This window comes from Cheilinus undulatus, linkage group 2, assembly GCF_018320785.1.
Source record: "Cheilinus undulatus linkage group 2, ASM1832078v1, whole genome shotgun sequence".
NCBI classification, from domain to species: Eukaryota; Metazoa; Chordata; class Actinopteri; order Labriformes; family Labridae; genus Cheilinus; species Cheilinus undulatus.
In genome coordinates, this window is record NC_054866.1 from 15,333,715 (window position 1) to 15,477,893 (window position 144,179).

The 144,179-nt window shown below is 38.8% G+C and overlaps 2 protein-coding genes across 4 annotated transcripts; one reads left to right on the forward strand and one right to left on the reverse strand.

The window, feature by feature from the left end:
- The first annotated feature begins 1,071 nt into the window (after window positions 1-1,071).
- ankrd13b (ankyrin repeat domain 13B) lies at window positions 1,072-61,907 on the forward strand. 3 transcript variants are annotated; one of them, XM_041814340.1, is made up of 15 exons: window positions 1,072-1,501; window positions 30,135-30,270; window positions 32,466-32,590; window positions 33,480-33,525; window positions 34,267-34,410; window positions 36,093-36,333; window positions 41,355-41,421; window positions 43,100-43,181; window positions 43,343-43,407; window positions 44,807-44,943; window positions 45,544-45,701; window positions 45,956-46,144; window positions 48,291-48,454; window positions 53,721-53,797; window positions 56,779-61,907. In XM_041814340.1, exons 1-15 carry the CDS (start codon window positions 1,394-1,396, stop codon window positions 56,816-56,818), a joined length of 1,779 nt encoding a protein of 592 aa, XP_041670274.1. In that variant the 5' UTR covers window positions 1,072-1,393; the 3' UTR covers window positions 56,819-61,907. The 3 variants fall into 3 exon arrangements, with proteins under 3 accessions (XP_041670274.1, XP_041670282.1, XP_041670266.1); XM_041814348.1 differs by lacking the exon at window positions 48,291-48,454; XM_041814332.1 differs by lacking the exon at window positions 56,779-61,907 and having other exon boundaries at window positions 53,721-54,253.
- A 6,671-nt stretch (window positions 61,908-68,578) lies between these two features.
- ssh2a (slingshot protein phosphatase 2a) lies at window positions 68,579-98,517 on the reverse strand. The gene is made up of 14 exons (XM_041804265.1): window positions 97,985-98,517; window positions 84,001-84,113; window positions 83,827-83,891; window positions 83,625-83,746; window positions 80,586-80,651; window positions 80,392-80,457; window positions 77,850-78,044; window positions 77,134-77,227; window positions 76,593-76,721; window positions 76,353-76,399; window positions 74,858-75,004; window positions 73,400-73,600; window positions 72,436-73,306; window positions 68,579-70,762 (listed from the first exon to the last, which is right to left on the reverse strand). The coding sequence occupies exons 1-14, from the start codon at window positions 98,110-98,112 to the stop codon at window positions 69,362-69,364; spliced, it is 3,645 nt and encodes a 1,214-aa protein (XP_041660199.1). The 5' UTR covers window positions 98,113-98,517; the 3' UTR covers window positions 68,579-69,361.
- Window positions 98,518-144,179: the final 45,662 nt, after the last annotated feature.

The following is a 144,179-nucleotide window of genomic DNA, read 5'->3' on the forward strand; positions in this document are numbered from 1 at the left end:
TTGCCAGTTTATTTATTTTGGTATTTAATGTTTAATTCCCGTACCACATTTGCTCTTATTTTTGTAATCTATTTTAAATTACCATACACACCTCATGTAAATCTGGCTACATCCTTACATGTTTTATGATCATATCTAGTCAGCATTCTTACAGCATTTCCACATCTTGTAACCATACTATAAATGCACACAGACTTATACATATTTAAATCTTTAAATAAAATAAAAGTTAAACTCTTTTGTACCTATACTTTTTATACACCAAAAAAAAAAAAAAAAAAAACTTTTTTTGAATAAAATGGTTTGCATTTAGGTTATAGATAAAACATCTTTGGACCATGTTTTCACTCCCACTCTTATCACTTGGGCTAAATTCAGAGTTTTAGCAGCTTTGAGATGTTTATGTCCTTTGCATAAAAAAAAAAAAAAACAAAAAAAACAACGAAAGCTTGTCTCATTTTCTTCTGCTCATAAGTTACAAGGTCAGCTTACTGTAAGCTGCGTGTCCCACCCACCACATGACGTCATATAAATGACGTAATGGAAAGTTCATTATGGCATCTTAGCTTGGGCTCACAAAAGTTTATTTTCATTTAGTGGATGAGAAATATAATCCTTTGTTGTTTAACTCTTCCGTTAAATCTTTGTTAGCCTGAATTTAACCTACAAATAACAACTACAAAAAGAGAATCATATTGAGTCTGGAAAAAAAAAATCCAAAAAACGCACTACAAAGTTTAGTGGGCTGTGTCAAAATAGGAACGTTTAAACAAGATCGAATAAGGCATTAAATCCTTAAAGCTATGAATGAAACTTTCCATTAATCATTCTACTTCTATTATGATAGGCTTTTCTTTGCAGGTAGGCTATCACTCGCCTTGAAGACTTCTATGAGGGAGGAGGGGCGGATAGACTATTTTTGTGTTTTAACATTTGTGTGCAGTCCTCTTTGGTTCTTCTGAACGAGGCATATTTTATCACAGCATCCTGGACTGCGGATTGGCTGAAGAGTCCGCATATTTATTGCCGCTCAATGCATTTCTCACCACCGGGAGGTTAGGAGGAGGAAGAAGTACCAGGGTAGGTAGGAGAGAGAGAGAGAGAAAGAGAGAGAGAGAGAAGGGAGGGTAGAGGAGCCGATGGTTAAAGCAGGTGTAGCCTAGCCTTCTGAGACAGTCAAACGAGAGGTTCATATTGATTTATGTTTTCCACGAACGTATGCTTTTTAATTTTAAACGACGCGAACATCATTGTTTCTGCAGCAGGCTGCATCGATACGCCTTGGGGCTTCACACCGACAAATGATAGGCTGGATTGTATAGGGTAAATTCATAACTAAGTATAGCTGGAATTCACTGTGTAGAAAGGGGAGGAGGCTAATTATGATCCGAGGATGATTTCTGCCAAGAAAACTCCAGAGAAGTGTCGTTATCCTATCCACTATTTGGTGTGGCACAACAAACACCGACAGCTGGAGAAAGAGCTGGCAACGAATGAGCAGGTGAGACAGTGGGGATCGTTAAAATAGGCTACATCTCTGCTGTGCTTACAGACATGAGGCTTGTGTAAGCGTTAAGACACGACTATATCATTACACTGTGGTGGTAGGCTTCCGTTTTCAGCCGAGGAGCACCCCACTCATGAATCTAGCCAATATAGGGCAGTTTACTGCTATTTGTGGGCTCGTGGTAGTGGTATTGGTGGGTTGGATGAGGAAGGGGGTAGGAAGACTCTTGAAGACTATATCATAATTTTGAATTTACACTATTATCTTTGTGCACTTTATTTTAAATCACTCAGTGACATCTCAAATTATGTGTACTGTGTTTGTGCATTTATATAGGCTACATCTTATTATAACATGCATGTGAAGCTGTAACTTCAGTTTATTTTTCCATAATTGAAGATGCATATTGTGTTACAACCTATAGTGTGTGTGTGTGTTTGTGTGTGAGGTGTGTGATTGATTGCTAGGCTGTATAGGCTGCAAGCAGCAGTATTGAGTGATCTACTCCAAACTGCTTTCTACCTTTAAACCAGCAAATCAGTTTGTGAGTGGGTGAGACAATGCAGATACTGCATGTGGGCGGACAGTTGCCAACCATCACGGTAAATACAGTGATGGAATGATAAATGCACTAATATTAAGCTTCCATGATGAGAAGCATTAATTACTTTTCACCTGCTGCTTTAATTGAAGTAGGTGGAGGGGCTGAAGAATGTGATGAGAGTAACACTATTGTGTGTTTTTGAGACAATCAGAGACAGAGTGACAGTGCAAGAGCTTTCTTTTGTGCAAATCGTCACTCTCAGGCACAACTACTACTTATCTGCATTGACAAATTCAGAATTATGCCTCGCTACATAGTCAGTTACAGGTATGAGACTTTAAAATATAAATATTTCAGTTGGAAATATTTCAGTTGGAAGGTTCTGGACCTGCAAACATGGGCAAAGTGGTCTCAGCTTTGTCAAAGCACCTCCAATCCAGGGTATAAGTGGCCTAGCGCTTAGGTCAGGCCCCGTATAAGCTAGTCTTCTAAACAGGCAGCTCAAGTTTGGGTTTGACCTGTTGCCCCTTCACCACATGTCGTCCCCAACTCTCTCCTCCTTAGTTCTTATGCCGGTGGTTCTCTACCACTCTCTGTTCAGGCAAGAGGATCCACCACCAACTCTGCAAGAGGAATCTTGACATGCATTTTTCAAAATGTTAAACCACTCAAAAATGTTGCAGTTTGGACCCTACGTGGCACAACTTAAAACTTTGAGAGAAAGACCAAAATTTACTCATCATCATCACAGGAAAACCTAAAAAATAGAATGGTAAAGCTGGGCAATTAATACAAATTTATATTAAATTGCAATATTGCCTACTGCAACTTTCAAATTGGATATGGTGCAATATTTTAATTGAAAATGTGTGAAATACTAGTTTAATACAGTTTTTTTTTGCAGCAGAGATATGTTCTACACAATGAAAGTATTCAAGTGTCAATTTCTTTTAGAGTAGTTTACAAAAAAATCCTTTTCTTATTTTTGTATATGGTTTTCCTGAAAGAGAAATGGTCAATCTCCTTAATGCAAAAATTTATACTTAAATTTGCATTATGAGTCAAAAATAATTGCAATTATACTGCAATTCTAAGTAGTTTTTTCTAAAATAGTGTAAGCCTGATTTAATCTATTTGCATATTGTGTTGGTTATGATATAGGTTGATTTATTGCCTATGTTTGTTGAAAAATACACAAGATGAGGAACTTAAAAATAAACACATATTTCACAATCACAAAATTGGAAAAGAATAATTTTTTTTCCAATCATTGAGCCCTAATTTGTAGATTTACTGTGTGGCAGTGACAACAATTTTAACAATCTCCACAATTGCAACCTACAGAAAACAGGTTCCTGACCCACCAGTCGAGAACCACTGCCATATGCTATCTACTGTCCCGTCTTTTCCAAAATAAAGAGACATGGCCCCAAAATAAATCTAAACAGGGTATACAAAAGTTTGAACTCCTACTTTAAATTTAAGGCTGTCAAAAAATTACATTTTATTTGCAACTTCTCTCATAAGCTCTGCTGTTGATCGTGATTATTTTAACCTTTTTGCCACTATTTTGCATTTAAAGCTGCTTTTGTTTAATTTTAGATATCCTACTTTCTTAAACTAAGGGTAACTACGACTTCCTGTTTAAACACAGACCTGCTTTAATGTTAAAGGAAAATAAGGAACTTGCATGGATCAAATATGAACTGAACCATATAAAAGGTGAACTTGTTACATGGAAACAGAAATATGGGAACAGTAAAAAGGTAAAGTTTATATAACATAGTGCAGACAGGTTTTGACTTGTCCACTGGGCTGTCTGTGAGATTTTTTAAGGTGAAATAAGACATTAAGGCGCAGTGGTGGACTTCCTTCACATCACTGTGACACTGTAGTGGCTCAACTAAAGCGTGCTGAAAGGGACAATAAATCATGCAATTAATTCAGTCAGTACCGATTTGTGAAGAAACACATGATTTGCAGTTATGTTTTTCTTTCAGTTATTAATTTGCTTCTATCGACATTATTTTATATTTGGCAGTGTAGATGTTCTGGGATCCCCTGCCCATCCAAGAGCACACATTCCTGCCTTTCCTGTGACTAAAAGGAAAGCCTGAGGCAGGGAGAGGAGCAGCAAAAGTCCTAGAGCAGAGCAGGCATCAGTCACTACGGACTCACACTGATTATGTCAGAAACAGAATAAAGGAGAAGCTGGGGTGGAGGAGGGTTACAAAACAGAAGCCTGCAGAGGGAGCAGCAAAGCACGACCGGCTAGAGCAGTTAAAATATTGCAGCAAGAGTGCGATTAGCCAAGCATGGTGTCAGCTGATGAGGGCTTGAGTTAGATAAGCTGACCTTGCTTATATGGCAGTGCTTGACACTGTGGCCTGCCTGGACTACCACTATATGCTCGATTTGTGATCAGAGAAATAATGCACTGATTATGGACCTTAATTGATTGTGAAAAATGCATTAACCTTGACAGCACTTTTTATATTGGTTAACATTTGTAAAACAACTGACAGTCGTAGGAGGGCCAGTAGCACTGATTTTATAGGGGAAAAAAATAAACTCAAAAGTGGAGATAATCAAAACATAACTCAGCCGTGTAAAGCTCAGTTCAGACCAAAATATTTGCAACCCAACAAGTCTGCTTTAGAACATGACTGGTGATGGTTGCAGTTGTCTAACCGAGCTGTCGCGTCTCAGATCAGGCAGTCTGATGATTTTGTTCACCAAATTGAATTTTGCAAGTTGATGAATAGGTAATTGAAATCTAATTTTGATAGGACCAACAAATATTGTTCAAAGTATAATATTTCTTAGATAAAATCATACAGTGAGTTTTAGAAATCTATTTGTAATCTATTTTTTAACAGAGTAAAGTAGGCCTAGCAGTCATAGTTATTTCTACATCTGTTTTAGATGAAGAACTGCATTAACTTCCTTCCCTCATGACACTCTACCATGCTTCTGTAGATATTGCTATAATGTTTCATAGGCCCCCATTGCCCACAACTAAATTTCATTATGATTTATGCGTGGTGTGTTAAATCCACACCAAAACATCTGTTTTTTTACCAGTCAAATTTAATCTCAAATAAAGAAACTTTTGGTGTGCTTTATTTACGCAGATAGACCCAGTAAAACTGTACATAGTCATTCATTTTTCAGTTCAGGAACCCTTGTATTCATAAATATTTTAAACCCCAAAAGCTTGCCTGTAAGTGCTCCACTGCTGTGCATTTGAACCCAGGGTCCTTATATCCTTTCTTTGATGTTTTAGAAACAATGCAAGTGTTTTTTTTTTCTTGTACAAGAAAATAAATCTACCACGGTAGCTTTTTAAAAAAATATGGCTGTGACTTAAATCCATAAAGTGTATTTTTTAGCTTGCTGTCTCCTACAGCACATATTTTAGATAGCTTAAGAAGCTAGCAGAGAGTCAATAATCTAATGCTATCTAAATTTTTATGATTATAACAAAACAATAAATTAGCCAAAAGTGCTACCAGACAATGTGCAGAGACAAAGCATTGGGTGAATAGACACAAACATTTTTATTAAATTTTTAAAACTATATATTTTTTTGACTCTTCTAAATGCCTTTATTGATAGAGGAGGACAGTGGATAGATGACAGCGTTGAGGAGAGGCATGTGGGAAAGAAGACACAGGCCGGTCTTGAACCACCTGCATACATGAAGCACGACCTTTCCCCTAGGCCATCTGTGCCCCAGCCTTTTTATACTAATGTTAAATTTGAAATATTAAATGTTATTTTATTGTCATCCTCATTATCAACAACATCCTGGACTGGATGCCTGTCAATCACTGGACTGATATATAGAGACAAACAACCAGTCAAGCTCACACTCACACCTACAGACAATCTAGAGTTAATTAGACAAATTAACTTGTCTTTGGACTGTGAGAGGAAGCCAGAGTTCCCAGAGAGAACCCACACATGCATGCATGGATCCAGACTGATTAATGCAACTACTAAATATCCCTAAATATAAGTTTTCAGGCAAAAAGAAGTGATCAGGATTTTTTTAAATATTGAGAGTCAATGAGATTTATTAACTCATTACTTCTTCCCACTCCAGACATGATAAACAAGTTAAGCTTGCTGTTGGCATGTTTATCTGCATTACATTCTCATCAAATCAAAGGTGGAAAGGGACTCTAGAATGTAAAGAAAATTGCTAACTATTTTCACTGCAGAGGGACTATAGAGAAGTAGAGTATCCAGAGACTTTGGAGCCTGTTGTGATGGGAGAACCAAATGTTAATTGACAGAATGTAGTGGGCAGGAGGAAGTGTAGGTGTAGAAAAAGAGAAAATATCAAGTGAGCGGTAGTTCTCTGGGCCAAAATGCCTTGTTGATGGCAGAGGTCGACTGGAATGATCAGACTGGTTTGAGCTGACAGAGAAGCAATGATAAAAGGGAAAGGGAATAAAATCAACTTTTTACGACGAGGTATGCAGAAGAGCATCTCTGAGTCTTAACGCACATTTCAAACCTTGAAGCAGATGGGCTGCAGCAGAAGACCACATGTGCCGCTCCTGTAAGCAAAGAACAGGAAACTGAGACTAGAATTCATACAGGCTCTTCTTAATTGGACAATAGAGGATGGAAAGATTTCTCATCTGACAAGTCTCGATGTTTTTTGTGTCATCTTGTCATGGTTGGGTCAGAATTTCATCTAAACAACATGAAAACCTGCTTGCCAACAACCATGGCACATTCAAAGTCACTTTAATCACCTTACTTTTCCATTTTGATGCTCAGTGTAAAGTGCAGCAGATCATCTTGACCACGTTTACATGTTTAAAGTATAAGCGAACCCCCAGCTCAGAGCTAACTCCGCCCACTACAGACATGTGAAAAATGCACAAAAAACTAGCAGTTTGGTACTGAGAGGAGGGAGGGGAAAACAACAGGGTTTTCCAGATGAAAGTGACAGTAATGTCCCCTTGCCAGAAAGTGACACAGAGTCCTGCAGCACTGCTGCTTCAGAGCGATCTTTTGAGGTGGAGGATTTTTTTCCCCTCCAGATTCCCCTGAAGTAGGCGGGAGCGTGGTGGTGGACCATAGTGGGCCTGAGCACTACATGTTTGGGCTGTTGGCTTCAGCACCAGCATTACTAAAGCCAGAGCTTTCAGAAGCAGGCAGTGCAGGTTAGGGCTGGACAATTAATTGAATTTTGATTTCAATTTTGGCTTCTCATGATCATAAAAACATTATAATCAAAGAAAAACAATTAATGTGTGCTTCAAAGAGTATTTTTGGGTTGTGTTTTTGGCTGTGTTTTTAGTGTTTTTTTGCATGTTGCAAATTTTGCAAGTTTTAAAGGAGTGCATGTAGATTGGATATTTATTTTTATTTATTGTTATTTATTGCTATTATTTAATATATTGTTATCATTTTACTTGTTACTAATTTATTTTTGATTGTTCTTTTAAGTTATGGTTCAATAAATACTCAAATTTTGAAATCAATGAATAACCGTGTTTATTAATCGTGATTTCACTAGCAATCAAAATAATTGTGATTATTATTTTTGCCATAATCGTCCAGCCCTGGTGCAGGTAACGTTCTACCTTTTACATAAAATTTGTGATGTTTCTATGTCCCATAAGTAGTGCCTTTTCAGAAAAGATTTTTTTTAAAGCAGATGTCTGTTTCGGCCTAGTAAAAGCCATTAAATGCAGATTCTTATCAGCTTGGTGCAAATGTCAGAAATAACACCAGCATTGATGTATTTTATCATAGTTCAGTCAGATAATTTAGTGTAAAGCTAAAAAAATGTTTAAAGTGTTCACTACTTCTTTTAATGCATTGGTTGCTGCCATGATTGGCTTATTAACAAGCAGTTGAACGTGTTAAGGTGGTTGGTGAGTGTATATGAAGCTTCTCGGCTTTGGAATCAGTTTTAAACTCCTTTTTAACTACTGACACTTTAACACCTCCCTGTAAGTTGAAGTAAAAAGTATTGCTAACACAATTGATTGATATAATGATATGAAAATAAAGTCGAACATTACAGTATATAAATTAATGTTTATTTCACTCAAAGTGTGTTCAGCAGTATAAGCTTTCTCTTCTTCATGGCTTGCCAAACCTTTGTCTCTCTTATAATCTTTTCCTCAACAAAACATGGCATCTCTTATGATCATTATTGAGGACTTGCTTTTTTCAAAGGCTGATAGGTAGCAGATATTTCTTGTTGCAGAATAAGTTTAGGAAGGTATAATTTGATGGCTGTGCTTCACTGCAGCTGGTTGGCTAAATAAACCTCTTGACTCTGTGTTGTGTGTAGAAAGATGAGCAGGAGGCTTGTTTTCTGTTTATGCTGCCATTTATTATTTATTATTTAAACAGGAACAGATTATGTACAGACAGTCAAACAGTTGGCTCGATACAGTGTCTCACAGGCAGCAGTGACAGTGAATTTTAACACAGAAGCTATAATAATTTAGACATTCTAAAAATTAAGAATTAAAGTAACCCACTCTGCGTATCTAATCAACATTTCCATAAATGGAAATGAGTCCATCAGGTGTGGATCAGCATGAATAGACACAGTTCTGTGTTTTGCATCTTGCCTCGGGCACATGTCCTATTTATAGACAAGGCTGCAACGCTGCTATTCAACATCAATTACACCTGTGAGACAACACTCTCAGCCAGTAAAACCTCATATCTATATGAATCTTACAAAATGTTGGATGGTGTACGAGGCATCCTCGTTCCAAAGCCAAAATTTCAATGTTCTGGTTTTAATTAATGGATTTGTTTGCAGCACTTCATCGGCCCTATTTTGATCCCGTCTAAAGCATGTGGGGTAAAGTGACAGGCACTCAGATGTACGGTGCAAGGGATGGATTGTGTACCCTGATTATAAATGCATGTTGTGGGTAGTATTGTTTTTATTTTATACATTTTTATCTGTAAAGTGACCTTGAGTATTCAGAAAGGCGCTTATGAATAAAATGTATTATAATTATTATAAAACCCCTAAAGCTAATCAAAGCAGCAGCTGTCATTCCTTTAAGAGCCAGGTGCACCTTGTAGACTTGTGCGTTGGTATTTACACCGTGGACTTAAGTTTTTTTTCTTTAATGAACCAAAGGTCTTCTCCTTATTCATTGTGTTACTGAACATATAAAACACACTCAGGACATTGAATGAAGTTTGCTGTTGGAGGATATATTTCATTGAAGATTTCCCACATCAGTAACAATCAAAAAAGAGGTGTTGAACATTTCCACATAACACAAAAAAGTACATCGTCTCTGCTGGAGGCCTTTCGCTTCATTCTCTAATTGGTGTGCAAAGGACATGAGACAGCCCATAGAGATGTCTGTGGACCATACAGTCAGTGGCACTCATGTATAAGACATATAAGTCCCTGTTACAGGAGAGCTTGTGAGTGTGTGTGCTTCTGCATGTGTTTCTGTACGTCTTAGACACTGGAGCGAGAATCCATAGAGGAGATCTTGGAAACAGAAGTAGAGAGGCTCTCTGTCTCTGAGCCCTCTGCAACCTGTGTGTTAGGAACAGGATCAGTCAATGTATGCACATCTTTATAACACTTCCTCTAAATACCAGAAACATCCTGCACCACAGACTTTAGACGTAAGACCAGTTTGTAGGTGGTTGCAAGCCTGTTTCAGACAGGTACGTATTGATGCATCTTGGCTTGATTTTTATTGTAGCATGTTAACAAGTAAGGGCATTAAGACTGCCTGCATGCGCATTGCATCACCTGTATGGAGAATCTAGAGAGTAGAAGGCTTGTCTGTTTTGTTTGTGAGTCATGAGCATCTCTTGTCCAAAATAGACAGGAAAATGATAATTGGAGAGCCATATTTACATTGTTTTAGAAGATATAAATGTCCACATTGGTAAAATATGTTTGTAATGTGTTTCTTGCTTGAGGTTACAAGCAGAAATGCATGGGACTAATAATAAAGTAAACTTCAACTTTTGATGAAGCTCTCTGTTTGAATATTAGTAGAATATGCTACATGTAAGACAGGTAGGATTACAGTGATCATTGCTTCATCTTATAATCATTACTAGAACAGTTCCATTAAATCCAAGCGTAATACCACTTCACTGTTGTATCTATTGATAAATTAAAGCTGGTCTTCATCATAATGTGGTATAGTCTTGATTATGATATTAATAATCAAAGCTGGTCTGTTAAAGTAAGCCCAAACATTGAGTATGGTCTAGACCGGCCCTCTTTGTAAAGTGTCTTGAGATAACTTCAGTTGTGAATTGGTGCTGTACAAAAGAAAAATGAAAGAAAAGAACAAACATAGTACAAGTACACATTCAGTTAGTACTTTACCAAGTAAATGCCGTGTTCAGCCTTTCTCAGCAACTGAGTTGAGCAACTCACCTTGTTTGTACAGAGTGCTTTTATTCAGGATTTGTCCTGGCTGAGTTAGGTAATGCAATGAATCAAATCACGTGTAGGAAGATTAACTGAGATAAAACTTATGAAGAAAGACAGAGCTGTGACAGCAGGGAGACATAGCCTACATGCAAAACACACATGCCTGGTATTAAAACTGGTGTGGCTGGAGCTGACAAGCAGCAAACATGCTCCCATTCTGAAACAGGCGGTCATTTTCTGCCTAGATCTGCACTGGCTATGTGCTTGCCCCCTCCTCATTTTAAGACAAACACAACCCTGAGCATTTTCAGGACCACAAGGTTATTTGCTATTCAAACAACATGAGCGTCTGAGGATGGGAAAACAATGTCTATGCTGCACGCCACGATAATTTTGTGCGAGACATATATGGCCCTATATGTTAATCTCTCCATGGCACCTGGAGTGTCAGTCATATCATCAAAATCAACTTTGTTTTAGTACTGAAACCAAGCCCCCACATGTTTCAGGATATTTATGTCTGAAATGTATTTTCTAAGCTCCAGCAACCAAAACATGGGTTGGGTGGTGATTTTTGATGATACCTTAAATCAGTCCAACATAAAATGGATGAAGATGACCCATCAGCAGAATGCCTGATGATCCCACATTGATTGCCTTTTTACAAATCCAACCCGTCTGCCTTGCTTGCCCAAATATCACCAAACGTGTAAATATTACCAACAAGAAGTATTGCACAAATGGATTGATGTGTGTGTAATTATAAATGTTTAAACATGGTAAGTCTCTGAAGAGGTAATTTAAACTGCTACTCCATTAAAGCGGCTGTGTCCTACTTTTACTGACTTCAGTGTGGCATTCTTATGAATGAGTAGTCATACGAATGTGATTCATATGGTCCTTCTATGTTGGATTACAGTTGAGGTCTTTTATTCAAGACATTAGCTTGCTCTGTTATGGTTATGATCGTATTGCTGCTTAGTATGCCTTTGACTCTTTTGGATTCAAATACTTGGTGGGTTATTTTCTACAGGTTTTAGCGAAGAACAGTAGCACTGTTGGTAATCATAGAAACAAGGGCTGTCAGCATTACTGCATTAATTGCAGCTATTTAAGTTCCATAATCAGTATGCAATAATGGCATGCTTTGGTGTCCCTTTAAGTACATGCTGGTTGAGCCACTGCAAAATCTCCCTGAGGCCACAGTCATGGAAATTAAGTACACCAGTCAGGCTCAATGTTTAGTTTTACTTAGAAAAACTCACAGACAGCTCAGTGGATAAGCCAAAAGTTATTTGCATCTTATGTTATCAAAAATTTACCTTTTCCTTTATTTCCTTTTTCAATCCATAACAAGATCCTTTTTTCTGTGTTCTGTGGTTAAGCTCACGTCATAATCTTAGATCTTCTGAAAAGTGTATTTCCTTTTAAAATAAAACAGGCCTGTATCTAAACAGAACAAAACACGTCACTGGAAAACAGTGGAATTTCAAAATGCAACACAAAGAGGGAGATTAATCACGATTAACTACAGAAATCCTGAGATTATATGCAGCTTATAGCCCCAATAAAAACAAAGCTTTCCATGGACAGTGATGATATTCCTTCTTTTATGAAATTTTATTAGAACATTTTTCTGCCAATGAAAGTTTTAATGTCCCATTGAAAATAACTCTTATTTTATTCTTAATCCAAGCCAAGCCAAATATTTAAGCATTTTAATGTTAAATAAAAACACAGTATCATTAGGGGCAGCCTAATGGTAATGCTAGGTACTTATTTCAGCATCTGCTGTTTGCACTAAGGAGCTGTAAATGATATTTGATATTAAAAAGCACAATTCAGTGAGTTTTTAAGAGTTTTTTGCCCTTATTTGCTGTCTTTTTATTAGCTGACACCAATGTTAATACACAATGGAAGATCTGAAACAAAAATCGTATTTTTGGCACTTACACTGCAAAATACTTTAATGTGAATAAAATGTGTTGACTTAAGCAAGAAGAGTATTCATCAGAAACTTTTCAGTGAGAATAGTAAATCTAAAGCTTCCACTGCTGATGATGATGTGGGGCAGAGGATGTTATAGTTTGACAAGTGACCATGTTGACTGGTGATTTTCAGCTTGAAGTGTCAGTGTTTAGTGTAGTTACAACATATGTTAAAAGACTAAACATTTCCATTATGTCTAGATTACATGGAGTAGATTTGTTGTCACTGAAAACCTAAACAAAGGTTTTAAGTTTTTGATATCTGTTATTAAGACAACCATAGATGCATCTGACAAAAAGTCACCAGTTAAGATGGTGACACATTAAACTGGGACACCAGTTTCTGACATGAAAAGGCCGATAAATCCTGTTCATTTTATATCAATTTCAGTCCACAGTTTTTAGCTGTTGGTCTGCTCATGTTACCTCTGGGTTGTTAAGCATATACAATGGGCAGAGGTGGAAAAAGTGCACAACTATTGTACTCAAGTAAAAGTACAGTTACTACAGTTAAAATGTACTTTAGCTAAAGTAAAAGTACTGATCTTTAAATCTTCTAAAGTAGAAGTAAGCATTTGATTTACAGTTTACTTTAAATACTGAGTGGCTACAGAGGACTTGTACAGTAAAATATGACCTTTCCTTACTGGCAAGAAAGTTTTTCAGGTCAAGTAAAACCTCTTTAATAAAGTTAAATACACAGCAAAATAAACAGTGTTAATGAAACTCAGTCGTTAAATATAATAGACTTTAAAGGTGTCTGTATTGTTAACACTACATAGTAAAACTACACTTTTGAAGTGTTACATATTTTACAGTATCACAGGATGCAGTAACTCTTGAAAACATGTGGTAAGGTGGGTCTCCTCTGACAACCTCATAACAAGACAATACATACTGATGAAGACTAGGCTTAGGAAAACCTAAAGACAAAGTCTAACTCAGTGTATAACTTCACTTATGGTGCAGATGTGTCACATATCAAAAACAACAACAGTCCACCAGAAACATGAGCAGAAGAGCTCCAGTAGGGATCACTGAACAACAGGCAACATCCAAACACAACTAAACTTATCTAAAACACATCTAAACACTCTGCTCAAGGGCATGATGGGGAACTCTGCCAACACATCCCCCAGATTTGAAATTGTTGTTGGCGGAGCATGGATCCTGGAGTCCTTTAGAGTTGAATTAACACTGGTGGAACAACACTGTGAAATTACTCTAACACTCAGAATGGAGTTTAACACTTTGGGAGTTAAAATCAAATACGAATGTTAAACCCGGACATATCAGCACTCTAGTTGTTGCTTTGTACAACTTCTGTTTTGGAATGTGATGTGGAACCATTCTCTCACTATGGAACATTGTGTAGTCAACAGAGGTGGGAAATGTACAAGAGTATTTTACTTAAATAAAAAAGTACAGTTAACTGTTAAAATGACTTAAGGAGAAGTAAAAGTACTGATGTCCATCCACAGTGAGACCTCACACTTCAAGAGAAACAGGATAGGCTAAGGGGTAGGGGTGAAAACTTTCCCTTTAGAAATGAGATGCCAATTGATTGCCGTTCATCATCGCACATTGCTGATAAACAGTGCGTCATCAGAGGTGACAAAGCTTCAACCAGTTCTTTCACGGTGGATCTATGTGTTGATCTTCCCCATATATTTATACAGTTGATAGCCCTGGTTTACACATGTACATACCTAAAATACAATAAACTTTCATCCATAGTAGCTAAAGATTGAATATGTGAGAAAACAACTATTGTTTTTCCTATAATCAATGCTGAAAATATTTACATTTATGCACCTCTTTCGTAGTTCATTGTGCCATTTTGCAAGTGAACGAAGTCCATGATGAGAAATTCATCATACCCCTTGGTATCAAGTGTGGTCCCTAAAAATCTTCGTTTCAAAGGCTATGTAGCCATGACCCTTAGCTCTAGCTCTCAAATCGAAAGAGAACTGGGATACCCCTTCACCTGACATGAATGCACAAAACCAAGGGGAAAGGCTGCGATAAGGGCTAAGGGGTAGAAATGGGATTGACCCTTTGTAATTCATGTCTCCATAGGCTTTGTAGGCAGACGCTGCCATGTAAACATTACAGACACTGAAAGCTATCACTAATGATAACAGCATTGCTGACAAAAGACACAGCTCCTGCTGCATGTGTGTTCCAGGGAAGTTTGAGACCATGCTCAGAGAAAATACCAGCAGTGGGTTTGCTGTGCCCAGACAGTCTGCTGTTGAAAATGTACTCTGATGAAATAAAGTATGTTTAAAGCTATCAAATTTGGACATTTTGAATCATTCAGAATCTTAGCCATTAATATTTGCCATTCTGATGCAAATCATTTTTCCAGCACATCTAGAATACATATAGACCTGCACACAAACATGCATACTGGTTGGTATTTTTGCTGTTAATTTGACTCTTTTCCTACAGCACAAATGTAGTGGTACAGAGTGCTAGGTAAGAGTTATTCAAAAATACTTGTGCATTGTTGCAGTGCACCATCTTATATGCATTTTAGTCAGACTGCAGTCCTTTACTTCACAAACACCATATGACTGTACATCATATCAGAAACATGTCATAAGGCACAGAGTTCATTGTGTCTTACAGTATATCTTGCATAGTATTTATTGAAGAACTTCAAGTGTAGAGGATGTTAAGGATTATGTTGTTCCTTTTCTCCTGTGATACAAAGGGCCAGAGGTACAGTATTATGTTTTTGGTTTGTCTAAATGAGCCACTATTGTGAATGCAATATCCTAAAAACACAACTGTAAGGGATTTTCTTTAAACTTCGCTCAAATGTCCTCTCTGACTCAATGATGTACTGAACACAGTTTAGGGAAAAAAGGTCAAAAGTACCCCAGCCCTTCTTTCTTGACTCACTACTTTCACTGTCCAGTAATCATATACCTCACAGAGGCACGTAACTGCCATGTGGTTGTTCTAGTTTTGCATTTCCTCTTTCTTATCAAATGTTTATTTCACTACACGCTGTTCTAAGGTAATCCTAAACAAATTAAATGGAACAAACTGTAACTCACACTCCTGTCAGCTCAAAATAAATGAGAGAACCCTAGAAGTACTCCAGGATTTACTGTTGTCTCCTTCCTGTTGAACTTAACTGACAGAGTTACGAACCAAACTGTGAACTCTGTGAGCTGCTGCACCCCCACATGACCATTTAACATTTTTCCAAGCCTCTGCTACGTTTAGACTGACGGAGACGAGAGGAGTGGCAGGATGGAGGATTAGTTATTTTTATACCCCTCACTGTCACTGGCATCATCCCTTCCTGTGTGGCCTATGCACAAACATTTAAGAAAAGCTAGTATACGTCTATAAGCACACTTTTTGTGTGTCTTATGTTTGTATGAAAGATTGATGTTGTCCTTAAGTACCTGCCAAACTACATCAGGCCAGGCACATTTTAAGCAAGTGTGAAGGGATAGTAAGAGAGAGGGAGGATGACAGAGAAATGAGGCAGACACCAAAGATGCCTATCAATAATGCAACCTCCATTGAGCTCTCAATAGAGGGAGAGGCAGCACCAGACGGAACAAATGACACTGAGGGAAAGGAATGTGAAACAGGAAGGAGCGCAATGGATTACAAAAAATATAGAACATTTCATAGTCAAGGATTGGTGTCGATCTTTGGATAAGCTAAAAAAGAACAAACACCCCCTTAGCCATAGCTGTACATTTTAACCAGTGATGTTAACTAGTGAGGTGCATAATATACCATCTGATTAGACACAATCAATACATTCTGTAAGTGAACTTCACACTGCAATCGTAAAACGTCACACTGCAAGGTAAGGAAATTGGTCTGCAGATTGGGCTAACGCTAGCAGTGCTGGCCTTCAGTCCTCTTTGCAGGTTTACATCCACATTACTGAGCTGAAAATCATCATTCAATAGTTTGATCTTATGTGAGTATAACCTTACACAGCCTACAGACAACCTTCTCGCCATGTTCTAGATCAAAAAAACACGAAACCACGCCTAGATGCCGAGGTGCTATCAGGCAGTTAGCAGTAGCTGACAATGGATTAAAGAGCAATGTGGCTGCAAGGCAGTGGTCATTAAGAACAACCACAGGGCAGGCTGCTGCTTTATGGTTTAGACCCTTGGTTCCCAACCTGGGATCCAGGATCCCCCAGGGGAGGTGCCAAAGACAAGCAGAATTTTTGCATGGAGTGGAGCAATAGCCAATCAGAAAGCAAACTGATAGAGGGAGGCAGTAAAACGAAAAGCCATGGCATTAATTGTAAATGGAAAGCATATGGACATCAGAAATTGAGAAGGAACTTGATGATTGTTGCAAGTGTTGAACAACGTGCAAAGATACCACAGACAAACAAGGGAGGGAGCTGGACCGATTGCAACTACAGTGCATGTGGCAGGTAGCCAACAGCTACGGCAGTTGCTTATTACTTTAAAATCAAGTTTCAGTGTGCGGGATTTGGCGTTTTGAGAGGCGTGATCAGGCTAGGACTGTGATAGTTGGAGAACAGAATCTGTTATTGTGTGATGTGCCGTGATGATCCACTTGTTCTACATCACAAACAGTAAAATCAGATATATTTGTCACCATGCCATTATGTTGATTCTGTTTAATACAAACTCTCCACAGTGGGAATGTAGATAAACTAACAGAAGTGAACAACATACAACAGGGCTATCAATGCTAATACGTTCAAGAGTCCATGTGCTGCAAAAAGGGACCCCCAGGTTCCCATTTGTGTTGACACTTCAAAATGATCCACAGTTTAGTCCTCTGTGTGGATAACTGAAACCAGTTCATGCAACCAGTTTCTGGAGCACAGTGGTGCTGGTGTCCTCAGTTTTCCAGCTGGTTTCTCTAATAGAGCTACTTTAAAGTGTACAGGGATCACCAAGGATTCCTCTGAGGCTCCAAAAAGAGGCGAGTCTCTGTCTTATAAACACCAGAGAAAGGAGATGCAGTTCTTTGCTGGTCTGATCAGCTGGTAACTGATATTGGCCTTTTTCTTTCTTCAAAGCAACATGCAGTACTGCACAGCAAAAAACACAGTATAGAAATTAATTTTATGGTAATAAAAAAACACTGATTATTTATTGCTTATTATAATGATCAATAATTTTGATGTGCTACATTAAGTTCATATTTTAAAGATATTTAAACAGCTATTTTTTTACATAATAAAATCAAATCATACAAAAAGAGAAGTTTACTGCTTCTCTCTCTTCAGCTGAAGTCTAACCCCTGAAAAAGTAATCTGTTACAGACTCTTGCCTACTTTAGTTTTGCTCTACCTTGGTGAATAGTGATTACATTTTCTGTTTTTTTTCTTTTTTTACCATGTTTTTTAATCCTCAAATTAACGGCATACAGCAAATCTGTAATATGTGCTGCAACATGACACTTAACAAATATTTTCATAATGTTTTGATTATGAGCTCATATGCGTAGGTTTTATCATTTAGGTGTCCCTCTATGAAAAATACATTTCAATCAAATAATATTTTAACATCTTCATCCCACTAAGGAGAGAGTGAGAGTGAGAAAGAGAGAAAGACAGAGTGGCAGCACGTATTTACATACAGACGGTGCTGATGTGTGTGCCTGACATTGCAGGAGGACAAAGTGTGGCTCTTATTTGTCCTCCAGTATGTTGAAACCTTTTCTCATTTTTAAAAGAAGATGCCTGATGTTTACACATCCGGAAAGTGTGTGTGGCATTTGTGCCACTGTGTATACGGCAGGGTCTGCATAGTGTTGTAAATATTTTTGACACAATTTGCCAAATGAGAAAAATTAACAGTATTTGCATTTTATACATGGAAATATCCATGTCACACCACTGGTCAAATGTGGGTAAAAAAATGGAAACACATTTAAAATCTATGAAAATTTCAAATACCACATATGTTTTAGGACCAGTCACATTCGGTGCAACACAATTAAGAACAGAAATTCTAGATTTTGAAGTTTAGGAAAAAATGAAATTTTCAGGCTAAAATGTCACCCACCCAGTGCTTTGCATGAGTTTGAGGCATGTTTGGTGCAAAAACTGAGGCTGAAGTAAGGCCTACCTAAGGGCACCATTGGATGAAAGGGAGGATTGACACAACCCAGGTCGTACTCTGGATGTCCTTGCATATTACCAAGAGCATGGGTGGGTTGTAGGTTTGCCATGAGCCCCTTGGTTTTTCTGTGGATGTTCCAAGGGACTGAAAATCACTGGCAGTCTATGGGCGTAGTACCATGGGTGGAAAGGCCCGAACAAAAGAGATGCCGTCGAGCTTGACCTTGGCTGCAGAGTTACACACATGCGTGTTGACATGTGTCAGGCTTGACTCTGGCTGTCCCGGGTTGTGGCACGTCATGCCCCATGATGAATCCTTCGATCCTACATGCCTGGATGTTATGCACATGACTGTATATATACTGTATACACTATCATTGTGTGTCTGAACATAACTAATCAGCATAATTAACCACATTTATACACATTCACACACTGATGTTTATGCCATCAGAAGCAGTTAAGGGTTTAGGGTTTAGACAAAAAAACTGCTTGAAATTTTCCACAAACTTTCAGGAGTTCATTTGACAAAGAAGCAAAAAAAGAATACACACTAAGAAGCTCCTGTTTTCACCATTTATTTATTTATTTATTTATTTGTTTATTTATTTAAACAAGGAAGCATCTTGTTTACTTCTCTGTTCATGCTTTTGGATCCAGATTCCGTTCAGTGATTTGCTTGTCTTACTTTGATTTATGAACTAGACCCTCATTTGGAATAAGTGTGTCCCTAGATCAGCGTGTTTGGTTATGAGAACATTAACACTGGCTAAGGTTTGGTAGTGCTTCTGTGTTCAAATGTGTAGAAATGTTTTTGTTGACTAGCCCAGTGTGTGACTGTGTCACTGCTGCTCACCGTTATCTCTCCTGCTTCTCCTATCAATCCACTTTGTTGTTTTGAACGTCACTGAATAAATTATTGCTCTTCTTGTGATGTGTTGAATCAGCCTTGTATCTATTCCTGTCTTGACTATTTTTAACTCAAATTGGACTAAATTAACCACAGCAGATCTGAGGCCATGCTTTGAGACTTAGTGACGGTTCTTAAAAATGATACCACAGTAGATTTCACACCTACTATGTAGATTTAAAGGGTTTTATTAGGTTTGATTCCATGTTTACCTCCTCACTGCTAACAAAGGAGAGCTAGATATAGAGAATTCGCTCAACCAAGAACATCGTTTATATTTAAATAACCCTCGTTTTCGGAATTTTTACAAAGGCGATTTAGAGAAAAAAAAAATGCAAAATGGATCCAAAGAAAGAATCCACAAAGGCAGAGCAAAAACTGGCCGTTTCTTTAGTCTAGTCCAGTGCTCAAGCAATCCAAAAAAACGTAACAAGATCCAACTGAAACATCTACCACAATCTGTGCAATCATCAGACCACAGGAAAACAAAAAACAGTTTGTAGAGCTGTTATACACTATATGGACAAAAGTATTTTGGCACCTTGCAGTATTAACAGGGACTGTAATGTTATTCCATTACGTTTACTGACAGCCTCCACTCTTCTTGGAAGGCTCTCAAAATATTTTGTAGTATTTCTGTGGGAATTTGTGCCTATTCATTCTGTAGAGCATTTATGAGTTGGGGCATCGATGTTGGGAAAGAAGGCCTGACTCGCAATCTCTGTTCCAGGTTATCCCAAAGGTGCTCGATGGGGTTGAGGTCAGAGCTCTGTGTGGGCCAGATAAGTTCTTCCACACAAACTCATTAAACCATATCTTTAAAGGACTTGTTTTGTGCACTGGGGCACAATCATGTTGGAATACCAAGGGCCTTCCCCAGACTGTTGCCGGAAAGTTGGAAGCATAGCATCGTCCAAAATGTCCTGATATGCTGAAGCATTGAGATCGGCCTTTACTGGAGATAAGAGGCCTAGTCCAAACCCTGGAAACAGCCCCATACCATTATCCCTCCTCCACCAAATAAAGCTTAGCATTAGTTCATGCAGGACATACACCCAACTGATTGCCAGCTGATCCCAATTATCGCCTCCTATCTCTCACAGCCAATCACAGCTCCATTTAAATATGCTGTTCTTCTCACTAATTCCTGATTCATCAGTGCTGATGCACCATGCTGCTGTTACTTAACCTCCACCCCAGCCTCCTCTTTTATAGCACAAAGCTTGTTTTACCCTCATTCAGATTCATGCTACAATGGATTTATTGCTTCTGAACTAATTTCATTGTATTCAATACATATTGTGATAAATGCATCTAACTATATGGGGGTTTCTAGCTATATATGCTCCCTGGAAAGTTGAAGTATGCTGTTTGACTAACACAGGGAGCGTTTTTTGCGCAGAGCCTTTACCACTAAGTAAAACTGTATTTCCATTTTGCAATAAAATTGTTAAATGTATGACAAGTAGGACTGGGTTACAAAAAAATGATTTTCCGATCCAGATTGATTTAAAAAAAAAGATAATAACCTCTTAAAGCCTGAAAACACAAATGATAGCCAGAAAATTCTCATTTTTTGGAACTGAAATGTTTATTTAACTTTCTACTGAAATTCAAAAAATCCAAATTTCCATAAAATTTAACAAATATATTTTTAGTATCTCATTTCATTCATTAGGTGTTTTTGGTAACTGATAATCCACTTGAGGGCATTTTTTTTTATCATTTATCAGATTGTATTCATAAGTTTTTTGAGTAATTTATTGAGGATATTGATTAGATAGAGGTATCAGAAAAGTATGTATCAGATATGATACAACAGGCGTTAAGGGGTTAATTCATATAATCCAGAGATCAATCTTTTAATATATGCTTTTCCTTCTCCTGGTGGCTCCTTGTGCTACCGGTGTCAGACATAATTCGGTCATGCAACATGAAACTTGACCTGCATTTGCCTCTTAAAGCCTTTAGACTCTGATTCTAGGTCTGAGTCTTAAGACCAATTATTTTATTTAGGATATCTAGGTGCGTTATCTGGACCTGGATATCTCTTTCCTAAATGTGAAGTTTTTCACAATAAAAACAACCAAAGCAAGTTGACTGGCTGTTCAGTATGCTCTCTGAAGTACAGCAGGCTTTAGCCAAACCCTTTTCAAATTGACGCCTACATGGAATATTAAGTTTAAAAAAGCAACACTGCTAATGAATGAATAAGAGATTAAATGAATTTGTCCAGCTCTGGCTGAGAAGGGTGTTGCTTGGTCTAGAAGATGGGGACGGTGCTACAGATACTAGACTCCTGTTCCCCTGTCATACAGTATATTAAGCACTATTCTGGCAGCAAACTTCCCTCTATCTGACCTGTCTCTTTCAATATCCTCTCTCCTCACTGTAATCACCCTATTACTGTCCTGTCTTGGCTCTTTCTGCCTCTCTTGTTGTCGCTGTCCAACTTACCACATCTCTGTTTATTCTCACCCTTATCAGTATCTATTTTCCATCCTCTGCTCCCTCCTCTCCTGTCCCATTTTCGTCTAATGCTGCATTTCAGCTTTTCTCCCTCAGCTCTTCAAGTGTTTATATTATTTTTTCAATCAAGGAAGGTTGAAAAAATAAGCCCAAACAGATGGTCACTTGCAGTACAGACAGAGTTACTTAAACAAGATTGTGTATTCATCTATCATTATTGTTTGCTCTGAGTTTCTAGACTATGCTGTTCTGCTGAAGACTTATTCATGTGAGTTGTTTCATCACTGTTTATTTTGTCCAAATAAAAGCATAAGGTGAAAGGAACTGGTGCGAGAACCCGCTCTAATCATTTTACAAATATACACCAAACCAAATTAAGTGTTAGTCTTCCCTCCTCATATCCAGCACATCCTGAAAGTACTGTCTTCTCCTGCTTTGCTGCTACACCCTCCCTCTCTATTCCCCTGCTTCCACAAATCCTGAGGGACCACATGTTTTTGTCTCCTTTTGCTCGTCTGCCTCTGCCTCCTCCCTTCAAACTGGCGCTCTTCATCTGTTCTTTAAAATCCCTCCCAGTGTCTTTGTTTGCCACAGCAGTCTCTCGCAACAGCAATCTGTCCTGGGTTTCTTTTTCATTTGTTCCTTTTTGCCTCTATTATATTGACAGGCAGAAATGTGTCATTATTCTCGATTGGGTTAAACACAAGCCTAATCAATGTTTTAACTTCTCAAAGGCCTTACTTCCTATTCAAAACCTTAATGGTCTTACCTCAAAACCATTGTCTGTTTTGTTGAAGTGCTGCAGCTTCATCTGGGTGTGTTTACGTGGACTTGAGTGTCCCTGTTATGAGCCTTTTCTGTTCCCTGGTGTCAGCCTGTCACTGCTAACCTGACATGCTGACAGACTGTGTCATATACTCATTGCATGGGATGCATTTTAAATCCACCTGGGCGATCACTCGTGGTCTGTTTGGGAGGGGCAGAACCTTTGAAAAAACCCAAGAGGGTGATTGAATAACCATTCTGTATGTCACATTAACTATGGGCCAAACAGAGGAACTGAAACATATGATGTCCTCAGCATTTGCAGCCCCGCAGTGTTAGCTAAGTAACGTGAGCTTGATTGACATAAGCTCTATTTGTTAACTATAAATGGAGCCAGTAGGTAGAGATGTAATCAAAGTGCAATTGTTTAATAAATGATTTCACTTTTTCCCAGGTCTTTATTAGTTGTTGTGTTTTTTTAATTAGTTTTTTGTTTTTTGATACTGCAATACATACCGTACTGTGGAGTTGTTACTGAGGTATTATGAGATTTTTATAACATTACAACTCTACCATGAGGTGTGTAAAACTCTTACCCAAGCTGGTTGAGAGAAGAGCAGAAACCTCTTTTCTGCCAAGACCAGCTGTCATTGTGGTTCTTTGCTCTTCTTGTAACAAAGAAATGTGGTCCAGTGTGATTAAGAACTGTTGCTATGGCTACATCTGCGCTAATCATCAGTTGCCATACTTTACCACCTTGCAGTACAGCTAACCCCTGCCCTTATTCTCCTCAAATGACGCTGATTGGTTAGGTAATTTGCAGACCAGGCTCAAACATTTCAGACTGAAGCCTTGATGATGGACATGGAATCTGGCCAGTCCATATGCTTTTTGAGGTTATGTCACTGGCAGCATGTAGAACTTAACTTGCTGAGTGAGGAGGCCAAAGCATTGGGAATGCATGTCTTCTAGGCCTAAACAAAGATTCAGGCATTTGGGGATGCTTTGGTTGCTGCTGCCCAAACTATGTACCTGAACGGTGGGTGTGGATTTTGTAGAGCAGTTCACCTACCTTGGCGGCATAATCTATCGATCCCCTGACTGTGAGGCCAAGACAAAGAGTCCTTCAGTCCTTGGTCTTCCTGGTTTTAGCATACTCTAATGAGGCCTAGACATTAACAGGTGGCCAGAGGTGCTGACTGGCCTCCTTTGTGACAACTTCTATTTGTGCATCTTTGGCAAGACTATGTGTCTAATGGTGACATGTACAGCTACAGGTTGGTAGCTGGCATGCTTTCTTAGGCCTGATCCAGCTCACTGCATACTGCGTGCCCAGCCCTGAGTGGGCTTGGGTTGACCGTGTGCATCGTGGAGGGCTGGGAGGATACCTGGAGAGATTGGGCATGGGCCTGATGGCCATCAGGAGGTCAGAGCGGTACAGGACCAAGGTTGACCTGGCAAAGCATCGAACTGGCTTGCGCTCCCAAACTTGACCTTTCCTGACCACGTAGAACTGAGCTGTATAGATCTGCCACAAGGATTAGCCCATTGTCACTGATACCCAGTCTAGCTATTTGAGTAAGAATTGCATTGATATCAGATCAGTATTGGATTGGTGCATCCCTACACCCCTACACAGCCAGGGCTGGGAGATTAAACTCTTTGCTCTCTTGCTGAGAGATGACTGACTATATCGACATGCCACAGCCTCACAGAGATCTCTAGCCAGCCCAAAATCTTTGAATGATTCATGATAGATGCAGGTTTGATCTGCCTACCACTCCTTACCAATAAAAGATAATAAACCAATCCTACGTAACTTTTCAGCACTGCAGCCAGACTGACAGTCATAGCTCCATTCAGCCATGTATTCCTTTTGCCCTCAGCAGTAATGATTCATGAGCTCTGGCATCCAGCGCCACCTTTACAAACGTGGGAGTTCTTTTTAATCAGGATATGTCCTTCAACTCCCACATAAAACAAGTTTGAAGAACAGCTTTTTTTCAGCTTCACAAAACATTGCAAAAACCATGCATCTCCTGTTTCAAAATGGTGTAGGCTAGCCTAATAAGTCTCTAGAGTCTCGTCAGACGATGGAAAATGCTGCAGCAATATATTGTGCTGACTATAGACGCCCTATAAAATCTAACATAGAATTTAAAAACCTCCCACTCATCTGCAAAGCTCTTTATGGTCAGCATCATCATGTCTTATGGAGCTCACCATGACATATAACACCTCTGGAGCATGATGCTTGCAGAATACCGGCCTGCTCCAGGTATTAGACTGATCACTCAGCATACTTTGCCATTACTGCTCATACCACGCATACTTTTACCATTATTTTTAGTACTGACATTGTTGCTATAAATCCTTTTTGCCCACTGTATCTCCCTGAAACCCCAAATTAGACAGCTGTCCAATATGAGTCTGGCTCTGTTTGGGGTTTCTACTTGATAAAATGTATTTATATTTTGCCACTGTAGTTAGTTTACTAAATGATGTTACAGTGATTTGCTAGTGATGGATGAATGTTAGGTCTCTGTAAATAGTACAGGTGGAATGAGTATAAGAAAAAAGCAAAAGTACAGTTGCTTTGATTTTAATGTACTTATGTTGAGTTAAAATCACTGGTATATCAGACTACTCAAATAAAAGTAAAAACTTATTAATTAAATTCTTACTCAAAGTACTGAGTATTGAGGGGTTTTTACCTAAAGGGGGTTGAAAATTAAAAATGATTTTTCCTTAATGTGAAAAAAAGAGAACATAAATCTTCAACTGTTAACTTAAAAGCACATATTTCTAATAAATTGCAGTGTAACTTCATTTTTAAAAAATCCTTTATTTCTTCCATTATTGTATATTTTTGATCTAATTTCGTTCATTTATTTAGAATTTTGTTGAACAATTTATTTTACGGAGTTTGCCGGTGAATTTTAGTGGGGTTTTTTGCATTGTTATAAGCTGGCAATGTTAGGTTTGTGAATAACTGGTGGCCCCATGATACAGTATTATTGTGATTTAAACATTTTGCAATACACAGAGTATTTCAATACCATATAAAGTGATATATTGCTTTCTATACCATTTTTTCAATTGTTGCATGCATAAGCCTTGCTTCATTTTATTGTATTACCGCGGTATTTTATTTTCATCCGGCACTCCTTACAAAACCCCTCTGCAGACTTCATGGGACAAAAGGTGCAACAGCATCAGCAACTGGACAGAAAACCAACTGATGCTATATATCCAGTATCACAGACTTCAGTTCATATTAGCTATTAATTCGAAAAATTGATATTTGGCAGAAGATACGATATGATAACTCGCCATGCAAAATGTTGCAAGACATGGTAAAAATAATGAAATATGTGGAAAACAAAAAGAAGGCTAACTGTGGCTTGTCTAATTATCAGCCATTGGAAGAATCAAGTCACAGTCATAAACTTACTTGAATCAATTCCCATTCAGCTCTTCTGGTTGGGGGTGGTTTTTCCAAATTATCTCCTGAAAGTTGAAGAAAGGCCATAAAACAAAGGTGTTCAGTAAAGCAGGGAACTCTGGATGGGGAGTGATGCAGGCTGCAGGCATCTGTGAGCTGCTTTTCTCGGTCAGAAATGTCCTGAAATAGTGTTGAAAAGTCCCACTCGTGACAACAGTAGCTCAGTGGGCACTGATTTACACACCTACACTACCAGGTAACTCAGGATCTCTTGTACAAACCGATCTCCACTAAAGTTTCTCTCCTTAGTCTCCGTCTGAAGATGTTCCTTTGTGTACTCCAGCTCATAAAAGTATCCCCTCGTATCCAGAGTAAATGGCACATAATCGCCACACAAGCTGAAATCAGTCATATTAGTTTTGTTTTAGCTTAGTCTGTAGTTGTTCCCTCTCATGAAGCCCCCATGCTCAGACAGCTGAAAGGAGATAATACATTGAGCTCAGAGAACACAGAAGGCCAAAATTTGCATCCCAAAATAGTGCCAATCACAGTGGCTTTTTTGGAAAAAAATGAAACACTTCAAAATTTTTGCAACATGGCATACATTTGAGCCAACATAATTTCTTGGCCCATTTTTCCCTAAGACTCACTAAATTATGCAGAACCACTGTACCCATCTGTTGTGCTGTATAGCCTAGCATCCCTGCGGCATTCCATACCTGTCTCTTTAAAGGGGCAATGCACACTGAAATTTCTGGAAGCTAATGCTGCTACTGTTGCCAAGTACCAAAGCTCTTTGGTGTCCATGATCTCGCCAGCTTGATTTCACCATGCGCTCCTTTTTTTTCAAATAGCAGCATGAAAACAAAGCCTCATTTTGCATTGCAATCACTTCTTGTGGAAAGCATGGTCTTTAAGCTGTCTTTCAGTTTTTGTTTGATGTTAATAGGCCGAGTAAAACAGGAAATATGATCATTTTAATTTGATATTAAAATTAATGTTGCACATAGGGGACAGTTGAACGTGCTGTACAGGACTGGAACAGGTATTTTTTTCATAATTTCAGCATATCATAATTTCTTTTTAAAAAGACGAAATACTCTTCTAAATAGCAATTTTTGAAAATACATTTTATAGGGTGTTGTGTTTTTTGGAGGCCCTATATCTAATACAGAAAAATAAACTTAAAAAAATATAGTTTTCATTTTACAAAGTTGAGACATGGTATACATTTCATTAGTGATTTATTTTGTCAAAAGAAAATCAACAAAATGGCAAAATAGCCAGTGGACCTCTAAGGGTAGTACAGCCCAACCTAAAAAAAATCCATTTAAAGTAAAATTATTGCTTTTAAAAAACTATTCAAAAAATAAAATTAACACCCAAAAATGACTAATTTCCAATAATGAGTGTTAACGTTTTAATTCCCAACCCTTGTCCCTGTGCTTTTCATGGTGGAGGCAAAACATCATAGGGTAAATACAGTATATCATGAATTCAAATATCACTATAAACCTGCCAAGAAATACAGCTCTTAAGAAAACATATGCTAAAGCAGATGATTCACAATAACCACATTAAAACAAACAATATGCTCAAAGTTTTACTCAATGTCAGCGACAAGGAGTACCTCTAAAAAATACACTTAATTCTGGGATAAAAGTGTGCGTGTATGTATGAGCTTGACTTTCTAGGCTGTTTTCTGGCTGAGTGGTCAGGATATTTGCATATTTCACACAAGGATTCTCTCTGAGTCACCTCAATATCCTCAAGCTTGATCCTTAGTTATGATTCAAGCCCACAGTGGACTATCGACACCCAGATCAATCCTGATTCTGGCTGATGTAGTTATTGATGATGCTCAGATTGAAGGCCTGAGTGTGCTGGTTTTGAAGGAGCACACTGAATATAAGCCGAGATTTATGGTCCAAATGTGACTCAAGGACGTCTTACAGAGACAGCACAGAAAAATGTTTGACTGGCTTGGGAGGATGAAAGAGAGGGAGTTGGATAGCTTTGATAAAGAGCAAACAGCCAGTGGATGATCAAATCAAAGAAACTAATTAGAGACCTGATGTCTAACCAAACTTATGACTAACACAACTTATGTAGTAACAGATTGCAGGTAACATGACCAATGTCTTTTTGTCAATTATGACCTGTTTCCATATGTTTGTGTGTAAAATGTTAGTTAAAGGAAGCCACTGCCAACCACACACACTAAATCAGCCATCTTTTCAATATGCCTCATACCAGATGGACTTGGTATTTTTCAGAAACACAATTTTTCAGACATATACTAACCAGCTTCCAACTCTCTGAGCAATTTCAAGCCAATTCTATAAAAGTAGTGGTATGATGTCAGCTCACATTGTGGGACTGAACCGTTTACAATGCATGACTAATGCTCACAATTTATGTGATTACCCCATATGGTCAGATGGGAAGATACAACCTGAGTGCTTACTCAGTACGAGTAGAGCCATGACCAATTGTGACAAATTTCAGTGAAACTCAAACAACAGACAGAGGTTTAGATCGTGTTTATGTTGATTTCAGTTGTCAGGCATGGGTCAAATACAAACAGACAGAAAAAGGCTTTCGCCATCTCGCATGCACACGCAGCATCACCTACAGACACAACAAGGAGCTTAAGCATAGCTTAACAAATATTTCATGTCAGCTCGAGGGGCCACAGATATTTCCTGCATGTTCATAGCTTTCTTAACAGGAGAAGAAGGCACATCAATTCAGGAACTTTGTGATTGTTTGTGAAGGTGCAATCAGGAAAAGAAAAGCCCTGATGATGGAGGATCAGCTAATGGCACTGCGCTCACCACTAAAGATCAGGGTTTTTTGTAAGAAGTTGTTATTACAGAGAAAATGTCTTATTTTGAAACATATCCAAGGTCTATGGTGTGTTATTGACACTTTCAGGCCAGTTTGTGTATTTTACTGAATATTAAGGATGTGTGTTCACACAACCAATTAAGGGACCAATTACATGCTGCCATAACCTTGAACAGTGGATAGACTGGCCAGATTTCATGTCTGTCATCAGGTAAATCCAGTTAAAAAAAAGCTTCACTCTGAAATGTTTGTGCTAGGTCTTGCAATTCCAGTGGATTTGCCTACTCATGAATGGACCAATCAGTATCATTTAAGGGAAATGAGGCTTAGTGATACTGCAAGGCTGTAAATAATGGCTGCCAGTGAGGCAATTAGCTCAGTTACATCGATGGCATCTTTTTTTTTTTAGAATTGGACATTTCTTTTATAAATGAAGAACCACATTGAAGATGTCCTTAATGGGAGAGACGTTCTTGCTCTTCTCCTGATTGCCCTCTGGGAGTTTGCAGTCATGGTTTAGTTGTACAACAAGCTGGTAGACAATGGCTGCCACTATTAAAGCAATTAGCTCAGATGTAACTGTAGTGGCAGTTTTAGCAAAGCTGGACCTTTCTTTATTGAAAGGGTTGAACAAAAATGGCACTAGAAGCGCCGTTTCTGCTCTTTTCCTGACCAGCCTCAGCAAGAGTTCAGTTTATGGACTGGCTCCACTGACAGTGAACAACAATAGCAGGTGCCTGTCAAACTCATGTTATGCAATTTAGTCATTGGGGGTAGACATGCCCACTAATATGTATCCAGTATTGAATGTGATGGACCAAAGTGAAAGATGTTTTATTTATTTTATTTTCATTTTTCCAGGTGTTTGATGGTAGAAAAAAAAGATTTTCCTATCGAGAAGAAAATAATAAACACAGGTCAAGCATCAGTTGGGACATGTCATATCTATACCAGAAAAAGTTAAGGGGCAGACATAGGCCCAACTTCAAAACTATTCATACAACGCAAAAACTGGGTCGAAGTTGCACAGTGTACTAACAGCCACTCGTGCAAATCTTCTTCGGTGACTTGTACTAAAAAATGCTCCTTAACTCCTGCTTTCTCTTTCTCTTTCTGTCATTGCCCCTACCCTCTTCTTGCTATTAGATTGATCTAGAGTCCCTAGACCCCCGTGGCCGGACCCCTCTCCACCTGGCTGTGACACTGGGCCATCTTGACTGTGCTAGAGTCCTGCTGCAGCATGGAGCTGACAGCAGCAAGGACAACCGCAATGGTTGGACTGGTGAGTGTGTTTTTGATTCTGTGCATGTGTTTGTCCTCTGTCCACAGATTGGTTTAAAATATGCACACCACTCTTGAATATTATCTCATTTTCTTTCATGACATCTTCCACAGAAAAGCATCTCTTTTGCCAAACATGTCATTTCTGCTTATGCTCTGTAACTGTAGAGAACAAATTTGGTCTGGCAGTGGGAGGCTAATAGAGCATGAAATGAATTTATGTTTTTCAAACATTTTGTTTTGCTTCCATTGTTATCATCATGATCATTTTGAGAAACTGGTAATGCAAAATTTTAGTGAAAGGAAAAGACAACTGTGTATAGTTTTTCTCTGAAGCAGGAGACTGTGTGAGATGGTACCAGGGTTGCCCACAGAATTGACAAACCCAGAGAACTGGCCCTCCCCAGTTGTGATTTATTGACGATATTACAACATGTGTGTTCGATGCAGGTTTTACATTTTTTGCCCATTTTTGCCAGTGTTTTACCACTTTTTTCCCCCCATATTTTGTGGGGACAAAAACCAAAAAATGCTGCTTGCTGCTTCTGTTATGTCCCTTTTCACCCATTTTTGCCACATTTGCCACATCTTGCCCCTTTCTGCCTATTTCTACTACTTTTTTGGTGTTGTTTGCCAAATTTTGCAACTTCTAACCATCATTTGCTGGTTCTTAACATTTTTTTCCTCTGTTATGCCATTTCTTCTGGTTTTCACCCATTTTTGCCAACTTTGACCCATTTTGATAGGTTATCACCCATTCTTTCACTATAACCATTTTTTTTATTAGTTTTAACCCATTTTAGCCACCCTTGACCAATTTCTGGTGGTTTTAATCCATTTTTGAACCTTTGACCCATTTCAGCTGGTGTTTTTTTTTTTTACCCATTTCTGCAACTTTTTGGCCATTTTTCATCATTTCTTTTTTTTGCCAATTTCAACCCATTTAATACATATTTAATACTGAATAGTTGCTACAGATGTATACCCAGTGTTGTATAGATTACCTGTTTATGTGATTAGAGCAGCACTGAACTTTTTTCTGGTGTTAACCTAAGTTGTCGTTTGTTTTGGTAACTAAAACTGCACCTTTGTATCTGGATGAATATGATGCAAGTGCCAAAGCTGCATCTTGTGGTGCTTATGGTCAAATAAGAAATATTGATAAAAAAAAAGAAAAGAAAAAGTGTTTAAATTTTAAAAAGGCTACATTGTAGTACAGCAAAATAAATAAATAGAGGGTGCTCCCCTTTATCCTCCCCTAACAGGTGGCTATGCATGGTACTTACATATAAACATACATATATATAAATGTACATACATATACATTTTTTTTTCAATATTCCCCATCTTAGAAAGAAAAGGTATTTTTCCTCAGGTTAAATTGTGGACTTATTAGTAGAACTCAAACACTAAAATAGTTGATAGCTGCTGCTCATTAGTGCTATTTGTTTTTTTATCACATTGCCAAATATATATTATATTTTGAGAAAACATTAAAATAAAAAGAAGGCTACCCATACCCTAATTAAAGTTTCTGTACATGTACATTAATAAAATTAATGTTTCCCATTTTCAGATGTATTTGAATTATTTTGGGATCAATTTCTTATCATTTGTAAGCCTGAAAGAGTTCATGGTTAAAGCCATAGAGTGCACATCTTTTGAACTGTACTCTGAGAGGAACATATTAGCTTATGGGTATGATCAATTTCTGTAATGCCAGCTAAATTGTCACTCACAATATCATGAAAAAGTCCTGGAAATGGTTGATATCCCTGATATGGTATCTTGTCTCTAGTCTTTGCATGGTTTGATCATTAACTCTTGCTCAGTAGGTATAATAATCTGTTGATTTGTTCTGTAACTTCTAGTCACACAATAATTATAGCTCTACAATGAAGTTTTTCCCCCTGTGTATAAATGGGTCTTGGCCTTCACTTACATTTTTCCCCATCTCTGTAGAGACAGGAAAATGCACTGTAACAGTTCAGGTGTACCAAGTCTGTACGTTTACAAGCAAAGTGGCTGTCTGATGAATGACAGGCAAGCTGCAGTAATTGGTCGTACAAGCTTTTCCTTTGGCCTACTTTAGTTTCGGCAGTTCTCGCTGCCCTCCTTAAATTGCTTGTGTTTATAAATTATAAATGAAGCTTGAGTAATTGGCTCTGCTCTGCTTTTACTCTCTCTCATTCTCAGTTCTCCAGGAGGCTGTGAGTACCAGAGATCCAGAGTTAGTGCGTCTTGTGCTTCGTTACCGAGACTACCAGAGGACAGCCAAGAGGCTGGCGGGTATCCCCGTCCTGCTGGAGCGACTGCGCAAGGTAGGAATTAATTCCCTCAATCAAATAAAACTGATCTTCATGTATTGAAAAAAAAAAGTCAAGGCGCACGCCATATACGCAGGCGACCCGGGTTTGAATCCGGCCCGTGACACTATTTCCTGCATGTCTCTCCCCGCTTTCTTCCCTGTTTCTGACTCTATCCACTGTCCTATCTAATAAAGGCAAAAAGGCCAAAAATAAATCTTAAAAAAAAAAAAAAAAAAAAAAAAAGTTTCCTGACAACTCAGACGTATTCACATCAACAGGAGTCAGAAGCACAGGTAAAGTGAAACACGTGAAAGAAAACATCAACATACATTCTGCAGTTTATGACAAAATGACGAGCAGAGGTGCCATTTTTTCAAAATATATGAATCTTGTAGCCCTACTAGATATGTATGTATGTATAGGAATGAAATGTGATGAATGAAATAATGAAATGTATAAACTTTGGTGCATTTTCTATTCAACATTTTTAAAATTGCACTAAGTTCAGTGTTATATTTATGGTGTTTATAATTCATGATAACTTTAATAGTGCAGCCTTCTCCCTGCAGCAGGATTGCACCTGGGCTGGCATCTTCCTCAAACCTTGCAGGGACTTGCAAATTAAAGTTCGGTCAGAGCTTTTTCACTGCAGAGAGGGGTGTCTGCTAGTTCAAAGGACCCCTGACACACATGAGTGCAGGCGACCTGGCCTGAATTGTGAGGGGAACAACTAAACAATTCACAAAAACAAACATTAAAAAAAGGAATCAAACTCATTGATGCCAGGAAATCTGTGGAGCTTCTGTCTAGTCTCTGTGCAGTGATGCCTGTCAGTGAAGTGCCTGTCAGTTGTCTTAACCTCCTCCATCTTTTTCTCCTCTCTCTGCCTTTTCCTCGCCAGGCTCAGGACTTCTATGTGGAGATGAAATGGGAGTTTACCAGCTGGGGTAAGCTGAGGATCTGTGTCACTCTATTCAGTAAATCAGTCTAAGCTGTCAGGATTAATCATGTTATCATCTCCCTCGGGTAGAAGAGCTCTGCATCTTTGTATTGTACTGGACACTGAAACAGGCACACTTCCTGCCTAGCAGACTGTGTGCCTGATGCCGGCTTTATAGTGAAACAGTTTAATTGCATCTATATTGTTCTGCAAAACAAGTGTGTGCATTTCAGTGTTATACCAAGGTCAAACTATGCAACTTTATTGCCTGTTACTATGGTCACAGTGTCAGATCAAGAGATCACAGAGCCAAATACTCATGCCCTGAAATAGGGAACATACATGACAGACTATGATGTTATCTCACCAATCATCAGAACAGATCTAATGATGTTGGAAGGTAGAGGCACTGAGATAGACAAAACCCTGAAAGAAGTTGGAGAAGCACTCTTTTCTACAGTTTTTGAATGCCAGACTTTCTGTTGAGAAGTCTAAGATAAAACATTTTTTAGTCTGCTGGGTCCTGAAACCCTGGATTGGTCTTTAAACATGCAGTCTGACCTCGGTATTGGTCTGAACACTGGACTTGTGACCAGCTGTTTGATTCGTCTGCATTACATTTTTGTTGCAAATACTGGCATCTGAATTAATCAAATTGAGATATAAACCTCCTAGCATAAATTGAATTCTTAACAAAAACAGTAAGAAAGGCACAGTTTGATTTGAAGTGTGTCTGTTTTGTCCTCAGTTCCCTTGGTGTCCCGGATCTGCCCCAGTGACACCTACAGGGTCTGGAAGAGTGGCCAGTGTCTCCGTGTTGACACCACCTTGATGGGCTTCGACCAGATGACCTGGCAGAGAGGAAACAGAAGCTTTATTTTCAGAGGAAGAGGTCAGATTTTCAAGATATACTTTTAATGTGAACCTGTGTATAAACGTGTGACGAATATTTTTCTGATTACTGTCTAAATTAATTTTTAAAGGTGCGCTAGTTTGGCTCCACTTGTCGTGTTCCTTTCCCCCGGTTCTGTTTTCACTGCCTACATTTTAACTTAACATCCCATCCACAACACTATCTGATTGGCAAAATGTCACACAAGTATTGGTAATAGTCAGCCAACACAGAAGCCCTGGCACAGTGAGTGAATTGTATCACATCCTCTTTTTCCACCACTTCTGTGCTGTTCTCCCATTGATAAAAGATAGTGATAAATCTGTCACTTTTCTTTAATCTTCAATCACTGCTGTTATCCGTTTGCCCCATGTGTAGACGAACACAAGATTTCATCAAACACTTTCACTCTTTAGTGCCTGACCTGTTAAACTGCTTTCTTTTTAACTACAGCTTAGCTTAGCAGTTAGCCTCTCTCACCAGGCATTTTTTCTGCCTTTCTCTTTCCTGCTCTCTTCTGCCTGAAGTGCCAAATGTTTCATCTTTCCTTACTGACACGTATTAAAGTTTATATGAGCTGGAGATGAGAGTTTCTCAAATGGATATTGGGACTTCACCACTGATTTGAAGCCTTCATTTACAGCTGTGGTGAGAAAGTTTGTAAATGACATGTCATTGTCCCATTACATGCTGTAAATCTAACATTTACATGACCAAAACTGATGCTTCATATTTGCTTTAAAGGGGTCATATGCAAAAATCACTTTTTCAGGCTTTTCTCACACAAATATGTACCCCTGGCCTGTCCACAATCCCCTCAAGTACTCAAGTACCAGAAAAATCCATTCCCTCTCCCCCTCTCTTTCTTCACCTTTCAGAAAATGTGAGCTGAAACAAGCCCTTCATACAAGTTTGTTGTTTGACAAATGCATTAATTGTTGTATTTGCTGTGGTGAGATTTCAGGTTCAAAATTTAAAAAGCTATTTAAATGTGGATCAATTTTGACCCTTTTGACAAGGGGAGTATACAGAATATTAGACAACACAAGGGTTGGCCTTGAGTCAGGGTGAATGTTTGTGCAAAGTCTGAGGAAAATCCCTCAACCTGTTCTTGAGATATCGACTTCATAAGGATGGCCCAGACAGATAACCTGATAAGATAATCCCTCTAGCCTTGGCTTGTTCCCTGTGGAGTCATTTAAAACGGAATGAACTGTATGAAAAATGCACATTATTTCAGAGAAAAAGTTCAGTAATTGTTAATATCTTGCCAAGAGTGAAATGAGATAACCTCTGATTGTTCCTGCACCTGGAAGAAGAAGTGCCTCAGAGAATAACCTACCAGAAACCAGAAACATTTGTTATGGTCCTCTTTTTTTAGACTGAAAATAAGATACTGTGTGTCTGGGTTAGAGTTATTTAGAAGGGTTATTTGGACGAATGTCATAACTTTAAAGTCCAAGATTGATAAAGCTAAATTTAAAAAAAAGTATAACTGCATTTATCATCTTTGTCTACATACTGCCTTCTTCTGATTGTTCCTTTTTCTGAAATAAATACACTCTTTGACTTTCTTTACATGTCTGAAGTTTGTATCCACCCTTCTCTCCATTTCCTATCTTCCCTCTTCTACTTGCCAAGTCTTCTTTTCTTCTTCACATTCTCGCCTTCTTACTGACCAGATTCCAGTGCAGAAGTTCTGGAGGTGGACCACGACAGACAGCTGGTCTACTGTGAGACCCTGTGTGTCTCGTCTCTAGCCGCACTCACACCTGCCCAGCTGAATGGCAGTGCATGCAGTGACACTGTAGCTGGACTGGGCCGTCTGGGGGTGGCACAGCCCAGTGACGAGCAGGTAGCAGGAAGATTATCGGCCCCTGTGGTGACCACTCAGCTGGACACGCGCAACATTGCCTTTGAGAGGTGAGATGGATACCAATATACACAGATTATAAATACACAGGGTGCTAAATTATAGGGTGGTTTCACATCAGGGACTTGGTCTTGTGTCCAAGTACACTTGACCTCAAAATCTGCATCATCTGATCAGGGTGTAAGGAGAGTCTGTTGTAGTAAGGTTGTTAGAACTTTCAATATGTTGATATTTTTTTGATAAAGTGGTTTAAATGGTACAATATTGATTAGTTTACACTCAATAGTACTAAAAGAACTAAAGTTTTGAAGAAATTGGTGTATAGATATATGTATTTTAACTCAAAGATGCCATGAGTGGAGAGACAGAGACATTGTGCAGCAATTGGTAATCAAATGCCACCAAAAATCAACATAGATTTAATTGTTTCACTGATACCCCCCCCCACACACACACACACACACACACACACACGCACACACAAAAGGCCTATGCATGCTTTACTGATTGTTCATGGTTTTAATCAATATTTGCAAATCTAATTTTGGCAGCTTAAGAACAGACAAAGCCCCCCCCCAAGATCTTTGGCGCTACCCCTGGTCCTGGACCCCAAGTTGGGAACCAATGCTGTAGCTTATATAGAGCAATGATACGGAGGGAGAAGATGCTAAAACACACCAGAACCTCTACACAGTCAAGAAAGAAGATTTTGGATCCTGTTTGACTGAAGCCCACTGTGTGCCTTTATCCACTCAGCCTTGTTTAACCCTTTACCTACTGACTCTAAAAATGGCGATTTGGACATATTTTGTTATTATGGCTGTAAAATAGTCAGGAAATGCACTAAGTCTGAGAGCTTTGGTCCCTTTTCCCAGGAGTACTTGAACGTAACTTTTCAACATTTGGTTAATGATTATTGCACATTATATGGAATTGTCAGCAGTTTAAAAGAAGAAAAACACAGAAATGGATTTGTTTTTTTATGGCTTTTATGAGAAGAAATTTTGTTATTGCTCATAAGGTTTTGATTTGACATTTGAAATGTGAACCTATACATCTTTAGAACAATCACCAGTTATTTTTTGAGTCTAGGACTCTGGGTGTACAAAACACAGTGCAAAAGATAACTATATACATAGGTGAAAATTAGTGCAAATAAAGGTGGAAAAATGCATTCTCAATATTCTCAAGTGACATATTATTATTGCACATGACAGACACGCACAAATGCCACTGTCAAACGCTTTTTTCTTTAAAACAAAACACCACTCTCGCTCACTCTCCTTTTACTCTTTTCCTTCAGTCTCCTTTTCTCTCTCATCTTCTGCCAAAGCTGCTGTTTTTGCGGTGCTGTTCGACATTCCCATAATATACAGTGCTGAACAAATTTATTAGACCACCACCCAAAGTAAGGTTTATGCCACAGCTGCCCTAAATTAACAGCATTGGTAATTACCAAAATCATTTTTTATGTTTCTGCAATGGTTAATACACCAATATGTAGAAGCTCTTTAACCCAAATGATATTTTTGATGCTAAAATATAATTATTATTGTTATCCATGAATTTTCAAATGTACTGATTTACAAAAAACTGAAAAAATAGTAAAGCACATTACTATTTCTTGATTAATATATCAAATTATAGTTATTTACTTGCATTCCTGAACAGAAAAATGAGTTTTAGTTGTTGAATGTTATGCTTGATTAATTTCTGACTTCTCAGAGAAGCCCAGCGAGCCGGCTCAAATTTGGGTATAAAAAGGTGAATTCAGTTTGAAATTCCTCATTCCTGTTCAAAATGGTAAAACGTGGAGAGCTCACTGAAAATGAAAGAATCCTCATTAAAGCACTTCATGATGCTGGATGGTCTCTGAGACACATATTACAGGTGGTCTAATAAATTTGTTAAGCACTGTATATACCACACATCATATATTGCCGGAAAGCACAGATTCTCAGCTCTCTGTCAGCGTTGGAATTTTTTAGATTGAGAAAACTTTCGAGGAGTTACAGTGTTGAGAATCCGTGTAGCAGTCTCATGATACCTCTGGTGTTTTGCTATGAATGCTTACGTCATATAGTTGCAAGCACCGTAATGAACCATATATGTGCGCATGCCCACAATTCTCAGCTTTCCAACACCATTGGAATTTTTCTGATCGGACAAACTTTGACAGAGTTATGGTAATAACACTCCGGGCATATAAAACACAGCGCCGACGCTGGGTCAGTAGGTAAAGGGTTAATTAACTGGTTGGAAAATATTTTTTATTAAAGAAGTCACTTTAGTGTCTGTTAAAGATGCAGAGGATAATATCAGAGTTTGTTACAGACAGATAGAGAACAGATAAGAGGGACACTGATGTCTCCTGGTCCCTAAAGTTTCCTTTTAAATCCCACCTGTGGACTGATGACAGCCGTGTAGCCCTGCACAAACACTACCAACCATAAAATGACCTCAGTAAGAAAAACATAAACATAACAAATGGGGCAGAATAACTTCAGTCTCTAAATTTAAAAAAAAATGCCATATTTACCAGTTTTTGCTGTCCAGGAGATCATTTTTGTTGCTGTTGTGTTGACACAAGTATCAATATTGTTCAGTTTTAATTAGCATCATATCAAAATTCTACTTAGTAGAGCATGTATCTGTACATTGAAAGCTTAGAAAGACTGAAATATCAGTTTTAGATTCCTGCAATCACCTCTGAAGCAGAAAAACAGCATTTTGCATAGAAACATCTCATTTGCAACAGCCCTCAGAATGGGCAAATGGTAAAGCAAGCAAACAGCGGTGTCACAGTCAATCATGACCCAGTTTACTGGGGAATTTTTAACCAAATGAGATGTTGAAAATAGAGAAAGTACTCATACACATCTCTGTAGTTTTCCATTAAATGCATGTCCCATGATTATATTTAGACACTTAAATGAAAACCAAACAAAGAAGTGTTCAGTTACTTTGGCTTTTGTATGCTCTGTGATACTGCCCATTTATGAAAATATGCCTCTTTCAGTCCAGTCTTTACAAGTTTCTCTTTTTTGAGCCCCCTCAATGTGACTCATTTGTCAGTCACTGACATTTTAGTTGTTAGGCAAATTCTAATATGTTACTTTTGGTTACTTTCAACTGAAACTACACTTCAGAGTTTCAGCCGAGGTTCATCTACTCTGGAATTTAAAAAAATATCCTCAGTCGTATAAAGGGCTCAGAGGGAGGAAGGATAAGACATGCCCACTCCCTTCTCCCTGCTGTCCATATCACATTATTCAGTCGATACTGTTTTTTAGATTTGATTGTAGCCATAATGTCACAGTCATTTGATGAGGACTTACCACGAGCTACCTGTGTGTAACAATGATTTATAGCCATGTAGAAGACACAGGTTCATATATTATCCACTTCAATTTAAGAAAACATGGTTGTTCTTGATTTCAGACAACAGCACCACATTACTCATAATCCTAGAGTGTCTAAGGCTGGCCACACCCGAAACGATTGTCAACCACAGACAGAAGGACAAATTTCAAATATCTTTTCATCTTAACTTGTGGCAACATTTTTTGCCCAAGGTACACCTGAAGTCTGGACAAATTCTTCAGGCACATCATATTCATATCCATGCAAAACAGCCTCTTTAATACTTTTTATAGTATCTTTAGTCATTGTACGGTTTTAATAATAATGTAGGGGATATATAAATTCCCATGGCACACCTAAACCTGTCTCTGTGCCTTGTTGCATCATTCGAGAACCCCTACACTAGACAGCTCAGCCAGACCATCAGGCCACTGGAGACCAAACACCCTCTAACCTGCCATCAACCACACAGTGGAGATTCCACACGTGGGATTTCACAGAATCTGGCGTGATCAAATGTACAGAATAAAAATAAACATGGATGACTATCGATATCCTCGGCTTGCTGTCCCACCACAGTAGGCTGTCCAGGCAGGCCTTGCAGTTGCAGCAAATGTCATAAAACAAGGACAAGAATTTGAATGAAATCCTGGCCACAATGATGGCAAAGTTATGTTTATGATTGCGAGTGTTGAAAGCACACAACATCCAGCTGGTAACGCTGCCTGGTCTGCTTGATCTCATTGTTTTGGTTCGGATATTCCGTCTGAGGCACTATTACCTGCAATTGTCAATATCCAATGTCTTAAATATTCACAATTTGAGAGGCTATGATGGCTATGATGCTATTTGGAGCAGTAAAATAATCGTGTTGATGCCACATACTTGAGGATTAATCGGACAAATGATCATTTGCGTCAAACCTCCACTCAGGATATCCCTCCTGATTGTCAGGGGAGGCAAATCTGGCCTCAAACCGGGCTTAAAATTATCAAGTGTGTGGCCAGCCTTAGTGACATCCCTGATTGGTTGATCCCATCTTTAGACTAGAAACTCTGTTGTATGCTGCTACTAGTGAATTCAACAGTGATTTTTCAACAAAAGATGGTTTAAATTTGGCCAAAGAAGATATGTGGTCATGTGGAAGATACAAGCAAGACTATTATTGACCTAAAAAAGCATCTTTTATTCTGGATCTTAGTCAACAGCGGTACATTACCCACAATCCTGGAGTGTCAGGGCATCGTCTCTGATCGGTGGTCCTCCAAATTTGGCTGTGTGTTGCTAGGAGTGGAGTAAATAGACTGTGAAAAAACGCAGTAATTGTTATGCTCTGTGGTGGCAACAGATGGCATCACATACATCACAGAGCTCAAGATCAGTTACTATAAACATTTAAAATAAATTCAGTTGCAGCAGCAAGTTTCAACCTGTTGAGGGCAGTCTCAATGTACATTTTTAAGACAAACTGCAGAATTTGAATACTTATTCAAAAATGTCTATATTTGGACCCTAACTGCTCAACAATAGTACTAAATCTCCTATCTGAAAATAGTGGTGTGAGGGTTTAGTTACTAGCTTGTTTTATACCATTTTTTATACCATTAGAACAATTTTCCTGGACCTAAAAGTACAACCCATTTGCCATTTTAAAACAAAGATGATACCTGACAATCAGAGAAATAACTTGGTATCATCTGTGTTGCAGGAATAAGACGGGTATACTGGGCTGGAGGAGTGAGAAGACGGAGATGGTGAATGGATATGAAGCCAAGGTAGGGTACAATCCACCTGCACAGCTCACTGAGCTCTCACTATCAACAACTGTTGACAGAATACAAAGTGATATTCCCTTATTCGACTTCACTTATAACTTCTAACGTTAACTATTCCCAAAGTTATTTTAAAACCTGTCTTCCAATCTTTGAGGCCTTTGATTTAGAAACTTTGATTAGTATCTATTTTGGCTGCCCCCAGGAGCACAAAGGTGATTCAAGTTGATGATTTGGTCAGCATGTGTTTTTCAATTAAGTAAGAGGAAGACATGGCTACACTTTATAATATTTCTTTTCAAACACTAGAGCTGAGCCACATGCTAACATCCACAATAATACCAGTTTATATTTTTAAATGGAAAAAAGTATATAGCAACATCCATGATGTAGCCCTTTAACATCCACCAGGCACCAAATGCAGGAAGATTTTCTGTCTTGCAGAAACTTTTCAGAGGACTATGTGCCACTATGCGCTATAAATGCTTGTATCAGAAAGTCATGATAAGACACCTGAGTTTGAAGCCTGTTCAGTGCAGGTGGAACCACTCCCTCTTTCTCATCTTCATGTTGCAGAGCTTCCCAGCAGCTCACTGACACACAAACACCTACACAGACATGCAGACAGAGACAGCAGCCACAGTGTCTGCTGCTGTGGTAAAACTGACCAAACCACACAGTTCAGAGCACAAGTGACTCATGGGTCAATGAAAATGTATCTTTATGGTGTTAAATGGATTCACTGCTTTTAAACACCTTTAAGAGTCTCAGTGAAATGAAAGCAGCAGTTAATGTGCGTATATGATTCAGAGACCAGCTGAGGACAGCCTGATGAACTGTCTTCACAGCAATTTGATGTCATTAACAGCCTGGAGTCAACTTAGACAGGGTACACAGTGCGGGATAATCCTGCTGATTTTGGGTCAGATTCCCCCTTCTCACCAAAGTCAGGAAAGTCCGGATTATCAGATGGCTCTACAGATTATCTTGACAGATTTTCCTGTGGTGTGAGGTCTGCTGAGGGGGATATTTCCCACTACAATCTACTTAATCGACAATCCTAGCTGCCCCGACTTGAGATCGTAAATATTTAACATGTTCAATACTCACAAACAGAATTCCTGTTGTGTGGGGGAACATAGAGAAAGGCCGAGCAGGCATGTGCAGGATTGTTATGTCAAATTGAGTACTAGCCAACCAGGAAGCAATGCAATGTGAAGCATAAAGTTAGATGTGAAAAATGTTGCACCAACAAAATTATTTCAGACAACACAAGCGTTTATATGTGCCCTTGAAAACACATCACAGTCAACCTGACACTGACTGAAAGTGCTGCTGCAATGGATGCAACAGGTACCTAAGAACTAGTCATATTTAGTCTGTTTAGTCTAAAACCATCTCTGGTTGTTGGGAAATTAATCTCTCAATTAGGGGTGTGCTTATTGATCATCTTCTTGCACACCAAACACCATACAGGCGTACCCCAGGGGTATGCCTGTATGGTGTCTTTGTGTTTACATTGTTAAAAAGCAAACCTGTTTTGCCATACTTTTGTATTTACTGAGTTGGATTTGGCCAGAAGCAGATAAGAAGCAATGGGAATGGAATGGCCGATTAACTTTTATAGCAGCTGTAAAGCTATTGCTAACAGAACACAGTGAATTGTGTGCTCTTGTTTCAGGTGTATGCGGCCTCTAATGTAGAACTGATCACCAGGACCAGAACAGATCATCTCTCTGACCAGAACAAGAACAAGGTGAAAGGTGAGTCACTCTAATTTATTCTTTGGTGCCAGATAAGTGTGAGAATCTGTTACCTCTTATTTAGATTACAAAAGCAAACAAATTGTTTTTAGGCTTGTTCATTGTGATTGTTTGACTATGCCCTCTCAGTCCTACTCATCACTCCAGTGTTTGTTCTTAAGGTGGTAAGACTCCACTGCAGAACTTTCTTGGCATTGCAGAGCAACACATGGGGCCCAGCAATGGGGTAAGTAACGTGTTTAACCTTTAGTTTAGGAAATGGGATCAAAACTACTCCTGGATCATGTGAATATTGAGACACACTAGCAGACACTCCAAAAACACCCTTTAATTATGTTCAAGTAACCATGGGGGTCAATTCTACCGTGCTGCAGAGAAAATACTTGGCAATAGTTGGTCCAGTCGGAAGTTGCCAAGCAACTGTTGCTCTAAGACATGTGTCTCTGATTGGTGGGTCAGAGGACCACTAGTCAGAGAGCCAACAAAGAGTTAATTGTTTGTGCAAGGCTGTTTCATTACTGTTAGTGTTTTTATTTTTGCCAAACCAAAGATTAGTTTTCATGAAACGACCTTATAATGCAACAATAATACAGAAGGCTATTAGACTTTGGCAGCCTTCACTTTCTGCTGTTAATTAAATGGTGGTTTATGTATGGAAGGTGTACTAAAGTACATTTAAGCGGGATGTACTTCCTATTAGGATGTGAAAAGCTGAAGTAAGTGCTCTTATTTGTTCTGAAGTTTTTACAAAATGTGATCTTTCATTGTGCTGTTAGAAATGTCAGCAGAAAAGTCTGAAAATCAAAGTAGGTATGTGAGTTCCATTATAAAGCACAAAAAGGGGCTTAAAACAACCAAATAGACATACACTACATGGAAAAAAGTATTTGGACAGTATTAGAGTGTTGAGAACGTGCTCTATTGAGTGACAAATCCAATCGGTTTAGCAGTGTCAACTGTGAAGATTGATGGACCGGGGATAATGGTATGGGGCTGTTTTTCAGGGTTTGAGATTGGCCCCTTATCTCCAGTGAAGGCCAATCTTAATGCTTCAGCATACCAAGACATTTTTGACAGTGCTATGCTTCAGATGGTGAGGCAACAGTTTGGCGGAGGCCCTGTTCTTTTCCAACATGACTGTTCCCCTGTGCATTAAGCAATGACTATAAAAACATGGTTTGATGATTTTGGTGTTAAAGAGCTTGACTGGCCCATACATATCCCTGACCTCAACCTCACTGAGCACCTCTAAAGTGAACTGAAACTGGATTGCGAGCCAAGCCTTCTTGTCCAACATTAGTGCCTTACCGAATATACGCTGTACAGAACGAATGGGCACAAATTTCCACAGAAACACTCCAAAATCTTTTGGAAAGACTTCAAAGAAGAGTGGATGCTCTTAAATTTGCAAAGGGGGGGGGGCAACTCCATATTAAAGCACATGTATTTGAAAAGTGTCATTACAGACCCTGTTGGTGTAATGGTCAGGCAGGCCAAATACTTTTTTTCAATATATAGTAGTTTACCATAACATATTAGAATACTCCTTAAACGCCTGCTGTAATTGAAATAAAAAATGTGTTGTTAAGCTGGACTTTTAAATAACCATTCCTCTCTGTCTGCAGGCCCTGGTTACCCAGATGTCTTGTCCTGCTGTGACCAATCCTGCAGCACTGACAGCTGAGGAATACTTCAACCCCAGCCTTTCACCAACTCAGAGGGACATCGGCCATCCTTGCCACCTCACCACCAAGACCCAGAGGTGACGCAGATTATATTTAGAAATTTGTCTCACTGCCAAGTACACAATAACCCCAAAAGACAGAATCCTGGTGTGTGTACTGAATAAAGGGAGACATTTAGGTTTCATTGTTTTTGAAGCCAATGATCCTACATAAGAGCCTGCATGGGCCTGTCATATTTAGAATTCTATCGCATTGTCCTTTAACATTTTAAATAAATAGAAAGAGGATATCATGAGTTTAGAGTGCCTCTTACTCTGTGTTCATTTTTGGCCAAGTCTAAATAGAAACAGTCTTAGGCTTCACGATGTTAGAAAGAAGCTAGGGGACTGCAAACAACCATACTTCATTTACTGTACTAAACTGTATTTATTGTCCTTACAAACATTGTAATCAATAATCAGCTAATTCCTCATCATTTCTCTCTCATCAGTCTGTAGGCAACTGTCGCTATCATCATCTGATAGACACTTTATACCTATGAGAACAGAGTTATGTTTTCTTCACTACTAGTGAAGTTAGTAGAGTTAAACTACTTCCAGAAAAGATCTCCTGAGGTTAGCTTTATTTGGTACCATTCACTGGGCTTGTGTTAAGGTGTGTGGTCTTTTTATTTGCAGGTTTAAAGCCAAGCTGTGGTTGTGTGAGTCCCATCCTCTGTCCCTGGCAGAACAAGTGGTACCTATCATCGATCTCATGGCCATCTCAAACGCCCTGTTTGCCAAGCTTCGTGACTTCATTACTCTGCGCTTGCCACCTGGCTTCCCTGTCAAGATTGGTAAGAGCTCATTTAGTGAGATGAAGAGAAGCAGGAAGGGAGGGAGGTTAAAGTGATGGCTGGCTAAATAAAATCAATGATGCAAGGTTTTTAACTGAATTAAAAGATGAAAGATTAAAAGAGGAAGATCTGAACTTAATTTGAAAAAGGGAAAAGTTCAATAAACAACACAAATATAGGTAATTTAATGATGAAATGTAAACAGTGATTTAAAAGACCACTCTGTCAACTTTTTTTCTTTTTATTTAATGCAGAGATCCCTCTCTACCACATCCTGAATGCCAGGATCACATTCAGTAATGTGAACGGCTGTGATGAAGGAGCTGGTATACGTACTGACAATGAAGCTGGAGTGGAAGGGGAGGGACAGAGAGACACTATGAGGACAGACACCCCATCTCCAGGAAGTGACTCCTCCAGTGTATCCAGCTCCAGCTCAACAAGTGAGAACTGAACAGCATGGAGTATCAAGTTTTCCACTGAGCTACAGTGTCGTCTTTATGAAAGCTCTGTCTTGAGATGATAGACACATTTGAAAGTTAAATCTTACATGTTCCCCATTTCTTTCCAACATGAAGTTCTTAGTTTAATTTGTTTTGTTTTAGTTTTGGTGTTTATTATTAGTGAATTAACACAATAACTGGGTAAAGCTGAGAGATTGGCCAGATTCCATGTCTGTCTTTGGGCAGATCTATCTTGCACAGCTTCAGTCTAAAATACTTGATCTCGGACAGTGAATGGCTAGACCAATCAGCTTTATTTAAGGAGAAGCTGTGGGTGTGGTTTAGTCATATTGCAAGCCATTGAGCAGTGGCAGCCAGCAAAGAGATTAGTGTGAATGTTACTATAGTGACAGTTTTATCAGAACTGGATACATATCTTTATTAAAAGAAGAGCAATGATCACCTGGTCAGCACATAACCGTGTCACCTCTGATTGGGTTGCACTGAATGTGAAAGACCAACCTTTGTTCATTCACCCTGCATGTTTCTTTTTTTAACATCCTCCCCTTCCCAAAGACCGTCTGGGCTGTTGTCCAGGTCGATGTAAAACATCATGAGACTTGGATATGTGAAAAGTCTATAGCAGGGTTTCTCAACCATGTTTGAATTTGTAATGCTAGGTTTTGGTTGTTGAAATATTAACAATTGTTATTATCATTATTAATTTAAATGAATAAAATTATTAATCACATTTAATAAGTAACAGGGTACCACCCTGAAGACAGGGAACAACAACCAAAAAGAAGCAGAAATTCTTCCAAGTCCAAGAGTTAAAATTATACTAATTTTAACATTTAATAAGAATTGGTATTTGAATCGATAGATGTGAGATCATACAAAGACCATTAAATCTGCAGATTTTTTTTTTTTTTACAATATATATGTACGGTAATCTCAGACAACTTCTCTTTAAATCTGTTAAAGAATTTATTTAACAAGTCGGCATCAGTCAGAATAAATCACAAAACAAATAACTATTACAAAACTCAACTCAACAAAACAAACTTTTTGACAAAGCAAAGAAAGCCAAACATCTAAGAGAGATAGAGAAACAAGATGGCTGAATCACATGTAACTGTACATGAGATTTTAAAAATGGTGGACTGAGAACAAAGAAACCTCCCTGCCGGGGCTAAGGAGTCTACAAAATCAGTATGGTAGCTTCACCACACAGAAACTCACTTGCCAGACATTGATTTAATGGCAATAACACTAGTGTTTGTGCAGGTGAAGGCACTGTACTGGATATAAATGGATACAGCAAAGTAAATAAACACAAATAAGCAAAGAAGACAAATATAGCCTTCAGGATAAGAGCAGGGCTTGTATCATCCCTCTAACAGCTGGAGAAGAGTTGTTTGTCCTTCTTTGGGTACTAGTGCATTTTTTGCTCAACTCCTGTCCTGATGACATCAAAAAAAGGAAGAAAACTTTTTGTACTCAACTGGCCAATTGCTGACTATGCCAAACATTATTTGAGGTAGGGAGCACAAAGCACACAGTTGAAGGGAGCAGGTCTGCTGCATTTTAGCGGCAATGGAATGACCTATAAGTGAGGGGTCACAGGGACTGTATTACATTTAGACCCCATACTTATCTCCTCAGGTCTCCCGCTATCAGACAGGAGAATGAGTCCTCTTTGAATGTGCTGCAAGGGCTCCTGGGAAGATGAGTCCCCGCCATATATATGGCCCAATGTCCTGTTTAGCCCCCAAAACTACAACGACAGGCTTCCAAACTGCCATGTTGGCCAAGTCTTTGTTTTTCAACATGCTGATTCCAACAACCTTCTTTCTGTTAAGGCACCTTTTAAACATTCAAAAGATCTCAAGTCACCTATAACCATAACTAGTTTCAGAGCAATCTGCAGATGATCCATTACACAAATATACAAGATCAGTTACACATTTTTTTGTTGTAAAAGGGTGACATTTCCTCACCAAATGGCTTATTTCAGACTTCTTTGTTTTATTCTAGAAGTGATTCCTGTGCTGCCTGTTTCTTTCTTTTTTTACCACTTAAGTATGACCCCCCTCACTGTTTGGTAGCATTCTCCTTCATCTTTTGCCCTTTGCCTTTGCTACAGTGTCATGTCGAGCTGGAGAGATTCCCCCATGTGTGTTTGAGCCCCCTCCTGGATACACCATGCTGGGCGGCAAACAGAGAGACAGCATGAGGGATGAGGAGGAGGACCTACTTCAGTTTGCAATACAGCAGAGTCTGCTGGAAGCCGGATCTGAATATGATCAGGTGGGCTGAGTGGGACTCTCCTGAGGGATTGATATCCTTTAAAATCAAACAAGACCATTAAAAAAACAAAAAGTAAAGAAGTAGAAATAATGAACACTTTCAAAATAAAAAAAAACATATTAAAATCACTTAATATGATAAATTGCTTTTGATGTTAGGAGAAAAGTGCCATTTTATTAACGGCTGCCTCAGGATATTTTGAAAAAGTAGAGATGGTGCACTTAATTTTCTTCGTTTGAACACAGTAAAAGAATGATGTTGATGAATTAGTGGCAAGGCTGTAGCAGGATATGTGATGTGGTTTGCACAATCAACTTTAGCAGCCCACTGTGCAGAGCTGTTGTGCAGTTGACCCTTGACCCTTTGTCAACCCCCCCCCACTCTTGTTAACAGGTAATCCCTCATTGCTGGGATTTACACAACTGAGCACATCCCATAATTTGACCAACTTTTATTTCTATTTGATTGATACAGTTCTAATATAAACTTGGCCTCAGTGAAAGAAGAAAGAAAAAATATGGTTTGGTATGTGAGAATAACTGGAAATCTCTAAAAACCTGTTAAATATTTCATAATATTAGTGATGTCTGATGCTAGTGACATCAACTAACTTATGCTGTCCGCCCATGTTGAATCAACAGAGTGCTTGTGCAAAGGAGATAAATAAGATGTGTCATTCTATCTTATCTGCCTCACTAGACTAGCATTTACATTAAGTTGTTAGAGCTAGTTAGCAACACTGATGCTACATCATGCTTATACTGCAAGTAAGTTTGCTTTTAAGAGCTGCTTAACATTAGCAGAACATCACAGATTTTTGGATTTAAAAATCTTTTATTTTAACTTCAAACAACAAAGTTTTTTATGTGGTGCTTGATGGGTTGAATTGAAGGTGTGGTTGTCCACACAGTTGAATCCAAACAAGGTGTTACCTCCAGTTTCCACATACAACGGCTGCACTGCAATCTGCTGGCGAAATGCACTGTGGAGCAAATCGCTCCCTTTCTAGACAATCAGAACAATTCCACTGTCAGCACACCGGCCCAGCTCTGGTGCATCCCAGAAGTGCCACTCCACTCAACTTTGTTGGTAAAAGGCTGCTGCCAAACAATGTCGGTCCACGTAAAGCAGATCCATCCAAAAAGCTGGGAAAATGTGCTAAGTATCCAGTCAACTTCAAAATACAGCACAATGCACAGACTCCTGATGGCACACCATTTCCATATCAATATTACTGTATGTCTCATCCTGCAGCACAAGTAAAAGGTCAGTGGGTCACAGAGCTACAACCATGCCACAGATGAGGAAAAGTTAACTTTTGAGATGGAAAATCACAGAATTTTAATTGAAAACACAGATTCTTTGCAGGAAACATTAACCTTTTAACTCCCTAATGTACTCACCCATGGGGGCAGCAATAAAATCATGGAATCTGACAAATATGGAATATGACAAAGCATTTTGCATAGGTGATTAATGTACAGTGGTGTGAAAAAGTATTTGCTCTCTTTCTGATTCCTGAGTTTTTTGCATATTCATCACACTTACATGTTTTGGATCATCAAACCAATCTTTATATTTCACAAAGACAACCCAAGTAAATGGAAAATGCAGTGTTTGAAAGACTATTTAATTTTTTAAGGGGGGGAAAAAATCCAAACGTCTCTGGCTCTGTGTGAAAAATGATTGCCCCCCCTTGTTAAATCATGAGTTAACTGTGATTAACGACAGTTTTTGGAAAGCTGAGTTCAATTTCACTGGCCACACCCAGGCCTGATTACCGTCAGATATGTTGAATCAAAAAATCACTTAAATAGAAACTGTCAGACAAAATGAAGTAGGCTACAAGATTGCATCATGCCACGAGCCAAAGAAATTCAAGAAAAAATGAGAAAAAACAAAGTGATTGGAATCTATCAGTCTGGAAAAGGTTACAAAGCCATTTCCAAGGCTTTGGGACTCCAGCAAACGACAGTCAGAGCCATTAGCCACAAATGGAGAAAACAAGGAACAGTGGTGATCCTTCCCAGGAGTGGTTGGCCAACCAAAATCACTCTGAGAGTGCAACCACGACTCTTCCAGTAGGTCACAAAAGAACCTAGAATGACATCCAAAGACCCGTAGGCCTCACTGGCCTCAGTTAAGGTCAGAGTTCATGACTCAACCATAAAAGACACTGGGCAAAAATGGCACCCATGGGAGAGTTCCAAGGCCAAAACCACTGCTGACCAAAAAGAGCACAAAGGCTCGTCTCACATTTTCCAAGAAACATCTTGATGATCCCCAAGACTTTTGGAGAAATATTCTGTGGACTGACGAGACAAAAGTTGAACTTTTTGGAAGGGTTGAGTCCCGTTACATCGGGTGTAAAAATAACAGCATTTGATGAAAAGAACATCATGCCAACAGTCAAACATGGTGGTGTCAGTGTGATGGTCTGGGGCTGCTTTGCTGCTTCAGGACCTGGACCACTTGCTGTGATTGATGGAACAATAAATTCTGCTGTCTACCAGAAAATCCTGAAGGCGAACGTCTGGCCATCAGTATGTGCTCTCAAGCTTAAGCACTCGTGGGTTATGCAGCAGGACAACGACTCGAAATACACCTGCAAGTCCACCTCTCAATGGCTCAAGAAAAACTAAATTAAGGTTTTTGGAGTTGCCCAGTCAGATGCTGTGGTGTGACCTTAAACGGCAGTTCATGCTGGAAAACTCTCCAATATGTCTGAGTTAAAGCAATTCTGTAAAGAAGAGTGGGTCAAAATTCCTCCACAGTGATGAGAAACACTCATTACCCGTTATCCCAGTGCTTGATTTCAGTTATTGCTGCCAAGGGTGGCACAACAAGTTTGTAGGTTCAGGCGGCAATTACTTTTTCACACAGGGCCAGAGGGGTTCGGATTTTTTCCCCCCCTTAAAAAATTAGATAATCATTCAAACACTGCATTTTCTATTTACTTGGGTTGTCTTTGTGAAATATAAAAATTGGTTTGATGATCCGAAACATGTAAGTGTGATGAAATACTTTTTCACACCACTGTATGCCTACAGCCTAAATCTAGAGCCCGTATAAAATAACAGTGACATCAAATAGGGCAAAAATCAATAACACGAGATGATTCAACAGCAGAAATTACCTCCGCTCACGGAAAACGATGGTGTAACTGATGACAGGAAACACAGAGCTGTCACCAAATGCCAGTAAAATCCTCAGCCCTGGTCGTCCTCCAAGTTGTCCCACCTTTCATGACTAATACCATCACAGCCATATTTTACAGAGAACTTTACACCTTGTAGGTAGGTGTAATATTTGATTTATAACTTAAGCCTAAATTGAAACCAGGGCTGGAAATGAACTTTTGTCCTACTTGCCACTTTGGCTAGTGGATTCAAAAATCTACCAGCCACCAACATTTTTTACGACTACCTTATTTTGGCAAGCATTATAATAAGATGAGGTAAAGTATAAAAATCAAGAAGTTTAGTATTTAGTATTGTAGTATGCTATTCAAGATCATGTTTCTCAATCAAGATCAGTAAAGTAAGAGTAAGTTGGTGCACCGATTAGCCAAACTGTTACGGTCTGTACACTCTGGGTCAGTTACTTTCGGGTTTTTGAAAAAATATCTGAAATCCCAAATAACCTCACACACTCAAACCTTGCACACTGAGTCCATTGTGTTTTTATTTGCCTTTACTGCCCAAATTCATCCATCTAAATTACTTGGACTAATGTGAAAATGTTCACAAAATCGAACCTGTTCCAAATAAAAATAACAACAGACAAAAGTGTCTGTGTCAGTGTCCAAACATGTGAAAATGTGTTAAAAATTTGGATGAAAAAAATGGGCTCATTGTAGAAAGGCTTTACTCATTTTAAACTGTATTTTCAACCAATTGTCCCATAACAGTTCATCCAAGCATTTGGTGCGTCACATACAGGGAGACTGTAAATTCATGCAGTGTTTTCCTGCCTTTTCCTCTCATAAATTAGTGATTTCGTGTGCCGTTGTAAATCGCAATTTACATTCAAACTGGGCTCTGAGTTTATGCACAGCTGGTGCTGTAGTGATCCGAGGATTGAGGTTTTAATGTTGGACCCAATATGCAGAACCGGACACAGAGAAGCAGTTAAAGTGTTTATTTGAGGGGAAACAGGCAGTGGAGGGAGGGGGGAATCCAGGGTCCGAGGAGTGAGGGGAATCCAAGGGCGTGAGGGCTCCAGGCGTGAGGTGAAGAGGGGAGAGGCTGGTGAGTGAATCCAGAGTGAGAGTGAGGCAGCGTGGCAGAGATTGGGCTAGCGCTGTCAGCTCATGGAGGCACTGGAAAAAACGGAGAAGGCAGGATTAATCTCAGGGTAACACACGTAGTAGAAATCTCTCTCTCTGGAAAATTACTCAGAGTGACGATGAAATCACTAGGAGTCAGAAAGCGGGAATCATCTGCCATTGGTGAAGGCACATAGCCGAGCTTAAGAGCAGGGTGGTGATTGTTGTGATGAGTAACAGGTGTGCAGGAACCAGGAGAGTCAGTGCAGGTGAAGATGCCCAATCTCTGTAAAGAGAGAACAAGAACTCCACGCAGGAAGTGGTCACACAGGAAGTTAACAAAATAACACCAAAAACTGCAAATCACCACAGGTGCAGCTGTTCTCCAACTGTAGACACGTTCTTTGTCCAACAAATTCATCCTGAAAAGTCCCAAATTATCATATTAATGGGAGACTTCTATTTTAAAAAAACATCATGTAAACACAGGAAACATAAACAAAGATTAATGAAAATTTTTGAGGACTTAACATGTGTAATATGCACGGTGAGAAAATTAAAATAACTTTTTCATGAACCTGATTCTGGTTCAGACATGTAGCGCTGGACAGGTCAAGTAGAGCAGACATATAAGCGCTCTGTTTGTAACAATTTTTAAAAGTTGATAGAGGATCGTCTCTGCGTTGAGTACATGTGTTTTCAGCTCATTATTCTTTCCACTAACAGCAGACTAGAGCAAATATTACTATCTCATTTTTCATGATTTTTAGACTTAGTTTTCATTGCTTAGGGATCACTATCATCACAAAAATTTTGCCTGCTGTTAATAACAAAGCCTGGAATATATTGATTATTTTTTGTTTTATAGGGACTTTGACGTTCATAATATCGCTAACTTAAAGACAGAGGCACAGGCACATCTGTTTAACCATCTCTTCATCTGTCAGTTTTCCTCTCACCCACTTCTTGCTCTCTCACTTCTTGTGTATTTCTCTGAAGGTGACCATCTGGGAGGCCCTAACCAACAGCAAGCCAGGAACTCACCCTTTTTCCTGTGACCCAAGTCGTCTGGAGAGGTCAGAGGTTCATCTGTTTCCCTTCATCCCACACAAGTTGTTGTCTATTTTCATCCCTTTCTCCTGTCTCTGTTGTACTCATGTTTTGTCTCTGTTTTGTAAAGTACTGCACACATTCATCCTTCCTTTCAAATATATCAATGTATCATATAAGGCAGAAATTCAAGCTGGAAGGCAGGAGCGCTTTTAGAGGAAAGTCATTGGATTTAGATGAGGATGAGAAGCAGGTAGCATGCAAATGAACAGGAATGCAGGCAGACGAAACAATCCTGAGCACAAAGAGAAATTACTAATCCCGAGAAGCCTAAAGCACATCTGTGCCTCTGTGATAGATGCGACAGTGACTTTTTTGTGGTTATTCTTCAGTATGTTGTATCCTTCATTTTCTCCATTTAGGCGTTTTTTTTCTCTTTATCCCTTACTCATATCCTGTACTCCTGTCACCTTACTTAGCCATCCTGCTATTCTGCTCTCATCTCTTGTCTGCTGTGCTATGCGTGTGACTTTGTGGGGAGAAACAGAGGAGGAGGGGACTGGGAAATGAAAGGGTTTCCTGTTTTCGTCAGTCGTCACTGCTGCAGTTGCTCTTCGGCTCTTATCTTTAGACACAGATTTCTTTTTGTATCCTCGCTATTTTAAGAAATGTGGGCAGAAACACAGACTGTGTAAAATGTAATTAAAAATTAAACTAGGCTAGTTTACCTACCAAAGGGGAAACCAGGCACCACTGGCATGAAAAATGTAACATTGTGGAAGGAAATACTTAAAAGGCCTTAAATATATCAGCTAAATCATTGAAAAAGCCAACCTGTTTCAACCATACAGGTCTTTATCAGGGCTTGTAAACAAACGTCTGCCAACAACAGGCAGTAATTGGTGATCACATGAATCAGGAAAAGAAAAGCCTGGTGAGAGTCTTCAACAAAGCTCACAAACAAACAATTGCGGTGTGGACTCACTTGTATCAACTACAGCCAATGAGAGACAGCCACTTGAAGAACATGAAGAGGTTCCACACTAGACTTTGGCTTTGATGAGCATAAATGTGTTGCTAAGCAGGAATTGCAGTGACATCTGCCTTTAAACATCAGCCTAAGCAGGTGTGTCCAAGCTATGGCCTGTGGACCAACTGTAGTCTGTGGTCCAGTATTAATCGTCCTGCAGCAAATTAAAGAAAAAAATGAATTATGGCTCAAATTAGAACATGAGGCCTGTGCTTGACCACATTGTACTTCTTAGTTCCAACACAAAGCAATGCTGATTCTGTAAACCAGTGGTTTCCAAAGTGGGAGTCAGATCCCCAGGGGGTCATGGAACACCAAAGAGGGGGTTGTAGGATGCAAAGAGAAATTTAATATTTGGTTGTTTTTATTCATTATTGCGATAAATATTATTAAATGAGTTAGATTTGAAATAAAAATGTCGTTATTGAGGGAGATTTGTGCTAAATAGTAAGAAAAAAATTTAAAACCTGACATTTAAATATGTACATCATGCTTTATGCAACATCATACACTTGGGACCCCCACCTACCATCTCCAGGGTAGGTGGGCGTCCCTGACACTCTGATGCTGTTATTTTGGGGGTCATGGACTGAAAAGCTCTGGAGCTTCTGCTGTAAAACATTTTGACAAAAAGAAATCACTGACGTACGTTTTATGACTAAATTAAAACAGTGTGAGTGGTAGACCCACTGACGAACAAAACAATGGTATCTCTATTAAAGGTGACATATTTTACCCTTTTAAGACAAGTTTCTATTGTTCTCCGAAGTCCCCAAAACATGCCTGTGAAGTCTATTAGTGAAAAAACACTCTAGTATCGGATTTTTGTATGTATAAAAACCTCTATGTTTCAGAACGAGCTGTTTCGTGTCTGTGGCTTTAAATGTTACTGAGCGGTCTCACTCTGCTCCTGGCCCTGCCCCTCCTTCTGATCTTTCTCTCTGCTACCAGCAAAGAGAAAGATCAGGAGAAGAGGGCGGAACTTTCTTTCAAGCGGGGGGAGGGCCAACCAAACCCAGGGAGGTGCTAACTCCCCATATGACATGATTTTTCTGGTACTTGAAGGGATTCTGGACAGGCCAGGGGCATTTTTTTTTTAGAAAAGCCTGAAAAAGTGATTTTTGCATAATATATCCCCTTTAATGTCCTGATAAATAAAGACAAAAGGATTTTGGCAGCAAATAAACGCATGAATGGCGCTCATTTTCATTGCTGTCTGATTCGTCTCAAGGTCTGATTTACAATGCATATCACACTAATCATCTGTAAGCACCAACACTCCTTTGAAGTTTGGCACATTATTGCAGTTTGCTCTTGTTTTGTGTGTAGCTGTAGAGAAGAGCCATCAGTGTCTCTCTTTTTATTGTAAGGCTTATTAGTCTTAATGTTAAATGGCTGCAGACATGCCTCAGTTGTGCACAAATGTAATGCATGCAGAGCATGCAATGGCACCATAATAACAGCATGACTATCTAGAATTTCTCCCCTTAAAAATCCTCCTTCATATCTCCACTTCCAAGCTTGCTAGATTCGTATTGAAATAATAGACTGAAGGATCCCCAAAATAGCTAGAATCAGCCCTTGCTAAAGTCACTCAGGCTTTGACAAACCAAGTAAATACCTGAGTCGGTTGCCGCATAAAAGTTATTGTAAGATATATTTTGCCATGTGAATTATAGGCATATAAATTCTACATGAATCCTGCAGCATGTGCCATTGCAGTTTGTATATGTAACTGATTTTTGCACACATGCAGTTAGCCCTTCCTAAGATGAATATATGTTTTTAGTGCCTTAGTCAATGATTGTTAAAGCTGTAATTACATGATACTCAAAGAATTTCTTCTCAACATTAAACCACTGTAACCCTGACTTGCTCCTGAGTCTTGGAAGAAACATATTTTCAGTCATACAGCAGGTATTTATTCTTATGTTCTTCTTTTATCAATCCCCCTCCTCCCCCCTATCCTCACCCAAGGACCCCCCAGCACAAGCCTTGCCCCCCATCCAGCCTCTAGTTCACCTCCTCCAGGAAGACGCCCTCCAACTGCTGCTATGACAAGCAGCTACACATTGCTATGGAAATCTCAGCTTGGAAAGAGGAAGAAGCAAAGCTTCAGTGGTGGTGTCTGGAGGAGGAAATGCTGCAGCGCATCATCAAGCTGTCACTCATGGAGAAATAAAAGCTGAGTTACCAGTCAAGGGTCTGAGGGAAGGGTCTGGTCCGAAGACGTATAGGAGAAAAGATCAACAGAGGCTACTTTTAATCTTAAAGCACATTTTAAAGTGGTGGGTAGAAATGCCAAATTCCTCTTTAAATGATTTCATAGGATAAAAGTCTTCCTTTCTCTCTTATCACCTTAGCCAGACCCTTCCCCTGAAGCCATACTGTGATGGGGCTGTCCTGCCTCAGACAGCCAGAGAGGGACGCCAGTTCCCTCTTTCTTGTGCCACATGGTACTTTTTGTGACCAGTGCCAGTTTACAATCAACAATAAACCCAAGAGAAAGGGAATGCCTCCTTGGATGACTGATGTCTGTCTGTTTGTAGGATGTTTGTGTCTCTTTGTGAGTGTATGAGTGAATGTGTTTCAAAACCAGCTCTCCACACTGGGGTCACCAGGTCACCTTCTGCTCTGAAAACACACTAACACAAATGCTGACTCCTTTTGCAGTTGAGTTGTGTGGTTTCTGTCTTAACTGTGATTAAATACAGATTTCTTTCAAGCAGTAAAAATGCAGGACCAGTTTTGTTGAGAATACTGTAACCTTGTTGAGTTTAGTTAAAGGTAAACAAAGCATCACAGTTTCTCAGTTTTTAATAAAAACATGAACTGGTTATTTTTATGATTTGCACAAAATCCAGATGTACTGTAATTTTGCCTGATTTATACCTCTGTGTTGAATCTACACCGTAGTACACGCTGTTGGTTTTCATTACCCTTCGTGAACCTTCCCAGAGGTCTGCATGTAAACCCACCAAAATGTATCTGGAGGGGTTACATGCAGATCTTGTGATTGGTCCTCTTGAGTGCACTGGTTGACTGTCTGTCTCTGTCTACAGTCATGTTGTGTGTACTGTAGAGTGAGATAAATGGCTGCTGACAATTAGTCAAACCTACTTGCCAGGAATGCTGCCATTAGGCAGTAAAAAAGGAGCCTCATCAAAATTTCAAGCCATGATAACCATATTTTCCCTTTAATAACAGTCATTCTTGGCATTCAAAGATCAGGAATCTTTGGCCAGTTTTAACCCCTTTTCTCAAAACCAAGTAAGCCTTTTCAGTAATGTTAATTTGGATGGGCCCATTGAACTAAACCAGTGATTTCAGACTTCATAGCTAAACCATGACCTGCACAAAATTTGGGATGCCAGAAAGATTAGGAGACAATGCAGGGCAACTTTCTAGGGTACATTTGAACCCAGCAGTAACTTTTAAGCATTTTTAACTCCAAAAGGAGGTAAATGTTAACCAGGGTTCTCCTCATCCAGCATTTATGTATTGATATTGATAAATCACATAATCATTGAATCATAAATCATAAATCTTGGCAGGCCCATTCATGGGATTTGAGGGGCCCAGCCAATCCTGTGGGCAGGCCTTCTTGCCTTTCTCAAAAGCTGAACAAGCACAAAATATTAAACCTCTGCCTCAGCTGATTCAGCAGCCATCTTCTCTGTCTCCTCTTTTCTTTGTAATAACTTTGATATGATTACCTTATACTGAATATTTATCAGCTCCAGCTCCAACATAATGAGCTTGGTTTAAGTTTCCATAGTTTTCTGTACACAGACAGGAAGTTTTGCAGCAGGACAGAAAACCAAGATAGTCTGGCTGCAGACCGCAGCTCTTAGCTCACTATTGTGAGATGCTGCCTCTGTCAGAATAGGAAACATGCTAAAACTTTAACAACAAAATCAAATTAAACTTCTGGTTAGAGTTATGGTAAGGGTTGGGATACCAAAAGTTAAAAGTCAAAATTTTGACCTGCAAAACTTGATTACAAAACATCTAATAAGGCTGCGTTAACAGTCTGCTTACAGGAAGAAAGCTTGTCCTTCATGAAAACACTCTAATGCAGGTAACGTACCAAGTGCTAAAACTGACAAAGCAATATTAGCTACATAGATAATGTAGATACATTTTAAGCTAATAAAGCTACATTAGCCATGCAGCTAATGTAGCTATATCTAAAGCTAATGAAGCTATGTTTAAGCTTATACTACATTTGATTTAGCTTTAGCTACATTTACTACAGCTCACATTGCTAAAGCTAAGACTAATCTAGCTACACAGGCTCATATAGTAATGTTAACTACGTAGCTAGGTTTAGCTACAGCTAATGGAGCTAAAGCGAGTCACTGTTCATGTATCCATGGCTCAAATAGGTCTATACACAATTTAATCCCGGATTAGACCTCTGACCTTTTTTCTGTTTTATTCATGAAATCTTGCGTAGTCTATAATGTTTCAGTAGATATTTCATGAATGTAGCTGCCAGACCTAATGTATTAGTAAAGCTGAATTTAAAAAACACAGCTAAATTGGAAATATGTTGTACTGGCAATTTACATCTCTTCCATTCTGACTTAGGCAGTACATCACAGAAGTGGTCTGCAAGGAGTGGGTCTGAGATCTGTGGTCTGCAGCCAGGCCCCTCTGTAGTAAACTGGGCTCAAAATTCCCCGCTGAGTAGACAGAGTATTATAGAGCTCTGTGGACACACAAGTATGAAGTTCTCACAAAAGCGTAGATTTCTACATATGTACAGGTCACTGTGGTGTAGATTCAACACAGAAACATAAACAAGACTTTAGCTTGTTGGTGGATCACATATGACTGTTAATGGATGTAGATAAGGAGTTTGAGCACAAACTAGACTCAGGCCACTTTTAGTCATGCTGAGGTCGGACTACACAATCTTTTACAAATTTCACTGTGTCAGATTCCACGCTGTGATCCGACCAGCAGTTATGACTACCTGGTGTATCCTAACCAATCCTTACGATCAATGCGATGATGTTTCAAGGAAGAGGGTCTGAGATAGACGACACCTGAAAAGAAAATGGAGACAAACGTACTGGATTTACTGTACAGTATTACAATGACTGATGCCCTATCTTCATGCTATTTCTAACAGCAGTTACTTACCAGATTGCTAAAGTACGTCCACTATTTCTTATAAAAAAATCTCTTTTTTTAGACTGTTATGGTCTACGGCACAACATAAATTCAGGGATTTTTTTGCCAGAGCTTTAGTATGCAAACCTTCATGTCCCAGCTTCAACATCTTCATTTGTTTATCAACTTGGTTCGTATACGCATCTGGCTTTGCACTTGCAGGGCGCTGGAAAATAATGGAAGAAGGCAGAAAGAAAAATCAAACATGGTTGATTGATTTTCTGGGTTGTTGAATCCCAAAATTCTACAACTGCTAGATCAGATGATGGACCTTTTGTACACACATAACATCTGTGATGTCTCTCACTGCAGTGGACAGGGGTTGACTTTTGGTTACTATGTATTTTAGTGATTAATAACATTCTAGGTGTATTTGGGAGCCATGAAAGTAATAGAAAGTATCATAACTGATAGGGGTAGACTGATTATTGATGCAGTACATTCCATTTATTATCGGTATTTGCATTTTGTTTTACCAATAATCAGCCAAAATCAGTTTATTCATAGGTGCGCTACTTTGGCTCCACTGCAAGGTTCGTCTATCCCTTTGATTTTATTTTCATTCTCTACAGTCTCACCTAATGTCTTTCCCACAACACTAACTAAATTAGATGCCACCAGCCAATCAACACTGAGGTCTGGGTCGCACTGACACAGGGAGTGTATGGCATCCCTTCCTGTTTCCTGCTGCATCAGTGTTGATCTGTGCTGTTACTCTTATTGACAGATACAGGGCTAAATAGTTTTTCCTTCATTTTCTAACATGCAGTTTTACTTTTGTCACATTGAGTACTTTCTGCTTTGGTTCCAAACCTCAGTTGCATGGACTTAATAATTTAGCATCAATATCTGCCCTGATGAGCTAGTGTCAGTCGACCTCAAATAATCAAATCAGCCTACTTAACACAATTGTCAAAGCTGTGAAGACTGGATGTAAAGTGAGTTCTCTCCTTCCATAGGCAGTGATCTTAAAGCATACAAAAGCCTTGATGGCTATGTAACTTTCCACTTGTATACCTCTTTGTTAAGTGTTTCATTAAAATATCAAATACCATTCAGTTAAGGGTTGCTGTAAAAGGGTCACATCATACTAGTATTAGCTGTAGCCCTCTCAAACCTTTTGCTTCCAATGAAACGTCGGAAATTACTGTTTAATGCGTCATAAATTTATTAGTTGGCATTTGTAAGCCCTCTAAACCTTCCGTGCACAAAATGTGCAATACAAAGATGACAGTGTGAAATTTGGGCATTGATTAATGGCATCTGCTAAGTACCTTGTCCAGTCTGAAGTTGAAAGGATGACGGGGAGGAGGGGGGCACATTATGTGACACCATAAAAGGTCTATAACTGAGTGTAGTCTGACCTCTGCATTAGCCTGACTTTAGACAGCTAACTGTACGTGAATGTGACGCCACATGTGGCGGGCATGTCTGTACTTTTATTACAAACAAAGATAAATGGTAATGTTGGTGAATAGTGAAGTAGAAATGTAACTGAATGAGGTTTTCTGTATATTTGCTTCTCACCTTTCTGTATTTTGATGTGGTCACAGTAAAAATGTACAATATTTCAGCATGGTTTGCATCATTTTAGGTTTATATTATTCCATTTGAGTCCTGCCCTGAAGACCAGAGCATGTCTGTAAAGGAAAATGTAACCTGAAAGATACACTGTAAAGCAACTGACAGCTATTTTAGGTTGTAATGCACCATTTAGAGTCGGTGCTTTGACGTACCATGAACAAATGGATTTAAAACATTGTTTAAATATGGTCGCACAATCATGGACATGGGTAACTTCATGTCAGTGAGCTCAAAGCTTGCCTAACACAATCATTTTGTTTTAAGGGATGAGGACTAAGAGCGTTAGCTTGTTTTTTTTAATTCCTTATGTTTTCCTATAAAATATATGTAAAAAAAAATAAACTCTCCAATATCAGCACAATCTCTATTGCATCTGTCCCCTTTGCAGTCATAATGAAGATCACCTGATTGCTGAATCAGTTGTTAATGAAGAGATGCAGCAGAGATGTTTACGTGGTGTACACTAAGAGTTACATATCCAAAATAAAGAAACATTTTTGGAGCAGCAATGTGTAACTCTTTTTTAATCTAATGTTTAGTTGCAGGTTTCATAGGCTTTGAATCAGTGGTTCTCAACTGGTGGGTTGGGCACTAAAAGTGGGTTAGAGCTTTTCTTAACAAGTTACAAATATGTGCCTGAAAAAACACATGCTCTGTGTCCGAAACCACACACTCATTCCCTACTTTCTATCCACTCTGTAGTGAGCAGCATACAGTGGAATATATAGTGGACTTAACTGCAAAACACAAAAATTATTTTGGACACTACTCCGGCTGCAGGCGATGACGTCATCGCTGTCTCACAATTAAAACGTTTAGCAGCAAGGGCTCGTAAACTTCCTTGACAACCGCTAAGGATCGAAATTAACGGTAGAATTTCAATGAAAACTGATACAAAATGTAACATATTTTCACAAAAAAATAAATTTACTAATAGATAAAAAAGTTGTCTCTATAGTGACAAAATAATATACAATTTTTGTGTGTATTATCACTTATTTTTGCATAAAGATGATAGTCTCATGTCTTGTAATCATCATAGGGGAAAAAAGTTACTCCATTTTGAATCTTTAATATTTTCTCACAGATTTGGTAAAACCAACAAACAAAATAGCATTGAAAAAAGTTTTTATACATGTTCCTGTGCTCCTCTCATTTGTCCGTCATGTTTGAAAGCAGTAACTGCGATGCATTATGGTAAATATTGCTGGGCTAGTGACCATCGGTTGTTCACTATTTTTCACAATGCATTGTGGGGTAGAATAATTGCACTATATGGTGAATAACAATGCTCACTCAGAATTAGGACACCACTACAAATGGCGTATTCACTGTATAGTGCACTATATAGTGAATAGGGAGTGATTTCCGATAAAGCCATTATTTGATAAAGTCTGTGATGAAAGGAGTCCCTGGGCTGACATCCATAATAATGTTTTTTGAATTTTGCATTAATAACAAGTAAATGTTGATTGTTTTCTCAAGTCATCCCTGAGTCCACTATGAGTCCTGAAGATAGGCCAGATGAACACCACTGCTTTAAGTCCATCAACAGCTTCATGTGTAGTTTTCATGTGTAGTGTAGTGCTGATAGGGCTAGGTGTATGGTGAGGTGGTGGTAAAGTGAGGGAGAGAGTTGATCTGTTAAAGGCAGCTTGTTTTGCAATAGTCCCCTCTGGGATGTGGATTCTCACACCTCAGCCTGATCCAGGGGGTTAACCAGTAGTTATTTTAGTCTTGACTGAAAACAGAAAGACAGCTTAGAGAGTAAAAAACTCCCAAGGTATACAACCCAGCAAACCCAGACTATTTTCAGTGCTTTGGAGGTTTTTTTCTTTTTTCTTTTTTTTTTTTGGTGAGACGGGAAAAGAGAAAACAAAAATGTTTTTCTAAGTAAAACAGCAGCTGCAGCCTTTCCACCGCAGTTTTTCAAACCAACATCCGACCTTCCTGCAAGCTGTGAAGTGAATTTTAAAGAGGTAAAGACACAAAACAGGGCTCAGTCCCAAGACACTCTAGGCCTGATCAGACAGCAGGAATTTGCCAGATTTTTTCTGCTTCTTTGTGGCTCATCAAATATGAATCTAGGGATGACAAAAACACTTTGTTGTGACACAATTAACCCTTTGATGCACAACATCGATCAAAAGTGACCCAGCTGTGTTTTTATGTTCTACATCTTTGCAGTGGATTGATGTCATCATTCAGGATTCCAGGTATTCCTCAATTAACTTATTTTTAGTCATTATGCATCCTGATTTTATTTTTTCCTTTCTTACTTTTTGAGTAAAAACCTTTTTTATCCCAACCCTTCTAACACACAACATTTCATATATGGCTGAGTGTTTCTAGGATATATAGTGCTCAACGAATTTATTAGACCACCACCCAAAGTAAGGTTTATGCCACAGCTGCCCTAAATTAACAGCATTGGTAATTACCAAAATCATTTTTTATGTCTCTGCAATGGTTAATACACCAATACGTAGAAGCTCTTTAACCCAAATGATATTTTTAATGCTAAAATCTTATTATTATTGTTAACCATGAATTTTCAAATGTACTGATTTACAAAAGAAACTGAAAAATAGTAAAGCACATTATTATTTCTTGATTAATATGTCAAATTTTAGTTATTTACTTGCATTCCTGAACAGAAAAATTAGTTTTAATGCTTGAATGTTATGCTTGATTAATTTCTGACTTCTCAGAGAAGCCCTGTGAGCCGGCTCAAATTTGGGTATAAAAAGGTGAATTCAGTTTGAAATTCCTCATTCCTGTTCAAAATGCTAAAACCTGGAGAGCTCACTGAAAGTAAAAGAGTCCGCATTGAAGCACTTCATGATGCAGCTGTGGCATAAACCTTACTTTGTGTGGTGGTCTAATAAATATGTTAAGCACTGTACCTTTGAAATGAACGTATTGCATCATTTTATATTCCAAGTCTTCAGTAAATGTATTTTTCTTGTTTAGCACAAATCAGTTTTATAATATAAGATATTCCTTTTATTTTTCCTTTCTTACTTTGTGAACAAGTAGAGTTTTTGTCTTATCAGGTCTACACACATGGGTTAGAAATGACCCACATGCATTTGCTATAGCATTTAGTGGGAAAACTGGGACATTTATTTGTTTGCAAGTATGAACATATTTACCTCAGACAACTATTCACCTGCCAGACGTAGCACAGCTCCCTTTGCAGTGAGTACATTACTCATCAGAAAGGTACAAGTTATTGCTTTAGCTAGCTAGCTGTTGACATATTCTATTTTAGTTAACTAATTCTATTGTAGTTAGCCAACGACTGTAGTTAGCTCAGCTAACTACTTGGCAAAGTAGTAAGGCAAATAGTAAGTAGTAAGCTAAGCTACTTAGTAAAGTAGTTAGCTAACTACTTAGCCAGGTACCTTGCTAAACTACTTAGCCAAGTAGCTAGCTGAGCAATTAAGCCAAGTAGTTTGCTAAGCTACTTAGTGAAGTAGTTAACTAAGCTATCTTATCCAAGGCACCAAAATAAAACTACATCATGTACATATGGAATTATGTATACTGGAATCAAATGACAATCTGTGCTCTAGTGGTGTGATCAATTGTGTTTTATTTTGTTTGGTTGCATTTGACCAGTTTACAGTAGTTACACTAAAGATACAGTTATTAGGGGTGTCGGTGTTTGTGTGAGTGTGTGACAAAATGCCAATTAACACGTTTAAAATATTTAATGAGTGTTTGTTCCTAGCCACTGCTTAACTTTTAAGTACTTATCATAGTATTTAATAATTTGATTTTATGAATTTGGATGAATGAGTCATTTTTACCCATGTGTGTAAACTTGATGTAGTAATACAAAAACTATTTTTGTTAATAAAGTATGAAAGGAGAAATAGAAATAATGACTTGCGGTAATCAAAAAAAATATTTAAAGAATACCTGTAATATTCAATCATAAAATAAATGGATTTCAAAAGTCAGAGCAATGAAAAACTCAGGCAGCATGAAATAACATGGGAAATGAATGTGGGTCATTTTTGACCCATGGGTGCATTAGAGGGAGTGTGCATATACTGTGCGTCAGAGGCTTAACAATGCATGTCAGAAAAGTCAGAATTATTCTTGCATTTATTTAACTATAATTGGACTATTTGTCTTGATGTTATTATATTTGTACTTCAAATTCTATTTGAAGGATAGCCTGCCTATATTGTTTCCTTCTTGATGAATGAGTCCACAATTGTTTCTTCATAGTTTTTTCCTTTACAGAGCACAAGACCATCTTATCAGACCATACCACATTTGCTAACATGCTTTTGTGATACTTGGTGTGTGTTTTTTCTACATTTAGGCGACTTGGATGTTTTTCCTTGACAAGAAAAAGGCTCCCATCTTTTTGCCCCAGCCCATAGCTAGAATATCAGAACACAAGAGATACAGAGCCCCACACACATGGGGAAGCATGGTGGGGGCAGCATCATGATTCTGGGCTTTTTATTCCTCAGCTGAAACTAAAGTTTACATTAAGGTGATGTGAATCATGAACAATTTCAAATACCAGTCAGTTCTGCGATATAACCCTCAGGTGTCTGCTATGAAGCTGAAGAGGATTTCCACAGTTCAGCATGACAAAGACCCAATATATGAATCTAAAAAAAGAACGGCTTTACCAGAGGAAGAAAAGTTCTGGACTGACCCAGCAAGAGTTTAAACCTGATCCCTGCTGAAAATCTGTGGTTTGACCTTTGGTTCCAAAAACAAGTGGTAAGGGTAAAGTTTAGAAACAGGGCTGAACTAGGATGTGGGTGTCAGAATGTGGAAAGTTTTATCAGAGGAGTGGGGTGGATGCTAGTTTCAGCCATTTCACCAAGAGAATCAAGCTCTTACAGTAACCGTCTCTCTTCTGCTTTTGTGATTTCATGTTGAACGTCTGAGTTACACGACACATTGCCTAAGAAAAGGCTTTGTCTGCTTCACTGGATGTTACCAGCACAATGGTCTTGAATAGGATTCACTTAGCTGAGCACCTTTGCTATTTTTACACTGAACCACAGGAAATGAAAATAAATGGCTCTGATCATTTTAATCTCTTTATCTCCTGACTAATTCATATACTGGTCTAGCCTTTTTTTCACATAGGTCTGATGTGTTTGTTTATGTCTCAGTGGGGGCGCTGATGGCCTACATCTCAGCATTTAATTACCCACATAAAACAGTGGGTAAAATGTCAGCCTGAAATAAGCTCTACTAGGCACTGAGGGAGATTGTTCACCCTGAGAAACAAGATCTACCTGTCAAAAATAGCACCAACTTGCAGTAAAAAGATAGGAATAATGATGTCACGAGCCCACAGTGGGAATGACCCCACCCCTTTAACACTACAATATAAAATCACAGAGCAGTTCATCTCAGTACAGTCTGTTGTTAGCTGATGTCACTGCCTTTATTGAAAGTCAGAAGTTAGTTAAATGCTGATTTTTTGTTCATTGTGAGGTAAATATACCAAATCTATCAGCTACAGTGGTCTATGGATCATTTAAAGCATCATAACAGAGATTTGAGACTGAAAATTGACTTTGTCTCTTCTTCCGAGGTCAACGTGAGGTCAAGAGGCAGGATAATGGTGTGAGTGCTGTCCTCCATTCAGATTTTAACATTTTTAAAACCTGACAAAATCATATTTCTCCTAAGTGGGTGTGGCTTCATCTCATTCAACAGACACACCCACACCATCCTGGAGCAGATTTTACCGCCTCATTTTTCATGATTTTGAAGCTTAATTTTAAAAACTGAGAGTTGTTTTGACTGAAATATGACCTGGGTGTTCATAACACAGTGACCTGTCATACAACAAACCTAAATACAGATCTATTTTCACTTTACAGGGTCTTTAATGACAGTTTTGATAATAATACCTGTCCCTCACCTGGTATTTCAGACTTTCCAGATCATGTCCAATAAATTTCATCTACCACAAGTGGACTCCAATCGAGAGAAACAGAAGAACTTCAGCTAAAATTCTCCAAAGAGTCTGAATACTTTTGTTAATTTGAGATCTCAGGTTTTTTTCCCCATAAATTTGCAAATAAAATCTACAATTCTGTTTTCACTTCGTCATGATGGAGCCCTGAATGTAGATTAATGAGAATAAAAAACTTTTTTTGGCTGTAACAATAAGTCAAAAAAAGTGAAGAGGTCTAAGTACTTCCTGAATACACTTTATTTTATGGGCCTTTATGCCTTTGCTGAAAGAGAAGGACAGTGCTTAGATTTGAAACAGGGATGAGGAAGTAGGGGAGAGATGTGGTAAAGGACTCCAACCCAGGCCGCCTGCACACATGGAGTGCGACTAGTCGCCAGGCCATCTGCATCCCTAGATTGTGTATTTTTTACTCAGGAAGTGATGTGATTTAAATGTAGTAAAGGACAACAAAAGTAAAAATAAAATTAAAATGACTGATTTCAACTTCAGCAACTCAGTTATGGTGATGTGAGTAAATGTGATCTGTTACTTTCCATCCCTGCAGATTTCTCACCATTGTAGTCCAGTTAGAAATTTTAACAGCAGCATGTTTGACTGTGTCTGCATTTGCCATGGAAATTAATTTGATGGAATGGAAACAGTTGACAGTGTGACATAAAAAGCCAAACTCTGTTTTCCATGTCCTCACATGAACATCGTAAAATGGATTTCTAAAAATCTCCATCTTGGAAGGTGCATTTTCAGTGACCTAAAAAGGACTTTTCATTTGTGAAAAGATGCCCGAAATGAGTAGAAAAACCTCAGTTTTTAAGAATACTTGCGAACATGTGGACAAGGCCCCAAGCCATCATTTTTCCTCAGACAACATCACAAACTAGTTTTATATCAGTCCAGCAGATGGAGGCAGAGTCCTTGATTCAGTCTGACTTTCAGCATTCATGCCTCAAGTGTTGCGTTCTCCTAAATGGGAATGAAAAAGCATTGACACAAACATTGCTACTGCACTCAAAACAAACAACTTCTATGAAGAGAATCTTTAAAAAAGCTCTGGTTTAATTAAAAATTTGAAAAACAAAATGGCCATCTTCTTCACAAACAATAGCACACATACATAGAGTAATGAGATCAGTGCAAAAGAAATTTCCTTTACAAGAAACAGTTTTCACCAAAAAAGAACACTAAAACAATAAAGTGCATGTTTAGAAAAAAGCCCCTCTGGCTATTTAAAAACCTGGAAAACAAGCATCATAAAAACAGCTGTTTATTTCAATACTGTACATTAACCTTAAATGAGGATGAAACAACAGTGATTTTCATGCAAACAAGGGCTGTCAGTAATTGCACATTAATCAAAATAAGAAAAGGTCTGAAATTTTAAAAATGCATTAAGAAGCTTCCATAGTGGGGCAGCAGCTGGATGCTACTCATCTTAGCATCTCGCTGTTCTCACAGTGATTTATAACAAGGACCCTTCTGCTCCTTTAAAGGTCTCATTTCAGTTATATATATATAAACCTGTTAAACAGTTTAGTTGGCAAGTCAAAGGTAACTGGCACCTTGTGATATAAAATATTTCAATTTAATCTTTTCTTTTTAAAATCTATTTTCATGTGATTTATTGCTAATAGCCACTGAAATTCAGTGATCAGTAATAAGAATTTAAGGTGGTCTGACAGCCCTAATTTAAGGACAAGTTTATCCAGCTTTGCTTACTACAGAGATAGATTTCAGGATACAGCTTAAATGCTACACAGCCAAACATCATTCAGTTTCTCTCAAACAGTTTCACTGAGGTTACATTGTACTGTATGGCACTGAGATAGCTCACATTCGCTCTACAGAAACTTTGCGAGAACATTTTGATGAGTGTCCCCTTCCCTGCTGACGTGCTGAAGTGGCTGACCCGCTTCCACTGCTGTCTTGTCCCTCTCTCCTACCAGTATCACCTTCTGGATGACAAGTAGAGTCTGAGATTGGGTAGACAGATGTTGAAGAGAATGAAGGGACCACATCTCTGCTCATTTGGGTTTCTATTTTGAATTTATTTTGTCCCAACACTTTCTGCTTCTTCAGGGCATCGTCAGGGTGAGATATGGGAAAAGAGTCTTGGGAGTCGGACGATGTGGCACTGGTGTGCAGCCTCAGGTCATTGGCCGACAGATCCAGAGAGTCCAGTTTAGCTAAGGAAGCGGACCTCTTCATTAGAGAAGGGGGTGTGAGGCCGGCATGTCGAATACAAGCTTCAAGCTCCACAGCTCTGTACCACTCTTTCAGGGCCAGGTAACTCCTTGTTCCTTTTATTTCCCTGTGGCAATGCCCCTCATGCAGTCCTTGAGGAGTCTGTTCAGAACCAGTACCTTCACGAGGTCTAAGTTCAGTGTCGCTAACATTCTTTAAACTCTGAAGCTGTCCAACATCCCCTTCCTGGCTGTCTGTTGTCTCCAGACCGACATGCTTCTGGAGGAAGGCCTGCAGCTCTCTGAGTGCCTGCTGAATTCTCTTCAGCTCCTGGCTGCTGCAAGTCAGCCTGCTGAAGCCGTTATAACCAGGGTCCAAGGCCGGTCGCACACCATGGGACCCCAGCATCTTATCTGAACCTGACTGCTGCATGTCCACTTCCCGAGTTGCTGGGTATGAACAAGGCTGCTGAATTTGGGTTTGGGACTGGGCTGAGGTATCTTTGGCTAATTCCTCTGATTGACTATGGGAGTCCAGTGATGATTCCAGTATATGAATATCAAAGTTATCTGAAACACAAAAGTCTTTACTAATATTTGAGATAGTGGAGGATGAGTGATTAGGGAGACTGTCTGTAAGCGAGGAGTCGAGTCTTTGTAGCTCTGTGTTAAACTCCATTTGCTTCTCTCCCTCTTTGGACTTCACAGATTCACTCATGATTTTGCCCTGAGAGATAGCAGCCGTCTCTATTTCATGCTTCAGCTTCTGCTCCAGCTGCTCAGTTGCTTGCCGCACCAGGCCTTCTGGCAGATCACATGGCAGAATGGAGAGAGCCGAGGGATACAAAGGAGAAGCGTTAGTGATTTCAGAATCTTGATCACCTGGTTGTAGCTGAGGGATGTGCAAAGATGAGGGAAGAAACGAAGATGAGGAGGGAGCAGGAAGGCAGGAGGCTTCAATCTCTGTGACAATATGGCGAACTGATACTCTGGTGTCATGTTGAGGCTGATAAGGTGTGTCAGGGCTATCTTCAAACTGTGCAGAAACCTACGTGACAAAAACAGAGGGAGCAATATTAAATTATTGTAAGGCATATACACTCACTGGCCACTTTACTAGGTACACCTGCTCAACTGCTTGTTAACACAAATATTAAGTCAGCTAATCATATGGCAGCATTTAGGCATGCATTCATGAACAAGATGATCTGGGGAAGAAAGGTGATGAAAGTGACTTTGAATGTGCTTGTTGGTACCAGATGGGCTAGTTTGAGTTTATCACGAAGTGCTGCTCATCAAATGGAAATTTCACACACGACCATCTCGAATTTTTACAGAGAATAGTGAGAAAAAAAGAAAATATCCAGTTAGTGGTATATCCAAAATGCCTCAATGATAAAAGAGGTCAGAGGAGAGTGACCAAGCAGGTTCAGTGTGACAGGAAGGCAACTATAACTTAGATTAGGGATGCAGGATATTGGCTTTATGCTGATATCTGATATACCAATGTTCATACCTAATTTTAGCTGATAACAGCACTAATTTTGGCACCTATTATACATTTAGACTTGGTCTTTAGATTAAAATGTTATTTAATTGTAGTCAAATTTGAGTCATTCTGACTTTTGCAGGTTTTAGTCGAGTTTCAGTTCATGAAACTCAAAAAAGATCAATTAATTAATAAGATTAATAATTTTTATTGTACATCTTAGTCTTTACTTTTAGTCAGTACAACTCTTTTCTTTGAACTAATTTTATAAGCCATACTGTTAAATTAATATTAATTTACAACTTTCATATTTATACGCTATTAATACTTTCATTACCTTAAAATACACTGAGGAAAATACTGACATACTTTGAATGCTCTCCAACAAATCCCTACCTGTTTTTTGTCGATTATTGGCACAGTGAAGAATATCATAGATTTTGAATGTCTAACAGTTAGGGTTTGGTATAGTTTGGCTTATTTAAGATGGTGCCGGTACCTGAACTGACACTTTTGAGGATAAAAAGATGTGTGTTGAAAGTCAGCTGAAGAATTAAAGCTGTCTGGATATCCTATATGATTTGCAGAAATATCTTTATAAGGCGCCAATCAAACACGGGATATAAAAGGAAACAGGTGCAACTTCAAATATTTATCATAGAAATTCCATAGCCTGTTTCTTGCCTTTTAATTGGGTGGAAGGGTATCAAAGTATCGATATCTGTATTGTAGGTAGGTATCAGATGTTGATACTGGTTTTCGATACTCATCCCTACTGACAATCAGGCACTAACATTTTATTGCTGTTTTAGTCTCTTTGACAAAAACTAAACCCTCTTCTACCAAGAGTTTTTATCACTGAAGATTTTTTTTTTTTTTTTTGCTAACCTTAGTCTTCTCTGCCTCATTGAAAAAAATGTTAGCCAACACCAGAGTATATGTGGAAGATCTGTGTTGCCCTAAACTTATACAGAAGTCTTTGCATAAAGCCTGGGGTGCATCTGCTTGAATACATCTATACACTGAAATGATCCATTTCACATAATACTCTGTTTCAGTGTGAATTGGAATAAAAATGGCGTTGCTGAGTAATGTTTGGGTGGAGTACTGCACAGCTACTTGAACACACAAACATGCAGGCATGTAGCGCTCATGACAGCTTCGTTCACTATGATGTAAGTGCAGCACAAAAGTAAAAACCAGGCTTAAAGATAAAAGATCACCCTGCTCACCCTGTTTCCCTGCTCCTCTCCATTTTCAGCCACAGTTGCTCCATTTTCCTCGAGTGACAGAAGTAATCTTTGTTGTTTTCGCTGTGAAGGTGTTGCTGACCTGGCATCTTTGGTGAGGTGTGGTAATTTTTCTCTGGTGCTGGAGAAGTCAGTGGTGTCCACAATGTGGTTGGATGACCCTTTGACTTCGCCATGGCTTTCAAAACCACTCTCTGTTTGTGACTCACTTGGGTTGTTGTTGTTGTTGTTGTCCGTAGGAGCAAGGGGGATAACCAGGGGAGGGGGAGAGATTTTTGCAGGGCTTAGGTGGTTTTGTAAGTCACTCCTTAAATTTGTTAGTGATTGATCTTTTGTGTCTGAGTCAGTGGATTTCAGAGTAAAAGCAGAGACTTCTTCTGAGCTGCTCTGCTCAGATATCTTGAGGCACAGTTCTTGAGTTTTGTGTTGGGACGTTGAAAAAGACAGTTCATTGGGCTGATTCTGCAGAGCACACTGGGGCTCAGGAGCTGGAGGTGCAGTTACAGTCACAGTAGGTAGCATGTCTAAGTTTTCCTCCAGGACTACAGTGGCTGCTTGTGGGTCACAACTGGATTCTGTGTCTTCCTGATGTGCTGGATCACACATATCAGCTGATTCTGTGTGTGAATCAGAGGTTGAAGCAGTGTCTGATGTGACAAAGTCTTCATGTTCAGCAGTGAGTGCTCCCAATGACTCCACACCCAGAAAGCTAGGTAACGAGGGAGAAGAGGAGTTTTTGTTCTGAGAGTTGGAATGACCCAGATAACTGGTGGGGGTTTTAGAGATCTTCTCTGGACGATCTGATAGGTCGCCATCAGAGTGTGAGCGCCAAAGCTTATTATGCCTTTGTTTGCTGTGGAAGAAAAGAAAAAAAAAAGCTTGTCAGCGTGAAAATTCAGCATAAAACCGTGCAAAACTGTACAGTATCATCCATATGAGAGCACACCTGGCTAGCAGAATTCCCTGGTACTCCTCCAGCTGATTCATGAAGGACGGGTTCGGTTTAGTGACGGCGCGTTTATCTTTAACATACTTTAAAGCAGCGTCCAGGTTCCAGCCGTACTCTTTCATTGCATAGGCGATCACTGTGGAGGCAGAACGACTGATACCCATCTTACAGTGAACCAGACACTTGGCACCAGCTTTCCTGAGAGAGAAAGAGTAGAGCGGAACTGCGTAAGTTACAAGGTTGAAAACTACCTTGGTTAATATTTTAATGTCCTGTGTGAAGCACTTTGAATTGCCTTGTTGCTGAAATGTGCTCTACAAATAAACTTGCCTTGCCTTACCTAATATATTTGAAACTACAACTTAAACCCTATTTGCAGTGGTTTTATATAGAGGTGTAAATCTTTATGCACCTCACAATTCGATTCGATTACGATTCATTGAGCTATGATTCGATTCTCAATCAATTACTGATGCATTTTGATGCACTTGTTTTTTGTTACATTTCTGTTGTTCTCACTGTGTATAAAATAATAAAAAATTACATTTGTGTTAAGAAAACAGACATAAATTAAATTTCCACTATCCTCTAATGGGAGATGTGTGTAATATGGAGAGTTACAATTGCACTGAACCAAAGGTAGTTGCATCCTTTCCTTGCAACATATGTGAAATTACAAACATAAAAATGTCTCTTTTCACAGACCAACAACATGTAATCTAAATCTTGCTATTGGCTGCTTGTCAGAGTTTCCACCTCTATGTTCCAGCTATTCCACAGTTTTAAATATTTAAATTTATTATTATCAATTATTGATTGTTGGAAATTTATGAGTCAATTCAGAATCTTCCACCTCTGAATCATGCATCTAATCTAAGAATCGTTTTTTTCTTCCACCTCTAGTTTTACATAACCTGTGCACCTCTGATAATTTGTGATAACATCAGAGGATGTCTGTGTTTTCAATCCTGTGCATATCGAAAATTCCAGAACAGATAAACTACTGTATATCAGCAGACACTCTGATTATTTAATAATAGCAATCCAGTCTTAATTGGCGTCTTAGTAATGTGGGGTGGTAAGGCTGTTTTTGATGTTCTGTCTAGCTTTATTTGCATATTTCATAAGAACAATTATAATAATAATATTATTTGTGAGGCACTTTGAAGAAGTGTAAGTGCTTTGATGTACATGCTGAACATACAAAGAGCAAAGCATAAAAACATGGAAACTAACCTCATCAGTGACAACAAAAAACACCATTTTAGGCAAAAGTTCCCATACAAACATATTGAATTAACATAAATGACCCAAACACAAGAACCCTGATATCAATCTGAAATGTAAGCTAATGGGTTAGCTTTGCAAACCCAGTGTGAATGTGCCTCACCAGATACTGACATCAGGGTGTAATTAACCAATCATCTAGCTCTCTTCTGAGCGGTTTAGGCCTACCTGGCTTTTGAGATGAACTTGTAGGTCTCATTCCAGTATTCCAGCAGGTTTGTGGCCTCTTCATCGTATACTCTGATGTTGTGGTACTCAAACATCCCTGGAAAGAAGTTGTCTATTTCTCTGGTCACATTCAGGATGTAGCGCACTCTATGAGACAAGGAGAGACAATTTCAGTTACTTAACTTTGCGTGTATAACTACTGATAAAACAACGACTTAACAAATGCTCTAAAACTGGGTAAGCTGATTATGTCGTCAACACAGAGTAAGTTTGCCATTACAAGGCTTTAAATCTGGACAGTAACTAGAGGTAATATGAGAGGGTAGCAGGAAATTATGGGTAATGCTGTGCTGCCTGCGATCAATATGCCCAGTTTGGTTTTCAAAATAAAAGCTTGATCTGATTTTATATGAGTTCCCATGTTCTCACACAGTGCTTTTATTTAGAATTTATTACAAGACCAGGTATTAAGTCACTAAAGTCGTTTAGCTCTTTGAGTTCTTTGCTTACTTCCTCTAAATAAAAAGTATTAAACTACGTTTACACATCATTTAAAACATTTAAACATTAGGTTGCAGGTAGTCTTTATTCATTTCAGATCTCCTTCTTGTTCTCTGAGCTGACTTTTTCTGCATGCAGTTGTTTTTCACATCTAGATTCAGATTGGGGTGGCTATTTATCCCAGAGAGGCAGTCTTATCAAAATAAACCAACGATACAAACAGATGCAGAAAAATTTGGATGATCACATTCAAATTCACTGGCCATAAATTAATCACAACTGTCAGCATTCAGTAGCTCGATAGCTGAAGGAATAAGGCATGAATAAGGAATAAAGGAAGTTTTCCTTGAAGGGGAAGATAGCACCATCCTGAGGGCATTAGAGGAAAGTCTGATGGGAGAAAGTGGCCAGGCTGATCTATTATTCAATTCTGTGTGTTACTTAAATACGTGTTTTTAATGTAAATAAGACTGATTAATAAAATACTGTCATGAAAACAAGAAACAACAATAAAATCAAGGATTTCACTGGCTTGGAAAACTGTTTGGAAATTTTTGAGGCTTTAAGTTAATGGTGAACTTGACTTGAGCTTGTTAAGCCCTTTTCTAGTCATCTGACTACTGAAAGCACTTTTTACTTCAGGTCACAGTTACCCGTTCACACCATATTAAGATTCAGACAATTTATAAAGGATGATTCATTTTCTGCAGTCTACTCAGACCATACATTTACAAACAAATTGCAGAGAGGAGGATATCAGAGACTATACAGGAACTCAGTACATCCAAAAAGATGCTCATTGGTACTCTGACGCCCTCATGTGGCCTTTTAAAAAAATTACATGCACAGGTTTTTGAAATCCACGTATTTAAAATAACAATAGATTTAAAAAAAATAGGTAAGGCATACAAAAAGGCAGATAATGCCATAATGTTGAATGAGCCTTATGCAGGATCGGTTAAAATAAAGCAAAGTAAGTCGGGGCATCTCTTACCCATTGTTCTGCAGTTCCTCAAGGTTAGAGGCGTTCCACTCAGAGCCCTGAAGACATAACAGTCCAGTTAGTATATGAACCAACATGCTCAACACAAAGGAAAAATTCAGATTCAGTCAGACAGATTTGAGTTAAAGTAACAAATAAGGCAAGGTATTTAAGCCTTGTTTATAGGAGACTAAATTAAGTGTTATCTTCTCATACTGTGTTAACCAAATCCAATGTCTCATAGGTTCTTACCAAATAGACATGATCAAAGATTTCAGTGGGACTGTCCATCTGTCCCAGGATGACTATCATCTCATTATCTATGAACTCCTTAAATTCCCTGAGGTTACACACCATCTGCATCTCCAGCTCTGTGCGGATCTAAGGAAGAAGAAAAACAGAGAAGGGGATCATCTTTACTGCTATGATTTTCACTCATGATACTATGTAAATTCTGTTTTAAAAATGTGATACTAGTCAAAAGAAATACTTTGTTGATAAACTCCTTTTTTTAAACATATATTTAATATGTTTAAGCTACAGTGCTACAGCACACTTACTAGTTGATCACAGATCACACTGATCTCTGGAAGAATCAATTTAATGAGATGTGGTGCTGAGGTTAAGTTTGAGTTTGGTAAGCACTTTATGTTCATAACCTTGGTAATGGTTATGTTTAAAACACCAGTCTGATCATCTGTGGCCCCCACAGATGATGAGGTCCTATGCACAGCATGATTCTCTTTTAGGGAGCCTTCACTCTGGAAAAGCATTCTGTCTGTTAGCTTCTCACCTCCTTACAGGTGACTTTCTCCAGGTCTTTCTGCATCATGATTTCTCTGAGGCGCTGCTTGATGAGCCTCTCTGTACGCTCCCTCTCCGTGGGCCTGTACACAAGACAACGAACATAAGAAAAAGCTGAATGTTTGCACTCAAATCAATCAATCAAATTTTAAAAAGGGTGAAATGACATCCTGTGGTGTTTCATACTATCTATAAAGTCGATCAGTTGAATCTACCTAATGTCAACATAACTGTCAAATAGATTTTGTGCATTAAGAACTGCAATAATAAAACACAGCTACACAAAACGTAGACTATTATTAACAAGTCAAACTTCCTACCTATGGTGAACATACTTCTATTACTGGATAAGTATAAAGAATTTGTTAACTATTTACTTGTGTAATATATGTTTGAACAAAGTAAATCAGTATAATTACTGATGATGCTACTTTAAACAGACACACAATAAGTCTCTGCATTTGCTTCAAAGCAATGCTTTCCTAATTTTACATCCTACAACACTAATAGACATTTTCTCCTGCATGTCAAGTAAAGTGCCTGATTTGTTACTCTCTATTCCTCTCCGGTTGCTTCCACTTTGTATTTGTTTTTGTTTGCCACCACAATGCTTGCACATCTCTGTGACATACTCATGACGTCTTCTTCAAACTGGTCTATTGTTTCTGTGTTTGTGAGGAGTCATTCTGTTTCTCTTCCACTCACAGATCTGTGAAGAGAATTGGTGAATTGGCTCGATGTGACTCAACGTCTTGCATGGCGTTCCACTCATTGATGCAGAATTGGTTGGATGAGATCCTGCTCTGATAGTAGCTGACCCAGGTCAAGAACAAGCTACCAGGGTAGTAGTTATGACAACGAGCAATATCACAGGCCTTGTGGAGCGACTGGAGGGCTGACCTGTGAAAGATGGGGATAAAGTTTCACACTAAATTGGTTGTGTCTCGGGCAGAGAGCCAAGAAAAAGCAAAAAGAAGGAAAATTTGTGATAACCAGAATGTTTGACCAGATGAGAGACCACCAGAATGAGCAATGAAATACAGATGAATCAAGATAATAGTTATGGGGACATAATGTGAGAGGGAGAAATAGTGAATTTATAGTGTAAAGACAGCAAAAACACATTTTAGAGTATAAAATGATGGGACAGTTTAATAACCTTTGGGAAAATAAAGAATGCATGTAATATTACAACAATGTTATGAAAAAAAGCATACCTAAAATTTGATATACAAATAAATCAGCAGATATTTAAAAGGAGAGGGTGACCAAACAGAGCAAAGGTCACAATGGGAGAAGTTAAAGCAATAAAGACTGATAAAGATAGTAAAGAGAGTATACAGTTACAGGCCATTTAGAAAATTTAAAGTTTTGTGAGCTTGCTTCCATTTACTACCACAGTGGATCTGAAATAAAACAATATTTGACTGAAGTATAGACTTTCAGAGTTAACATATAGAAATTAGAGTCACTATATTCAGAGTAGATATACTATATAAAATGTTTAAAAACATATCTTTTCTTTAAATATATATATTTATACTTGCAATTGTAATTTTTCATTTTGTTAGTCTTCTGCTCTTTGCCTTTTGTGATGCTGCTGCTTTAAGTGGCTTGAATCATGTTTTTTGAATTTGTACTTCCATTACCAGGAGCTCAGAAGTATTGGGACAAAGACGTGACTATAAAAATAAGTCATTTTTAACAGTTGGATGAAAATCCTTTGCAGTCAATGCAGACACAAAGATGTGCAAATCATCAAATTCAGAGTTTTCTCCATGGAGATACTTGTCAGGCTTTCAGCTGTATGTCCATGGGTCTTTCTGCCTTCAGCTTTATTGTCAGTAACTGTAAAACGTGCACTATCGGGTTGAGATCAGGTTAATGACCTGGCTTTAGCAGAATATTCAGTTTCTTTGCCTTCAGAAACTCTTGGGAAACTCTTGAAACTCTTTGACTCATTTGTTATCAGCACTGTAAAGCCTGTCAGTTTTGTTGTATTTGATTGAATATGAGTAGTAAGCTCTATTCACTTCAGAATTCACCTTTCTACTTCCATCAGCAGTCACATCTTCAATAAATACCAATGAGCCCAGTCCACTGGCAGCCATACACACCATAACAATGCATCCACCTTACTTTGGATCATGAGCTGTTCTGTTCTTTCTCCATATTTTTCTTTTTATTCCAGACTTGGGGAGGCTTTCTGAAATGTCTTCAGGCATACACTGACCACCTCCAGAGTATTCTTGACTTGTCTAGATGATTTAATGGGTTTGTCTTCACTAAGAAAAGGTTTCTGTAACACTCCACTGTAATTGTCTTCATGGACTTGCAAGCATTTTAATGTTGCTGAGCCTACCAGTACCTTTTTAGGAATGAAACAAATTGTTGGCTTTGCCAATCCTTATTTTTTCATATGTCTGGTATAGATTTATTTCTTTTTTTCAGCTTTACTATGGCCTCCATCACCCACATTGATATCTCCTTGGACTTCATATTGATAGCTCCAGTCAAAAAGATACAAAATGCTGATTGGATACTGGAGATCAAAGGCAGACCTCTTATCCCCTTATTTGTCTTGAAGTAAAGAGGCAACAGAATACACCATGCCATGAGACTGCTCCTCGATCAATTATCCAAATACTTTCGAGCTCCTGATAGTGGAGGTACTCCAAGGCTGTAATTCCTAAATGATAATTTTTCTCTGAGATCCCATAAAATAAACCTGAAAGTCTAGACTTCAGTCACATCTTTATCTTAAATCCACTGTGGTGGTAAATGCAAACAAAATTATAAAAAATCTATGTCCAAATATTTACCGACCTATACCTCTGACCTATGGAAAACTGTGAAAACATTGAGAAACTTTAAACCTCTGCACACGGTGTAAATTTTTTTCTATACTTCTTATACAAATGAGATTAATGCTATCTCTCTGGGGATCCCTACTGGGATATCCAGTACGACGATAACACAACTTCTGATGTGGGCAGCATTTATGCTGTCCAACTTCGGGGCCAAAGTCCAAGGCAGATACTGTAGAGCATTTGCAGAATGTCTAGTCCAGTCGGGGTCTGATTAAAGTGGATATATGCAAGAGTAAATTGATTTCAAACCACATTATCTGGGTGTATAAGTCCACTTTGAGAAATTTGCTCTACTGTGATTCCAGTTGGCCGAACACATTGGCATGCAATGAACAGTTAACTACAGATACGTTGAAACAAAAATGGAGGTTACTCACCACATGGCTTGGACAGAAACTGGCTTGAAAACATGAACCCTGTTCACTGTTGACACACTAAATCCTCTGTGAAGAAAAGACATTAAAAACGCTGAAAAAAAAGCTTTAGCAATAGTTTACCCATCATACAATGCAAGCCAGACAGCAACAGAGGAAGCAGCAAGAGGAAGCAGAACATAGGTGTGGTGTCTTACCCATCTCCATCCAAGTGTATCCTTGTGTCACTCCACAGAGGTAAAACCAGACCCACTGTGCAAAAGCTGCAGGAGATTCAATATATTAAGTAAGTACACAACTAAAGAAAACACAACACTTTGACATTAGGTAAGGATTTTTTTTATAAGACGATCTTAAAACCTCAAAGTATGGAAAATTTAGTGCTTCTTCTGTCACCAAAATACTTAGAATTTACTAGTAGATACATCAAGATTTAAAAAAGCTTTAACAGTAGCAACAAAATACTGGGCAATTTGTGATGAAATGCTAAATTAGCTCTGAACTGCACTACATTAAAAACAGAAAAATGATTCTGCTGTGCACATCACTGCATGGGCTCAGGCAAAATGGAAAACTGTCTCATGGTCTGATGAGCCAAAATTTGAATTTCTGTTCAGAAATAATGGACAGCCTGTCCCCTGGGCTAAAAAGGAGAGGGACTGTCTGGCTCATTATCAGTGCTCAAATCAAAAGCCAGCATCTATGATGGTACAGGGATGCATCAATGCACACGACGTCATAGGAAACCTGCACATTTGTGAGAGCTGTATTAATGCTGAATGATAATCAGTATGCAGCTTTAGAAGCACACACAGCAAAGTACACAAACTCTTCTCAGGGAGGACTTTGCTGATTTCAGCAAGATGATTTCAAACCATACTGAGGCTGTTTTATAACAGCAGGCTCCATAGTAAGAGAGCTCCGGTGCAAAACTGGCCTGCCTTCAGTCCTGACTTGTCCCCCATTGAAAATATCTGGAGCATTATGAAACGTGTAATACATCAATGGTGACCATGAATGGCTGAACAGTTGAAAACCTTCATCATGCAAGAATGGGAAAACTTTTCAAAGTAACAGCATTGTCTCCTCAGTTTCCAAAGGCTTACTGAATTTTGTTCAAAGAAGAGGCAATACTTTAGACCAAACCATGGCCTAACTTTTTTAGAGTGTGCTGTCATTAAATTTTAAAAGAACATAATGAATTTTTTGGGGTTCAACATTTGATTAAATGGCTTTGTGCTTTTTCTGCTTAAATATCGGATTACAGGGTTGGAAAATCTTTACATTCTACTGACTGAATCAAACTGGTGCCCCGTGTATGTCCGAATTCTCATCATTCTCTTAGTAAGTTAGGTTGCAATCTTGAGTGATGATCGTCTATCATTGTCTGATAGATGCTATATGCCTTTCTATTATTTGTTACTACAGCTCTCAGAGCTTTCTAAAATGAAACAAAAAAATCTTACAGTCTACCTTGTCTTAGTCATCAAGCAGCATCAATGAAAATCTTCAGCCTCTTGCACAAAACATCAAACTGACTGATCAGAACCTCGGCCATTTTTGTTTCAGAACTTTGTTTAACAAGCAGGTAAAGAAAGCTGCACAAACTTGTTTTCTATCAGCTAGTTAACATTCAAAATCTATTACTTCTGATCCTTTAATGGTTTGAATCGGCTTGTAAGCATTTATTTTAATCCAGTTATATTGTTGTAATACCCTTTACTCAGGTTTATCCCAGGCTTCCCTCCAGCATCTTCAATTTGGTTTCTGCATGGATTTCCAGTGAATTTCCATTTTGATTTAAATTTTCATCGCCAATTTTTAAAGCTCTTCATGAACAGGCTGCTAGATATATCATTGAATTATTCACCTTTCAGGAGCCAAGGCACACCTTCAGATCAGCAGATCAGGATTATTGTTTATACCTGAGGCCCATTTGAAGATCATAAGGCTTTGCAGTCCAGGTTCCTAAACTCTGGAATAACCCTTCTGCTGAAACTTGGTTTGCAAATGCTGTCTTTACTTTAAATCTTTTCTTTGAAGATTCTTCTTTTTTTTCCTTTTTTTAAGAAAGGCTGTATCTCTTTGTAAAAATATTTCATTTATAGACTATATGTAAAGCACTTTGTTACTCTTTGAAAAATGATATATAAATAAAGTTTGTTATCGTTATAGTTATAATTATTACATGCCTCAAGGACAGAGGTAATTCTCTCAGTTTTCAAGTGAAACCAGAGGTTAGTGTTCAGAAAACATTTTCTTTTCTGTATGTTGTCTGCTGCATAAACAGTGTGATTTTTTTTTCATCAATATTATCCATGGTGTCGCACAGCAGGTTTATTCACAATCACTTCAGTATTACCCTGAAAGGAAACTGGTTTTAATGGGATTTGCTTCTAATCAAGAGGAATAAAGTTTGTGTCAAGATGCAGATTTTTGCAAAGTAAAAAATTTGGTTTTCTAAGCCATGTCTTGAGGAGAGAAGACAACTTTTTAAACTGCATGTTTTTTGACTGGAGTTTGGATTGATCCTTTCTGATGTAAAGAACCTGAGCTCATATAGCACTTTTCTATTTGTCTGATTACTTAAAGTGCTTTTACACTGCAGGTCAAACCTACCCATTCACACCCTTTCTCTCCTCATTCACACACTGATAGCAGAGGTTGCTATGGATAATTGGCCTTCATTATTAGCTCATCCCATTCAAACGCATCCATACACATATACGCACCACTGACAAAGCTTTGACATATGCTGAGCTGAGGGAAACTGACTTCTACTGAGCAAGTCCCCTCATGATGCATTTAGTGAAGGAATCTGACCATTGACTGGCTTTATAAAGTGTCAATCAGGTTTATAGCTCAAGTTTATAGGTTTGATCTAAAATTGATTATTAGTGGCACTTTGATCCAGGTTTTAGTTTGCAGCAGAAAAATAAATCATAAGAACTCTGTTAATAGGAGCATGTTTGTCAGCCTGGACAAAGTTTCTCCTGTTTGTAGTTGCCAACATGGAACATTTTATCTGTTTACACCAAATCCTACTGAGATGGGATTGTCAATACAGCTCATATTACAAATGGAAACCAGAGCCCTTAACATAGTGAGAATCCTGACCCTTGTGTACCGTAAAGAGAGATTACCTAAGTTACTATAAAAGCTAAAGAGGAAATGTGATGCTGGTTCTTAATGGTTATAAAAAGGACAGAGTGGTGCACTGTTGATATGACACTGACCTATCAGAGGAGACAAAGTCCATGCCAAGGACAATGCTTTCCTCCGTGTCCTGTCTGCCGTTGGTGGAGACGACAACCATGTAGTGTGTTACCTGAAGGGAGGAACTCTCCAGACGAACAGCCTGCAAGAACGAATGAGGTTAACAGACTTGCTCCTGATTTTTGGTATTCTTCCATCTTTGTGTTTGTGTGTCCCACTGACCAGTTTGATGGTGTCATCCGGACGCAGAACAGTAAACATGGTCTGAAGATGTTTCTGAAGGTCATCTGGACAGAAAAGATTTCAGCTGCCTCATTAGCGTCAGTTTCTCCTTATAAACAGAACATTTCTGACATTTAAAGGCTGATGCATTCAGGGCTGTGTCTCAGCACATACCTGTGGGCTTGTTCATATGCTGGTTGGCGCACGTTGCAGAGGTAGGTGTGGGGCCATTTTCCCCAGGAAGGCACAAAGCTGGGCCTTTAACAGTGAGGAAACTTTCACTGATCCTGAAAATACAATAAACAGACAATAGCATTAACAGAAACTCTAGACACAAGTTACCTGATCATATCTCATCTTTCTGGCTACTGAAGTGACTTTTAAAAATAACTGACATAGTATACATGTTGCCCACTCCTGTTTTTTTCACTGCTGGCAAAGCATCACAAATTTTGTGAGACCACTCCCAGAATCTACAGCGGACTGAAACAAAGACGTTATGACAGTTTATATTGGTGGTTCTCAACTGGTTGGGTCACGGGACCCACCATCAACTCCTCAAGGAGAAATGCGACCCAAATTTAGGAGATTATTTTGGTCAATTAGATATATTTAACAAAAAAATAATAGAGCTTGGGCCTAAGACAGTACAAAAGGTATAACAAAACAATGAAACAGGACAAAACATTCATGTTTTATAGAATCTCAGACAATTTGGCAAAAAAAATTTTCCCAGGCACACGTCTGGGACCCACTGAAAAGGGCTTTGTGACCCACTTTTGGGTCCCCACCCACCAGTTGAGAACCCCTGGTTTATATCTCACCCTTAGCTTCACTTATTTGAGGATGAGTATTCAAAAAAAGAGCCACACTCAATATTTCTATCACATCCTACCTGTTTATGTGTATGGTGAGTGATGGAGGGGCTTGAAAATATCTAAATCTGCCAAAAGTTTGGGAACCACCACCTTGAGCTAAGTACTTTAGTTATGAAAATTTTATTTTGACTCTAAGATGTGTAACTGGACATTAGTACCTCCTCGTTTTTTGTTATTTAATAGTGAATTAACAGTTTTCAGAAGTTCAACAGCCACCATGGTGGGAGTAGAGAATTTCTGCAAGCATCAATAAACGTAATTGAAAACTTATTTTTGATCTGAGACAATAGTCACATGAAATCTTTTATAGAGTTAGATATTTTTAAATAAGTTAATTATTGTTTGTCTGAAAATTATAGCTCACTCCTACCCCCTACTTCTCTTTATGAGCACAAGAGGGAAACAACAAGGCCTGGACCTTCCCCAAGTGTTGTCCTCCTGGAGTTCGGCAGTGTTACAAAGCCCCATTCAGCTGGCCCATAGTGGGCGGACTCCCCAAATCAGAACTGACTGAATGACTCAAGAAATCAAGATCCCAGCCCTAAAGTGAACTCAGAACACAATGTTCCCCTCAGCTCCTCCACAGCTGTGTTACACACGAACTCTCTAACAACAGCTGCCAGTTTGGAGAGATTGGGAGGAGACGGGGGTTATGAGGGGGGACACAAAACAAGGCGTATGCTCCAGAAGGTCTGAGGATTGATAGGAGCTCGCCAGCATGTAACATAACACACTGGAGCAGGTTGTATCAATCAGGGTTACATAATCTGCAGGACACTTAATCTTGTTAAATCTGGATGAAGTCACTCCATTTCAGAGTATGACACATAATAAAGTTAGGTCAGTGTTTTCAACTGAGCACCAAGCATTTCTTATGCGAGCACTCAATATGTTTTTATATGTGTATGGCTAGGTTTTTGTTAAGTCTCATGGTGCCACTTAAAAAACACATCACACCACACCAGGTAGTATTAAGACAGGTTGGAAGTCTTTAAGACCGTTTTATATAACAAGTGGTAAAAACAGAACCATGAAGGAGCTGAAAATAAGAATATTTTCACACTACAACCCTGAATGCATTAGTTGGGTTTCTTTGCTTGGATTTAATCTTTCTGTTCAAATTAAATTTTAAATGCAACCGCTATCAGATTCCTGTGTTTACTGGCCAAAGTTATGAATTATAACTTGACACACATGGATATATTTTACATTCATATGGGAAACTTCACATACAAAGTATTTAGGAAGGGCAGGACTTTTACAAAAATTCTCAGAAAGTGATCACATTTATTACAGGCCAAGAATGAGAAGAAAAAGTGAGATAGTTGGCATGTGCAGCTCTGATAAATAACATGAGCTGGACACAAAGACAGACCTCTTATAATGAATGAAATAGTCATTTCCAACATCATATTATTGTTGATTTACAACCAACAGCATCAACTTGAAGAGCTGTTCATATGGCTAGCCCGGGTTTGCCTTGTGGGCTTTCGTATTCGACAACATCTAGACTGGAAAGGAGAGGACAGTATGCAATCTTGCGAGCCATGGCAACGCTGACTGGAAAGAGAAGGTAAGAGGAGTGATTCACAAAAGCATTGCTTTTCTCAAACAGTCTCACACACCTTCATATACTGCTGCAGCAGTTTCTTTATCTTCAGGTGGAACTGTTCTCCCGTCCTCTCTTATCCAGCAGTAAGTTTCTGTGTTTCTCGTTTTTTTTCCAGTTGGTCCCTCATAGCATCATCAGACAAAATGTGGGGATGTGGCTCATTTTGTTTTGGAGTCAGATTTCCTTTTTCTGATTCTCATGTTGTAATTTCCTGTCATTGCTACGAAGGTTCAAACCTTGCTAAAGCACCCTTAAACTCATGCCAAAGCCAGTTTGAAGAAGCGCACAACATCCTCTCTGCTAATAAAAGCTTTCCATTTGGCTCTATGTCCTATTTTGATAACAAAAACTGCCACTATACTATGGCTACATCTGAGCTAATCACTACACTGGTGGCAGCCGTTGTATAGATCGGCTTACCATAAAACTCAACCGCCAGCAACTATCTCAAACTCATGCAGAGGCAGGTCAGAAGAAGACAGAAAGACCTTTTCTGTCATGAAAAGCGTTCACTGCTGCCCTATCTCTTCGTTCAATTAAGTACTGTGATAAAACTATACTATAAAGCTATATTATATCTACAACCAAGCTAAACGCAACACCGGTGGCTGATGCCAGCCATTGCTATCAGCTTCCAACACAAAAAACCCTGTCCATAGCTACCACCTCATTCTCCTCAAATGACACAGATTGGTCAGGTCGGTTCTCAGCCTGCGCACAACATTTTCAGATTGGAGCTTTGCAAGATGGATTTGTCAGATGACAGACATGGAGTCTGGCCAAATCCCTCTGCTGTGCAAGGTTACCTGAAATGACCCAAATGCACAAAAGAAATGTGACAATAGATTATTTTCTAATGTAGAACTAGTGATCTACAACCCCCTACAGAGGAACAACATGCCACATTTTAGATTTACTGAGGTGACTTTATGGTTAACTTTTTTTTTAATTACAAAGAAGACCAGAGGAGATTGCCATGGTACAGTTAAAACTGTTACTGTTGGAAACATTTTAGGTAATCCAAGTACTCAACTAAAAGAAGACATTTCAAATTTATTTTGCCATTTTAGGGCCAAAGTTTGACATACTAACCTTTATAGTGAACTGCTTTTAGTCTGTATCAAGTTGCAACAACTGCTGCAGATATTACGGTCTCTATAGTGACACTGATCCAGGAAGCTGCCTAACTTATCTGCTTAGCATGGTTAAGGGTTTTCCATTACTTTCAGAGTCAGAATGAGAACTGCACAAACAATCACTGCCCAGTCAAGGAGGAGATGGTTATATCAGGGCTTGATATGTATTTGAAATTTCCAGTCAGATGGTCAATTTGTTTTAAAAGAACAAGTAAGCAGGCTGTAGGGTACACTAGCTGAAACCAGCTCAAGGCAACAAGGCAAATATCATCTGCACATTTCCTTCCTGTCCTTTCCCTTTTCTCTGTAACTTCATCCTTCAATCTTGCCAGTAATCCAACAGACTTTCCTGAGTTTTGCTGAGATCATGGATATAAAGCATTGTGTGACGAAAACAGGAGAACAGAGAGAGAGAGTTATGAAACAACAGCCTTGTGCTGAACTTATTACCCATAACGCACCTAACTTTGACCCAGCTGTTTCCTCTCTCTTGCTTCTGTCCCTTCTCTCTGTCTGATTAACTCCTGCTGTATCCTGCAGTTCACAGTCTCATGCTTGGCAGTGACCATGTATAGCAGTGCTACTGTACAGTGTCATGTGTAACATGTAAAGTGTAATAGAAAGCCATAAACGTGCAAGCATGCCCTTCTAGTCCTGCTCAGAGCAAACTGGCTAGGTGGAATTTTAGCCTGACTATTAAAGAGAAGGGGCTGCAAATGACACTTCACCACGCTTTCTAAAAATACAGTAGTCCTTTAAAAGTCACAGCTATTGATAGGCTGCATTCACAGGAGCTTGGGTGACCTACTGTACACAGATGCTTTCTTTGACAATACAGCAAAGCCCTCTTATGGCTTGTTCACACAGCATGATATTTACACTGTTGCTTCGCCATCAATGCCACAGAACCGTAAATGGGGGAATGAAGTGATGCCCCTCTGTGTTGGCTCCTGAGGTAGTAACAGTGGCCAGATCAACTGAGCCAGCTGGGGGTAAAGCACTCAGTGTGTTTGTATGCGCATCTCTAATTATGTAAAAGTGAAGCTGGACTTGCGAGAACTTACAATGAAGTCTGCACATGAGGAGATATAGATCAATGGGGCTGGAGAGGCATCAATAGGGGGGTGTTGCAAAAATGTTGACTACTTCAGTCGATGAGGAAGACCAGATAAAGACTTTCCAAAAAAAAAAAAAAAAGATAATTTGTGGTAAAAACTGACAAAAGTGGGTTTAGTTTTTGTCAAGGGAGACTGAACTAGACTAAATGTTAGGGCTTGACTTTTCAAATCCATTGGTATTTTTCCACTGTGAATACAGTATTTTCATCAGTGCATTTTAAATCAATTAAAGTATTAATAGTGCATTAAAGTTTTTTTTATATATTACATTATTTTACAATTTGGCTGAATAAATTAGTTCAAATAGAATATATGCTGTGACTAAAAGTAAAGAATATAATGTAAGGACTTTTATTAACTCAATCTGGAGTACAGTGCTTTAAAATTTTTGTTGACTAAAATCTGACTAAAGCTTCAAAACATTTTATTCTAAAACTGAAACTAAGACTGAATTTAAAATAGCTGCCAAAATTAACAGATTACCATTGACTGGAGCTAATCCCAGTTGTCACCAGGCAAGAGGCTGGGTCCACAATGGAGTGGTTGCTAGTCAATCACAGGGCTGGCATATAGAGACAGACCTGCAGCCACACTCTCACTCTCACCTTCAGGCAATTTAGGTCATGTTCACACCTGATAGACCATTCACTCTAATCTTTGAACCAGGCTGAACTACAAGGAAAAATTGGTATTGCAATAGTTTTTTTCTTTTTTAATAATAAAAACGGAAATTTAACCAGATAAATGTTGTGTATTTTATTTGCATCTATACAACTCAAATCAAATCTTTGTGTCATTTTTGAACTTCAAATTCACACCTTTGCCTTCAGTAATTTAGCATCTGCCATGAGCGTCATGCCAATGTATCTGTGACAGCATCAGTGTTACCTATAGCCTCTCCTTCATGTTACCTATAAAGGAGACAAATAGACCGTGCTGGCTCGATATAGAATGATGAGGATTTAAACCAGGAACCTTCTTGATGTGAGGGAGAAGCGCTTACCACCTAGCCACTGTGCAGCCATTTGGTTAAAACATTTTTTCAATTCAAAATAAACCATATTTGTTAAGGAAGGTTTATGCTTTTTCCACACACAGACATCAACAGTGCACTATTAAATTTAGGATGTCTACTCAAAGCAACAGTCAATACATGGAGATTACTTGCACTTCATGCTACATGTCTTATAATGAATTATCACATAAAATAATAGTATGGTTTTTATGTTGTTTTGTGCCATGCTGGGGAAGGCCTATTGATAAGTGTGTGCTTCTGGGCATGTTACATGCTTTAAACATATGAGCGATTATACAGAGTCATGCTGGAGCAACAGGCTGTAAACTGTATAAAAGTTTCTAAAAATAGCCTGTCAGGGGTAAAAGTGGTCTCCTCCCCCACCAGACAAACAAACCTATTGACTTCAACTGTAACAACAAGACTGCAAGCTCAGATGATACCAACGTCAGCAACACTTGGTGTTCATATGATGGTGTGACTGTCATTCACTCAGTGGGTTCATTGAAGGAATCAGTGAGGTGAGGTGTTAAAATTTCTTCTTACAGTTAAAAAACAGAAATACTAGTCTTTGGCCAGTATGAGAGGCTGAAATTCAGTGGCTTTCTGTTGTTAAATTAACACAATAAAACTGGCTAAAACAGGTAGGTAGCAAAAGAGACCACTGACTTATCTTATATGTATACCAGTGGGAAGCCACTCCTCACTGCCAGAGGGCAGGTCCATGGTTGCTTGAGGTCACGTGAAAGCTATGAATACCCCTTCTGTATGTCTGTTATTTTTCATTCTATTTATTTTTGTATGTTTTATTTTTTATGACAATGAAAAGAGACTCGAGCAGGCTTTAAAGTCTGCTCTGTCAAAGTTTTCCTGCATATATGTGTAAAAGTATAGCTTAAATGTTCCCAATGAAAAAAAGATATATATGGGTTCTTTGTTTCCTTTAATGTGCCAAACTGTGACTTCAAAACCTAAATATGTACCAAACTGAACTTTCTGTGTACCATTTCACCTCGACTTCAAACACAGCAGACTTCACTACTGACCTGCAAAACAAACAGCCTGTATGATTGAAGTCCTGTTCTCTTTCTGTCTCTGAGAGAAAGACAGAGCAGTGAGGGAGTGAGACAGAGAGCAGCGAGGGTCATCTTTTGGCATTCAGCCACTGCAAGCTTTAGGCAGGAGAAGCATTTAGCTACTTGTTAGGGCAACAGCCACAGACACAATCATCACTATGTAAGGACCACTCCACATAGTGGCCAGATAACTCAGTGAACCCCCATCCTACCCATGACCATATTAGTCACTCACAGGAGAAAGATAAATATAGGGCACAGATCTATGCTGGGCTGGCTCCACTAAGGCCTTACTGGTTCACACCCAAGACAGATAAAGGCAATGGGGAATATTGAGTTAGTTACCCAGTGAGAGCTCAAGGTGCAGGAGCACAAGAGAGATGGATAAGAAAACAAATATTTCGCACCAGATTTCAGTACTCATCCCTAGATGTGGGCATTTGTAATAAAAGCACTCAAGAAAAATAACAACTAAAGACTTTTATTGTGAAGAACTTGTTGAAAATAGCATGTTTATCATTGGTTTAACTTAGCTTTAGCTCAGATGCCTGTGAATGTATGGAGCTATGGTGTTTACGGTTGTTTCTCCAACACTGTTTGAAAGCTACAGCCCACTTCTTTAAATCATTGTGTGGTTTTCACACTTTATTTGCCTGAGGCACACCTAAGATCAAGCTGAAACCTCAAGGCACACCATTTTCATATACAGGCCAGCTCTTTAACATGTATTCAAGTAGGATAAGTGTGGTATAGTTGTAGTAACAGCATATGGTTGTATAAATTCCCACGGCACACCTAAACTTACCTCAAGGTAGCGTGTCTTGCCAAAACATTTGTAAAACCACTAACTTAAAACATGCAAGTCATCAGTTAAAAATGCACTTTTAAAAGTTGTTGGAACCATTACTGTACCAAATGCTGCAGAGTTGGGCTAAAGAAGATGATCTTTTGCAGCTCACAGCTCGTTCTAAAGCCATAGACAGGTTGACAGACGCTCTGTAAAGTGAGTACACTCACTGCATGTTGCATGCATGTTTAACTCATTGCTGTGCTTCACGTTTAAGCGGGTGACATTTGGCTTGTGTCTGAATGGAACATGCTGACGACTGAGGTGTTGTCTGTAACATATCACTGGTACACCAAGAGTGGAATTTTTCAGGCCTCATATGTGCATTACAACACAAGGCATGTGTTTTAACTGTTGATAACGGCAAAGCAAAACTACTTTCTTTGGGAGAAATTTTGTAGTGATGGTATTGATATCAGATTTTACCATCTACCACAAAAAAGGCAGAGAAAACTGCAATTAATCCCTGCATGAACTGAAAAGTATTCATCTGTTTTACTGCCAACTTCTGTACCAACCTGCCAAACATTTTTTTAACAAGTTCATCCATATGAAGAAGACTCGACTCCCTTGACCAATTTACCCAAGACATCACAGGAGAGGGATGCCACAGGAAAGAGTTTGTGTTTGTGAATGCTAGACACAGAAAAGGAAGAAGCAGAGAAACAGGTAAGGAAAGTTTGCCTTACTTTCCATTTCTATTTCCTATGGTTCTGAGCTACGATGACATTGATATAAAACTGTTTATGCCCTTTATCGTGCTTGTGCCACATATGTGGCTAAACTTCTCTTCTTTCAAATAAGAAACAATGACCACTCTTTCTATTTGACTATATTAATTTACATTCATTAAAGAAAAATAAACAAAAATACTTGGCCCTATTAAATTTCCTGGTTATCAAATCTGGCTCTTCGAATTTGTAATAGAATAGCCCTGCCTGTTTTGCTATGTTGGTAATCCCCTGTGCAGCCCCTGAGCAACAGCCACCTTGCTGAACTAAACACACTGCATCCCCGGCATGCAGCACTATTTTAGGAAGGATTCAGATTACATTTTAACTTACAGTTCAGACAAAAAAGTAGCCAGTCAAATGATCTGATCTTATGACCTTTATTAAAGCTAATAAAACCAAAAGGCAAGTAAGATGCTGTATGTCATTTGAATTTAGATGCATCAAATACCGGACAAAAAAAGGTAGCACCCTATATCCAGCAGACTATATTCCTGTTTTCTTGTTTATCAGCTTTCCTAAAGCACTGGTAACCCATTGGTTTATTGACCCACTAATCACAGAACCTTCTCTCACAGCAACAGTGGGTACACATCGGAGTTCAGGTTCTTCTTAAATGTCTTGATATGGCCTTAGTTATCGTCAAACACACCCTGATTAAAAACCTAGAACAAAATCCTTTTATGCAACAGTAAAGCTACACCCCACTAGAGACAGGGGCTCAGTAACTGAGTGCTCAGGGTTGGTATTAATCCAAGCAAAAAACCTGAGTTGAGCTGAGCAGAGTCTGACCTCGCTGACAGGTCATCGGGTTGTCATTAAATCTAGACACTGTTCCAGGACAAGTTAACCTGGCACTGTGCTCCTCTGGGTTTCATATTATGGGCCTAGACATGACACTTTTTCTTTTTTAGACACATCAGTGTCTAAGGTCTACACTACCAAGCAAGACTGGATGACGAGTTTTTTTTTTTTTTTTTAAATATATTGATACATTTACAAATAAGATAAAGGGGAATACACTTTTGTTCATACAGATATGGTTTATGTTGGTCAAATGATTTTGCCAGGTCAAAATACTAAGCAAAAAGATTTTTTTCATTAAGAACCATCAACAGTCAGCTTATTGACAAACAATCAATTTGCAATGTTCAGTCTAAATGGGGAATTATCATGTAAATGCATTATTTAATTGGCATATTTTGTATTATCACAAGGGATGTCAAACGACTGAATTCAAAATTGTGATAAATCGCATATTTTTCAGTTAGCCACAGTTAATCTTCCATTTTGCCCCATTTTAATAGACTATTTTTGTTCCTTTAAAACTGTTTTTGGATTTTTGTAGTTACTTAAATAAAGGGTATTAGGCTTCCTCTCTGGATACCGACCTGCTTTTATTTTGAAAGAAAAAAAGAAACTTCAGGTAGACCAAAGATTATAACATAAACTGAAAAATGAACTTGTTATGGATTGAAAAGGAAATAAACTTTAACTCCTGCCCATTTGCAAAACAGAGAGGTGTTTATCTGCAGTGTTTCGGTTCTAGACCTCCATCAGGCAAACCTGTGTTTTCTAAAGTGAAATGAGACATTAAGGAGCAGTGGTCCACTTATTTTACATCACTGTGGCTGCAGGGAAATGTTGACATGGCTGAAAGGGACAATACAGCATGCATTTTTAAAAAAAATCATGCATTGATTATGGGTATTATTGGCTATGCATTCATGCTTAGTGAAAATCAGATAATACTGATGCCTGTTTAATATCATGGCAAGTCCTAGAGGGCATATCTATTTTTGATTTATTTTGTTTTCTTTTTTAAAATTTATTTTGGGCATTTTTGTGCCTTTATTTGATAGAGGAGGACAGTGGATGGTATCAAACAGCAGTATGGAGTCGTTAAAAACTGATATGAAACCACAATTCAAAGCAGTAATGCATGCATACTTGTAAATCTTAAAAACACAACAACTACAAAGCTTCAATGTTTTGATCTGTCTGCATTTAAGATGAATATATTTTGAATATATGAAATATATCTATATGTAGATTCAGAAGGTAAAGAAAAGGATTAGGCCTTTCTTCCTTACTCAGCTCACAGACCTCCATCATTAAGACACCTGATAGGTCTGCGGGCGGTGGTTTTTAGGGGATGATTCCTATATAGCCTGCTCCTGAGGACAAAAATAGACCTAAAGCTCAAAATACTTCAATTATGATTGTAAGTCTTAAATACTACGCCCACAATTGAGTCTATAGAAAACCACTGCATTTATAATAATATCCTGTATCTTTTATACATGTACAGAAATACTGCAGAGGACAAAAAAAGACAGTACAATATCGCATTCAGTCACTTTTTCCAACATCCTTTGGCCTAATATAAACACATGAGCACAAAGTCAAACCCATGACTTATGCACGTGAGGTTTTACAATTAAAAGGATATAAAAATCCCCTTCCTTGATCTGAGGGCCAAAGATCATGAACACAACAATAACAAAGTAATAAAACAGATCATTAAGTACTATGGAATACGGCCAGCAAGACCAGGAAGTCTGTACACAGCCGCTGTTTACCGGACACATGTGACGAGTACACACTGTGTGGTTCTGGGAATTATCCTCTCATAAACAGTGACAATACAAACTCACATTAAATCATTATCACAGTTCATTCACAGGAGGACCAATTACTGACATGATGGAAAACAGAAGGAGAAACACACTTAATGACAGAGTATTGTTAAAACTAAATAATGTTGTCTTTACTTCCTTTGGGACAGGACTGAGTGTCCATCTTTTTTTTTGTTTGCTTTTAGGCCACAAATGAAGTTTGATCTATGTCTATAGCCGCTAGCTTTCTGTAAAATATTACTGTTTGACACAGATTTACAGTATGATGACAAACCAAAATGGCACGTGGCCTGTTGTTTCTTGCCTTTGGCTTTACTTTTACAGAACATTAACTTCTGATGAGTCAGCGCCCGTGGGCAGAGCGGTTAACAACCACCACAACCAACCAAACACCAACGGTGAGATAAAAGATATAGATAAGGTCATAAAGTGATGTACGCTTCAGTCAGGTGGCGTCCGTCTATGACATCTGTCTACAGCTGTGAATCAGGATGATTCACACATTGAGCAAAGCCATAATGCCTTGTTAAGGACATACAAGAGCACAAAGCTGAGTAAGATCCTGTTAGGCAAGTATTACAACTAGATTTCGAAACAAAACTTCATCTTACTCATAATGCCAAAGTGTCAAAGGGTTCCCACATTTTTAAATATTGTATCTCCATAAAAGCATCTCAGTAAGATTAGAACATCAAGGAAATGTTTTTTTCTTTAATTCAATTTAAAAAGTGTCATTTTCATGTAGATTCATTTTACATAAGTGAGATATGTCAAACTATTTTGTTGTAATCTTAATGGTTATAGCTTACAGCACATGAATATCAAAAATCCAGCACCCCAAAAAAATATATCATAACAAAAACTTTGACTTATAATTGAAATGTTGACCCTGTGCATCTGTTCTAGACAATACATTAACAACAATTATGGTTTGGTTACTTATTGGTAATCCTTTATGCTTTGTGTGGATGGACCTTAATGTGTACTGAAAACAGTTTGACATCAGTAGCTTAGACTTTATGCAGAGGTGGCCTGTGATGCCTTCATCTAGACTGGACTAGTTGTGTAAACACAGCATTTACAGTCATGAAACAAAAGCCACCCCATCAACTCAGATAATCTGCTGTATTCTGCCAGCCTAGTAAACCAAAAGTTTGGATTTATTTATATCTGTTCAGCCTCACTTGGAGTGATGGGAATTTCATCTCTTTTTAGGGGTCCAGGATGTATTTTATTTATGAAAAAATTCTAGAAATAATTTATAAGCCAAGCACTCGGAGCCTTTAAGCTTGTGGCTAACATGCCCACATGCATTCTTATTTCCAGTAGCTTCACTGCATACAGCATGTAGGGATACCAAGGCGCCTACCAGAGGGCTACAGAAAAGATGCATTCCTCAAAAGGCACTGCTTAAGCATAATATGAACGCATTAACAAAACTGCAGTCACTCTGCATCCCAAATGCCCAAAATACACTGCTAATGCAAAATGTAAACAGGGCTGTGGTCGAGGCTCCTGTTGTACAAGTAACTACAACAGTGCAGTGTGAAAATGTGGCAATCAGCCTGTGGCACTGCTGAAGTGTTATGAGGCCTAGTTTGCTTTAGAAGCAACCCTCAGCTCATCTGTATTGTTGAGTCTGGTGTCTCTCATCTTCCTCTAGATACAGTAATACTCTACGGGATTCAGGTCAGGACAGTTGGCTGGCAAGTCAAGCACAGTAACATCATGGCCATCAGACCAGTTTCTGGTAGTTCTGGCTGACTGTGGGCAGGTGCCAAGTCCTACTGGAAGAGAAAATCAACATCTCCATAAAGTTTATAAGCAAACAGAAGTATGAAGTGCTCTAAAATCTTCTGATCAATGGCTGTGTTGACTCTGGACATGATTAAACAGTGGACAACACCAGGAGAGGACATGGCACACCAAGTCATCATTGTGGAAACCTCACACTGGCGCTCATGCAACTTGTGCCAGATAAAAGTAAATTCATTTAAATGCACTGAAATAAAGGTCCAAGGGTCTGAAAGGAGAGTGGAATTGCATAAGCTTTTGCCTGATCAGACCCTTATTGACCCATTCTGAGATAAAGAATCTGTGTAGAGACAGCAAAGCCAACAATGCAGACGAAATGAAGGCTGCTGTCAAAGCTAACAGGGCTTCATAACACCTCAGCAGTGTTAGCTGATGCCCCCATGCAGTAATTCATGGACTCCTGACCAAGTACTGAGCACATGAGGGTCTACATGTCTGTTTAAGTCCTTGACTTGTAGGCCTTAAATATTTGGTTCTGTCAGCTTTAATGCATTAATTATGATTAATTAAGGTCCATAATTAGTGCTTTTTTTTTTTTTTGCAAAACTACAATTAATCCCAGGCTCTATTATCCTTTACTTTGTTTAAGTCGCTGCAGTGTGTCTCTCTGCAGCCACTGCAAAGTAAAATGAGTCTGCCACAGCACCTTAGAGCAGTTGCTTTCCCAAAAAGAGAAATTTAAATGATTCAACGTGGTATATCTGATCTATTACTGTGATAAACATCCTTAATATGAGGTCACAAAAAACGTTAATTTCTTTGCTTTGTACGACATTGTACATTTTAACCACCTCCAGGAATGGTAGGGGCCCCTGGTCTATGGTGCTGTTATACTGGGGGCCACAGGCTCATTTCTCATGTCACTTTAAGAACTCAAAGACAGCTCAGTGGACGAGTCAAAAGTTATCTGCACCTCGTATTATGGTCTGTATCCAAAAGGAAGAGCTGAGACAGTTGCTTTAGCTATAGAAATTCAGGGATTAATTGCAAAAAAAAAAAAAAAAAAATCATCGTATGACAACCCTTAAGTTTTGAGAAAATGGAGTTTTGATTTCCATGAGCTGTAAGCAATAATCATCAAGATTAAACAAAAGACAAGAAAAGAGATAATCAAGCTCATATTGGTTGTCAGTGGGTCAGAGTCTCTTTGATTTTAGCTACCTATCTTTCTGTTCAAATAACTTTCACCACACATATCTGTCTAGTGTACAGACTGATCATGAGTTACACCGTAGATTAAAAGTGTTACAACCAACCCAGCCTCCCATGTCTTTCTGTGGTCAACACTTACAGCTGGTTGATCTGATTTTTCGACATGACCGCGTTGTCGCTGAAGTATGGCACCATCCTGGCCCCGCAGCAGGAGCAGAAGCTGACAGCCGGTGGGCTGTGGGATCCGGACAGCGCCCCGAGAGTCATGCTGGGGAAGAAGAAGTGTCTGTCAGGTGCTTTTAGTCCACAAGTCTGGAGAAATACTTCACTCCTCAGCCGAAGACATGTGCTCTGTTATTCCGGTACGGTAAACCACTGCTCTTGTTCGCTGGTATTAGCCCTGTTACATTCAAACTGGTGAAATAATCCGCAAAATAGGCACAGGAATCATGAAATTATTCCACACTTGTAGACTAAGCATGGCAACTGGCTTCAGCACGGCGTGTTCCGTCCACAGCAGTCCCTGGTTCGGCAAAATCTCCAAATAAAGTCAAAAGAGTCCTGTATGATCACATTTCCTAAACCACTGGCTATTTATCTCCGCCAGTGACACTAGCTTACTTTTCGAAATCTTCAGCACTGACACCAACTTTAGTCAAACTCACTCGAGGACTCCCAGGAAGGTGAATTATGGGGAAAGCGTGGAGCCAATGAGGACATGGAGGAGTTGTGACCGCCCTTAGTACCGCCCCCTCTGCATGAAAACTGAACCAGATCCTCTGACGTCACGACGTCAAATCCTTGGAAGTCAGCTGAAGGAAGTTAAGCCTGACAGTAACAAACACAGCCTACGTCATTTTTTGTGAAAAATTATCCCTATGAGATCTTATTTTTTTTAATCCACAGTTTCATTATATGAGGCAGAAACTGACTTTATGTTATGCTGAAATTCAATTAATTCAAATTATGCCATTGTAAATATTCTTCTTGAATCAATTTCTGGAAACATTTATTGAGCAAAAACTTTCATAAAGGAAAAAATGTCACCCTGAATTAAAAACATTATAAATATGATAATCCTGACCAGTGGTGCTCAATCCTGGTCAACCAAAGAGCCAAACTGTTGAAAAATATCTTTGCAGGAACTATAATTGGAACCTGGAGTGTGTTAATAGTAATAATAATAATAAAAAATATATAATAATAATAATAAATTATAATTTTATTAAATTTTATATCTTTATATATATATATATTTTAATTTGACAAAAAGTTTATCATCCTCTGTTCATATTTTTCTGCTTATGTCTTAAAATAACAATTAATCTATATGCAATAATATTTATCTTAAAAGATTAGTTTAATGTGGTTGATATTAAAGATCAATTAAAACACATGAAATTCAGAGCTAAGGTACTTAAGATGAGAGAAAAAAGTAAAAAAAAAAGAATTTTGATACTAAATATAGCTATATTACTGAATATAAATACTAGATAACTAAAAACTTGGCATAATAGAAAAAAATAAACACATTTTTTTGTGTCTGAAGGAATTGACAGAAATGAAGATATGATGTGCAAAAAAAGATATACATATTTTTTGATAAGTTGCATTAAAAATCTCAACCCACACAAATGTCTACTTTTAATTTCTGTTTGAAAACAGAAGCGCAAACTCAACTTTGGAACATGTTTTTTCCTTTTCCCATGAATCAGTGATATTTATTTTGCACATTCTCTCTTGCACACATCCCATGGAAATGTACAGAGAAAAAATAATGGTTAAAAACTAGTTTTGACCGTTTGACAAAGCCTACTGTGTAAGTGTGAGGAAAACACTGATTTAAGTGACTTGGAATGGACCCATTTTATGGTCAAATTTCCCCTTCTTGAGGTTTTCTTGGGAAATTATTTTTCCAAGTAAGACTTGAAAGGGTTACATAGCTTTGTTCTATGTAGCTATACATAATTAATGCTAGGCTACTACATAAGCCAATATAGCTATGTTAGCTTTAACAGCATGAACTTTAGTAAACGTAGCTTAAGCTAATACAGCTACATAGACAGTGTATGTATGTGGCTTACAGCCAGACTGTCTTGGCCAGTTGGGATGGTTCGGGCACCTGATTACGATGTCTCCCGGGTCGTCCCCCCTGTGGAGGTCTTCCGGGCATGCACTATTGGAAAGGGCACCCTGAGGCATACCCAGAGCCAACTAAAGGAATTATATATCCCATCTGGCATGGGAGCACCTTTGAATCCTTCAAGAAGAGCTGGAAACCTTTGCTTGGGTTGAGGGATATCTGGGTTTGCTTCAGCATAGTGTGGGGGAACTGGCCCTAGTGTGAGTACGCCTCAAATCATGACGCATCTCCATGACTTACAACAAATGGAATTACACCTGTAAGTCAGCACTGGTGCCGTCTCACCATTGGTGGGTTCAATAACACACCCCCACTCTCCACACTCAGAGGTTTTGGACCTCCATAAATGTAACAGACCCTTCATGTGATTGCACAATCAGAGTAAAAGTGAATAGAGAGAGAGAGTGTAGGAGGCGCTCTGGAAAAGGCCCTTTGTGTATGAGAGGGGGATGAGGCCTGGGCACACTGTAACACTGTATACTGTACAAAAAAGCAAGAAGACTGAGCAGCAAGCTGGTTATACTCCAACAGGTGATAAAACATAGATCCAACCCTCTGAATGAACTGCCTGTCATGTTTTTTCAAAAACTACATCAGCACATGACCTATTTCCTCAGCCCTGGTGCACTGTAAAAACTGTGAGCCAGAAAAACAGAATCAAACATGTTTCTTGTTTAAGAAGTAGTATTGTAGTATTGTTCAGAAAACATGCTTTCCCACAGCTGATTTAGTGCCCCAGAAGAGACCCTGTAGGGCATGTCCTCATTAAGGTAATGAAATTGAGTCGTTTCAACCCACATGAGGTTTTCCTTTCCTCAGTAAATACAGATCTTGTGATGTAGTTACATAAGAGGCAAGACAAATGAGAAACAGACTGAAGTCATCCTTACTGAGTGCAGCTGGCCCGGAGAGTCTGGGGAGTGTTATATAGCATGTCAAGTCTACAGTAGATTGTGGCCTATATGTGAGGCGACTCTGAGGGGATGAAAATCAACTGGAAATGCCCGATGGATGCAATGTGCCGTGTGATTTTAATGTCAAGCAACTGTAGTTTATTATAATGATGTGTTCATCTCAGACATGGCATGTTATAAATTTGTTTTAAATGTGAATAATGACACATCATACATTTGGCACCGTTGAAGATCACGCCCTGTAAGCTTCCTTCACAGAGTATCTCACATAACACATCAACAAGCTTTGCAGTCCTGTTAGGCTTAACCAATGTAGAAAAACAAATCAACCCTCTGTGGCACTGGCTCACAACACCCGCCCTTCCACCCCACCCTTTTCCCTGTATTTCCCCCTTTCCACCTTATTTGCCCTTGTTCTCCTGTGATTCCCCCTTTTGCCCCCCTCCATTTCCCATTTTGCCCTTATATAACTCAACAGTGTTCCTAAAGCAAAATTCCCCTCCATTTTCTACATGTTTGGTTAGGTTATTGCCATGTTTTCAGAAATACACAAGTCAGACTTACCATAAGCTACATGGGTGTAAAACTATGGTATGTACTCCTGTAGAAGATGCAAGTTCATAAGATACCAACCTGTTTTTAAGAAAAACATTGTTTATTCATGATTTCCGCCATAAATATTTTAGTACCCACAATCTCACGGCGTAACACCCAAGCCTCTGATCTGTAGAGTCTCTGATTACCAATATGTCTACTAAGCCCGTGCACAATGACTGTAAGCTAGTGATGACATCCATTCATGCCAATGTATGAAGCAATTTTTACCTAAACTATGATAAATGACATTATCATTTAAAATTAAAGCACTGCAATGTATGGTTTGAGAGCTTGTAAAACGAACCTTGACAACATAAAAAGGAATCGCAGTGGATTATGGGATATGCAGTCTCTTCTTCCTCATAGAAAAGTATGAACACAGTATTGCGCAGTCTTCTCTGTTTTTTTTAAATCTGTTTTAGCAATAAATCAAATGTTTTATAGTCATGAGTACTCAGGTATGGCTAGCTTGGTTTGTGCATTAATAGCATTTTCATAAGGAATTTACAATATATTTAAGGGCGATCTGAATGGCAAATTTAACTTCCAGAGCCAGAGCTGCCAAAAAAAAAAAGTGGACAGGCACTGCTGAGCTCTTATTCTTACCTCTATCATCCTCAAACTTTAACAGTTATTATTAGAAATCTGTAAAAGATAGCAAAGAAGTTAATCCAGCATAAATAGATGAATAATTTGTATACTTTTTAAAACCAAAGTGAAGTCTGTAGGAGGAACTGAGTTGGAGTTTTAGGGCTTGAAAGTCAACGTGCAGAGCAACGGTGACTGCTCCAACCTGTACCTGTTTTCTATCGATTGATTCATCAAAATCCCAGAGCAGAAATATGTTATGAAATATGTGTTGAAAAGCAAAGGTTGGGCAAATAAAAGGTTTTGGATGAGAGAAAAGAGAAAAATCAGAGAGTGGCAGTTTCACAAATAAGCAGAAGCAACCTGAATGAACGGGAAATGGTTTGAGCACAGGCACAGGATCTTTGAGCAAGCAACTGAAAATATGAGAGCAAGAATTCTTTCAGAAAAAAATCCCACTGCAAGGAGGTTTTCAGCACAAAGCAGGTTGTAATGGAAAGTCTGAAGAAAAATCTGAGCACAGAATCAATAAGTCATGATCGCTAAATGGTTCATTTCCCCCTTTCCCCTCATTTGACCTTATTCCCTTTACCTTCTCTTTTCCTCTTACCTGTCCCGCCCCCTAACTAATGCCCCTAATGCCCTTTTTAACCCATGTTCCTTACTTATTTCCCCTTTTGCCCTTGTATCCCCAAAGGACACGATAAACTTAAAAATGCATATGATTTTAACTGACATACATGCCCTAAGGAGATGCTTTGTTTTTTTTTTAAATTAAATTTCAGTGCTTTTTGAGGTTAACACTCCTCTTTGTGATGTACAGAATCACTCTGACTCATATTGTGGACAGTCAAGAGCTTCAGCATCAGCACACAGAACAGTAACTTGTTGTTATTTGTTATGAAGAGTCAGTGACAGCCAGCTGAGTGGAACCAAGCAGAGAGAAGTCAGTCATTGTGACGGCCGCCTCCACACTTGAGTCACTCTCTGCACAACCAAAAAGCAGGTGGAGAGTGTTTTATGTTTGTATTTGTCTGCTTGCAGGAGAACATTTTACTGAAATCATTTTTTGCCATTAGAGTTGTGGAAAAAAAAGAAGTAATGACTGATTCCAAAAGAACAATGATGGTTTAAGAGATTCACACTTTGTGTATGCAAAGTATTTGGCTGCCTGACCGGCTGCCTGTCCCACCAGGGACTGCAATGACATTGCCATAACAGCTTACACTCTTCTTGGAAGGCTTTCCACAAGATTTTGGAGTGTTTGTCTGAGAATATGAGTCCAATCATTCTGTAGCGCATTTGAGGTCAGGCATCGATGTTGGACGAGAAAGCCTGGCTCACAATCTATTCCAGTTCATCCCAAAGGTACTCAGTGGGGTTGAGGTCAAGGCTCTGTGTGGACCGGTCAAGTTCTTCTACACCAGACTCATCAATCAATGTCTTTGTGCACTGGGGCACAGTCATGTTGGAAAAAGAAAAGGGTCTACCACAAACTGTTGCCACAAAGTTGGAAGCATAGCATTGTCCAAAATGTCTTGGTGTGCTGAAACATAAAGATTGGTTTCCACTAGAGATATGGGGTCTAGCCCAAACCCTGCAAAACAGCCCCATACAATTATCCCTCCTCCACCAAACTTTACAGCTAGAACGATGCAGTCAGGCAGGTAACGTCTCCCAGCATTTGCTAGACCTAGACTCACCCATCTGACTGGAAACGTGATTTATCACTTCACACATTTCCACTGTTCCACAGTCCAATGTCGGTGGGCTTTACCCATCTCCATCTGACACTTGGCATTGTACTTGGTGATGTGAGGCTTGCACGCAGCTGCACGGTCATGGAAACTCCATGAAACTCCTGCCGTACAGTTTTTGTACTAACATTAATGGCAGTGGAAGTTCAGAACTCTTCAGCTATGGAATCAGCAGAGTGTTGCTACCTGAGCAGTCATCAACCCCACTGGAATATCAAGCAGGGATACAATTTCACAAAGGGTCTTATGGTAAAGGTGACATTCATCACAATACCATGCTTGAAGTCACTGAGCTCTTCAAAACGACCCATTTTGTATCACAAATAATTCCAAATGGAGACTGATTGACTAAGTGCTTTATTTTATACACCTGTGTCAGTGAGTCTGATTGAAACACCTGAACTCAATAATTAACAGGTGTGGCCAAACACTTTTGTCTGTAAAATATATGATGGAACCCTGCGGTCTTCATTTACATCCTCTCCACTGTACTGTGTTTTTCTTCTGATAACAACAGAAATACTGTGTTACCCCTCCTTTGGTCCTGTCCTCTCACATCTGTCCGTGCTCTTCTTTGTGTGATTAAATCCTGACAGCTGTCCTTCCTTTCAGCTTGTCAGACTCAGAGAGCTGGATGGAGCTGCTCTCTTGTGTCCTGTCAGTGTTTGGACGTCAGCTCTCTCTGTCTCTTCTCCATCAGACTGACAGCCACACATACACTGACCTTCAGAGAAACCTAATTAAATATAACGGGGGTTATTTTTTTTTTAGCATTTTCATAAACTGACTGATCAGGACTTTGACAGAAATCTGTGACCACATGTGTTTTGATTTTCCTACTTCTAAAATCGTTTAGCAACACTTTTTCTCAGAACAAATATGTATTATAACCATTAGTCTAACTGCATGTTATGCACATCAAATGAGGTTCCCAAAGAAAAGGTGTTTTTTTATTTACAGCCTTGGCAACTGCAGACACAACAGAAAGACAGTCTTGTATTAACATCGAAGTCTAGTGCTTCTTTGCAGACTGTCTAATGCTGTACAACTGAGCTAACTTCCTGCTAAACCCTAGGTTTACAGTTGCATGAAACACAAGAAACAGTTTACCTTAGCTAAATGTCTCAAAACTAAAGAAAGTCCAAATACTGGACATGAACTTACCTACATGTAATACCCTGCAAACACTGTACACACATGATCAATACAGTCATGTCAGATACAAATGCTAAACACAGCCAGTGCTACATGTGCTAAAATGAGTTTCCGCTGCTAGGGCTTTTTAGCATCTTAATTTTCAATCAATCAATCAATCAAACCTTATTTATACAGCACTTTTCATACAAGAAAATGTAGCACAAAGTGCTTTACACACAGACAGATAGATTAAAAGGAAGATATGATCCAAACCCACAATGCCTGGCCCCTAATCCAGCCCCCCCCCCCCAGCCTAGAGAGCACCCAAGCCACTCACACACACACGCACAGACACTCCACAGAAGTAATTAGTTACACAAAGGGGGGGATGTGGCTGTGGCTGTAACAATTTCTTATCCATGTTGGACCTGAGGTCATTAACAATTTTGACTAGAGCTGTCTCTGTACTGTGATTTTTTTCTAAAACCAGATTGATAAATTTCATTAATATTTCTAAAATTAATAAAATAATTTAACTGGTTTAAAATAATCTTTTCTAAAATTTTACTTAAAAATGGCAAATAGGACACAGGTCTGTAATTGTCAGGTACTGCTGTATCCAAATTGCTTCTCTTCAGGAGGGTTTAATAACAGAAGTCTTAAAAGCAGAGGGGAATACGCCTGTCTGAAGAGAATAATTTAAAATGGTAAGAATATCCTGTTTAAAAAAGTCATAAAAGTTTTTAAAAAGGGAAGCTGGGATGGGATCTAAAAGGCAGGTAGTTAACCTGAGTTGTTTAAAAACTTTTTCAAGCATCTCAGCGTCAACCAGGACAAAACTCTCCGGTGTTTTCTCATTTAAAAGCAAAGATTCTGAAGAGTTAAAATTAGAGGGCTGAGAAAGTAAAAGGTTTGATCTGATAAAATCTATCTTACTGCTGAAGTAGACTGCAAAGTCATCACATGACAAATCGGGGTTGTAAAATTGGTTAAAAACAGGGTTGATTAAACGGTCTGCGGTTGTAAAAAGTACTTTTGGATTGTTTTGATTGTTGTGAATTAATTTTGAAAAATGTTCTCTTCTTGCTTGTTTGATGGCTGTGGTGTAGGTTTTCAGATGATCGCAGAAAATGTTGTAGTTAACTTGAATTCTGTTGTTTCGCCACCTCATTCTCCAATTTCTCTTCAAGTTGATTATGTAATCATTTTTTGATTTTTATTGGTGCCAAAGTGTCAATTTTATGACAAAAACAACAGATTTAACATGCAAGCATACTTCACACATGTAGATAAACTACAACTGAATGTATATGACACTTACACACTTACCTTTCACCCACAAACATAATAGAAAGATTAGGGATGCATTATCGGCCAGCCAAATATTAGTATCGGCAGATATTTACATCTGATATTTTGGACATGCATATCAGCTTAAATAAACTGTAAAATTTGGCCATATATACTGATAAATTAGTGGAGTTTTGCTGAACCAACAGACCTATGTAAGTTGAGATCTTTTTCTTCGCTCATTCTCATTCTTTAAACTTTTTATTTATTTATTTAACCTTTGTTTAACCAGATAACAACCCATCGAGACCTATATCTCTTTTACAAGGGTGACCTGGCCAAGAGGTCAGCAACTTTCAAGTGTGTTTTAAGAAAAAAAAGTTTCTTTTTTCATCATCAAACGTGAATTTTTAGTTACATAAAACATATTTAAATATTGGTATCAATATTGGTATTGGTTAAAATGAATCTGTAAATATCGGATACCAGCAAAGTTCCAATTTCGTGCATCCCTAAGAAAGAGTCTTATATGAACATCAGCCTCTAGTGCTTCTTTGCAGATTGTACAGTAGAGAGGAGATGTAATCATTCATGATGGTCAAGCTACTGACAAGAAGGTCTCAGAGGATGAGAATGGGGCAGACAGGATGGATCAGTAAAGACGACTCCACACAGTACTCTGCTTTTCTGTCATTTTCTGTTTAACTGTGAATTCATGCTGATGCACTGATTGGTATGTGAGATATTACAAACATACTGAGGTGTTGAGCATTTATAATCAGTTTGTGTCAGATGAGGACACCTGCTGCACAAGAGGCAGCCATTTATTTTGGCTCCTGCCATCTGTGTAAACTGTCAGCGAAAGTTTCTGCCAGTTTAAACATTTGGCCCGGTCTGTTAATCAAACAGGGAACAATTACTCAGATTGTAAAGCTTTGTTTACAGACAGGTGATGGCAAAGTCTGATTTTTGGAATCTATGTGAAACAATTTAGTTATTTGCAAGAACAGCACCAACTGTTAATGCAAGAAACTCAAAAGTGTAATCTCTTTACACTATCGTTCAATGTGTTTAAGAAGGACTTTTATGTAGACATTAAATAAGTTCAGGTATTCTTAAGCTTACTTTGGTTAGAAATGTAAGAAGGACATTGATCAGAGTGAATGAAACTGCACGTTCACATACAAATATTACATGTTGTCTGCATGGAGTGCTTTTTGATGAATTCAATAAAGAGAACATACATGTTACTCATCCAAAACTCAGTGAGACATGGTCCACGATCCTCATCTACAGAGTTTTTGTTCTGACAGGATTTGAAGGCGTGAACCAGCTAACAAGTCTGCAGAGACTCATTCAGAGAATCCTCAGGAGATCAGCTGAGATCTATGATTTTCTTTTCACCTTCAAGCTGTAAAAAAACCCTATACATCCAACAACATCTGTTAAAGGATAACATGAATAATATATTCAAACAATCCAGTGAATCGTGGAATAAGAGGATGGCTAACCTAACAAGCGGAGAGACTGTTTCACATATCCATTACATGTGAATGTTTCACATCCCTGTGCAGCCGCCATAGCCTGTGTTTGTGAAGGGCAAAACCTTAGAAAAAAAATCTTGAATGGTGATTGGATAAACATTCTGTCTGACATTTCTATCACTGACCAATCAGAGAGACAAATCATATCACATAAGTAGCATGTGCAACTCTGAATAGTTAACTTCATAAGGTGAGCTTGGTTGGCAGAAATATTTATTTCATGGGAATGTTTCATATCCATCTGGGGAATTGTCCAAAGTCTGTGTTTGGGACAGGCAGAAACTTGAAAAAAGAAAAAACATTGGAGGGTGATTAGGTGAACGTTCTGTCTGTTACATTCATTATAGGCTACCTAAGAGACAAAACATATGATGTAGTGGATGTTTGCAGCTCCAGGAAGTGAACTAGCAGAACAATGGTAACATTGTTCACTGGAGCCAGTTGGTGAATCAAACTCATGCTAAGGCCAGTCGGAAGAAGAGCAAAACTTTTTTTTCCACCAAGTAAAGTTTTCATTGTGATTCTTTGTTCTACTTATGATGAAGAAATGCTGTCCAGCTCTAATAAAACTGCTGCTTTAGCTACATCTGAGCTAAAAGCTCCACCAGCAGCCATTGTTTACCAGCTTGCTTGCTACTTCCTCATTCTCCTCAAATATCACTGCTGGGTGCATTAATTCTCAAACCTGGCACAATTCTTTCAGACTGGAACTGAAAGGGCAAGACCCCCTTATTCTGGTCCAAGGCCTTCAAGAAAAAGCAGAGAGCCATGGTGGTGGCTGAAGTGGCAAGTAATGGACAGGAACGCCTTAACATCAAGGTGGTTGGGCAGCGTGGGAAGGAGTCACATACAGGCCCTTGTTATGGTCTGATCTGTGGAGGGTCCCCCAAGTCAAGCTTAGCTTCCTGATTAGACCGACATACGACACCCTACTTTGTCCCCAAAACCTCCACCGATGGTTGGGTGCTGAAGAGACCTGCCTCCATTGCGATACCACCAATGCAAGCCTTCAGCACATCCTATCAGGCTGCAAGGTGTCGCTGCAAGACAACTCTGTCCCAAGGCCACTACAGGTGGCGACACGATCTCGTGTTGAAGAAGCTGGCAGAGGTGTCTTGCAGACAGGAGGCTGACTGCAAGGGCTGGTGAGCACTTTAAACCACCCCGTCAGAGGGATACAGCGAGACTCCTCTCACCTGGCAGTCAGTAGACCATGAGGGCTGACCTTGTGAAACATTTCCAGTTCCCAGGGAGATCGTAGAAATTGCTTTGGCCAGACCTGGTCTTGTGGTCCGAAGCTTGCAAAATGGTCCTGCTTGTGGAACTCACTGTCCCGTGGGAGGAGGGATTGGAGGCTGCTCATGAGCGGAAGCATTCCAAGAATGCAGACCTGGCAGCAGAGTGCAGAGAGGCTGGCTGGAAAACCATCACATGCTCCGTCAAAGTGGGGTGTTGGGGCTTCGCTGGTTCCTCAACTTCTCGGCTTCTACACGACTTGGGATGCAAAGGAGTGGGACTTTGCAAAGCCATCAAAGAACTGACGGAGGAGGCAGAAAAAGGCAGCTTCTGGCTTTGGCTAAGGAGGAAGTGTAGGAGTTGGAGGCTGAATAACACCTAGGGCATCAGTAGTGGGTAGCAGGGAGAAATCCCTGCCGTTGCTCCGCCACCGTGAGATGCACTGGGGTTAGAGGAGTGAAACATCAACGACCAGTGGTCCCAGCTGATGACCCGCTTGGCCCATAGGTGTTACACCTGTGTAAAGGCACCGGTGGAGGTCTGTCAGGCAGCATATCATAATAGATAGATGGATGCTAGATAGATCTGCCTGATGGCAGACATGGAATTTGACCAATCCATTGGCACTGCAAGGCTAAAGTTAGCATCAGTTAATTCAGTCTTTGTATATCATGAAGGCATCATTTCATAGAGAACGGGAAATAAATCCACTATGAGAAAATCTTGTCAAAATTTAAAAGAATCAGTAAAACATCCTTTCATGTAAATCATACTTTGATTTGGTGCTTTTTCATTCAATCAATCTGTATTTGTATTTTCAAACACAACTTCATATCACAAAGTGATTTACATACAAACAAACTAAAAAAAAAAAAAAAAAAAAAAAAAAAATTTCCTGACATTACCCCACCCCAATATTCATGCACAGGGTTAGAAAATACGTCATAAACTGATTCAGGGTAAGAAACAAGGAAGCTACGGACCAAAGAAATGCTATCTTAATTCATACCAAGGAAACTCGGGAGATAAGATTCAATTCTTGAAAAAAGTAACAATAAATTAAATAATAAAGCACAACAATGATAAAGAAAATAACAGTGCTAAAATATGCTAAGAAAATAAAACTCTGGCATAAAGTAAATAAGATATGACTCAAATACAGAGTAAGTGATGATATACAATTTTTTTTTTTAAATCCAGACAAAAGCCTTGGTTGAAGGGTATCTGTATGTTTATCCAATTAATACATGCTATCATGGTTTGTTGAAGTTGTTCAACAGTCAAACACTGCTGTAGCTCCCACTGTTCACAACAGAGGTACTACTTTAACAGGAAGGGAGTAAAGTAGAAGAGCATTTGTCTTAATTACTGTTTTAATTGAGTGTTCATTGATTTTTAAAGATATAGTCTTTTTTATTTTATCTGACTTGATGTTTAAGTGCTTTTCTTTTAGCAATGGAGTTCAGGGATTGGGTCAAACACACTTTAAACCTGAGCCAAAAATTGATGCTCTGCTCTACAGACTTTTGGCTCTCTGTCACAGACAAACTGTTACCACAGCAAAGTCTTCAGGGAAGATTTTCACACCTTTCTGAGCTAACTCAGAGCTGTAGTCTAACAGCAAAGAGATCTATAAGAAGAAAACAGTCATAAATCAGAGTTCTCCTCAGAGTCAGAAGTAATCAGCAGGGGGTCTGTTGTGATAGAAAGCACTGGGATGGAGTCACCAGAAATAGACAGAGGAGCTCTTTATTCAGGACAGAGACAACAGCAGAGGAAAGTAGAGCTCCAAGAGTCATTAGCAGCAGAGTAGAAGAAGCTCAGAGTATCTGTAACTTTACTGTAAATGATCCACTTCTGCAGGTCACAGCTCAGAGTGGAGAGAGGGCTGTGGACTGAGCTGTCAGGGTAACAAGTTAGATCAATACTGAACTTTCCTGAGTAGTGTCCTGACACTGGATGGATGGGAAATCATGTAGAAAATATTCACTGTCATAATCTCATTATCTGTAATGTGTTGCTATCAGCAGTGTCGTCGAAGGTCTTTTCCGCTAATTGAGCTAAACTCTGAGCTCTGCTGCTCTGTCTCCGTCCATGGTGATGACTTAGAGGACTGGTTCAATCATGGTACTCTGTGATACTGTTGTACTTTAAAGATAACACATGCACCCAAACAATTTTTACATTTTATGGGTTACCACATATTTTTCTTCACAGCATACACCACCCTTTATTCACAGTCATCATCTTGAGTCTTTGACTCTGACATCCAAAAGTTGTCTGGAGGACAGAAACACTGTGGGCAGGAAATTAACTCTGAATGAAAATACTCAGAGGTCAGGAGCTTTGAACTCAGTGTTCAGTATGATCAGCCATTAGTGGACTGCATACTGTGAATTAAAATTAAGTTTCCCATCCTTGAGTGAATTTAATGAGGACGATTTGTTTTCACTGTTGGTTGCCATCTTGTTTTGAGATTGGAGCTTGTGAAGGCTGAGAAACTGTCTGACAGTATTGACTGAAAAACTTATTTCCTGCCACTTACCAACACAAAAGTACTTATTACTAACTTTTTTTAAGTGCAACGTTTTGTGCGCCAAACCATTGATAAAAACAGACTGTGATACCTTTGTGCTAATTACATAGTTCTGTGTCTTTGACTGTAAAATATTATGTATGTGTTCAATGATGAGGCTCAGGCTAAAATTTGACAATTAACAACTATTTGTCTTAGGCTGGAGATATAGGTGCTATCTCTCTTTGCATTCTCATGTTTTTAGCTGCATAGTGAATGTTCTTGTAAATAAATGTGGCTATATGCAAGGTGTGGTACAGAGGGGCGCCACTAGGGGGCACCCAAGAGAGTCCAGGATGTATTCAACTACTATAAAGGATGCAAACTACAAACATGGAAACACTTTAAGAGGTTAGCATAATGGTAATTTTGAAATCTAATCAAACATTTCTAGCAGTGATCAGCATCAGTTCAGCCCAGGCTGATGACTGGTTGTCAGAACTCACTGTGTACACTTTTTTCCCAACATTTCCACCATGTACAGCTATAACTCCCAGTGTATTGCTTTAAATAGTGACTGTGTGACTTATAGGTGACTGCATTCATAGATGTGGTCATTACAAAAGACAGAAGGTTATTGTGAGTAACCCTTGTTTGAGTGATTTGTTATTGTTTCAGAATATTTCTTATCAAATATGTGTTTGATAAACTAAACAAGAGGTTGACTTGACTGAAAGTGACCACTTTGCACAGTCACCTTTGTAACTACAACAACTGGTTAGACAGACATGTTTGTCTCTGTGCAGTGGCAATAACACATTGTAAAGATGTGGAAAATTTCAGTCTTGTTGTCTCTGCTGCAGTGTGGACTGCTTTTGAGTTTATCACCAGCTTTGCCAGGTAACTATGAATGGTGTCTTTAGAAAGTAGATACATGCAGACATGAATAGTCTGTTTGCACTGTCTGAAACACGATGATATCCAATTATGTACATTAATAACTAGTTTATATTCCTCTGTGACAAATGTGAAGCTGTTTAACAGAGCAGACAAACCCCAACTGGAGTGTCTCATTATTGCTGCTGCTGCTAACTGCTGTTTTATGACCAGGGCTGTAACATGATTTCACACTCCTTCATCTTTATGAAGCACCAGTGATTGTTTCAAGCCCATAAATCTTCATATATTACTGTGCCGCACAGACTGCAGTAAAAAAGACTTACTCTGTTTAAACCATTTCTTCTTTTTTCCTCTGACCAGGGCTGGTGACATCTTTGCATCCAGATGGTTTCAGCTGCAGAGGCTTGGGCACACAGAGTCAAGGTTTCTAATATACCAGGGATGTCAAACTCATATTTTATTTTAAGTGGCAGTATAAGGTCTGCAGGTTTCCTCCAGTTTAAAAATATAAAGTTAACCCTGATAATTTAAAATATTCCCGTTTAGTCATAAAAATGTGAAAATTAAAAGACTCAAAATAATTAGATAAATAGTCAGAAATGTGGGAAGAAATTACTATTTTTTTTGGCTTCATATTTTCAATTTTGCACCTCACAGTTATGACTACAACTTATATTTTGACCTTTTAAATTCACACTTTTAAATTTCTAAGTCATATTTTGATCTTTTATACTTATAATTTTTTAATTTTATCTCACATTTTGGCCTTTTAAACTCATAATTTTCTTTCATTCTCATAAAATTGCCTTTTCAGAATATCTTTTTTACTTTTAATTTCATGTTTTGACATTTAAAATCAATAGCTTTGACATTTTATCTCTGATTTTCAGTGTTTTAACTAATAATTTTGTCTTTTTTTTTCCAATTTTGAAGTTTTATCATCGGTGCCAAATTAATGTTGTTGGTTTTTTTTCCAACGTATTTTTGTACTGGTGAAAATAAGGTTGACTTAAGGTTGACACTCTTGGCTCATATAGGATTCTGGCTGCTTAACAGTTTTGGTTCTTCTTTTCTTTCTTTTGATTTTATGTTGCGCCAAATGAATTTCTATTTGCAAAAGATCTGGACTGCAGGCAGGCCAGTTCACTCTTCTATTGTGAAGCCATGCTGTTGTGATGATGCGGTATGTAGTTTAACATTGTCTTGCTGAAATATGCGACCTGCCCTGAAAGAGACATTGTCTAGATGGGAGCATATGTTGCTCTGAAACCTCTACATACTGTTCAGCCTTTCCAAATGTGTAAGCTGTCCACGCCATAGGCACTAATGCAGGCTTTTGAACTTTGTTCTGATAATAAACAGTGCTATTTTCATCAACTAAAACTATGACTTAAATGTGTGTTAAAAGTCTCTTTCCATGAGAAAGACTAGACTTAGACTGGCAATAAATAGATCTTTGATGGCTAAAATGGACTAAAAGTAAGTTTTGTTTTCATCAAGATGACTAAAACTAGAATAAAATGTAATTCTGCTAATTAGTTTCAATATGCTCCTCCAACTATTTGTCATATGTACCACTTACTTTTCCAGCCTTTGTTGTCCTGTCCCAACATTTTTTTAGATGTGTTGCTGCCATCAAATTCAAAATGAGAAAGTTTTCATGAAAAGGTTAAATGTCTACAACATCTGATATGTCTTTTATGTTCTGTTGTGAATAAAAATGGGTTTATAAGATTTGTAAATCATTGCATTCTGGTTTTGTTTACATTTTACACAGCATCCCAACTTTTCTGGAATAGTGGTTATAATTTTGTTATAAATTATGTGTTTTCCTTTGAATTTTTGAGAATGCACTTTAACTGTCAGTGTTTCTTGCAGTGTTTGTGCCAGGTGTAAGAGACCCAAATAACTCAGAGCAGTTGGATAGCCTATTGTTTAGCAGACATTTCCCCTTACTATCATTTAAAATTGCCGTTGTGCCAAGAGTCTGGAACATAAACAGAAATGAACTTTATTCTAGACGTTTCCATAACACTAAAGTGAGTTCCTCCTCTCGGAATAAAAATCAATCAATGAATAAGCACATTTTTTTTAATGTGCAAATATCACACTGGCAATAATCTGTCATTTAATAGCCAATATTTGTTCTCGGTTCATCTTATTATTATCAAGAGAAATAAACAACTGGGTCTGGTAATTAACCTGCCAGTGAGAAATGAAGACGTGGTGCCGAATATTAAGTACTGGAATTATATTAATTTGTCCTAGCGTCAGTTTTTAGCCAATGAGAGACTGCTATACACTGAGGAGTGTGTAAGTGTCTGGCTGTCCTGTAGGGGTCGCTGCTGTCCGTGGTCAGCAGCAGGTGGAGCAGTGACAGAGTCTCCAGCTCTTGTGTTCATCAGCAGCGGTCAGACTGGGATTTGTTCCTCCGCTCGGCTTCACTTTGAGCGCTTTCTCTTCTGGAAATTAACCGCTGGAGACGGAGCTTGGTCGGGAAGAGCGCGGAGCTTTTCCTCCTGGTTAAAGGACACCATGCTTTACTTCTGGATACACACCGTGTGGATCCCCGGCGTCGCTTTCCTCTTTGGATTTCAAGGCAAGGGATGGTTTGAGTCTTTTCATTTCATGTGGTGCCGTTTTCCACTAGAAAACTCTGGAGATGAGAGAGAAATGACAGCTACCGTGGATGTTTTTTGCGCATCTGTCGGTCTACTGCGGATTTGACTTATCATTGCATGCTAAAAGGTGATGTCCCTTCTCTGAACCACTGACATGACAGAGATCTCCTCATGCTCTCTTTGTGCTGTTGGCTGTTCCACGAGAGCTCTGTTTGCTCTAAATAAAGTTAGTGATGAGCTGAGCTCATCTGACGGCTGTCTTTATGTTCAGTAGCAGTGTGTGACACAGAGAGGAGAACAGCCGCAGAGGATGATGGTCCAGCTGACAGCTTCAGTAGAGTCTCCTCTCAGCACAGAAGAAGAGAAGAGCTCAGACATGTGGAGGATGTTACTGACAGCTCTGCTCTGACACTTGTTGTCATCTGTGGTGTCCACGTGACTGTTCATTAGCCTGTAGTTGGGCATGATATGCTGACGATGTTCCAAGCAGCTCCTATGTTGGCATGGAGTCACGTTTGTGTAGTGTTTATATGTGAGGTAGATGACAAAGTGATGAAGGCCAAAATCAATAGGAGAAACTTTATTGATGTGTAGAGGTGTTTTCTGAAGAGAAGAAGTCAAAGATGGAGGACAACAAAGATCTAGTCTTCATGTTTCTCTCTTGTGTTCTTCTGTATTTAAACGTCATCAGTCAGTAGTCATGCTCTGTAGACTGTAAGTACAGCAGCATGAGTTGTGAATGGATGTGTAGTGATGACAGAAGCAGCACAGTAACCAATCAGCTTCTTTGTTTGGCTGCATACCAGTTTTGGAGTAAGAAGCATTGTTGTCTGTCATTATATGGATGTCAGGATTCAGGACCATCTTTTTTATGTTGCTTGTGTCATTGGTTGAGAGTAGAACCGGGAAGTCTAACTAGTTGATCTGTGTGATTACATTACTTCTTTGAGAATGAATAACTACGTTTTTTCTAAAGCCAATAAAAAGTAACACTCTTTTTAAAGGGATTTGCATAAGAATAACATTATACTCTCATTCAAAAAAAAAAAAAAAGCTTTATGAATGTTTATGAATGTTGTCATTAAGTGCTATTTGGTCAGTTATGTCACTTTTAATGCAATAAATTAAGAGCATACCCACTTCTACACCACTACACCAGTGGAAATCAAGAGTGGAAGTGTTAAATGTACCTTGCACTCTTATCTGGTTGCCCTGCAGCTTTTTTTTTTAATTATCTTACCCACTCTCCCCTGTTGTTTCCAGTCTCTACCATAAGCCACGACAGCTGGCTACAGCCTCACAACGAAGCAACAAGGGATCAAACAAAGTCAGCTTTGCATTAGAGATGACAGAACTGACTGAATGACACTTAATGACAACATTCATAAATGTTCATAAAGCCGTCATTATGTAAATAACAGATGCCATGTCCTGATTATGACAGTGTCATGTCAGTCTTATACCTACCACTTCAAAAACTGTTACTATAATATTGGTTGTTTTGACTGCATTTTTATTTTCTCCCACTTATTTTTATTTTTATTTTTTTATTATTGGGATTAGTAAGACCTGACAAGTTTAAACTTGATGTCCACAGATCTGCTGAAGGTCCTGTCTCTGCAGAAAATCATCACGGCTTAGGTTTTTTTTTAGGCAGATCTTTTAGCTGTGCTGGTCAGTTGTTAAGGGTCTTCAGTCAGTCAGAAATGATGTCAGTCATTGCGGGAGGGTTGGTGGAGCCCTTTTTCTTCTTATTTTGATGACCAGAGGACTTGTTAAAGCCAAGAATCAACAAAACAAATTATTTAAATTTCTGTGAAAATTCTTTGGCAAAAATATCCAATTAAAAGTGCCCCAAAAATTCTTCAAATATTTCAAAAATACCCCTCTATTCCATAGTGAATTTTCCCCAAATGTCTTATCATATTCCCCAAAGCGTCAAAACAAATGTCCTTTAATTTCTGCCAAAAATTTTAAAAAATTTCAAAGGCAACCCCCACCCAGTTCCCAAATCAAATTCCCTGAAATATACAAATAAATTTCAATGACAATACCGCAAAAATCAAATCAAATACCCCCCAAAATTCAAACCAAATACCCCAAAATTGCAAATTAATTTTCCATTTTATAAGAAAATGCCTGAAAAATGTCTAAAAAAAATGTCAAAGGAAATTGAACAAAATTACAAAAACATATACCAATATTTCATTAAAATGACAGAGAATTCAGGAAACAAATTTTCTGAAATTTCCTGAAATTCCCATAAATATTGAAAAATGTACCAAATTCCCATGAAAATGCCCTAAGATTTAAAGCAAATTTCCTTAAACATCAAAACAATTTTTAATGAAAATTCTTGACAATTTCAAAGACCAGCCTCCAACCAATTCCAAAATAAAATACACAAAACATTACAAAAATACCCCCCCCCCCAAAAAAAACAAAAAAACAAAAGCAATTTGCCCTAAAAAATTTCAAATCAAATACCCCAAAATTACAGATACAGATATGGCATTTGGCATTGTTTCTGAAAATGCCAGAAGATTTCCATATCCCAATCATCCAAAAACGTCCCAAATTTTCATGAAAATGCCCATAAGTCTCAAAACAACTTTCTACCAAAATCTCTAAGAAAAATTTCAAAATTAAAGAACATATCCCTGAAATTTCCATGAAACTACTTAAATATTGTCAAGCTAATTCCCAAAGTATCCAGACTTATCCCATTAAATTTCCTTGAAAATACCTGAAAATTTCACTGCAAATTCTCCCAACATTTTAAGCTAAAATGCAATATACAGTACTCATATGTACTTGCAGGGTCTGAGGAGGATATCGTAACATTTTTTGCTCCCTTGCAAACAGCACAGGGCTGAAAATAAACCTGTCACACTTTGTAAATAAATGAGCACTTTGAGAAGTCAGAAGACTAGAATCATAAACATAATTCCAAGTTTATTTACCAGAGAGTTACAAGACATGTACTTCCTTCTTTGAGAGTCATTAAAACCCGACATGAGAGAGTATTATAGGATTAAAGGATTAAAGCTCATTTGTTTGGTTTACATGTTCAACACATCCTTTTTGTGTTAATCCTTCATTCAAACAGGTGATCCTGTTGAAGAAAACATCTCTGATACTGTGTCTGCTGCTGGATTCACTTTTCAGTGAAATTCCTTAAATGATGAAGATTTATGTTCTCTCACCGGCTGATTTTAGGATGGAAATGTTTTCAGAAGGTCACAGCAGATTAAAGACAATATTATCTCAGTCTTTTGACTTTTTAATGAACATGTGGTGCTACACTACACTGTTTTTCTTTTTATTGTGATGTAATGTGGTACATGGCAAGTGATTTAATATTAAGAAAAAAACTATACCTTGGGTTTGGGCATGATAATTATTAAATATGTCCTATTACCATAGTAAATAAGCCTTCATCAAGAGCCTCTTCACCAGTGCTATCATAAAGTCAGTGATCCTGTTGGATGAGAAGGATAAGACTTAGCATGTGTGATGTGGATGAAGAGAGAAGGAGTATAGGAGAAGCTTGAGAAAGCAGTAGAGGGATAATGAAGGGGGAGAAAAAGAACAAGGAGTGGATGAAGGATAAAAAAAAAACGAAAAAACTTGGTGTCCATGTTTCTGTCCAGTGCACTTCTGTAATTAAATGCCAGCAGTAAGTAATGGTGCTCTGCAGACTGTTAGTACAGCAGCTTTCACATGAGCTGTAAATGGATGGTGATGTAAGCAGCACAATGACTAATCAGCTGCTCTGTTTAACTCTATTAAAAAGAAGATATTTGAAATTACAGATTGAAAATGTGACACCTTTTGAGCTGTTGAGCCAGTTTTTTCTCCATGCACGTTTAGCTTTTGGTTTATGCCTCAGTGTTTCCATCAGCCATAATTTATCGGTCTTTTGCTGGTTTTAAAGGCTGATGTCTGGTGTGATTTCTGCTACTTATCAAAACATGCTACTTTAGTTTTCTGCAAAAGGGTAAATAGTAAGGGTTAGGGCTAGACACTGCTATCATTTTGCATTGCAGTAGCAGTTTTGGACAAAGCAGCAGAAATCATCAGAACCCCAGCAGATAGAAATATTAACAGCCAGATGTCTGTTGGAAAAATATGCCATTTATCAAATAAATGAATAGTGAGCAATTACAGAATGAAGCTTAGTGTCAGTTAATGCAGGTCAAGGAAGTCTTATGTCCAGCCATGATCAGCTGGTTGTCACCTTCCAGCTCCCACGGCCAATCACGGCTCTTTCTCTCAAGATGAAAGTCCATTCAAATTTGATGTACTGCTCACTCATCCCTGCTTGCATTAATGCTGATGCCTGCTGCTTCTCCTGCTGCTGGCAAAGCTTCACCTCCTCCACCCCAGCCTCCTCTTTTATAGCATAAAGACTGTAGCACCCTCATATTCAGATTGATGCTGCTGTGGATGAATTCCTTCTGAACTAATTTTAATGTATTCAATGTGAATTTTCAGAAATGTGTTTATCTAAATTGATATGGGGGTTTCTTGGAAAGTCAAAGCATGCTGCTTAACTAACCAAGGGAGCATATTTTGAGCAGAACCTTCCTTGCCAGGGAACTGTATTTCCATTTTGCAATAAAATGGTTAAATATATGACAAGAGTGTTCCTGAATGAATTATATATCTTGTTCAGTACCCATAGGTTTACAGCTTGGGGTGGGGGGTGGGGGGCCATGGTGTTCATGAGTTTCTTTCAATGACAGCTGTTAATATAACAAGTCTATAAATAGTCGGGTCATGGGTTCCTCTCACAGCTGCCTGTTTGCTGTCTACATAGTAGAAAAATGAAATAACCCCTTATTCTCTCTCTCTCTCTCTCTCTCTCTCTCTCTATCTATCTATTTGTAATCTGTTTGTAATTGTGTGTTTTTACTCAGCAAAGTTAAGTTTTGTTGCATTGGCAAGTTTTCAAATGAAGTTAAACCTTCCCAGGTTTAAAACAGTTACATGACTGTACTGATTAACTTGAGCACAGGTACATTAATTTTCTTGAACATCTCACTAAGTTGATTTTTTTTTAGTGTAGGTTGGTGTTCATGCTGTGGGTGTGCTGGCCATTGATGAAAGGAGGGCTGTACCACAGTGGATGGGTTTGTCTTTCTCTGGGACTACTCATAAGAAACCCCAATGGTTGGATTTACTGTTTTAGTAGAGGTTACGGTTGAGATCATCAGTATATGAGGACTTATACGGGGCAACAGATGGAAAGACTCAATTTTTAGTTGCAGTGTGGAGTTTAAATGTGGAGTTATGGTAGCAGGTAATGTGCTAACAGGCTAGCTTAGAGCTAACAATGCTAATGTGAGGCTAAGTGCTGCTATTGTTTATGTGTTTAATGTAGGCATGTATTGTGAAACTGACTGCATGTCTGCAAGGAGCTCACAATTTCCATTATGTTCATTAGGCTATAATAACAGGGTGACAAATTCTATGGTTTACTGTCCGCTCAGTTTCTACTGCCTCGTTTTTGGATCAGATTACTTTTATGTACAGAATGTCATAGACTTATTGTGGGCAGGGGGATCAGTCACCCTGCTGGTCTTTTCACACATCTATTTCAGAGTGGTTGGATGTTTGCTATGTGGTGCCCGTGGCACCTTTCAGCTCTGGTTAACAGCTACTGTCATATCAGGTGCCAGCATGCTGTTTTTTGACTCTCTGTCATCAAATCTCCCTACAAGTAACTTGATTCATTGTATAGCCTGTTTGAGTCTGAAAATAAACCCCAAGAAAAAAAGCTATGTGCCCAAACTAAGTGAGTTTTTTTCTACATAAAAGAAAAAACAAGCTTTTACTTTAAAAGTTTAAAATGGAAGTGTGAATATTAAATCACTGGTCTCCTTGAGGTCTGTATTTTTCACATTTCTCCTTTATTTTTTTTGCAACAAGAACCTTTAATCAGGTGTAGAGAGAGGGAACATTGTGGAGTCAAAAATAGTACCAGAGTTTTTAGTTTCCATCACTAGCTCTTACTTTAAATCCTTTCTCAGTGAGTTGTTGAAGTCTTCTCTCTCCTCTAACTTTCTTCTCATCTTTTTGCACAGACAGTAAACCTCCTTTTTCATCTCCAGCCTCTGACTACAATCACATTATTTTCTTTACTCATCCTTTATCATGTTTTTTCACGACTTTTTTCTTTGTTTGTATCCTTTGTGGGATAATTTCTCTATGGCTGCTCATGACTGACAGTTGAGCAGTGTCTGAGCCGTTGTTTCCTCTCAGAGGATCAGTAATGTCCGTCTCACTGCAGCTCTTCTTTTAACTCGTCCTCTGCTCAGACCAACATTGGTTTGGATGGTGACAGTTTTTATCTGACTTATAAAGTGCAAAAGAGAAGGAAACAAATGGCAGGCTGACTGAAGGCAGCTTTTGTGAAGGAAACACAGAGATGATATGTGATGTGATTTTGTTCCTTCATATAATAAGTACAACTACGTACTTCTTTTAGTTTAGCTGTGCTCTTTTTAACCACAGAGGTAGACCAGTGTTCTCAGGTTGTGTCTTCTTCTAACAAGGCAGCAGCTAAAGGTTGAATTATAGCACAGTGTCTCTCCTCTGTTTGGTTTCTCGTTGATTTTCTTCACTGAGTTGAGCAAACAAAAGACAAAATTTAAAAAATGTTGTAAATTTAGAAATAAATTTGTCAGCATAAACAGCAAACTGCTGGTTTTCTGTAAATCTCTTGGTTTTATGGACAACAGTAAACCTCTGCCTTTCTGTCTCTGTCTGAATTTTAATGACGTCTCAAAAAGATCATTGATTTAACACTTTGTAGAGGTGTTTTAACATAATGTGCTGCTTTGCTTTGACACATTTACATATGAAGCTGTTTTTCCAAGTAAAATATAAATGTTTATTTTATCTGATAATTGGTGAAATTAAAGTGTCTTTATGACTGACTGACAGTTTGTTGATGAGGCCTGCTGGTATTTATATGGGAATAGATTTCCTAATTGGTCTTTCTGTTCTGTAAACATGAATGTAAGCGAGAAAATAATTGGTCTAATTTCTTTAATATCCTCGGCCATCATTTCAAATATTTTTTTTGTGTCTGATTCGGGCTTTATGAGCTTTTTTCAAATTTATGGCATTGATGTATCATCATCTCAACTGTTCTATTCTCAGGAACCACGAGAAGGTGTGACTAAAATTTCCAGTGAAAAATTTGCCAAAACTTCTCTGTCAATGCTAAACAGCTGATTCTGCCATTGGCTCTTGTTTGGTGGTTGGATGATTGAAGTCTGAAGAAAAAAAGACATATTGGAGTTTTAACAATTTATTGATTTAACAGACCAGAGCCTAAGTAACATGTGGAAGAACCATACGCAGCTATAACGGCCTGGCACCTCCTCTTCATGCTGGTCACCAGCCTGGTCACACACTGCTGTCGGATGGCATCCCATTCTTCAACCAACATTTGTTGCAAGAAAGCCAACATGGTTGTGTTGGTCACTCTGGCATGAACAGCACGCCAAAGCTGATCCCACAAGTGTTAAATGGGGTTAAGGTCAGGACTGCTGGCAGGGCATTCCATCCTCTCCACTCCCAAATTCTGGCAGTAGTCTCTGATAAACCCCGTTCTGTGGGGGTGAGCATTGTCATCTTGGAGAATAGAGTTTGGTCCCAGAATGTGGAGATATGGGATTGCCACTGGTTGCAGAATCTCATCTCGTTATCGCTCTGCATTGAGATTGCTTCCAATGATGACAAGCCTCGTTTTTCCAGTGAGGGAGATACCGCCCCAAACGTCACACTACCTCTACCAAAAAAGTCACTCTATAGGTGCAGCAATCAACATAGCATTCTCTTTGTCTGCTCCAAACGCTGACCCCCGATCCAACTGCACTAGGCAGAGTCTGGACTCATCGCTAAACATAATGCTCCTCACGTGTTCAGTTTCCAATGCTAGTGTTGCCAACACAGCACAAACAGGCATGACGGTGAAGGGCAGTCATGACAGGCCTCCTGGCAGCCCTATGAGACCAGAGATTGGCTGTGTGCAGTCTGTTCCAGATTGTCTGGGCAGAGAGCCGTCCCACAAACCTTGACCGCAAATCTGTAGAAGACAGCCTACCATTCCTGAGTGCTAACAGGGTGAGGAAACAGTCTTATTGGGACACCCACTTCGCAGACTGTCTCTGACATCCTCCATGATATGGGACTTGGCCTTCATTTGAGATGGTACTAGGGCTCACTCCAACTAATGTTGCAGCTTGATTTTTAGGAGCACCATCTTGAAGTTGCCTTATGGCACAGGCCCCGCAGCTTGCCAATTTTTCAATACCTACTGACCACAGTAGCAGGGCCCATACTCACAGGTGCTAACAACCAGGTGCCAATCAGGCACCTGGTTGTTTGGACCTGGGGTACCAGGAGCTATAAAAAATAGTTAAAAGCAACAGCAAAATAAGCTTTTTGGCAATGGAAGGGAAGATTTTGAAATTTTTCATGGGCACAATGCAGATACTCAGCTCTGCTGCTCATCCTACAAATGCATGCTCCTTCCAAATGTGGCACCATTTAAAAGGGAAATAAAAAGGCTTTTCAAGGTGATTAAATGTATTGACAAGAAGCATTGTTACAACAAAGAAATAATCTACCAAAAACAGATTTCCTGTCTTTTTGTGCTAGGTGTAGTTGTGCTTTGGATCTCCCTTGTATTCCCTTTAATAGAGAGAAAGGTCAGTCATCATCTGTCTCTCTGGTTTTGCTGTTTCATGTTGTTTTTCGACTTCTTCTGATGACATTTTTCCTGGAGCACTGATGGATGTGAGAGTCCATTAAGTCTGTATTGGCAGTAATTATGTGTCTGCTCTAAATGTGTGTGAAAACAGCTCTAATGATGTTTTTTTGTTAAACTGGATGTCTAAGTTTAATGGAGGATGAACAAGATGTATTTCTGTACTCCCTCAGTTCGATGCATTTACCTCAACAGTACACACCTAGCAAACACATTATGGGACATTATTTTCTTTGTCTTTTAATAAAAATCCCCTGGAAAAGATGTTTATGATAGGACTGAGTGAAACTGCTGTAAATTTGGCAGATCAACCTTATTGCCAGCTTTGATTTTGATGATAGTCTACTTCACATGCTTTGGGCTGGACAAACAACTCAGTGTTAATCTCCAGAATCAGAGAAACCTGTAATGGAACCACACACAATATGAGACAGACATTTGTGAAGACTAGAGTGGGCTATCAACCAAAATATCATCAGAACTACCAGAGACAGAGCAGACTGTAGTTCGTGGAGGGAGAGGAGGAAGGAGAAATCGCTGAGTCAGGCTGTCTGCCAGTGAAGAGGAGTAAATGACCACTGCCTGATGTTTGTGTGTCATGATGCAGTGAGGGTCAGTTAAATGAAGCCTGTTTCAGCTCTCCTACATCCAGTCTGTGTGTCCCATCAGAACAGATTGATGCTGTCAGACAGTGTAATGATGTCTATCTGCTGGAGCTGCAGCCTGCATGCTGACAAACACAGCAGATACTCTAGCTCACAACACTCACTCAATGCCTTTAATTTTTTTCTGTTCAGTTTTTCCAACACCAGCTTTATTTTCTGATTCATTTAATTTGTACTAGACTGTGAAGTTTGATTTTAAAGATCTTTAAATCAGAATAAAACAGCAGCTAAATTGGGACAAACCCTCTCATGGGAATATCTCTGTACCCACAGAGGGAGTGTGAGACAACGTGTTTACCTCAGTCAGAGTCAGCAGAGCTTGTCTTATCCTGGACTGAAGCTTTAAAATCCAACCTGTTGTTGAAGCAGAGGGATGAAATGATTGTGGATGTAGGGATGAACAGAGTCAGACAGGAGACAGTCTGTTGTCTTGTCTCTCATTTCCTGTAAAAACCTTCAGCTGAAATGTGACAGAGCAGCCTGGAGGCATGAACAGACCTGTAGTCACAGCCTCAGGGAGGATTTTCACTATCACCTCCTCTTCTCACACCTGAGGAACTGTTAGTGTCACTGTTTTGTTTCAGACATTTAGTCTGAGGTTATATCTTGGCTATCAGTGTGCACTTCTATGAAATCTGTGGAAATTAATGTTGATTGGCTCTTATTGATAACTAATAATTTCAGCCTTTGATAGTTACAATAGTTGAAAAATTATTTCTAACATCCTTTTTACCCAACAGTCTCTCTTTCAACCCATGCCATTTTCATTTAAATGACAAATCTCACTGCATGTACATTTTCTCTTTTAATGAACCTGATTCCTGCCAGGTTGAAGTTCCAGTGACTTCAGGAGGATAATAATCACTGAAATTGGTAATGATTGCACATTATAGTTAGCTTTGGAGTTACACAATCACATAAAAATTGACTATCTATTCTCTATCTATTTAGCACCATTTACCTGGCCAATCTCCAGTGTTGAAATTGTTTCATGTTTTCTTCTCTGTGTTTTATTTAGAATAGAATAGAAGCCTTTATTGTCATTGCATAAATACAATGAAATTGCACATACCCCTCCCAGCAAAAAAGAACATTTGAACTACACATCCAGAAGTAGACTCAATAACCCAAACAGACACACTCAATCATCATTAAAAAGTTGAGGTACGGTAAAGTGCATGAGTATAAAAGTGCATGGGTATAAAGTGCATGAGTATGAAAATAAAAACAAATTAAAAAAGACAGTATTGCAATGCACAGATCTTGAATGGTAATGGGGGCAACTATGGTATGTGTTGATGGTTTAAGAAACTGTTTATGAGTCTGGCGGTATGGGATCTGATGGGCCTGTATCGCCTCTCTGAGTGCAGAAGGGTGAATAGGTGATGACCGGGGTGAGAAGGGTCTGTGATAATGTTTTTTGCTCTTGAATAGTAATGGATGTTTGCAATGTCCTGAGGTGAAGGGAGAGGGCAGCCAATGATTTTTTCTGCAGTTTTGACAATTCTCTGTAGAGCAGTTTTATCTTCTGCTGAGCAGCCTGCATACCATGCCATGATGCAGTATGTTAAAATGCTCTCAATGGCAGAGCAGTAGAAGGCCACCAGCAGCCTCTCACAGAGGTTGTTTCTTTTCAGGATCCAGAGGAAGTGGAGGTGTTGTTGGGCTTTTTTGACTGTAGCTGTTGTGTTTGTGGACCAGGAGAGGGTGTCCGTGATATGTGTGCCTAGAAATTTGAAACTGTGCACCATTTCAATGCAATTTTGGCACTTTAGCATCGTTCCCACATGCACACGCACACTCGACCATCTACGTCGGATAAGAGCATACTGACCAACTGTCCAACCAATCAAATGAAATGTGTCAGTCCTACTCATTAGCATTACCATCGGCCACAGGTGTCAAACTCAAGGCCCGGGAGCCAAATCCGGCCTATGGAACAATTATATCCGGCCCGCGAGATGATATCATATTTGTATTATTACTGGCCCACCAGTATGACGTCTGCAGAATAATGTAAACTTCATCTTGATTATTTAAAATATTCTTGTTAAGCCATAAAAATCTAAAAAAGTAAAGAGTAAGAAAGATGTCATAAAAAGTCAAGCATTGGGAGAAAAAATATGATTTGTGTTTTATTTCATATTTTCAATTTTGTATCTCAAGATTACAACTCATGTACTTATGATTTTGTCTTTGCATTTCCTGCTTTCACCTTTTGGACAAATGAACTAATAATTTGGAATTTATATGTCACATTTTTATCTTTTAGATTCCCAATTTTAAATTTTAAATCATATTTTGACCTTTTTGACTCCTTACTTCGGGTTTTTAGTCCCATATTTTGACTTTTAAACACATGATTTCAACTTTTTTTAATATTTTGACATTTTAAATCTGTAATTTTTACTTTTTTTTAAATCATATTTTGACCTATTACACTCCCAATTTTATGTTTAAATTATATTTTTAACTTATTAGGTCATCATTTTGAATTCTAGATCATATTTTGACATTTTCAACTCCTAATTATGGCTTTTTAATCCCACATTTTGAACTATCAGACTCACAATTTAAAATTTTAAGTTATATTTTGACTTTTAAACTTATGATTTCAAATTTGATCTCATATTTTGACCTTTCAAACTTATGATTTCAACTTTCTCCTTGTATATTTGCTCTTTAAAAACATTATTTTTCTATTTTTAATATTGTGTTCTAATAACAGTTCTAATAAATTGGAATTTTTATCTCAGATTTAAGCCTTTAAACTTATCATTTTTACTTTTTTGAATTTCCAAATGATTTAGTATCAGTGCTGTTTTTTCATATTTTATCACTGGTGAAAATAAGGTTGACAGTTGTGGTTAAATGTTGACCCTGTTAGGCCCCTCAGGTTAGACCTAAATCCAGAATCCGGCCCCTGCTGTGATTGACACCCCGGCCCTAGGCTGTTGAATGAGCGGCATAACTCTGTTTCCCACACCGTGTTGGTGTTTAGATAATGGATATGTTAAGTTGTCCAGGGATCTGGCCCTCTCTGGTGGAATTAAAGTGTAAATGCTCATCTTAATCTGTGTAATCCTGCAGATCCCTGAGGTGTCAGCATTAGAGAGAGAGATAAAACTGATCCTCAATAAAGAGGACACAAGACAGCCGCTGATAGATCTGACTTAGGTTAGGGTTAGGGTTCTCCTGTATTTTTTCTGTTGTTCTTCTGATTCTTTAAGGTTCAGAGGCATTCTAACTGTATTTCAAACAGTTCTTTCATTTTCATAGGGACTCTCATAGTTAAGATTATGTACCTGTTGGAGAACTACTGGAGTCATAATAAACTTTGAGTACGCCTTCAAGCTGTCATAGGACAGTAGCAGATAACATGCTTCCTGACTGAACAGAAATACAACATGCAGTATGACTGAAACTGCTGTGACTCGTTATTTTGGCTGTAATATTTAATGTGTTATACATGATTGATGTGCTAACTACACAGATTTATTTATTCACCAATGAGAAGGGTAAAATTTAGATAAAATATTGGAGACCTTCTCAGATTCTGGTTTCATGCCATCAGGACAGTGATATCTTCAGATTACAGATGCTTGATGAAGAATCAGGTTTCAGGAGTCTTTCATTTCTGTTGTCTCCACTGCCAAGGGAGTGTGTGTTCAGGGTGTGTTAGCAGCTGTGTGTGATAAAGTGTGAAGTTAAATGGTTGACTAACACAGATTATGGTGGTCTTCATTCTACCTCAGTTCTGCTTTGCAATCTTAACGAAGCTTGTGGATTTTTTTTTGTATAAATCCCTGGAGCTTAATACTAAAACCTTACAGCGTTCTCTATGTGCTGAGTTTGAAGCTTCTTAATCTTTTAACATTAAAGTGAGTAGCATCTTGGTCCTGTTGGAAATTCCCACAGGAGATAAAATCCTTTTCACTGACAGAGCTCTGGCTCAGGTGTCTGGTTCAGATACCTGTGAGTTGATTTGAGGTATCAGAGTTGATTTTTAGGATGAATGATTGAACTCATATCAGAGCTGCTGGATGACTTGAATGTTGGATTTTTGTCTCTGAAATAACAGACAGAGTGACAGCTCTGGTATTACTGTGAGAATCAATCAGACACTGTTTATCCTCTCATCTCACTCTTTCATTGGTTCAGTCGTCCACTGAGAGAAAAGCTGTTCAGTTTGATTCATACTGACAGGAGATCAGATCAGAACAGAGGAAATGGTACAAACATCATCTACAGTCCTGCTCCGTCTCTGCGGACAGCAGGAAAACACAGTTAAGTTGCTCAGGATTGGAGGTTTAGTGTTTGGAGCTCATCAGCAGTAGAATAATGCCCTCTGTTTATGCATCAAGTCTCAGTCCAGTGTGAATAAAATTTTATTTGCATATGAAAATAGTGACTCTGATCCCTGGAAACTTCCAACAACACGATAGCTACTCAGTGAAGTCTTCCATTATAATGGAAATTAGGTTTACTGACACCTGGCTTGTGTTTGACAGCCTATGTTGTTACACTTGAATGCCTTTTTCTGTACCAAATATGACACAAACACATTGAAGCTTGTCATAGATTGGAAAAAAATTGAAAATAAAATGGGGATTTAAAAATAGCTACTAATTAATATTGCATGGTATCCTGAAAATGTTAGAATTTTTTCAGACTTTTTGTTTTTAACAGTACAGTAGCATAATTCAAATATGACTTTGGTTCAAGCCAGGTGTAGTAAACACTCTGAAAAAAATTAAACGTTTGTACGTGGATCTTCCACCTGATGCCAGTGTGAGCGATGTCAACAGTGAAGTCAACAGCAGTTTAACACAGCACGAGCCACTAGGGCTGGGCAGTCAATTGCATATTAGATTAAACTGCAATATGACCTGCTACAATTTTCAAGTAGCAGACAGTGGAATATATTTCTTTTTACTTGAAATGCGTCACAATAACAGTTTGAGAACTTTTTTGCAGCAGAGATTTTATGTTCTATCCATTATGCGAACATTCAAGGGACATTTTTTAAGTATGGTTAACAAAACTCCTAATTTTCTTGTTCATGTGTATGTTTTTCCTATGGAAGTCCATTTTGACCACTTAAAAAAGAAAAATGTGGAAGTTAGGCTATTAAAAAATCCTAAGTCATGAATATGAGATAAAAACTCAAAAGCATGAGATAAAAAGTCAGTATTGTGAGAAAAAGGTCCCAATTATGAGATAAAAAAGTTGAAATAATGAGATAAAAAAAGCCTAATTATGAGATAAAAAGCCAAATTTATGAGATTAAAAAAATCATAATTATGAGATATAATTTTGACTTTGTATCTCACTATTGCGACTTTTTATCTCATAATTATGATTTAGGATTTTTTTTCAAGAATTGCCTTACTTTCACAATTTTTTTTAATTTGGCCAAAATTGGCTTCCACATTTTCTTGATCAAAATGAGAATAACATAAAAAATCATCCCCTTTAATATGATAATTAATATCAAATTTGGTTTATGAGCAACAGTATATTTGGATATTTAGATATATCTCATATCTTTAGATATTTCTTTCATAATTGTTCACCCCCAGTTTAATTTTTGTAATATAGTGCAGGTTATATTATTAAATGATATATTGCTTGTATTTGTTGAACAGTACATACAACTAGGTACCTTATAATAATCGTGTATTAAATCACAATTACAGTAGTGTGAAAAAAATTGCACTTCCCCTCACTTGATTTAGGAAAGATTAAACTGGCTTTATCTCAAAACAGCATCTGGTCAAAGATGTGTTGGTAACAGCTTTAAACATCCTAAACACAAATGAACAAAAAGCATCTGAGACTACAGAGTTACATCAATGATTTCCCTCATCTTTCTTATTTGTGTACGAGATCAGCATCTCTTGAGTCTTTACAAACCTCTCACTGCCCTATTTGAAAGGATTTGTCAATGCTCTCCTTTGTGTTTTTAACGTCTTTTTCATTATATTAGGGCCCGAGCACCGACCTAGGGTCGACCAGGATCCTGTTGTAATGCAAGGAATTATTCGTTATTATTAAATTTCTCTCACAACTTTTGCATTTTTGGGGGCCTTAACATGCTCCAAAACTCACAAAATTTGGTGGCTTGTTAGATCCTGGTGAAAAATTTAGTATTTTGGTGGTTCCATTTATCTCGCTTAAAAAAATGGCCCCTCAGGGGCCCCAAAACCTGGTTTTGCTGTTATTCAGGGGCCACGCCCACAGGTTTGAGTGACATGCATGAAACTTAGTACACATATGTATCATGACTAGACGAACAAAAAATTACATTATGACCATCCTCTAAAATGCACAGGAAATGACATCATCATGGAAAAGTGTCCAGTTTTGGCCCTTTTTCGGTCAATTTACAGTCCTTGCATTTCAACGAACTAGTTATGTTTATCCTTGATCTCTCTGTTCTTGAACTCTGAGACTTTCATATTCAGATAAACTTAGTTTTGAATGTCCTCAGTTAAAAGCTTACAGCCCCCAGTGTCTTACTCCTGAACATTTCCTCCAGTGTCTGAGCACCAAAACTTCAGAACACAAAAATCTGTCACGCTGTGCTTTGGTTGATGACTCATTTTCTGTTTTTCCTCTTTTATTCTGGCTGCCGTCTCCTGATCGTCTACATCTGGAAACTTCTGTGGATCTTGAAATGCAGGTAAAGCAAAACCGCTTCTTCTATATGTGACATCTGAGGGTGAATGTCTGTTTGAGGGTGAAACAAACTTTGTGTAAATATGAGCTTGAGCTATGTGTTGCATCATAAAATGAGATTGATCTGACTGTCTTTTCTTTTCTTGTTGTTGTTTTTAAGAGTGTAGGACTGATGTAAAGCCCCGTTTCATGTTTCTGGATCATGTCAGTCCTTCCAGCTTCCTCCTACAGTGGACTGTGTTGGATTTGAACAGTTAGTTTGTGTCTCTTCATGCAGAGACAGCAGATTGTTTGGTGTTTGTTTGTGTCATGAATTGAGTCGGTCAACTTTAGCTGAATTGGAGCCTCTCAGCCAGAAACCTAGAAATCACAACTTGGCTGTGAACCAGACCTCATTTTGATCCTGTGAAAGTCTAAAGAGATGCAGGCAGCAGCTGTGGAGCAGGTCGTCATTATTCATGAGAGGAGGTCAGATTTGGCCCTGCTGTCGCTTTTTAAATGTTGGTTCAGCAGCTGATTTCATTCTTCACAACAGTGGAGCTCATGGAGATCAGACTGCTGAGTGAATACAGAGGAGAGTTATCTCACACATCACAGACTGAGGAGAGTCTGTCACATGTTCATTACTGAGCATCAGTCAGCCTCACTCTGAATCTAAGGGTATATAGCTCAGGAGTTAAAATGTTGAAAGTGTTTGACAGTGAGAGAAGCATAAATGTTAAACATCAGAAACACAGTTAGACACGTCTGAAATATCCAACATGGTCGGTGGTCTCAGTGTGGAGGAAGATCAGGTCTGACTGGAGATGTGGAAGTGAACAAGCTTACAAGTCTGCAGGAGAATCCTCAGGAGAACAGCTGATCTCTCCTCTCTGTCTTTGGTCAGAGTAAAACTGAGTGTTAACAGGTGAGAGAGATCCAGAGAAGACTGGTCAGTGTGGAGGAGGAGGATAATGTTATAAAGGTTAAACCATGACTGTCAATGTTAAAGAAACATCCAAGGAACAGAATAACATTACTAACATTGAGGACACAGCAGCAGAGACTCAGTGGATCTCAGTGACGGAGATGATAAAAACTAACAGAACAAACATGTTTGGTTCAAATTTTTGTGACAAAGTAGTTTTAGATTTGATCCTGCCATGTGACACAGAAAGGTAAAGAAGGTGATACCAGAGAGGAGAGATGTAGTCGTCTAGCCTCCATGTTAAAGCTCTGAATGTGAGAGAGCTGCATGAAGAATGGTGGTGTGACAGTTTAATAAAGTGAAAGATTTCAGCTGCAGAGCCTCACATCTACTCTACAGACTGTCATGATCAGACATCAGTCAGAGCTTTACAGGACAGAAATGAGGAGGAGAGAGGACTGAGAGAGAGTCACACTGATAGAGAAAAAGATATGCTACTATTACACCAGAAAGGAGGAAAAACATTTCAGAAGCCTAATTTCTTATTGTAAAATCAATTCTCATATTAAAGTTTGGGTGGACGACATTTTTGTTCCCAAAACAATAATTTGAAAGAATTTAGTGTTCTATTTTTGACCTTGATTGTCTCAGTTTTCCAGTGAAGTTCAAATAATCACTACTTAATGAGGCACAGCTGCTTATTAAGACGAGTCTCTAACCAGCCAATCAGACGGCAGCAGGTCAGTCCTTAAAGACATGATGATGTAGTGGCCACAAGTTTCTGTTACTGTGGAGATCAAGCATTTAAGTGAAAGTTACATTGGCTATAACCATGCTCACTTGTCACTGTAATATTTGAAAGGTTATCAGCTTGTTCAGGATGCTGAAGCTACAGGAGACTCAAACTCAGATGAAACATTTGGACAGTGAAGTGTAAGGACAGGCCAGTGTCTGTCAGCAGGTTTATACTATTTACTGTGAGAACTACACTGACAGAGAGTACAGTTACTATCTCACAGCATCATTAGGAGCTGATGCATTCAAAAAATGAACTGGAGGAATTTTTTACTTTATAGAATGTATTATTTTCTGTTTACTAAGAGTGAGCACAGGTGGGTTCACCTACAGGGCTTTCCAGCCTGACGCACCTCCGACAGTGCCATTGGGAAGGCTGCAGGGTCATCAGCTGGGAGCCGCCCTTCACTGGTGTTTTGCTCCTTTCATCCCAGAACACCTCCAGGCGGTGGAGCAGTGGCAGGGACATCTCCCTGCTGCTCCCTGCAGCCAATCCTAGGACCCATTTTTTCCCCATGCTTTGTCTTTTCTTCGGAGCCAGAGCCAGAAGCTCCCTTGTTCCGCCACCTCAGCCAGGTCTGTAAGGGTCTTCTTGAGAGTGGATCCTGTGATCCCTACAGACTTAAGGAAGCACTGAGTGGATCCTCCAGTGTAGCCGCGGCAACCAACTTCCACTGGGTAAGTGTGTACTTTCCACCCAGCTTGGGTACACAGATTTGCCAGCTCTGTGTACTTTACCCTCTTCTGCTCATGGGCAGACTCCATTCCCTCTTCCCAAGGGACAGTTAGCTCTGCCATGATGACTGTCCTCAGGGGGATGGACCAGAGAACGATGTCTGGCCTTAAGGAGGTTATAGTGATCTCTGGGGGGAACTTCAGCTGGCGGTCGAGGTCCACTGCCATGTTCCAGTGTGTGCTACTGCTGTAGATTTTGCTTCCTTGCCTAACAAACTGGATCTGTCGCTGTGGCTGAGCTGGGCTGGTCTTGTTTGCATCCAGCCAGCGTGCTTCCACGGATTCTGCTAGCTTGTGCAGGACCCGGTCATGACGCCACCTGTACCGGCCCTGCATCAGCGTTACCTTGCAGCCGGACAGGATGTGCTGCAGGCTCGGGTTGCAGGAATTGCAGAGATGGCAGCCCTCCTCTGCACTGCACCAAAGGGACAAGTTCTGTGGGCTGGGGAGGGTGTCGTAGGTGGCGCGGATCAGGAAGCTCAGCCTTGCCTGAAGCATCCTCCACATATCCGCCAACGCCATGGCCCTTTCTACTACTGCCTCCCATCTTCCCTGTTGGCGTTGGCTCACAGCTCGGATCTTGTAGCCTTCTTCCTCTGTCTTTACCGCTTTGGAAATCACCAGCTCCTTCCTCTCCTTTTTTGATGCCTTGGACCACATCTTTGGCACTGTTCCCCATCCAAGACCAGCTGTGCCTGCCTGATGTAAACCAACGACCTCTTGATGTTTTAAGCGGTTGATGGCCTGGTTGACTGCTGCTTCCCATTTCCGTCTGGTGCGAAACTTGGGCATTGGTACTTCGAATGACAGGGGTCAGGTGAGTCTCTCAGCTCGAACACGAGCCTCACCTTCTCCAGCTTGTAGCCCAAGCTGATGGTTCTCTGCGGCAGTTTTAAGGTGTTTCCCCAGAACAGCGCTGTGTTTGACAAGCAACGGGGAAGTCCCAGCCACTTCCTGATGTAGGTGTTAGCTTTGGCGTCCATTTTCAAAGCTGTTGGCGCAGTGATATCGCACAGCTTCAGAGGCCACATCAGGCATTGGTACAGGGTGAATTGATAGCACCAGACCTTGAACTTTCCCGGTAAAGAGCTGTGGTCGATCTTGCTCAACCCCTCAGAAAGCTGGGATGTGACAGTGGTAGCAGTCTGCTTGTTGATGAGGTCAGCTGTGTAGGTCTTTCCAAGGCTTTGCGCTGGTTGATCTGCCAAGAGTGGAATTTTCTCACCACTGACCAAGAAAGAGATGTTGTTGTTTCTGACACCTTTCCTGATTGAGAGACTTCGAGACTTAGACGGCTTGATCTTTATTCGTGCCCATGATAGCAACTCCTCGAGCCTCTTCAGTAATCTTGAGGTGCAGGATGCTGTTTGAAGGAGAGAAGTGACATCATCCATATAGCTCCGCAAGGCTGGTAGTCGCTGCCCTGTCTGGGACCTGACTCCTCGAACCGTCTTCTGCCTATGAGGATAATCTCAAACACGGCTGTGAAGAGGATGGGTGAGATGGAGCAACCCATTGCTATCCCCTTCTCAAGCTGGTGCCAGCCGGTTGAGTTCGTCTGGGTTGTGTAGCAGACATGGAAGTTGTTGAAGTAGTTTTTAGTAAGGCTCTGGACACATGATGGACTGTGGAAAAAGTCAAGGGCGAAGTTGATGAGCTGAAGGGGGACAGATCCGTATGCATTAGCAAGGTCTAACCAAATCACTTGGAGGTCTGACTTAGAATACTTCTTAGAATATATGCATTTGTTGGGTTTAGATATTTTTCCCAATAAAGTCAGTTTAAATTTGTCATTTGTCCCCTGTAGAAAATATTGATGTGCTTTGTTGACATTAAGAATTTAGTTCAAAGAGAGCTGAAATACTTCTAAAAACCAGTTGGTGTCAGTAATGCTGATCAGAAACACATCAAATGCAAAAGACGAAGACTATTGGACTGATGATAACTGCACATATGCACAGCTGCTCCGTCATAAATTCATGTTTGAAGGTTGAACGTGATCAAATTCAAGAATTTCCAATTGAGGCATTTCATTTCTGATGAGTCAACGTAATGCCAACTTCTACTGAAAGAATACATTTAAATTAGGTGGAAAAATTCCATAATTTAGTTACATCCAGCCAACAAGTAATTTTTTTGAGTGTAGATATTTGACACATCAACAAACATGGAATCTCAGCCATCACTCTAAAAAACTGAATAAATCAGCCAAGTGCAGTCAACCTAAATTCTGGCCCAGGATCAAATCTGGCAACCAAAACATGAACTTATTCTCAGCAGTGATATGTAGAAATTCAATGAAAGGAAGCTTCATATAAACTTAATTGTTCCAATAAATAAGACTATCATTGACAACAGAAGTATCTCGCCTTTGTGCTGTATTCAGGCTGAAAACGTTTTTTTGAATCCCTATATTCTACTTTAACATTCAAATAATGTCCCAACTATTTTTGAATTATGGTTTATTTATCAGTCTTGGTTAGATTTCACTTTTCAAAGCCTAAAGAGTTGTATCGCAAACCACGATGAAAGTATTCACATCTGAGGAATTATCAGCTAACCTGAAACACAGCTGTTCTAAAGAGAGAGGATTGATTTTCTTTGAAGCCTTCAGACATTAAATACAAGATACTGAGATAGATATGATAAAACTGGTATTTAACAGACTGTGATTTTAGTTTCACTTCACAGTGTAGGATTATAATTCCATTATAGAAACAGAATTACACATTGATTTTAACTTTAAGTTCAGTTATGTATTACTCTTTAAGTTGAAACTGTGATTGAGGCTCATCCAGAAATAAACCCGTCTGAAACTGAAAGTACCATTTGGCAAATACAGTTTTTCTCTCTGGGGAAGTGGAAACAACAATAAATCTGTTTATTCTGAGTGTTTAATTTCATTCATCAGTATTAGAGTCACGCTCAAAGGTTTCTGTTTAGCTAAATTTCTCTCTATTGGCAGGTTATTAATTCCTAAGCACTGCTGGGTGTTGACGAGCTTTTTAACATCAAACTAATAGGATAGAATTAATGAGAAAGCCTCATTAATGAAAATAAAACTTAGTTTGACTCTGTAAACAGTCTGTTTTGTAAATACGTCTCTATGAAAAAAATCAGACTCACTCTGCATTGTTGCTGTCTGCTTATTTTTAGCTGTCAGACATTCAGCTTCACTTTCTGCTCTTTCATCAAATAAATTCATGCTACGCACCAGAAAACACTTGTCTTTTTTGTGGTCATGTTAGACTAATAAGATGGTTGCAGTTTGTTGTAAATGAGATCAGTCATCAGTCTTGTGTTGTCATTCATTGTGAGGGTGGGTTGATTTGGGTTAGTAGTTTATTTTAGTCATAGGGAGTGAACATTTATTTTGAAATCAACATCGGTCCAGTACTCTTAAATATGGGTTCAGTTTCAAACAGTATAATTTCTAGCTTCCTAGCATTTTCTGCTTGAGTCTCTACTTCATTTACTCTGCCTCTTACACACACACACACACACCCCCCCACACAAACACACACACGCACACACACTAACCCCTAGCAGTGATCCTCTTGAGAGGTCAGACTCATGCACTGGTGTGTTTCATTGAACCCAGTGAGCTCTCAGAAGTGTCTCAGTGGTTCCTGCTTCTGATCTCCCTGTAGAGCTCATCTTCATCACAGCAGAGCTCAGATGTGACGTCCCTTTCATTTAAAGCAGACACATTCACACAAACAGAGAGAGATGCTAATGTTACTGTGGTCTGTTAGACTGAACTGGGTTTGATGTGACGATGTTTACGTTATTTTTGGTTCAACCGTAAAACCTCCTAAGAAGAAATGAGAAGATTTTTTCCACTGAAGTTAAAAGAATCATCTCATCAGCTTACTGTTTTTACAAAATTAAAAGATCTGTGAACAAAACCAAAGAAAACAAAGTCAGTACTGTTATGAAACAGCCTGCAACACAGAAGCACAGAGCAAAGTATGGCAACAATCAGAAAAAGGATATATAAAATAAGGATATATAAAAACATTTTAAGGTGTTTCTTCACCTTGAACTTTCCTTTGAGATCACGAATCATTTGATGAACACAGGATCTTTACTCCTCCTTGGAGTCTTTGCTATTACTGTTGAATTTGGGTCAAATTAGATCTTTGAAAACTTTTTTCTCAACTTGAGCATTCAGTGTAAAACCTAAATACTGAAATTAAACTGTGTAACTCTATTGGTGTTCAAAATAACTAAGTTTAAATTAATCAAAGCTTATGTGCTGCTACACAGTAAGAAGATAAAGGAAAGAGAGCAGACCACCACTGTCTCTCTTTCTCTTTATTCTTGTCTTATTCACTGTGATGATCAGGTTTCTGTTCTCCACACATTTAGAGCTGTAGATTTATAAATGTTGCTCTCTTTCATTGTTTGGGGTTGTGTGGGCTTAATAAGATTAAGCTGAACTGGAATAAAAGATGCATTAGGTTTTTCTTTCAACATGGTATATTTTAAAATTCAAAGAGTGTTTTAATGAGAAGGAAGTCACCTTTTGTTAAAAAACCCTTTCTTTTTCTGATGCAATAGAAAGAAATCCATTCATTAACAATGGAGCTGCATGTGAGGTTAGTAGATGATCAATGTCAAAGTCTATCCATGCATCCATCCATCCATCCATCGGTCCATCCATCACTGCTGATCCTGATGCACAGGTTAAAGTGGAGTCACATTAACTGATTGATTTTCTGTTTTTGGCCCCAAAATAGCAGTGTATGTCTCTAAACCAGGAGCACTAATTCATTAACTAGTGTATTAATAAACTGACTCATCAGTTCAGCAATCACACTACATGGATTCATAGGTAGCAACACATTATTGAGCTGCACTGTCCACATAAGGTCAACAGTAAATGCTGAGCTTTAAAATATTTTATTTACAGATACATGATTCCCTGTACTGATGCAATGATCAAAGCTGCTTTAATTTAAAGCCTGCCTGTATTTACCTCAAGCCACATCTATGTGTTCAGTTGTGGACATTAAATGAATGCACTCTATCAGTGTGAGACATCCTGATATCTTGAACCATTTTATTCTTCCGTTTGGATGTAATTAAGTAAAGATGTTTTTCATTTACATAATTAATTATACCTCAAAACACAGTTGAATATAAAAGGAGAAACTAGAAGAATCTTTCCCTGTCCTCTAAATGTCTACAACCCTAAATATCAGCGTCAGCAGATCCCAGAGCAGACAGGTTGTCCTTGCAGAGCTGGTCAAACAGAAACTCTTCAAAAACAGACTCGTAAAATGTGTTGTAGTAACAATAACACAGGCTCTCTGATCCAGATCTCTGCTGGTGAGTTCAAACTCAGCTCTGCATGAAAATGTGACTGTAGATGAAGGGTGTGTGAGGACAAACGTGTCAGGGATTGAGTTGACTGAATGGAGAAGGAACATGATGTCTTACAAAGAGTGAATCTATAAACTTACACAGACACATGGGTGTCCTGTTGTCCTTTCTTTGTTCAGAGAATCCTGACAAAAGTAAAATCACCAGGTGTTATTATCTTGATAGTTTGTCTTAAAAGCAGCACAGGGACTCACTCCTGCATAAAGGAGACAGTTCTGAACTTTGTCTCATCTGATCTTCCCCTAGGAAACTCTACCCAGTAAGTCTTCTGTTTGAAATAATCAGTCAGCTGATCAGTGGAGTAATTCCTCCTTTAGATCTAATCTTCATTGCTTGTTGTATTTGCTCAAATTTCCCAGTACGACATTTAGGCAGTGGCTAATCAATATGAAACAACACTGAAGGATAAAACCCTTGACATTATTTTATGCTCTCTACTTGATTGCTAATCCTCGACATGAAGGAAATGAACGGGTCCATCTTTCCTGGAATACTGTTTTCAGAAGCTCATTTAAATGGAAAAATCCTGCTGTAGGGCATAATTGCAAATTCATTATGCACGCCTACACTAGGGTCAGTCCTCTGGCTTGCAATGATGGAGTAATAGAAACAGAAACAGTTTCAGGGATGTTACCGCTAGCAACAATGATGTTGACATTAAGTTTGTCTGTTAAAGGAATGAATGAAGGATTACAGGAGTGTCTATGAGAGCTACTACAATACAGAAATAAACCAGAGCCATTTAGATAAGAATGATCACAGTCATGACATTTGTTCTCTGATGGTTTTCTAGTTGTTTTTATGTCTGTGTGGTTAAAAATGTCTCTATCTTTTGCTATGTTTAGGTATTGTTGTCTGTAGCTGCATTTCCATTACTCTTAGAAATGCCCCAAATCTAAATAGCGCAATAAAAATCTGGTAATGGACACACCTGAACTTCGAAAAACCTCTCAAATATCACTTAAATGTTTATTCCCTCTCATGAGGAGGTTTCAATATAGAAATACATCCGAAAAGTGCACTTTTTCTACATTTTCACACCACATGACCAGTGCAGGAGGACAGGAGACCGAGACTTTTCTTAACATCATACTTATACCCTTAGATGTAGCTTTTCTCATACATGTGGACTTTGCCTCTAAACCATCATTCGTTGCCTTCGTCTTTTGTTCAAAATCATCAAGGCAACCGCTGCAGATGTAATCATAACCGTACCAACACCCAACAGGTTTTGAGCATCCAGCTTCCTTCCAGCGTAGTCACGTGAGATAAGATTTTACATGAATTACGAGGCTCGTGCCCAAAATATCACGTTTATTTTGTGAAAAACTGTAATGGAAACATAGCTTCTGATGTTGTCGTATTGTGTGTCTCTCTGATTGGTCAGCCTGTGTGTCTGCAGATGTTAGGTTAATGAACACACCTGAATGTCCAGGTAAAAGCCAAACTGTCTCTCTCTTCACACTCAAGACTGCTTTGAGCAGCTTTCTCTCCCCTTGGTTTGGTTATTTTTTATTTTTAGCAGCTAAATCCATTATTTTGTGCTGTACTGCACCACTGAATCTCTGAATCCTCACATCTCATGACTTGAGTTATTCATTATTCAATTTAGTAATTTGATTTCTAATCAATACTTTATACCATTGGTTCCCAGTCTAGGGTCCAGGACCTGCCAGATCTTATGTGGGGGGGGGGGGGGGGGCGTGAAGCTGTGTCTGCTCTGAGGCTGCCAAAATCAGATTTGCAAATATTGACTAAAACCATGATAAAGCAGTTCAGTAGTTTATACAAAGGTATTTTGACAAGAAAAGCATGAATATGCCTTTTTTAGAGTTTTATCAGTGAAACTATTAAAATCTATGTTGATTTTTGACGGTCTCTCTTGGGTTCCTGGGGGTGCTCTGCTTTTCTGATGCACATGTGTGTGTGTGTGTGTGTGTGTGCTTTATACAGTAGTATCTCACTGTATATTGTCTGTATAAAGACTCATAGTCAGTCCATTGTTTTGTCATTTTCACCAGTCATAACAGAGAATCAGGGAGTCCCTTAAACAAACCAAAGTTTTTATTTGTTCTAGAGCTGCATTGATACAACATGAAGAAACTGGTTTCTGTAGTTAAAATGTCAAATGTTGCTCATATACTTAAGTCCATGACATGATATGATCCTCTCAGTTGCTCAGGCTCAGATTAGTTTCATATCTAGTCCAAAGGTAAGTCCACTATCAGGATGTCCTGTATGTTGTAGACCAGTTCATGACCTCAGTCATAGTTTAGTTGTGTTTCTCCTCTCTCCCTGCCTCTCTCTCTCTCTGTTTCAGTCTGTTGAATACTGATACCTGCTCTGCTCACATCAGAGCTTCTCCTCCAATAAAAAATGAGCCTCTTAAAGCTTCTTAGCATAATAAAGACCTCTCTGGTGACATTTATGCTCTGTGGAAAAGTCCCTTTATAATATTAGCACACTAATGGATGACAGCTCTGTTAGCGAAAGCTGGATTATGTGGTTAAATGTGACTCTGTTAGTCAGAGGGTTTGTAAGATTTAACAAAGATTACTTCAATGGTAGCTGTTCAGAAATCTCATTAGTGAACATTATTGTCTCCTTGATGGGGGTTAGTATTGACAGTGAGCCTATGTGATTAAAAGATGGGGGATCTTGCTGGCTGTGACCTGAGGCTTTTTCGTTCACTTGTTTGATTTTTCAGGATTGATTTGTTAAACAAACAGTGGAGTTTTATGGCATGCCAATAAACAGCCCCTCATGAAGCTATGCTAATCACCACAGAACAGAGGTAAAAATTATTTATATCTTCATACCATAGGATGCTGAGAAAAACACACAAACAGTGAGCATGCTTGCACAGACATGAACATAGCCATCTGTATGCAGCACATTTGATATCAAACACTCTCACTGGGCTTCATCTGTGTGAATACAGCTGCTAAATTATCATAATGACCTAATGTTTAACAGAGCTTTATCCAGCCTGTTCAGCCTCACGGCCCCAAAGCCCTGACCAAATCTTGATCTAATGTGTCCCCTGTTAACAGCATTAGCAGCTGACCAGTCCCAACACAACATGATTCATCATGGTTTTAACCCTGTTTAACTGGGTCTAAGTAACAAAATACAGGAAGCAAACACAGCTCTGCAAATGGACTGCAAAGGCAATGAATTTAAGGTAGAGTCTCAAAGATGTTTACTCAATTCTCTACACTTTATTACCCAAATGAGTAAAAACTATGGTGATTAATCTAAATGTATCACTTCTGTTTGCAGTATTCATTTATCTATAGAAAGTTGTTGTTTGTCTGATCTGTGTGTGTGCAGTATGATGCAGTATGGTGACTGCTTCTGACTTTCAACAAAGATAAGAAAGTGTTCGAATGGAGGTTGAATTTAAGAAACACATGATAATGATGTTTGTCAAAACATTTTTTAAAAGCAGAAAGGAATCTCTCTCACAGAGATTGTCTCACCTTGTTAGGGTTAAACTCTTAATTGATTTCCCTCAGTCAGTTTTCTCTCTGAAACTCTGAGCAGAAAGTCTTTAAGAGAAGTAGACTGGACAGATCAAATACTCAAATACTTCCATGAGGAAGGCTGTCTCAGCTCTTTAAAGTCTGTGGATCAGTGGTATTTTAATCCATCAGACTGTTTGCTGTAGTTGGTTTAAGACTGACACTGACTCTGAGAGCTATATGAAATTAAACTAAACTTAACACAGCTAGCTTGCAGACAAAGAATGTCTTTTTATTGTCGTCTTATGCCAAAAACAATTTGATAACAACTGTAATATCTGTAATGCATTTATCAGTGAAAATCACTTTAGCTCTTTGGCCTTTTTGTCTTAGAGAACAAAAGAGAAACACGTTTATGTCAATGCTCTTTAGTTTTCTCTGTCAAACATCCTACAGGCCTGAACTATTGTAGTGAAGAAAGCTCATATATACAGGCTCTTTCAAATGACTGAACGTTTTATCCATCCATTATCTCCCCTCCTGATGGCTTTTTAATTTAATTCCAGCTTCACTCTGAGTCTCTTCAAGCTGTTTGATTAGGATTTCTAATTTAATCATCAGGATCGGCTCTTCCTGTGCCTACAAGGAAAGCCTGAGGCAGGGATAGAAGCAAAAAAATGAACTCAGAGATGAAAAGAGAGTGACATTGATAAGTCAGATGCAGAATAAAGGAGGAGCTGGGGTGGAGGAGGGTTGCAGAAAGCGGCTAGCAGAAGGAGCAACAAAGAGAAACAGGCGAGAGCAGCTTAAAAAAGGCAGCATAAGTGTAATTAGCCTACATATGCTCAGAAGTGAATCAGCTGGCTGTCAGCTGATGAGGACTTGTGTGAGCTCAGCTGATCTCAGTGCCTTGACTAACAATATATGCTTACTTTTTACTTGCATTATTTCATGCTTTATGAGTTGTTGTACAGCTTTAATGGAGCTGTATGCATGAATGTAGACTCTTAGCTTTCTTCTGTCTTCACTAAAAAGATGAAAAGAAAACAGAGAGGGGTAAAAGACAGAGAGAAAGTTGAATTAGAAATATTGTCAGTAGTGTTTGTAATCTCATTTTGGTCCTTTTGAAGACAAGAGGTATTCTGCTGCAGTACCAGAAGTAATAAAAGAAGAGGTCCAATAACTCTCTCTGTCACAGCTCAGCAAGTTTAACAGCTTTCTCTTTGCTATCACCTTGGCATGGTTTCTACTTATCTGCTGATAAAGTTGTGGGATGAGGAGAGTCCTCCACTACAAGAAGAATGACTCTGGAACATGTTGCAATTGAAGAAAATATTTGACCACAAACGTGATTTCAAGCCTAGGAAAAGGTTGGACTACTGACTTTAAACCAAAGCTTCTAACAGATCAGACTATGGGGTCTCCTACTTCTCCTCTTTGTCTTCTTTGATTCTTTGATTTCCTACTTCTATCAAAATGAGACATAGTCTGTGATCATGTGAGCTCAGCAGAAAATTGAAATTACCTGGAAAAGCAGCTGAGTCATTGAATCACTCTAAAATGTCTCTTTTTCTGAGTAGTAGCACTCAGTCCATCCCATCATCTCTCTAAAACACATAAACATGTCTGATCTAAGAGCTGAGTTGTGTTTTCTAACAGCAGATATGTCGGC

Bases quoted from the DNA above. Each gene is read 5' to 3' on its own strand.
- ankrd13b (XM_041814332.1), top strand. From the start codon at position 1,394: ATGATTTCTGCCAAGAAAACTCCAGAGAAGTGTCGTTATCCTATCCAC. The intron at 34,411-36,092 runs GTCAGATTTTCA...CTTACTGACCAG, and splicing joins CTTTATTTTCAGAGGAAGAG to ATTCCAGTGCAGAAGTTCTG. The intron at 43,408-44,806 runs GTAAGTAACGTG...CTCTGTCTGCAG, and splicing joins ACATGGGGCCCAGCAATGGG to GCCCTGGTTACCCAGATGTC.
- ssh2a (XM_041804265.1), bottom strand. From the start codon at position 98,112: ATGACTCTCGGGGCGCTGTCCGGATCCCACAGCCCACCGGCTGTCAGC. The intron at 80,652-83,624 runs GTCAGTGTCATA...AATCTCCTGCAG, and splicing joins GACTTTGTCTCCTCTGATAG to CTTTTGCACAGTGGGTCTGG. The intron at 78,045-80,391 runs GTGAGTAACCTC...CATCTTTCACAG, and splicing joins GTTTCTGTCCAAGCCATGTG to GTCAGCCCTCCAGTCGCTCC.